This window comes from Salmo trutta, chromosome 26, assembly GCF_901001165.1.
Source record: "Salmo trutta chromosome 26, fSalTru1.1, whole genome shotgun sequence".
Taxonomy (NCBI): domain Eukaryota; kingdom Metazoa; phylum Chordata; class Actinopteri; order Salmoniformes; family Salmonidae; genus Salmo; species Salmo trutta.
The window spans coordinates 19,320,980-19,465,158 of NC_042982.1; the positions used below are offsets into that span (position 1 = coordinate 19,320,980).

A 144,179-nucleotide genomic window follows, 5' to 3' on the forward strand; every position below is an offset into this window, starting at 1 on the left:
GACTGGGCAACGTGGATGCTTTCCAGGTCAGCAACACAGCACTTGAATAACATCAAAGCTCCAATAAATCTTCCTTTATGTGGTGTTAAATAGCATGATTTGATTTTGGCTCACATTTGGAAGTACCTGTTAGAAATTGATTCAAACCTATTTAAATTTAAAGTCTTTCCTAATATGTATTGTTTCTCTCTACTTCCTCCTTGGTCTGTAGTTGGCAGACGGGCTGCAGTACATCTTTGCCCACGTGGGCCAGCTGACTGGCATGTACCGCTACAAGTACAAGCTGATGAGACAGATCCGGATGTGCAAGGACCTCAAGCACCTCATCTACTACCGCTTCAATACTGTGAGTACTGAGTATACACACACACACATACACACTTTTATCCATGTAAATGGTCACACAAACATTACCTATGTTGTCGATTTCGTAAAGGAACAATTTTCCATTATTGCCAACATGTCTGAAACACCACTAAGTAACACATCTGCTCTGTAATATATTGGTGGTTATATTGGGACACAACTAAAGGCTGAGTTTGTTGTTGAAGGTATGTGTTTTGCTGTGTGTTCTCAGGGTCCAGTGGGTAAGGGTCCAGGCTGTGGGTTCTGGGCACCAGGATGGAGGGTGTGGCTGTTCTTTATGAGGGGCATCACCCCCCTGCTGGAGAGATGGCTGGGCAACCTGCTGGCCAGGCAGTTTGAAGGTAAGGCCTTTTAACTTCCCTTTATCATAGGTGATGTTAGAACTGTTTGTGATACTAATTATCGCGAGGCACAATGGCCTATCAATGAACTACTTGCTTGCCCAGTTGCTTTTGAGCCCTTGAACAAAGGTAAATATTTCGATAAGTGTGTTTGTGAAGGGTGAGGAAAGGGAAAAAACAGGAGCATGAACTGTGACGACAAGAAAACGCAAATGAATTCACTGTGGATCGTGAGAAAGTCTCGTACAGATGGACTGATTGGGAACACCAGTCAATCAATCAATCGTGAATGTCCCCTTCAACAGGTCGTCACTCCAAGGGCGTGGCAAAGACTGTGACGAAGCAGCGTGTGGAGTCCCACTTTGACCTGGAGCTGCGTGCGGCTGTGATGCACGACATCCTGGACATGATGCCTGAGGGCATCAAGCAGAACAAGGCCAGAACCATCCTGCAGCACCTCTCTGAGTCGTGGCGCTGCTGGAAGGCCAACATCCCCTGGAAGGTATGAGATTATAGAGATGAAAAGGGATGAGGAGGCAGCATATAGGGGGAAAGCAATGTTGGGGCTTCATTCCAGGCTCTTTGTGTGCTTGATTTTACTGCCAAAAAAGGTAGGGGCAGTTCAGGGAATGTTTGCTTTAAGAATATTTATTGGTGACATGTTATAGAAATATAATCTTTCATCAAACTCTGTCAGCAATTATGATTTTTGTAAGCAATAAACACAACTTGTTTTCCTGAAAGGTACAACATTTGCCTTTACTGGAAGGTTGTTCATTTACACCTACAGCTTTTGACCCGTCTAATCCATGTCCTCCCTGCCTCCAGGTCCCCGGCCTGCCCACACCCATCGAGAACATGATCCTACGCTACGTGAAGGCCAAAGCTGATTGGTGGACCAACACGGCCCACTACAACCGTGAGCGAATCAGGCGCGGCGCAACCGTGGACAAGACTGTGTGCAAGAAGAACCTGGGCAGACTGACCCGTCTGTACCTGAAGGCTGAGCAGGAGAGGCAGCACAACTACCTGAAGGTAATACAGCACACTATGATCCTCATTTATGGCATGGAAGGCACTAGGTAAGTGCATAGCTGTTGCAACCATAGAGGTAGAACACATAGTTTTCTCTCTATGGTGCAGCTACCTTCTCTGCTGTGAGGAGTGTAGACAATTCAGCCATGCAACAGCAAACCAGCAGAGTTAACAGGGCCACCAGTCTCTCAAGAACAGGCTGAGTCGGTAGTATAATACTCTGACACTTGTTTAAAAAAATATTGTGTGTATATATGGGATGTTTGTATTTTTCTATAATTTAATGGTACAGTTTATTTATTTATTCCAAAACGGGTAACTCCTATGACTTCATATTGCCATATGCAGTGTGTATAATGTGTCAGCTGTGTCTCCCAGGATGGTCCATACATCACAGCAGAAGAGGCTGTGGCCATCTACACCACCACAGTCCACTGGCTGGAGAGCAGACGCTTCTCCCCCATCCCCTTCCCCCCGCTGTCCTACAAACACGACACCAAGCTGCTCATCCTGGCCCTGGAGAGGCTCAAAGAGGCCTACAGGTAACACACACCAACTCCCAGTAGCCTCCTGTTAGGGAACATGTACTGTAATAAGATAGCTGTAGATCCTTTCTGCTGAGATATCTCGCAGTGATTTGACCGTGTGGTTGTTTTCTCTTTCCAGTGTGAAGTCCAGGCTGAACCAGTCCCAGAGAGAGGAGTTGGGGCTGATAGAGCAGGCCTATGACAACCCTCACGAGGCCCTGTCCAGAATCAAACGGCACCTGCTCACACAGAGAGCCTTCAAAGAGGTTAGTCTCAGGACCAACTCTAAATACACACTGGGCTTTTTGCGTAAGTCACCCTCTAAATTCCATCCCATTTTGTCTAACTATATGGAGATGATTTGAACTTTCAGTTGACAAAGTTATCTGTCCTAAGACCCAAATCTATCTCGCTTCTATGAACTTAGCACTCACCCATTCCACTCCAATCGCTCCCCCCCCCTCTCTAGGTGGGCATAGAGTTCATGGACCTGTACAGCCACCTGGTGCCTGTGTATGATGTGGAGCCCCTGGAGAAGATCACAGATGCCTACCTGGACCAGTACCTGTGGTATGAGGCTGACAAACGACGTCTCTTCCCCCCCTGGATCAAACCAGCTGACACAGAGCCTCCGCCACTCCTCGTCTACAAGTGGTGCCAAGGTGAGGACTAGGTTGGGTAGATTTTGAGTGTGTTTATAGTAGTTGTATTTATTTATGTACTGTATGTGTATTCACAGAGCCAATGCTGCCAATGCATATTGTATAATAGGAAAAAGTATCCACACCCTATGCAGTCGTTTCTGTTCGACGCTTTCAATAATTCTATATCCATTCATGGTAGGATATAAATCAGACAATTTTCCCCATGTGTTGTAACCAGGCATCAACAACCTGCAGGATGTGTGGGAGACGATGGAGGGAGAGTGTAACGTGATGCTGGAGTCTCGCTATGAAAAGATGTATGAGAAAATAGATCTGACGCTGCTCAACAGACTGCTGCGTCTCATCGTGGACCACAACATCGCTGACTACATGACTGCCAAGAACAACGTGGTCATCAACTATAAGGTGAGACCACCTTGCCGTCTCGAGGAGGGGTTTGTTGTGCAGGGTTTGGATCAAATCAATTTAGAGTTAATTCAGGAAGTAAACTGAGATTCCAATTGTCCTCATTCAAAAGCAATGAGGAAGATATTGTGCTTGTCTTTTTTGTCAGTTAAATGATTGCATTGTTTGATTTTATACCTTTTACTTTTCCCTTCTAACTGTTTAGCTGCTTATATATATCCATCCTCTCTCCCATCCCAGGACATGAACCACACCAACTCGTACGGTATCATCCGTGGTCTGCAGTTTGCCTCGTTCATCGTGCAGTACTACGGCCTGGTCATGGACCTGTTGGTGCTGGGGCTCCACCGGGCCAGTGAGATGGCTGGACCCCCTCAGATGCCCAACGACTTCCTGTCCTTCCAGGATACAGCCACAGAGAGTGCCCACCCCATCCGCCTCTACTGCAGATACATCGACCGCATACATATCTTCTTCAGGTACAAAACAGTAACACAACACCTTAGATAGAAGTTAGTACTCCTTAATTAGGGATCAAATCCCGTTACCGGGATAGATTTGACAACATCTGGTGAAATTGCAGAGCGCCAAATTCAAACTACAGAAATATAAATATTTAACGTTCTTGAAAATATAAGTGTAATGCATCAAAATAAACCTTAACTTGTTAATCCAGCCGCGCTGTCAGATTTCAAAAAGGCTTTACAGCGAAAGCACACCATGCGATTATCTGAGGACGGCACCCCGCATACAAAAACACGAAAACCATTTTTCAACCAGGCAGGTGTGACACAAGTCAGAAATAGCGATATAACCTTTGAAGATTACCTTACCTTACCTTTGAAGATCTTAATCTTTTTGCAATCCCAAATGTCTGTGACACAATGAATGGTTGTTTTGTTAGATTAATTCCTTCTTTATGTCCCCAAAATGTCCATTTATTTGGCGCGTTTGATTCAGAAATACACTGGTTCCAACTCGCCCAACATGACTACAAAGTATCTAATAAGTTACCTGTAAACTTGGTCCAAACATTTCAAACAATGTTTCTAATCCAACCTCAGGTACCCTAAAATGTAAATAATTGATCAAATTTAAGACGGAATAAACTGTTTCCATTACCGAAGAAAAACAACAAGGAGCGCGCTCCTGTTCACGCGCACCAAAAGACTAGTCCACCTGAGTGACACAGAAAGAATAGGATTACTTCTTCATTTTTCAAAAGAAAAACATAGAACAATTTCTAAAGACTGACATCTAGTGGAAGCCATAGGAACTGCAATCTTGGCCCTAATAAATCAGGTTTCCCATAGAAAAGCAAGGGAAAACACAATTACCTCAAACAAATTCCCTGGATGGATTGTGCTCGGGGTTTTGCCTGCCAAATCAGTTCTGTTATACTCATAGACATTATTTTAACCTCTAGGGGACCCCTTCCCGTTCTTATCCCGTTAACGGGATTGATTTTGACAACAGCCAGTGGAAAATCAGAGCGCCAAATTCAAAACAGCTAAAATCTCATAATTCCATTTTCTCAAACAATCAACTATTTTACACCATTTTAAAGAAACTTCTCGTAAATCCAACCACATTGTCCGATTTCAAAAAGGCTTTACGGCGAAAGCATAAAATTAGATTATGTTAGAGTACATTAACAAAAATAATCACACAGCCATTTTCCAAGCAACTAGATGCATCACAAAAACCCAAAACACAGCTAAATGATGCACTAACCTTTGACGATCTTTATCAGATGACACTCCTAGGACATTATGTTACACAATACATGTATGTTTTGCTCAATAAAGTTCATATTTATATCCAAAAACAGCATTTTACATTGGCGCGTAATGTTGAGAAATGTTTTCCCTCCAAACCGTCCGGTGAATCAGCACAATGAGCACACATATTACAGAAATACTCATCAAAATGTTTGATCAATATAGAAGTGTTATGCATAGAATTATAGATACACTTCTCCTAAATGTAATCGCTTTGTCAAATTTCAAAAAAGGTTCACGGCGAAAGCACAATTTGCAATAATCTCAGTACAGCCCAGAAGACACCAATAACAAGCAAACAGAAACCCGCCATCTTGGAGTCAATAAAACTAAGAAATTACATTATAAATATTCACTTACCTTTTATTATCTTCATCAGAAGGCACTCCCAGGAACCCCAGCTCCACAATAAATGTTCGATAAAGTTCATATACATGTCCAAATAATCAATTTTGTTCGCGCGTTAGGTTCACTATCCAAATCCACAACGCGCATGCTTACTTAGTCCAGACGAAAAGTCAAAAAAGCTATACTACAGTTTGTAGAAGCATGTCAAACGATGTATAGAATCAATCTTTAGGTTGCTTTTATCATACCTTGAATGAAATTCCAACCGGACCTATACGTTCTCTTTAGCAGTGAATATGAACTCCGCTCGCTCCCAAGTCATTGCGGGTGACTGAGCCCATGCCTTATAATGGGACACCTACTTCCTTGTGCTGTAATTGCCATCAAATTCACCATAGAATCTTCAAACACCGTTCTAAAGACTGCTGACATCTAGTGGAAGCTTTAGGAAGTGCAAAATTAACCCTAAGTCACTGTATACAGTCAAGGCAATCACTTGAAAAAACTACAACCTCAGATTTTCAACTTCCTGCTTGACTTTTTCTCAGGTTTTTGCCTGCCATATGAGTTCTGTTATACTCACAAGACACCATTAAAAAAAAAATTAGAAACAGTGTTTTCTATCCAAATCTACTAATAATATGCATATCGTTTCTGGGCCAGAGTAGTAACCGCTTCAAATTGGGTACGTTTTTCATCCGGCTGTGAAAATACTGCCCCCTAGCCCCAAGAGGTTAACAGTTTAAAAAAAATTTTTTTTAGGAACTTTAGAGTGTGATATATCTATATGCATATGCTAGCTTCTGGGCCTGAGTAACAGGCAGTTTACTTTGGGCATGCTTTTCATCCGGAAGTGAAAATACTGCCCCCTAGCCCAAAGAGGTTAACTGACGCTACATCAAATACCTGAGTAGGAGCAGACTAACTGCTTAGACTTATCCATGTAGGTATCAGTTGAAATCTGTAGAAGCTCAGTGATTGACGTGTCCTGCTCTTTTCTCCTTCTTCCAGGTTCTCAGCTGATGAGGCCAGGGACCTGATTCAGAGGTACCTAACGGAGCACCCTGACCCCAACAATGAGAACATTGTGGGCTACAACAACAAGAAGTGCTGGCCCAGAGACGCCAGGATGAGACTGATGAAGCACGACGTCAACCTGTGAGTCCCCAGTCCCCGTCCCCCCCCCGTTGCTTGTTCTTTATATGGAACGGTAGCTGAGAAAATAATGCAGTACTCATGTGAGATGTACTGATGTGAGACCTGCACATTTTATTTTCCCTGCTTTGCCAATGTTGGGATTCTGGTTAATTCAGTTTAGAAGTCTGCATTGTCAGTTGAGCTCTGCAGAATCACTGCATTTTGGACTTATCTTTGTTTCCAAATGTTAAATATTATTAATCATTAGTTATGCTAGAGACATGAGGGGTGCAATAGTCTAGGCTCTACACCAGAAGTTATTGGGTATCTGTGGGAGGAATGGTCAGTGCAATTAAGCTTGGAATGTACTGAGTGTAGGGGAAACGATCACATGTGGCAGCAGTGACAAGGGGAGAGAGCTGTGGTTTAGTGATGAAGGGGGTCGAGGTCAGGTCACATTAAGGGAGAAGGAACAGTTTATTACCCATATCACTTAATTTCCTGCCTAGCAGTAAAGATGCAATGTTTAACAAGAAGGAGGAGGCTCCACCCCAAATTGGGGTGTATATATACACCACCACTGGTAGAACCACGTCTGGGTCTGTTCAGCTGTTCCATCCTTTGGGATGAATAAACTTGGTTTAAGCTTTCATAGTGTCTGTTGAGTTCTTACTCTGATATTTAGAACCGAACACCAGCAACTTGAGTGGGAGGAACAGCGATACTCGTATCTTGTGAAATAATAGTTGTCTCTCCCTCTCTGTAACCGTCCAGGGGTCGTGCTGTGTTCTGGGACATTAAGAACCGCCTGCCTCGCTCTGTAACCACGGTCCAATGGGAGAACAGCTTTGTGTCAGTCTACAGCAAAGACAACCCTAACCTGCTCTTCAACATGTGTGGCTTCGAGTGCCGCATCCTGCCCAAGTGTCGCACCAGCTACGAGGAGTTCACCCACAAGGACGGAGTCTGGAACCTGCAGAACGAGGTGAGCGGGGAAACGGGGGGATGAAGGATGGAGAGAGAAGGGCTGGAGGAAGAAGGATGTTACCTGGTTAACTTAGTTTATACTCACACCTGTTGACCCTGTCCTGCGTCTCCATGGTGATACAGTGGCGTGCTAAACGATCATGGCAGCTGCCACCAGATAGTCAGACCTTCATCACCGTGGCTGACTGGAACTGATACGCTGCTACGCTGTTGTCCCTTGTACTAAGACAAGGCTGTTCTTGCTGTGTGTGTGTAGGTGACCAAAGAGCGTACGGCCCAGTGTTTCCTGCGTGTGGATGATGAGTCCATGCAGCGGTTCCACAACAGAGTCAGACAAATCCTCATGGCCTCAGGATCCACCACCTTCACCAAGGTAAACAACTCCTTTACAAAACATCACTGTTTCTTTCTTCACTGAGATTCTGTAATTTTATATAGAAGTGTACCAACTAAAGAAATCTTATGAAATTCATCATTCGTTGGGTTCATAACTGTAGTTATGAGAACTGTGCTAATGTCGAAATACATTACCCCCCCCCTCCATCTCTCCTCAGATTGTGAACAAGTGGAACACGGCTCTGATAGGGCTGATGACTTACTTCCGTGAGGCGGTGGTCAACACCCAGGAGCTGCTGGACCTGCTGGTGAAATGTGAGAACAAGATCCAGACCCGTATCAAGATCGGTCTCAACTCCAAGATGCCCAGTCGCTTCCCCCCTGTGGTCTTCTACACCCCCAAGGAGCTGGGAGGGCTGGGCATGCTGTCCATGGGACACGTCCTCATCCCACAGTCCGATCTGAGGTAAGCGCAAAATGCAGAATATGTAGAAGCTAGCATTTGTCTAAAAAGGGCCATAGATGTTCCTGTGTGAGGTTAACAAAGTCTACTTACTGCAGACTTAGAGAACATGGTATTGATAGAAATGTGAGCTGGATAATGATATGACATTCTTAGTTGACTAATGACGATAGGCCTGGTTGCATTACTGCCTCTTTGAAATGTAGTTATTACATATTAATACATGTTTTAAATTACGAGTTAGAGGGAAGTTTTCCTTCCTGCCACTAACCCATCTTGTCCTGCCGCCCTCCCTCTCCCTCAGGTGGTCGAAGCAGACTGACGTTGGCATCACCCATTTCCGGTCCGGTATGAGCCACGAGGAGGACCAGCTAATTCCTAACCTGTACCGCTACATCCAGCCCTGGGAGAGCGAGTTCATCGACTCCCAGAGAGTCTGGGCAGAGTACGCCCTGAAGAGACAGGAGGCTATCGCACAGAACAGGTACTGAACACCTACACAGGCAATACAGTTGCTCTATCTCAACCCCTGGTCCCCACGTAGGCTGGATTTAAGCTCCACTTGGCGTACTTAATCACACACTGCACGGATGGTTCCACTTGGAGATTTTGGTGCATGTCGGAATATATAACTCAACATTTTAGAGGTTTTGCTAAGGAGGATACTTTTTGAAGTGTAAACCTTCGCTCCATAGTCTGTGACCAGATGATCATACGGTTCAGAGTACTGTGAGACTTTAGTACTATGAGAGTTGATAGATGTCTTGTGTTCCTGTCAGGCGTCTGACCCTGGAGGACTTGGAGGACTCTTGGGACAGAGGTATCCCCCGTATCAACACCCTGTTCCAGAAGGACAGACACACCCTGGCCTACGACAAGGGCTGGAGGGTCCGCACTGACTTCAAACAGTACCAGGTAAGACAGGAACCAGGTGGTACTCTAACAAAAGTTAACAAATTAAATTCTGGTAAAAGCCTTAAGCGTATGTCCAGATGTTAATGTGATGCTCTTTCTCATTGTGTCCTAGGTTGTGAAGGAGAACATTAACTCTGTTCTGTCTGATTGTCCTGTAGGTTCTGAAGCAGAACCCGTTCTGGTGGACCCACCAGCGTCACGACGGGAAGTTGTGGAACCTCAACAACTACAGGACAGACATGATCCAGGCTCTGGGAGGGGTGGAGGGCATCCTGGAACACACGCTCTTCAAAGGAACCTACTTCCCCACCTGGGAGGGTCTCTTCTGGTCAGTACCACACACTCATTCACTACGTGACATAGATTGTTATTATTGCAAAGTTGTGTGCGCGTGCATTTTCTAACGTATTTATGTTATGCATGCTCAGACATGTATTGCAGTATAACATAATGTAGATGTGTGGGGTTTTACCTAGCTAAACTCTAGCCTTATCTCTACTTCACCACAGGGAGAAGGCCAGTGGCTTTGAGGAGTCCATGAAGTGGAAGAAGCTGACCAACGCCCAGAGATCTGGTTTGAACCAGATCCCCAACCGTCGCTTCACCCTCTGGTGGTCCCCTACCATCAACAGGGCCAACGTGAGTACCTGACTATACACACACACACACGGATGCATTTGCCAGATTTGTTTTGTTACTTATATTGTCACTCTTAACTCACAATCACGCTCCGTACTCTGTCCTCTCTAGGTGTACGTGGGTTTCCAGGTCCAGCTGGATCTGACCGGAATCTTCATGCACGGAAAGATCCCCACTCTGAAAATCTCCCTCATCCAGATCTTCAGGGCTCACTTGTGGCAGAAGATCCATGAGAGTGTCGTCATGGATCTCTGTCAGGTACATCACTACAAAAACGTATCTCCAGCTTGATGTATTTGGTTCAATCAGGGATGACAGGAAGCCGGATGATCTTGAGACATGGCTGTAGACTCCAATAATACGTTTGTGTACCTTTCCCTTCAATGCCTTTCCAGGCAGCAATAACTTGCAGAACCCAAATAAATGTCACTACATTTTATTAAGGACATTCTCTACCAACATCACACAAAAACGTGGTTGAAAAGTACATTTTTATCATATGAAACTTAAAAAATAAATCTGTTTTCTCTGTCTGTGTGTATGTAGGTGTTTGACCAGGAGCTGGATGCCCTGGAGATCGAGACAGTGCAGAAAGAGACCATTCACCCCAGGAAGTCCTACAAGATGAACTCTTCCTGCGCTGACATACTACTCTTCGCCTCCTACAAGTGGAACGTCTCACGCCCCTCGCTGCTCGCTGACTCAAAGTACGACGCTACAGTTTTTTTAACCTTATACCAGGTTAACACTGAAGCGGTTTCTTAGTTCGTTGGATATGAACGATGTTTCGCGGGTATCCATTTTAATGTGCCATCTCAAAATGGAAACGGCTTCCAAACTTCCATAACATACTAGATCCAAGTTTGACAAGAAGCCAAGTTATTCTTGTTGTTATAAAGACCTTATTTCTGTCTTAGTACTAATTAATCCTTGACCTCTCTCTTCAGGGACGTGATGGACAGCACAACCACCCAGAAGTACTGGATCGACATACAGCTTCGCTGGGGAGACTACGACTCTCACGACATCGAGCGCTATGCCAGAGCCAAGTTCCTGGACTACACCACAGACAACATGAGCATCTACCCCTCCCCCACTGGGGTGCTCATCGCCATCGACCTGGCCTACAACCTCCACAGGTTAGCATAGCTATGCTAGCATTTCTGCTAATGTCTGCATAAGTAATGGATACATTTGCTAGCCTGTAGACATGAGTTCTAGCATTACCACAAATGTCCACATGATAAGTGATGGGAAATGTTGTTAGCGTAGCTAGTAGTCTTGTATAGTTGTCAACTGTTGCCCTCTCACACACGTGAACTCAAGGGTGTTACTGAACACTTGTTTGTTTACGTCTATTACGTGACATAGGAACTCACCAGCCACCCTCTTTCTCTCCTCCCTCTCCCTTCTCTCCAGTGGGTACGGTAACTGGTTCCCGGGAGGCAAGCCTCTGATCCAGCAGGCCATGGCTAAGATCATGAAGGCCAACCCTGCTCTGTACGTCCTGAGGGAGCGCATCCGTAAGGGTCTGCAACTCTACTCCTCAGAGCCCACTGAGCCCTACCTGTCCTCCCAGAACTACGGAGAGCTCTTCTCCAATCAGATCATCTGGTTTGTGGACGACACTAACGTCTACCGTGTCACCATCCACAAGGTGGGTGAGGAGTCTGAGGCGGAATTAGAATTTAGAATTATTAGAGAACTGACATTCTGAGATTCATGTCAACGTTCTAGGGCTTCTAATTTTATGGGTTGGATTCTCTGGCACAGCAGTGTACCTCTAGAATTGTTTTTAATTAAACATTTTCAGACAATGAAACATTTATGAAAATATATACTGTTAGGTAACTAGTCTCAGAGGATGTTAAACACCGTCTATCTTCAGTCATGTAAATACTCCCGCTCTGTCCTTGCAGACATTTGAGGGTAACTTGACCACCAAGCCCATCAACGGAGCCATCTTCATCTTCAACCCCAGGACAGGCCAGCTCTTCCTCAAGATCATCCACACCTCTGTGTGGGCCGGACAGAAACGTCTGGGACAGGTACGTCTTCAAATGAAAAAGACCTGTCACTCTCTTTAGCAATGCACAGGGCAATCAGACTCTGGAAAGGAGCAACACAAAAATGCATGTAAGACTAGTTATGCTCAATGTCCTCACCTCTTTCCCTCCCCTCTTTCTTTCCTTCCTCTCTTCCCTCTCCGTTTATAGCTGGCTAAGTGGAAGACAGCTGAGGAGGTGGCTGCTCTGATTCGTTCCCTCCCTGTGGAGGAGCAGCCCAAACAGATCATTGTCACCCGGAAGGGCATGCTGGACCCCCTCGAGGTGATACCCCATACCTCACAATCACATCGATTAATCACACTGCACCTCATTGATAGAGACATAGCATTAATCTGCCCAATTTACACCACATCAGTACTTGACTGAGATACATATTTAGACTATCATGATTCTCTTTGATACATTTTGATACGGTTGAGATTATTGAACAACTGAGATGACCAATGTGTAGCAATCACAGTCTCTTTACAACATAACATTTTATTTGTATCCCTTTCTCCTCCCAGGTCCACTTGCTGGACTTCCCCAACATTGTGATCAAGGGCTCTGAGCTGCAGCTGCCCTTCCAGGCCTGTCTGAAGGTGGAGAAGTTTGGAGACCTAATCCTGAAGGCCACCGAGCCTCAGATGGTCCTGTTCAACCTGTATGATGACTGGCTCAAGACCATCTCCTCCTACACAGTTAGTCTACTTCCTACTCTTTTTGTACAAGAATGAGACTTAAGCAAGATGGTGGTGGTAGTAGACTGACTGGCTCAAGGCACTCTCCTCCCACATCGTGAGTAGCTGTTCTCTTCCTGTGACCGATAATACTAGAATGAGACTAAAAAGGATTCAACAGTGATTTCTGCGAAATCTAGCCGATAGGGGTCAATGTTTAAAAATAAAAACAAAGGTGTCAACTATACATAGGAGCCGGGTAACTGAAGAATGATGCCATAAATATCAACAATGTCTAGTCTTGTTTTTCATTCTAGAAGCTCTTCTGGAGTGCAAAACCTTTATTGGGCGAGACGTTTCTGTCATACCCCTGTTTAACCAGTGTCTGTGTGGCTCTGTTTCCTGTCTCTAGGCGTTCTCCCGTCTCATCCTGATCCTAAGGGCGCTCCATGTGAACAACGACCGTGCCAAGGTGATCCTGAAGCCGGATAAGACCACCATCACAGAGCCTCACCACATCTGGCCCACGCTGACCGACGAGGAGTGGATCAAGGTGGAGGTGCAGCTCAAGGACCTCATCCTAGCTGACTATGGAAAGAAGAACAAGTGAGTGGCTATAATGTCTGTGGTTGCCATTGTAAAGCTGTCATGAAGCTTCATAACGCTGTCATAGCTATATTAACTTCCGTTTGCTATTATGGGAGTTCACAACACCTAAAAGAAAAATCTCTAACCATCTCAATAAGCTATTGCAAAGAAATTTGTGCAATCAAGTAGCATCTAGGATACCCACTACAAGCGAGCATGCATTTCAATCCCAAATCTCCCTCAACCATATCTGACCCCGACTCTCTGCACTCTCCAGCGTGAACGTGGCGTCTCTGACCCAGTCTGAGATCCGGGACATCATCCTGGGCATGGAGATCTCTGCTCCGTCCCAGCAGCGCCAGCAGATCGCTGAGATCGAGAAGCAGACCAAGGAGCAGTCCCAGCTCACCGCCACGCAGACACGCACAGTCAACAAACACGGAGATGAGATCATCACCTCAACAACCTCCAACTACGAGACACAGACCTTCTCCTCCAAGACAGAATGGAGAGTCAGGTATGTAGGGGGGAGACTTTTTTTTTGGTACCCTTCCCCAGGTCTGTGCCTCGACACAATCCTGTCTCGGGGCTCTACCGGCAATTCCTTCAATCTCATGGCTTGGTTTTTGCTCTGACATGCACTGTCACCTGTGGGACCTTATATAGACAGGTGTGTGCCTTTCCAAAACATGTCCAATCAATTGAATTTACCGCAGGTGGACTCTAATCGAGTTGTAGAAACATCTCAAGGATGATCAATGGAAACAATGTCTTATAACAAAGGGTCTGAATACTTATGTAAATAAGGTATTTCTGTTTTTTATTATATTTGCCAAAAATTCGAAACCTGTGTTAACTTTGTCATTATGGGGTATTGTGTGTGTGTGTGTGTAGCTTGAGATATTATTATTATTATTATTATTATTATTATTTTTAATTTTATTTTTTTTGAATAAGGCTGTAACGTAACACAATGTCAAGGGGTCTGAATACTTTCCGAATGCACTGTATGTCCTTCCAATCACCCTTGGTGCTGACAAAGGAATGTAATAAACTTTCTTGGGGCTTTATGATTGTTATATTATAGTTATTCCTCAAAGCAGGAGTTGTAAAATCAAGGCCATAGCTTCAGAAGTGAATAGAGCGCCAATAATGGCTCTTTGATAACTTCTTCCTGCAGGGCCATCTCTGCTGCCAACCTGCACCTCAGGACCAACCACATCTACGTGTCGTCTGATGACATCAAGGAGACAGGCTACACCTACATCCTGCCCAAGAACGTCCTCAAGAAGTTCATCTGCATCTCAGACCTGCGAGCCCAGGTCAGTACCGTTGCCTACTGTTTATCCTGTTTGCATCACAGTAAACCTCTCCTAGTTATCTCTTTGCGTGTGACCCTTGTTGTGGTAAAATGCCTACTATGATGCTAAAACAGTCAAATCACTCTACCTTCATCTCTTTGTACATCTCTTTAGATATTATTGTAATCCTCTTTATATATGAATGAAGTGCTTAACTGCTTATACAGCTAGAACAGGATTATTTGGTACCCTCAATCATGTCTGTTGTATAGTTTTTATATATCGGTCAGTCTGAATGTGTTGCTGACGTGTGCATCCCCTCTGTCTTCAGATTGCAGGTTACCTGTATGGCACCAGTCCACCTGACAACCCCCAGGTGAAGGAGATCAGGTGTATCGTCATGGTACCCCAGTGGGGAACGCATCAGACCGTCCACCTACCCAATCAGCTGCCAGGACACGAGTACCTCAAGGTACAGACTTAGGGGATACCACTCACACATGAACACACATGCTCAGATACAAGCATATAACATGATTTGATGGCATGCTGTTTACTTTATCACGTCTCATTATGTGGAAGTGATTAACCATGGACCATGGCTCATTTTCCTTGTCTTTATGTTTTTGAGGCTCATACCAAGTGTGCCATAGCCTTTGAAATTGGAAGTGTTCAGTTCCTGATCAGGGCAGAACACACATGCACTCCTCTGCTTCCCCTGTGTCGTCACCTCTCTACCCCATCTCCGCCTACAGGAGATGGAGCCCCTGGGTTGGATCCACACCCAGCCCAACGAGTCTCCCCAACTCTCCCCCCAGGACGTCACCAGCCACGCCAAGATCATGGCTGACAACCCCGCCTGGGATGGAGAGAAGACCATCATCATCACCTGCAGGTAGGACAGATACTGTTCTACTTGCTTTTTATTAACTCTTATCAGCAGTGAGCCTACATATAGCAGCTAATTTGAAAAAGGTTTAACTTCATGACAGACCAGGCCAGCCCGCTTATAGAGGGCTTTATTGTATGTTGGTTGGATTGACCGACTTGGTTTAAACCCAGACTGTCTACTCGTCACTAGACTGGGTTAGCCTGAACTAAGGCCTTCAGGTCTCGTCAAGGTTATTCATCGTCCCAACCACCCCAGCTACATTTGTAAACATTGATTAACTCCACCTATACATGCATCACTCTTCTTCTTAACATTCAAGTTGCCTCATGTACATCAACGCTAACTACCATAAAACATATTTATTCATTTCTAGTTTCACTCCCGGCTCCTGCACTCTGACGGCCTACAAGCTGACTCCCAGTGGGTACGAGTGGGGCAGACAGAACACAGACAAGGGCAACAACCCCAAGGGCTACCTGCCCTCCCACTATGAGAGGGTTCAGATGCTTCTGTCTGATCGCTTCCTGGGCTTCTTCATGGTGCCTGGACAGGTCTCCTGGAACTACAACTTCATGGGTGAGTAGTGCTTAGAACCCGGGATTTCACAGACAAAGATTAAACGCCTAGTTTGAAAAAGCATTCTAAATGGAAAGTCTTGTATAATGGCTAACGCCCGTTATCAGTGTCTTCAAATCTTAGTGTATTTCAAACAATGAAAGTCAACATCTGTTACATATCAGGGAAATAAGCATATTAGGAAAATAAGCATTTTACAACCACATGCTTGCAGTGTTTGATTATCAACATGCTATCGGTATGTGGACACCTGCTCGTCGAGCATCTCATTCCAAAATCATATCCATTAATATGGAGTTGGTCCCCCCCTTGTTGCTATAACAGCCTTCACTCTTCTGGGAAGGCTTTCCACTAGATGTTGGAACATTGCTGGGGGGACTTGCTTCCATTCTGCCACGAGCATTAGTGAGGTCGGCACTGATGTTGGGTGATTAGGCCTGGCTCGCAGTCTACGTTCCAATTTATCCCAAAGCTGTTGGATGGGGTTGAGGTCAAGGCTCTGTGCAGGCCAGTCAAGTTCTTCCACACCGATCTCGACAAACCATTTCTTTATGGACCTCGCTTTTTGCACAGGGGCATTGTCATGCTGAAACAAGAAAGGGACTTTCCTGAACTGTTGCCACAAAGTTGGGAGCACAGAATTCTCTAGGATGTCATTGTATGCTGTAGCATTAAGATTTCCCTTCACTGGAACTAAGGGGCCTAGCCCCAACCATGATAAGAGCACCAGACCATTATTCCTCCTCCACCGAACTTTACAGTTGGTACAATGCATTGGGGCAGATCGCGTTCTCCTGTGATCGGCCAAACCCAGATTTGTCCGTCGGACTACCAGATGGTGAAGCGTGAGTCCACACGTTCCACTGCTCCAGAGTCCAATGTTGGCGAGCTTTACTCTACTTCAGGCAAAGCTTGGCATTGTGCATGGTAGACTTAAGCTTGTGTGCGGCTGCTCGACCATGGAACCCATTTCATGAAGCTCTCAACTAATAGTTACTGTGCTCACGTTGCTTCCAGAGGAAGTTTGGAACTCGGTAGTGAGTGTTGCAACCGAGGACAGACGATTTTTACACGCTTCAGCACTCAACGGTCCTGTTCTGTGAGCTTGTGTGGCCTACCACTTTGTGGCTGAGCCGTTGTTGCTCCTAGACGTTTCCACTTCACAGTAACAGCACTTATAGTTGACTGGTGCAGATCTAGCAGGGCAGAAATGTGAAGAACTGGCTTGTTGGAAAGGTGGCATCCTATGACGGTGCCACTTCGAAAGTCACTGAGCTCTTCAGTAAGGCCAATGTTTGTCTTTACTCAATGTTGTACACCTGTCAGCAAAGTGTGGCTGAAATAGCCGAATCCACTAATTTAAAGAGGTGTCCACATACTTCTGGCAATATAGTGCATCTCAATAATACATCCTCTCTTCCTCTTTCAGGTGTTCGCCACGACCCCAACATGAAGTATGACCTGCAGCTGTCCAACCCCAAGGAGTTCTACCACGAGGTCCATCGGCCCTCTCACTTCCTCAACTTTGCCTCCCTGCAGGAGGGAGAGATCTACAACGCAGACAGAGAGGACATGTACGGTTGAGACTGGCGCTCCGCTCAGAGATGAGAGGATTACCTCTCCATTGTAGATATTCTATGATATGGACATCCTTATATGGCCCTGTCTAGTACAGTCAGACGTATCATTTGGCCCAGCCAGCCATGAAGTTATGAATATAACTACTGCTCCATGAGAGAAGGAAATGAGGCACAGCGATGGCGATCTCACGAGTGTGTGATCACCATAGCTGTGATGGACTGAGTGTACCAACTGATAGGGATGGCCTGAAGATATTGGGGAATTTGTATGTCAGCCTAGTACCACCTTTTTAGGACTCAATGTCACATTTTGTATGTTTTCTGCAAAATGATGTTTGTTCCATTTGGTTGCCCTCTCCCCTCTGATCTCTCCAATAAGGCTTCAGTGTGTGAATTCTACTGCGTTTCATTTATGGCTTTCCTTTTGACACATTGCTGTGAATGTGTAATGGTATTTGTGTTTGTCTTCGGTCTGTAGTAGTTGATATATAGCTGTAACGGTCATTTTTCTGTGGCATTTCTTTAAATGTGTAGTTAATCATTTTCATAATGCTCATTTTTTTCTCTCCCATAGAAACTGAACTGTAAGTGACAATGGAATTGATATGTACTGTTTATGCTAGCAGTCTCTTACCCACTTGCTATGTTGTGCATTCATTGTGGACACTTAGTTTGGGTTTAAATAACATTTTATAAGTATTTGCCCTTGTTTGGTTGTCTTGTCAGTTTGTGTGTGAGTGCAGTTATCATGTATTTTGTGAATGGCACTGTCTTATAGCAAGGACACACCAGGGATACTGGCTGCTGTGGTACTTAGCATGATGTCTGCAGTCAAACTTACTGGTGGTGGCTGAGCTGGAAGAGTTGGGACTCATGGGACAGGGCGCAAACTGGCCAAAGACTGAACCTTATTTTGTGGCATTGTCTCTTCGATGACTAAGACTGTAGCATTCCAAAAAAAAAAAAAAAGCTTTTTTTTTTTTTTTACTCTGCTTTGCAAACTGATTTGTCATGGCAATGAAACAAATGTGGGTCAATTGTGTCCTTTAATTGCATTTGATCTATTTTGTTTGATCTATTCCGTTTTACCTGTGGCTGCTGTTAAAGAACAGTACAGCATCATTGATCGTTTCCCATGCCTTCAGAAGAAATCCAATTTGTATGCTCTGACTGTCTGATGCATTACTGTATGGTCGACCTAGCATGCCAGTGTAACAGTACACTGTGTTATGTGGCTCTAGAGGAGCTTCTTGGGCTCCTGAGTGGTGCAGTGGTCTAAGGCACTGCATCTCAGTGCAAGAGGTCACTACAGTCCCTGGCAGTGATTGGGAGTAGAGTGGTGCACAATTGGCCCAGCGTCTGGGTTGGGCCAGGGTAGGCCACCATTGTAAATAAGAATTTGTTCTTAACTGACTCGCCTAGTTAATTTAAGGTAAAATAAATAACTCTTATTACATTGGTCAGGAAAGTAGGAGGGATGTTGAATGATAAACAAGCCGAGAGTGGGCAGAAATATTGGCGTCCAATCGACAGTACACTGCTCTGTTTTTTCAAGACTACTCGATGAGGAACTCCATGTTATTTTATTTGAATTGGGCCTCATATTAATGTTCTAGACTAGAGTTCGGTAAAATGTGTGACGTATACTCGAATGAGGTTCAAGTTACAACGGGTTTGTTCTCGTCTCTGACCAAGCATGCAACCCAGAGTCAAGTTCAAGCATAGGGTGACGATTTGACGAATGCATTAAGTTTAGATGCAGCAGCATATCGCGGTGTAGATAAGACACCTGTTTATTGCGAGAACACTTTCGCTTTAATTGTGTTTCGACTCTTTCGCCGGGGAACTGTCATGTCACCGTGAGAACGACGTTCTTTTTATTTCTGGGTTTCGATAGTAACTTGCATGCACACTTGTGCAATAATGGAGAAGGATTGCGGTAGAAACGATCAAAAGCAAGACGTCAAGAAGACAGAGGTGTGTTTTGAAAGGACATGTTCAGCACTAACTGTGGACGATGTATACGAAATAGCCAAATTGATTGGCTCGGAAGTGGAAACACTTATTGACGGCTACGGTAAAGAGAGCGCCACAGGACTGGTGCCTAAAATTGTCAAAGTTCTAGAACTTTTGGAGAGCTTCGCATCGCGGAACCATGCCCACAAGTCAAAAGAAGAAGAATTACTTAAAGCGTTCGAAACACTTAATGTACAGAAGAAGACGAGAAATGTGAAAGAATGCGAAGAAAGCAAGAACGAAATACAGCGGGTGAGTCGGTGGTAATAACATGGTAGTAACATGGGGCAGATAATACCTCCAGTGACGTGTCGTTTCAATTAGCGGATTGTAACAACACTGAAGATATGTGATTTGGGGTTGCTGCTACAATGTAGCAATTGAATTGTTTTGACGGCTAGGGTACAATTTAATAACTATACTACTTGCTGCACGTTAGAATGCCACGTTATTCATCATGCCCTTTCAGTGGCAAGTGACAGCTCACAAAACATATTTGTTATCTGTGTGACACATTGTGTGTAGAGTGTAGACCTACCACTGGCAACTATTCCCACATAGAGAAGGCTCCATTTTAGTTGTATTAGTTGCCTAAGCGAAATGTGGACTATATGTCGTTTTTGTTATGTAACATCACGGAATGGTGTGTTCAGAATGGACGCTCGTGCCATTGTCGTTATGATGTCCCTCGTGTGTTTTTATTGACAGGTCGCTATTGCCACAGTATGTATCACGGATTTCGGTTTTGATCAAATAAAAACTACATTAACTGCACGGTGCATTACGTGGGTTGAATGCTGTAACAACGCAGAATTAAACAATAAAAGTCCCATGCAATGGATTATGGTCAATGTAGTTAATTACCACATTGTCTGCAGTAAGCTATGTAGAATGTTGTCATGTTGGAAACTACAATTCCCTACTACATCACACAGTTCGGTCTTGATCAGATGTATCTCTGGAGAAACTGTGCAGTGTTTAATATAAAATAACCCAGGCTATATCGCAGTATAATTAGGGAAGTCACTGTTATCTGGTCTGTGATCTCAACGATCATAGATTTGATATGATAAGAGGAAACATGTTTGTACTACAGTTTTCACTACACCACATGTCTATGCACCACACACCACACCATGGGCCCTGCTCATTACAACACGTTGTTTCTGTCTCACACCTGATTACACTGTCTGTTATTGGTCTTGTTGGCTTGTTTTTCTTTTTCACTTGGAACATTCTTCAGCTAGCACTCAGTAGCTATCAATATCTTTGATTTAATTAGGAGCCTATTCTTCCTCACCACCAAGTACCTGTAGACTCCTCTGGCTGTGGGCAATGAGTTCACTAGAAGTCAATGGTTATGGGTACCATAGAAATAGAATGACTAGAATGTCATTCTATTTCTATGGTGGGTATGCTGTGTGTCTCCTCCTAACCCAGAGTCTGTAACAGCTCCTCCTTGTCCCCCAGCAGGAGGTGCAGGAGGAGGTGGAGAAGCAGAGGAGGAGGTGCGAGGAGCTGCAGGCCCAGGTATTACATCTACAGATGGAGAATCAGGAGTTACAGAGCTGCCTGAGGGGCAACCATGTCCAGGAAGGTTGGTTTAAAACACATAAACACACATACACACACGCAATTGGCTTAAACAGCGGCCTTAAGGGCAACGATATTTAGGGAGGTTGGTTGATAAAGAACAGCCTTAAACATCTGCCTTAGGGGCAACCATGCCCAGGAAGGTTAGTTTAAACATCTGCCTTAGGGTTAACCATGCCCAGGAAGGTTAGTTTAAACATCTGCCTTAGGGGCAACCATGCCCAGGAAGGTTAGTTTAAACATCTGCCTTAGGGTTAACCATGCTCAGGAAAGTTAGTTTAAACATCTGCCTTAGGGGCAACCATGCCCAGGAAGGTTAGTTTAAACATCTGCCTTAGGGTTAACCATGCCCAGGAAGGTTAGTTTAAACATCTGCCTTAGGGGCAACCATGCCCAGGAAGGTTAGTTTAAACATCTGCCTTAGGGTTAACCATGTCCAGGAAGGTTAGTTTAAACATCTGCCTTAGGGTCAACCATGCTCAGGAAGGTTAGTTTAAACATCTGCCTTAGGGGCAACCATGCTCAGGAAGGTTAGTTTAAACATCTGCCTTAGGGTCAACCATGCTCAGGAAAGTTAGTTTAAACATCTGCCTTAGGGGCAACCATGCTCAGGAAGGTTAGTTTAAACATCTGCCTTAGGGGCAACCATGCTCAGGAAGGTTAGTTTAAACATCTGCCTTAGGGTCAACCATGCTCAGGAAAGTTAGTTTAAACATCTGCCTTAGGGGCAGCCATGCTCAGGAAGGTTAGTTTAAACATCTGTCTTAGGGGCAACCATGCTCAGGAAGGTTAGTTTAAACATCTGCCTTAGGGGCAACCATGCTCAGGAAGGTTAGTTTCAACATCTGCCTTAGGGGCAACCATGTCCAGGAAGGTTAGTTTAAACATCTGCCTTGGGGGCAACCATGTCCAGGAAGGTTAGTTTCTTTGACTTTACTTTCTGTTATACATAATATATCACACACCTCTTAGAAACAATCCCCTTCTCACATGTGTGTATGCAAACATACTACCCACCACAACAGGTAAAGTACCCCAAAGTAATGCGTGTCACGGGAATGGAGTTACTGCAAAGCTAGCTCAGAGTATTTACTTCTGGTGGTAATCACACAGAAAAACATTGCTGACTGAGAAATTCCAGTGTTTGTTTATTTGGGAAGTGAATGTGTGACCGTAAATGTGACATTTGTTATGTAAATACTGAAAGACGAACAAAGCAGAAAAGATACATATAAATTAATAGACTATAATAGACACGTATATTTGTATTATTACACAAATGTATTAAGTATTAGTAAGATATTCATTATTCATCTCGTCCCTGCTTAGTAGTCTATACTCACGCTGTGCTATAGAAGCTGCTAAGAGCACCAACCCTAGTATCATTCAACAAGATTGTATCACGACTCAGGATATGAACCAGATGCAGACACAGGAGGCGGATGGTTCGGTTCTCAGAATATTATTATAACAAAGGCGCAGGCAAAAGGGCAGGCAGAGGTTCGTAGTCCAAGGCAGAGTCAAAAAAAGGACAGAACAGCAGACTCAGGATCAGGGCAGGCAGGCAGGGGTAACAAAAGACGAACAGCAGAGGGGCTAAGGACATTAGAGATGGGGAATGGACAAATAAAACGGGGGGAAAGTTTTCGAGACTCCACCCGGAGGGGCAGATCACGGGTGGACAGCCATACCCATTGCCCGGGCCGATAGCGGGGAGCCGGAGGCCGGTGATACCTGGAGGTGGTCGTAAGAAGAGCGGACCGGCCTCTCTTCCAGGTACGCCGACAGCGGGGGACGAACATCTGGGCCGAGGCTATGCTGACCTCTTCCTCTTGCTCAGGGAAGAGCGGGGGCTGGTAACCCAAGGAACACTCGAAGGGCGAGAGTCCAGTGGCCGAGCAGGGAACGAGTTGCGGGCGTACTCCACCCACACAAGTTGCTGGCTCCAGGTGGTGGGTTTGGCAGAGACGAGGCAGCGAAGAGTAGTCTGATTGGCTCACTCTGATTAGCAGTTAGACTAGGGATGAAACCCGGAGGACAGGCTGGCCGATGATGCAATGAGGGTGCAGAATGCCTTCCAGAACCTGGACGAGAACTGAGGACCCCAATCGGAGACCATGTCGACCGAAAGTCAATAAATACAGAAGACGTGCTGCACCATAACCTAGGCTTGCTCCTTGGCTGAGGGTAACTTTGGAAGGGGAATGAAATGTGCAGCTTTGGAAAAACCATCCACCACAGTAAGGATGGTGGTGTTGCCATCAGACAGAGGGAGACCAGTGACAAAGTCCAGGGATATATGGGACCAGTCGCAATGAGGAACAGGGAGTGGTTGAAGGAGGCCTGCCGGAGCTTGCCACAGAGTCATGTTCTGTGTGCACACAGTGCAGGCAGCAACGAATGCGGAGACGTCCGGAACCATGGTGGGCCACCAAAAACGTTGGTGGAAGAAAGCCAGTGTCCGGCGGGAGCCGGGATGACAAGTGAGTTTAGAGGAATGGCTCCATTCCAGGACCGGGCTGAATCTGGGATGAACATCTGGTTAGCCGCCCCCTCCCTGGGGTCTGGCTGGGAACATGGCCCCTTGCGGATCCGGTTCTCAATACCCCAGACCAGTGTAGCTGCTAGACAGCAGGTAGGTAGGATGGACTCAGTGTCAGATGGTGTAGCAGCGGAACTATACAGGCGGAAGAGGGCGTGAGGCTTCACATTCCTGAACCCAGGGCAGTAGGCGATGGTAAAATTGAATCGAGTGAATAACAAGAGCCCAACGTGCCTGCCTTGAGTTGAGCTCTTGGCGGTGCAGCAATATTCCAAATTCTTACAATCGGTCCACACTAAGAATGGATGTTCCGCCCCTTCGAACCAGTGCCTTCACTCCTCCAGTGCCATCTTGACCGTAATAAGTTCCCAATTTCCCACATCATAGTTCCTCTCAGCAAAATTGAGACGATGGAAGAGGAAAGCGCATGGATGCAGCTTTTGGTCCTGGACAGGACGGACCCCACTCCAATGTCCGAGGCGTCAACCTCCACCACGAACTGACGGGACGTGTCCAGATGGATTAGGATGAGGGCTGTGGTGAAACGGTGCTTCAGATCCAGAAACGCCCGGTCAGCAGCTGGGGATCACATGAACGGAACCTTGGGAGAGGGGGGTGCAGAGAGGGGGGAGGCCAGGGTGCTGTAGCTCTGAATAAAGCTGCGGTAGAAATGAGCAAATCCCAGGAAACGTTGCAGCTGCACTCTGGATGTGGGTTGGGGCCAATCCACCACGGCTCTCACCTTGTCAGGATCCATCTGGTTCTCAAGGAGGCACTGGAGGACTTGTCGGACATTGCGAACATGCTCTTGAGTCGCCAGGAAAAATACTAAGATGTTGTCGAGATAGACAAACACAAACTGGTTCAACATGTCACAGAGTACATCGTTGACCAGGGCCTGGAACACTGCAGGTGCGTTGGCCAGACCAAATGGCATAACCAGGTACTCGTTATGTCCGCTAGCCGTGTTGAAGGCTGTCTTCCAATACACCCCTTCCCGTATCCGAACCAGGTGGTAGGCATTCCGAAGGTCCAACTTCAAAAAGATGGTCGCCTCTTGGAGAAGCTCGAAAGCCGAGGATTGGTAGTGGGTATCAATTCTTTACAGTGATGTCATTGAGGCCCCGGTAGTCAATACACGGATGCAGGGTTTTGTCCTTCTTTTCCACAAAGAAAAACCCTGCACCGGCTGGGGAGGCAGGAGAACGCATGATCCCGGCAGCTAGGGAGTCCTTAATGTATACCTCCATGATCTTGGTCTCCGGGGCAGACAGGGAATAAAGCCGACCCCGAGGTGGCATGGTGCTCGGGAGGAGGTCAATAGCGTAATCATAGTGTCGATGCTGAGGAAGGGAGGTGGCAAGAGCCTTGCTGAAAACCTCCCGGAGGTCCTGGTACTCCGCGGGAGATCCGAGGCTTTTCCCAAGCCCGCAGAAGGATGTCCCAGGGCAGGCTGCGCCGCCTTAAGGCAATGTGCATGGCAGAACTAGTAGCCCAGTCGATCAGGGGGTTGTGCCTCTGGAGCCATGAAAATCCCAAAACCACAGGTGTATGAGGAGATGCAATTAGTAAAAACTGTAGGGACTCACTGTGATTACTCGACACTTGCAGGTTAATGGGAACCGTACTGTGAGTAACCCTGCCAATGGAGTGTCCGTCAAAGCTCTGGCGTCCATGGGAATGGAGTTGAGTAGAGATTCCCAGCTCAGATACCAGGGTAGCGTCCATGAAGCTCTCATCAGCCCCAGAGTCAATGAGCACCCGAAGACATTTTGACCGACCACCCCACAGCAGGAGAGGAACAGCATGGAGAGGAGTACAAGTAATGTGAGTTTGGAGACTCCCTGTATGGCCCACCAACAGCGTACCCGTACCTACTGATGATCCTGTTCTTTTACTGGACAGGTGGCTATGTAATGTCCTGTAGTACAACAATACAGGCAACTGTTGAAGCTCAGCCTGCGTAAACGTTTGCTAGGAGACAATCTAGCTCTGCCCAGTTGCATGGGCTCAGGAGGAGACGAGTCGCTGAGGGGGCTCGGGTGATTTCGGATTCTCTCAGGAATGCAGGCATCGGGGACTTCCGGGGTTCTTCAGAGGCGAGGGAGAAAACGTGGACGGGCGAGTGGGGCTGAGAACAGAACTCCTCTCTCTCCTGCGTTCCCATAGGCGCCCATCGATCCTTATATTCAAGGCTATGAGGGAGTCGAGGTCCCTGGGTAACTCCCGGATTGTGAGTTCGTCTTTGATTTCCTCCGATTATCCATGAAGGAAGGTGTCGAACAGGTACTCCGGATTCCAGGCCCTCTTCGTGGACAGCGTCCAAAAGTGAACCACGTAGTCTGCCACACTGCGGGAGTCTTGACTCAGACGAGGTAGCTTCCAAGCTGCCTCTCTCCCGCACACCGGGGAATCGAACACCTTCCTTAGCTCCATCACAAAATCCTCCAGACTAAGGCAAAAGGCGGATTGTTGATCCCACACTGCCGTATACCAGGCGAGCGCCCTTACAGACATCAGCGTTATAAGATACACTATTTTCGACCGATCCGAATTAAATGAAGAGGGCTGTACATGAAAGATGAGGGAGCACTGGGAGAGAAATGCCCAGCAGGTTCCAGGATCTCCAGCATAGCGCTCCGGAGAAGGTAAGCGGGGTTCTCGGGAAGCCGGGGTAGGCTGGGGAGAAGCGCCGCTGCTAGCGGGCTTACTGAGAGTCTGGGGTGTTACTGTAGTGGCTTGTTGCCCAGTTGATAATCCTTGGAATTGCTCCAGCAATGTAGTGAAAGTGTGGTAATGGCATTCCGCCAAGGTCTGGAATCCTTCCATAAGGTTTTAAAGTACCTCTTCGTGTCTTCCAATGGCAGCTCCTTGGAAGGAGACAGCGTTGCTGAGCTGGTCCGAGTCTGCTGGGTCAGTCAGGGTCAGTTCGTACTATCACGACTCAGGATATGACCCAGATGCAAACACAAGAGGCGGATGGTTCGGTTCTCAGAGTATTTATTATTACAAGGGGGCAGGCGAAGGGCAGGTCGAGGGTAGGCAGAGGTTTGTAGTCCAAGGCAGAGTCAGAAAGGGATAGAACGGCAGGCAGGCTCTCATTTTGTTTTATTTATAAAAAAGTATAGAAAATTGTGGACCCCCTGCAGTACCTCCACGGGCCCCGGCCATACTACATGCTGAAACCAGTTTTCCCACCAAGAGGTCCATGTTAGCTGCTTGTTGTTAAGTTTTATTGCACCAGTTTGGCCTAGGAACATTAGTGTCTCCAATGTCCATCCAAATCAAAACGAGTGGCGCAGCGGTCTAAGGCACTGCAGTCCCGGGCTGTATCACTACCGGCCGTGTTCGGGAGTCCCATAGGGCAGCGCACAATTGGCCCGGCGTCGTCCGGGTTAGGGGAGGGTTTGGCCGGGATAGGCCGTCATTGTAAATAATCTTAACTGACTTTCCTAGTTAAATAAAGGTTAAATAAAACAAGCTCCACCATAGGTTATGTATCAGTCATTACACGTCCAGAGTAGTGTGTCTGAATCAACAGGTATAAACCAGACTGCTTAAAGATGACCATGTGCTGAAGGATAATCCTTAAGTGTCTTTACTGTTTAACCAGAGACCTTAAGATACACTCCACTGAGCAGCTTTGGCTGGGGACTTAGTCTTGACCGACTGTTGATGGTTGATGAACTACTGGGTCATGGTCATTAGGGACTTCCTGGACATTAATTTCCATTTTCCACTGCGCTTTTATTTTTTGACTTTTATTTTTTGTGCCCTAATGTGTTGTCTCTGTGCCTCTGTTGACCATTGAAAACCCACAGTGATGATATTGTATTGTTGTGTTCCTGTGTTCCAGACCGTGTCCAACGGCAGGAGCGGGAGGTGATGCTGAAACTGAAGGAGGTGGTTGACAAGCAAAGAGATGAGTTGAGGGCCAAAGTACAGCAGATAGCCAGCGTGTCTAAAGAGGTGGAGGCGGTAAGGACAAGAAGACTACATGTACAGTCTGTCTGAATACGAGTGTACCCAGACACGCTTCAGTGCCCACGCACGCACGCACGCACGCACGCACGCACACACACACACACACACACACACACACACACACACACACACACACACACACACACACACACACACACATAAATACACTGAGTGTACAAAACATTAGGAACACCTTCCTAATATAGAGTTGCAGCACCTTTTGCCCACAGAACAGCCTCAATTCGTTGGGCATGGACTCTACAAGGTATCGAAAGCGTTCCACAGGGATGCTGGCCCATGCTGACTCAAATGCTTCCCACAGTTGTGTCAAGTTGGCTGGATGTCTTTTGGGTGGTGGACCATTCTTGATACACACGGGAAACTGTTAAGCATGAAAAACCCAGAAACATTGCAGTTCTTGACACACTGAAATCGGTGCGCCCGGCACCCACTACCATACCCCGTTCAAATGCACTTAAATATTTTGTCTTTCCCATTCACCCTCTGAATGGCACACATACAAAATCCATGTCTCAATTGTCTCAAGGCTTAAAAATAATTATTTAACCTGTCTCCTCTCCTTCATCTACACTGATTGAAGTGGATTTAACAAGTGACATCAATAAGGGATCACAGCTTTCACCTGGAATCACCTGGTCAGTCTATGTCATGGAAAGATCATGTTTTGTACACTCAGTGTACATTCATGCTACACACACATCACAACTGCTACTACCAGATTATGATTGCTTAATACTGCACAATGCACAATTCTTTCCCCCCAATCCTCCCTTCCCACAAACACTTGTAAATATTGGACTATACATTGTGTATTATACTTATACTAAAATGTTTATTCTATTCTACTGAGCCATTTACTTTATGTTCGTATTCTTATCTTTTATTATTTATTGTTGTTGCATTGTCAAAAGGATCCTGCAAGTAAGCATTTCATTGGACGGTGTATACCATGTGTACATACGAGTAATAAAACATGATACTGAAACAGTACTGGTATAGTAGTTATGGTTATGGGTTTGTGCTGAGCATAACCCACACCTTGGAGACAAGTCTGGGACATGACTCCCCTCCCTTATTCACAGCAGCTCTCTCTGTCACACAGTAATGGTTTTAAACTCCAGCTCAAGCTGGGTGTGTTTGTTGATGGTTCTAGGCTTTTCACCTTACCTAGAACCCTGGGCCTTCTAAATTAAGTTTGCTCAAAATGATGCTTGAACATGTTTCTCTGTTTATGGGAGTAACCCCCTGTGTTTGTCTAATATGGTCCTCTCCTCTTGCTCCCAATGAGTCCCTGCACCCCCACCAAGGCCCCTATGATATCTAGCATATCATATCATTGGCCTGGATGTGAATGAGTGTATATGTATGTAATGTGAGTGTTATGTTAATGTGTTGTTACATACTTGTGTGTACAGCTGCAGGAGCAGTTGGAGCGCTTCATGAAGATGAATGGAGAGCTGAGACACAAGCAGAGCATCATCACGGCCCAGATGAAGAGTGCTGTGGAGAGGAAGGCTGACATGGAGGCAGACCTCCGAGAGAAACAGAAAGAGATAGAACGCCTCACCACCCAGCTGGAAAAGGCCAACGCTGCTGCTGGCACGGTAAGAAGTGTCTGTGTGAAAGCGGTGGGGTGTGTGTGCGTGTGTGTGCATGCATGGGGTGGGGGGTTGTATGTGTGTGGATGGGTGGCTCTGTGTGTGTAAAGGTGTGTTTGTTCCTTGTTGAAAGGCAAGGATTCATTTCCATTTTTGATTTGGCCTTGGACCTTCATATTATATTTAAGCAAAAAGTCCCGAGGGAGTGTGGTTTGTTGGCCATATACCACAAATCCCTAAGGTGCATTATTGCTATTATAAACTGGTTACCAACATAAATACAACAGTAAACAAGTACTTTTGAGTCAAACCTGTGGTATATTGTCTGATATACACACAGTTGAAATGATGTTTCAGCCAATCAGTATCCAGGACCCAAAGTACCAAGTTTATAATACTACATAAACATTAGTCATCCAGTGTGGTGTATTCTGACTCACTTTACTGACTTGTTTGTTACACCTTGTTGTCATTTCTGTAGAGAACCTTTAGTGTCCTGCCCTCTCCCTCAGTTTATTTTGTAGCTGAACTTTAATCTTTGAACATTTGTCACTGTCCTCTCTCTGCCAAGTCTTACACTTGGCTTTTGTTTTCTTTAAACTCTTCTCCCTGTAAAAGAAACTGTAGCCATTTTGAAATATTTGTTATGACTAAGATAAGAGAAATGAAGGTCATATCTGTGACTTTTCTCTCTGACAAAGGAGTCAACTCATTGTTGTGAGAGGAAACACCGTTGGCCAAGATGTACATGTATGTATTGACCACGTACAGTATAATGTGACTAAGAAATCTCACTACAAGAAAAATGTTGGCTTGTTACTTTGTAATAGTCACACATTTTGCCAAATCTCATCATTTTGATGGGTATTATGCTTTTCCTATTGCTTTTAGACAATTTCATAGACTGTGAAGTTCACTGAATGTGTTAAACCAGGTGAACAACAACATTTTGTTTCCCTTAGCCATAAAACACATGACTGTTGTTACATTAAGTAAAATGTGATAGTGTACCTGTGTTTTCTCCATCCCAACAGGCCAATCCGTGTAAGACCGAAGTGGACCTGACTGACAAGCTGGTGATAGACCTGAAGGATCCCAACAGACCCTGTTTCACCAAGCAGGAGGTCAGAGAGATGCTGACGGAGAGGAACGAGCTCAAAGCCAACCTGTTCCTGGTGCAGGAGGAACTCTCCTACTACCAGAGGTGCATACTATGGGGGAATGTTTCATACCTTTTATACCTGTGTGTGTATGTACTGGTGTGTATGTACTGATGTGTGTGTCATATGTGTCATCCTCACAGGGAGATCCTGAATGATGAGCGGTGTCCAGGCTTCTTGCTGGATGCTGTACGTTCTGCCATAAAGAAACAGAAAACTGTCATCAAGGCCAAGATGTTGGGCATGCCAGAGGACGAATGCAGCAGGTGACACTGACACACACACACACACGGGTACACACACACAGTTACACACACATACACACACACATATACACACATACACAAACACAAAGACGCAGTGCTGACTGTGGATGTGCTTTCCTTAAACAGTGATGAGGAGAAAGGACCCCTGTTTGAGAGGAGAGCAGAGACAGAAACCGAGACAGACAGCACTGACAGCAAACCACAAGAGTCTCGCATCAGGAACCTGTAAGTACTACTGGCCTGTTTTTCTAATGTAAACAACACATGTATTAACATAGCTATTTACATACAGAAATGTAAACATGTTTAAAGCTCATTTACAACATTCAAAGAAACCCAATCAGAACATAGTTCTAGAAATTTGGTATGAATAGTTGCCTGTTACAGTGTTGTTACTCTGCTAAACTGATGCAGGACCTTGTTCTGTTGGAGAATTCCTGCAAAAGCCTGATTTGTAATGACGATGAGCCTCAGTTAACTATGCAGTTCCCTACCATAACCCTTACTTCGAGGCCACTGATTGGCTAGGCAAAGTTGAGGCAGGTCTGTGGTTGGTTAGACAGGTTTGGCTTCTTTCATAGGCCTCCAGCATGCATCAATCGTTCCATGAACTTGTTGCTAAGTCCTGAATCCTGATTATATTGTCTGTCTATGTTAAACTACCTCTGGTCTCCTGATAATACTGTTGTGTGTCTGTGTTTACCTCTAGGCAGACATTCAAACACATGATGCCGCTCTGTTCACTGTTCTGCTTTTACTTTCAATGTATAACTTTCACAGCACCTGCTGATGCCTCTGACTAAGCCCATTAATATAAACATAGACTACTCCCCCTTGTGGTGTTACCAGGGACTACCTCATATCTACAGAATGTAGTACTTACTACATGTTTTTATTTTTCAATTTGATTTCACCTTTATTTAACCAGGTAGGCCAGTTGAGAACAAGTTCTCATTTCCAACTGCGACCTGGCCAAGATAAAGCAAAGCAGTGCGACACAAACAACAACATGGAGTTACACATGGAATAAACAAACGTAATAAATTGAAATATATACAAAAAAAGACAACATTTACACGAGAGAACGACAAACAACGTTTGCACTGCTACGCCATCTTGGATGCGATCTCAGAAACCCTGACCAGAACTAAATCTCACATGCACACTTACCATTTCATGATCACAGTCGGTCACAAGAGACTATGCGCCATATAACCTTTCAGACAATATCTCTGACCTGTGAACTGTGTTGTTTTCTCTCCTCCTGTGTGTACCTTTAGTTTCTTCTGGTTGTGAGTTAGTATAGCTGATCCTAGACCTGTGTTGTCTCCTAGCTTTGGCTTCCTGACCCGCTCCGGCAGCAACCACAGCAGCCATAGTCCCAGTGAAACCAACGCTGCTTCTTCCTGGGAAATCATCGGCGACACCGACAACACTGCGGAGACAGAACCCCGACAATCACCATAACAACCTTCAACACCCATCCAACTACACTTGTCCTCCATTCTGTTCAGTTTTCACTGGATTTTTCATACTGTTTAGGTCTCCACAGCAGCCCTAAGAAAGGAAGAGCATTCTCTCATGCCTTCCTTCTTTATTTGTTATTACCCCCTCGTCCTTGCTCTGTATACCTTTCTCTTCCTCTCTCTTTCTCTTTCTCTCCCTCTGTTTCTCTCAGGAATAGGTTCAGAATGGTGAAATGGCCAACTGTACACTTTGCATTGACAAAAACTGTGCAGGACATTATTTAGAGGGACTTTTTTAAATGGATAATGCTTTTGTAATTGTTTTAGTATTTGTATTCAACATTATAGTGATGTGTATGGTATGTAACCATCTACAACAAATCTCTGTTGAATCTCTGAAGCAAATTTGTATTGGGATATTTTAAGAAATATTTTTTGCCAAAGATACCAAGATATATTTTGAACACAGCAATCATTGGTTATTGCAGGAACACGTTTGTGCCACAGAGGGCATTCTAACTATAAACAACCATGGTAATGTATTGCCACAGAGGGCATTCTAACTATAAACAACCATGGTAATGTATTGCCACAGAGGGCATTCTAACTATAAACAACCATGGTAATGTATTGCCACAGAGGGCATTCTAACTATAAACAACCATGGTAATGTATTGCCACAGAGGGCATTCTAACTATAAACAACCATGGTAATGTATTGCCACAGAGGGCATTCTAACTATAAACAACCATGGTAATGTATTGCCACAGAGGGCATTCTAACTATAAACAACCATGGTAATGTATTGCCACAGAGGGCATTCTAACTATAAACAACCATGGTAATGTATTGCCACAGAGGGCATTCTAACTATAAACAACCATGGTAATGTATTGCCACAGAGGGCATTCTAACTATAAACAACCATGGTGGACTTCTATGTGTTTAACATCTTACCTCGTGTGGGTGTTTTTGGTGTGCTTTGTGGTTGCTGTAATTCTTACAATCTGTCACGGACTTGGACATAGTGTGAGTTATAGGAAACGTTTTGCAGTAAAGTATACTGTTACTTCTGAGCCTGAATGTATTGCCACAGAGTAACAGTCATTTATTGATTAGACTTTATATTCTTAACCATCAGCTCATCTTACATTTTTGATAGAGTCCTATTATGAGTTCAACCATGTCCTCCCTAGGACCATGAATTGAGCTTTGGGGTTGGTTGTGTCATGCATGTGGCTGCCAAGTGTGTGTGTGTGTGTGTCTGTGTGTGTGTGTGTGTGTGTGTGTTCACTGGGGCACCAGCCCCTGTACGTTAGTTGCTGCACTTACAGAGGAAATGTGTGTTTCCTTGGGGGTAAATGGGAGATGGTGTGTGTGTGCCGTCACTATCCTTCCATCTGACCATGTCGTTAAACAAACACACACAGAACCACACACCTACAACAATGGCTGCCCCTGCCCCCTACCATAACTTATCGGTACTCAGACATCTGACTATGACGTAGTTTTCTGACATTCTAAATGAATGCTGCTGGTGATAGTGTTGAATAACGTGTTTTCCTACAAACTGTATGTACATGTTCTTTTTGTAAGCATGACTATTTTTAAACAGAGAAGCCTTTGAGCTACAAAAACCAAATAAATATCTGAATTGAAATCAGAAGTGTGTATTGTGGGAGCATGTGAGTTGGGCTGTCAACATACATCCATTTGCCAAGAGAACATCCCACTTCTGATCTAGGAAGGACAGTTAGGCTTCTCTTTACAACAAGGTGAGTGTGTGTGTGTCCTTGTGTGGAAGACAGATGTACACAAACACATACAAACACATCTAAATATGCTGCTCACCTCTTTCCATAATCTCTCAGTATGTGGTGATGTCTTAAAAAAGCCTTACTGAGGCAGATTGAATGGGAGGAAGTGGCTCTAACTTCCCCAGGAAAGAGGAAGAGGAAACAGACGGGTTTGGACCGCTCAGTCAGGCTGGGCATACAACTACAAGACTAATGACTGAAGAGAGCTGGCTGGGGAGAAAGACAGATAGTGGCAGGGAGAGAGAAACATAAAGAGAAAGACTGCCTTCCATTGGCCTACAAGACCACAGAGCTGGACTAGGGAAAATAAAGGTAGAGCGAAAAAGTGACGGGAGAAAGACAGATAAAAGGAGCGAGAGAGAAAAATAATTGAGAAAGAGACAGAAGACTGCCTTCAATTTCCATTGTCCTCTTCTGGACTTGAGAAGAGTGATCGAAAGAGAAGAAAAGGAGAAAGGGATTTTCCTGTGAGTTGGACACGTTCTGGTACCTGGTTGTGGGGTGGACATGGGCCAGTTTCTGACGGGTCTAGGATTACTGCTCTGCTGTTCCCTCTCCGCCCCTCAGAGACTGGCTCCCTCAGGGAGAAACGTCTGCCGGGACCCCAGGTGATGACTACATTACACTCTCACACTTTATTTTTCTCACTTTTGTTTTCTGCCTTTTCTATCCAGACATATATCCTTGCTTTATGAAACATTCTCAATATCTTCATAATTGTAATCTTCCATTATTTCATGAAAAAAAACAGTAAAAAGTCCCATCAAGAAACTTCCTACTATGTTTACTGTATGTATTTTGCTTACCCTTCTCAAACAGGGATCCTTCCACTCTTGTCTGTTGCACTGGATGGAGACAGCAGAGAGAGGAGTGTACTTTACGTGAGTATCAGTTTAGGGGAGAGGAGTGTACTTTACGTGAGTATCAGTTTAGGGGAGAGGAGTGTACTTTACGTGAGTATCAGTTTAGGGGAGAGGAGTGTACTTTACATGAGTATCAGTTTAGGGGAGAGGAGTGTACTTCACATGAGTATCAGTTTAGGGGAGAGGAGTGTACTTCACATGAGTATCAGTTTAGGGGAGAGGAGTGTACTTTACGTGAGTATCAGTTTAGGGGAGAGGAGTGTACTTTACATGAGTATCAGTTTAGGGGAGAGGAGTGTACTTTACGTGAGTATCAGTTTAGGGGAGAGGAGTGTACTTTACATGAGTATCAGTTTAGGGGAGAGGAGTGTACTTTACGTGAGTATCAGTTTAGGGGAGAGGAGTGTACTTTACGTGAGTATCAGTTTAGGGGAGAGGAGTGTACTTTACGTAAGTATCAGTTTAGGGGAGAGGAGTGTACTTTACGTGAGTATCAGTTTTGGGGAGAGGAGTGTACTTTACATGACTATCAGTTTAGGGGAGAGGAGTGTACTTTACATGAGTATCAGTTTAGGAGAGAGGAGTGTACTTTACATGAGTATCAGTTTAGGGGAGAGGAGTGTACTTTACATGAGTATCAGTTTAGGGGAGAGGAGTGTACTTTACATGAGTATCAGTTTAGGGGAGAGGAGTGTACTTTACGTGAGTATCAGTTTAGGGGAGAGGAGTGTACTTTACGTGAGTATCAGCTGACAGTAAATTGTGTAAAACCGTCCAGGGCACACAAGAACAGGCTTTTCGTCTTGTTTAGGTAGTATTGTATAATCCAGCACTGTGTCTGTTGTTTATGACTCCAGCTGTGTGTGATGGCGAGGGGGCCTGCCAGCAGGATGAGGTGTGTGTATACCCAGGCGTCTGTCGCTGTCGCCCTGGCTACTATGGAGCCCACTGCAAGACACGTAAGTCAAATCAACTCTGACGTTTAAGTTACATAGGCTGCGTCACTCAAACAATATATTTTGAACACAACAAGAGTCAATATAGCAACTTTGGTAGTGCTTTACATTGCGGGAATAAAAGGGTAAGAACATTGTAATTAAGTGGAAACTACTGAAGTATTACAACCTGTCTCCCTCTTCAGGCTGCCCTCCAGAGTTCTGGGCACCGGACTGCCGTGAGCTGTGCAAGTGCCACCCTCATGGGCGCTGTGACCCGATCACGGGCGAGTGTACGTGCCTCTCCAACCGCTGGGGGCCACTCTGCCAGAACGCCTGCAAATGTGGCCGCCATGGACACTGCCACCCCGTACACGGCAACTGCACCTGCGGCGAGGGCTGGTGGACACCCACCTGTACCAAACAGTGCCAGTGCTACCCAGGCACCTCCACCTGCGACCCACTGACCGGCAGGTGAGAGAGAATGGGTTTATTTACAATGGGAGGCATTAGTTAGCTAAAAGCTGAATCACTTGATACAATTTAGCCTGCAATTTAATAATTAAAAGGACAGTGTACACACATATTTTTTAACACAATAGCTACAACACAATAGAAATATATGTTTTGTTAAAAAACGTTGGTTTGCAGGTGTCAGTGTGCCCCGGGTTACTGGGGTCAGAAGTGCAGTCTTCGCTGTAGCTGCTACATATCATCCTGCCAACAGAAGACGGGGGCGTGTGAATGCCAGAACGGGTGGTGGGGTCCGACGTGTGACCGCCGCTGTAACTGTGACCTGGAGCACAGCGAGTGTAATGCGGTCAGCGGGGAGTGTGTATGTCAGCCTGGGTACAAGGGAGCCTTCTGTAACGAACCGTGTGGACCTGGGGAGTATGGCAGTGGCTGTAAACTGAGGTAAGAGAGTGTATATGGATATTGCAGTGATGTTTTGATGGTACAGCCTTGTCATTTTGCTGTTGATGTCTCTCTCTCCCCTCCTATGTAGCTGTGGCCACTGTGAAGGAGGCCAGTCGTGCTCTGTGGTTGATGGTGTCTGTACGGCCTGTGAGCCTGGGTGGAACGGCACACACTGTGACCGGCTGTGCCCGCACGGTTACCATGGAAACCACTGCCAGGAGGCGTGCCCACGCTGCAGGAACGGTGAACCATGTGACCCCAGGACAGGGGCGTGTTCACGATGTGACCCAGGATGGACCGAACCCAGGTGTGTGTGTGTGTGTGTGTGTGTGTGTGTGTGTGTGTGTGTGTGTGTGTGTGTGTGTGTGTGTGTGTTTGATGGCTAACTGCCAGTGAAACGTATCTGAGACCTTTTACAGTAACTCCACTTCCCAGACATGCATGTGTCAATGATACTGAAAAGGTTCAGTGTTTTCTTCTAGTGCTGATAGTTTTGTTGTCCCTCTGTTATCTTGGCCACTCTGTATGTCTGCAGGTGTGACGAGCCGTGCTCTAACAGGACATTCGGGGACGCCTGCCGCTCCCTGTGCAGCCCCTGTTTCCATGGCCACTGTGATCACGTGACAGGAAGTTGTGTCTGTGGGCCTGGGTTCCAGGGACGGAGGTGAGATTACTGAGAAAGCAGACAGAGGTTCTGTTCGAATACTCTGAAAATGCATCCTTTCTTACCCCCTTCCTTGAAGTGATGTGAAACAATGGTTCAAATAAATACGTTTCTCCAATCCAATAATGTCTGATTTAGACATCTAGCTGGGATTGTGTATCTGGCTGTCACTAACAGGTTTCTCTCTGTTGTGTCTCCAGTTGTAACATCACCTGTCCAGACCAGCTGTATGGCTTTAACTGTTCCTCTGTCTGTGATTGTGGAGAGGGCACCGCCTGTCACCCAGCAACAGGGGCGTGTCCATATAGTATGTACTCCTCCTATTGGATACAGTGGTAGTTGGTGGATAATGTGTAGCTAATGATAAGTAATAGTAGATGGGCCTATGGATTAAAATATTTGTTTTTCCTCAAGAAGGAATATGTGAGGTTGAATCACATTTGTGTGTGTGTGTGTGTGTGTGTGTGTGTGTGTGTGTGTGTGTGTGTGTGTGTGTGTGTGTGTGTGTGTGTGTGTGTCAGGTGGTCACAGGGCTCTGATCACTGGTCTCCTGGTCCCTCTGCTCTTGGTGCTGCTGGGTCTGGCCTGCTGCTGCTGCTGCTGTGGAGGACCTACTGACGGCAAAGACAGGTGTGTATATATAATTCTGATGACAAAGACAGGTGTGTGTATATAATTCTGATGACAAAGACAGGTGTGTGTATATAATTCTGATGACAAAGACAGGTGTGTGTATATAATTCTGATGACAAAGACAGGTGTGTGTATATAATTCTGATGACAAAGACAGGTGTGTATATATAATTCTGATGACAAAGACAGGTGTGTGTATATAATTCTGATGACAAAGACAGGTGTGTGTATATAATTCTGATGACAAAGACAGGTGTGTATATATAATTCTGATGACAAAGACAGGTGTGTGTATATAATTCTGATGACAAAGACAGGTGTGTGTATATAATTCTGATGACAAAGACAGGTGTGTGTATATAATTCTGATGACAAAGACAGGTGTGTGTATATAATTCTGATGACAAAGACAGGTGTGTGTATATAATTCTGATGACAAAGACAGGTGTGTGTATATAATTCTGATGACAAAGACAGGTGTGTGTATATAATTCTGATGACAAAGACAGGTGTGTGTATATAATTCTGATGACAAAGACAGGTGTGTATATAATTCTGATGACAAAGACAGGTGTGTATATATAATTCTGATGACAAAGACAGGTGTGTGTATATAATTCTGATGACAAAGACAGGTGTGTGTGTATATAATTCTGATGACAAAGACAGGTGTGTATATATAATTCTGATGACAAAGACAGGTGTGTGTATATAATTCTGATGACAAAGACAGGTGTGTGTATATAATTCTGATGACAAAGACAGGTGTGTGTATATAATTCTGATGACAAAGACAGGTGTGTGTGTATAATTCTGATGACAAAGACAGGTGTGTGTGTATAATTCTGATGACAAAGACAGGTGTGTGTATATAATTCTGATGACAAAGACAGGTGTGTGTATATAATTCTGATGACAAAGACAGGTGTGTGTATATAATTCTGATGACAAAGACAGGTGTGTGTGTGTTCCTCTGACCTCTGACCTTGCTGTGGTCCTACAGGGTAGCAGTGGGTGACGGTGGTACCTCTGTCCGTATGAAGCGTCATGTGTATAACGTCCTGGCCAACGTGAGCTCTGCTGTACCCTGTATCTCTGTCTGGTCCTCTGGGCTACCCAGAGTCACAGGTCAGTCCAATATCACACTAGAGATCATGTCATATGTCTGTATCTATGTAAGGAAGAAACTCCAGTACTTGGATGCTCTTAAAGTTTTTCTCCATGAGCTTGGAAAAAGGAGTGGTGTCCATACTATACGTATTACAATATTATGACAATAATAATAATAAAAAACGCTTCTCTCTCCAGTGTCCCACCACGACCCTGAGCTGACGTTCAACCACAGCTTCATAGAGCCTCCCTCCTCAGGCTGGGTGACGGAGGGATCCTTCTTCGACAGTGATGAGGAGACCGGAGAGGTGCTCTACTGTGTCCCCCCCAGAGAAGGTAATCAGTGTGTGTGTATGTGTGTGTGTGTGTGTGTTCAACCCTTTGTGTTTCGATTGACTCCATTTTTTCTCTCTCTCCCTGTCCCTCCCTTCCCCCCGCTCTACCTCCCTCAGACATCCCAGCAGTGGCGGGCGGTGAGTTCCAGGAGTTCCAGCATGAGATGAGTTCTAAGTGTAACATCTTCCCTGACCCCTCTGCCTTCAGTATTAGTGCAGAAGACATGTCCCTCCCCTTTGGCATTCCCCGCACCTCCAGCAACGCCAAGTCCAAATGCCCCTCCGTCTCCTTCGCCGAAGGCACCAGGTAACACCAGGTCGTAGTCATCATGATGAGGACATTGGGCACTACACACACCACACGACACTATGCAGCACTTCAATTCTCTTTTTGTGATTGTTTTTAATGTTGAGAGAGTGTCCAAAAAAATGCCCCTTGGGGATTAATAAAGTACAATCTCATCTCATCCGAGGTTCAGCCCAAAGGAGCGCCGAGGCTCTGCCCAGGATTTGACACCCGGGGCCCCCCGCATCAAACCCAAGTCCCCCTGGGGGGTCCTGATGCTATCAGCCCTCCAGGCCCAGGGAGGGAAGGCCTCAGAGGGGGAAGAGACGGAGACAGGTGAGGGGGGGGTGGATGGATGTGGAGGTGGGACTGGACCATTGGAAGACCCAGAATCCAGTGGTGAAGCAGGGGACCCCGATGTGGACAGGTACACAGCTACCCCATCCCGAGCCATGTCTACCCTGCAGGTGCCTGGAGCAGTGGTAGGGCGAAGTCGCACCATATCCAACGCTGCTGTTCCCAGAAAGGGTGGGCAAACACCAGGGTCCACATCCGATGGCCAGCAGGCAGAGATGGATAAAGGGATGGACAAAGTGACCACAGTGTATGTGACAGTGGGGAAGGTGGGGGTGGGGAGGCCCCTGTCTAAACTAGAGCTCCCCAGCTCGGAGGGCCCGGTACAGGCCGTGCTACGCAGGCTAGGCAGCCTCCAGAGACACAAAGACCAGGAGGTGGGAACTAAGCCCAAGGGGAAGAGCCTGGGGGCGGAGGGGATCACCAAGCCCCCCAGGAGGAAGCTGGGGACTCGGGCCAGTGTGTGGGAGCAGGGGGGTCCCCCACCTTCGGGGGTGGAGGGTGCTGTAGGGGAAGGCGTATCTATGAGGAAACCCAGTAGGAGGAAACAGCACGCCCACCACAGCTCCCCTGCTGTCATGGGAAACACTGACGCTGGCACTAACACTCAACCCCCACCAGAGGACGCCCCTGCCACCGTTACGCCCACGAGGCCCCTGTCCTCCATTTTGAAAAGCGTGCCAGAGGTCAGGGGTGAAAGGTCAGGGGTGAGGGGAGAGAACGGTGACCCTGGGATGCAGACTGAGAGTGGATATCGAACAATCGGGCCAGCTGGATTTGTAACGGACGCTGTTAGTCTGAGTGAAGTCATCGCCAATGAAGGAGTGATGGCCGGTGTGGACGATGGACCTAACCTTTATGAGAACGTGATGATTATGCATTCCTAACTTCAGATGCAATGACTGTGGTGCTCTGACTCTTCTCACGATTGAGTATGTAGTTCGACTACTAATGAATAAGGAATTTGGAAACTAGCCTACTGTACTGAGTTAACAGTCAAGTCTGACATAAACTAGCAATCTTTACAATATTGAGTATACAATTTTATGAATTACAATATGTATATGATGGTCCTGTACAATATGTACTGTATGTATATTATACAACAATAGGATAATGTTGAAATCACCTTACCAAATAGTTATTGATACTGTAACTGCCATGTGTGAAACAACTATGCAAATGAAAACAAAGAAATGCTCCTGTGCACTTTGTTCACTTTGACTTGTCTGTCACCACTGGGATAACATTACTCTGTGGTGCCAGCTTGAACCATTTAAATGTGTTGGCACTGGCAGCACCATCACCTGTCTGTGATATGTATTATTCACTGGAACACCGAGCTGTGTCCCAAATGGCACCCTATTCCTTTTATAGTGGCCCTGGTCAAAAGTAGTGCACTATAAAGGAAACAACGTGCCATTTGGGATGCACACTGAGTGAAACAAAACAAGTGATGAAACTGATACCTGCCATGCATCTGATGTATAGGTATTATGGTGTCTGTCAGCTGCATGCATCAGATGTATGGGTATTATGGTGTCTGTCAGCTGCATGCATCAGATGTATGGGTATTATGGTGTCTGTCAGCTGCATGCATCAGATGTATGGGTATTATGGTGTCTGTCAGCTGCATGCATCTGATGTATGGGTATTATGGTGTCTGTCAGCTGCATGCATCAGATGTATGGGTATTATGGTGTCTGTCAGCTGCATACATCTGATGTATAGGTATTATGGTGTCTGTCAGCTGCATGCATCAGATGTATGGGTATTATGGTGTCTGTCAGCTGCATGCATCAGATGTATGGGTATTATGGTGTCTGTCAGCTGCATGCATCAGATGTATGGGTATTATGGTGTCTGTCAGCTGCATGCATCTGATGTATGGGTATTATGGTGTCTGTCAGCTGCATGCATCAGATGTATGGGTATTATGGTGTCTGTCAGCTGCATACATCTGATGTATGGGTATTATGGTGTCTGTCAGCTGCATGCATCAGATGTATGGGTATTATGGTGTCTGTCAGCTGCATGCATCAGATGTATGGGTATTATGGTGTCTGTCAGCTGCATGCATCAGATGTATGGGTATTATGGTGTCTGTCAGCTGCATACATCTGATGTATGGGTATTATGGTGTCTGTCAGCTGCATGCATCTGATGTATGGGTATTATGGTGTCTGTCAGCTGCATGCATCTGATGTATGGGTATTATGGTGTCTGTCAGCTGCATGCATCTGATGTATGGGTATTATGGTGTCTGTCAGCTGCATGCATCTGATGTATGGGTATTATGGTGTCTGTCAGCTGCATGCATCAGATGTATGGGTATTATGGTGTCTGTCAGCTGCATACATCTGATGTATGGGTATTATGGTGTCTGTCAGCTGCATGCATCTGATGTATGGGTATTATGGTGTCTGTCAGCTGCATGCATCAGATGTATGGGTATTATGGTGTCTGTCAGCTGCATACATCTGATGTATGGGTATTATGGTGTCTGTCAGCTGCATGCATCAGATGTATGGGTATTATGGTGTCTGTCAGCTGCATACATCTGATGTATGGGTATTATGGTGTCTGTCAGCTGCATGCATCTGATGTATGGGTATTATGGTGTCTGTCAGCTGCATACATCTGATGTATGGGTATTATGGTGTCTGTCAGCTGCATGCATCAGATGTATGGGTATTATGGTGTCTGTCAGCTGCATACATCTGATGTATGGGTATTATGGTGTCTGTCAGCTGCATGCATCTGATGTATGGGTATTATGGTGTCTGTCAGCTGCATACATCTGATGTATGGGTATTATGGTGTCTGTCAGCTGCATACATCTGATGTATGGGTATTATGGTGTCTGTCAGCTGCATTCCCAATGTTGTAGGGTTGAGAGCATTTTGGTTGTGTTGGGATTTACATATAAAAGAAAATAAGCCACCATAGACATATCTGTAGAGACTATATTCATCTCTATGGTGACCACTCCCCCTCTGCTTGTACAGGATTTAAGGAGGGGTTGACAGACAGGGTTAGAATGGACGATTGATGACTTGATCTTCTTTAATCTAATTTCTGAATGTTTCCAAAAATCAGCAGTGAATCAACAAGTCCGGACCGTGTACGCTGTGGAATTGAGTTGTAATGTAAAATAATGCAGCACGGTGTCTCATTGGAACAGATATCCCCTGGCTACCTGGCATAGTCTACTATCAGGCTAGCATAGTCTATGTACTATCTGTAGGTTTTGCCAACCGTGTTTCCTCTTGATCACTGTTAAGCTTGCCTCCCACATAGCATGTCCTTCTATGCAGCCAAAAACAGTTTCATCATATTCCACTGAAAGCGCTAGTCAGGAAATGGAGACCTGGTGGTCCAGAGTTGTTGTGTTTGTTGATGTCTTTATAGCCTGTCATTCACTAGGTGGTAGTAGTGTTTCTGTATCACACTGCCAATCCAACCTTTAAAGACCCCTCTTGTAAACTGGGTCAGATATTAGAGAGGAGAGATAACCCACATGTAAAATTATTACAGTTTACAATAGAAGTCAGTAGTATACTATAGAATACTATACTACACACTGTGGCCTCCACTTCTATGTCAAAGATAATAAAACAAAAACACTACAGTAAATACTACAGTATACTACAATCCGCAAAAACACTACATTAATTACTATAGTATATACTAGTTTTCTTTCACTACAGTATTTATACTATAGTTAACTGTAAATACGACAGTATACTACAGTAATTACTATAGTATTCACTGTAGTGTTTTTGTGGACTTCGGTTTGCACACCAAATAACCAGCTGAACTTTGCCCCAAATCATGGGGAACAGAGGGGGTGGGGAACAGAGATGGGTGGGCCTTCATTGATCTCCAATAAGAGGAGCTGCAGCGCAAATACTACAAGGCAAGTTTGACTGAATTGAGCCTTGGATTAATTTCAATACCCCCAATAACATGTGGGTACCCTTTACAGCTAGAAAGTGTTTAGTTATAAAAGTTTTACACACAAGTATTCCAGGTACAAAGAGAAATGTCCTCATATCAGAACATTTTTGTGATGTGATTCTTCTAATTTAGAGGCGAAAGAAACGCACACATATTTAGGCGAGGTGCTGGCTAGCGGAGTAGAACACTTGAAAAATGAAAGGAGAGCCGCACACTCTAGGAGCTCAGATGTAATAATTTAATAACCTCATATCCAACGTTTTGACAGACAAGCTGTCTTCATCAGGGTATCAGCTTGTCTATCGAAACGTTGGATATGAGGTTATTAAATTATTACATCTGAGCTCCTAGAGTGTGCGGCTCTCCTTTCATTTTTCAAGTGATTCTTCTAATTATCTAGCTTTAAATTACTGTCTATTTGAGTCTTTGATGTAAAACATGTTTTGACATAGTGCAGATGTTTCTTTATCCAGTTGTGAAACTATTTCTTCTCGGCCTCCAGGTGTTTTTCAGGGCAGCCCAGCCAGTACTTGCCAATGGACCTGGGGTAAGGAGGGCTGGCTGGGTCCACTTTCTTGGTCTTCAGATCCACTCTGTAGTATTTATCTGGAAAACAAATACAGAGAATATGTCTGGTGGATTTCAAGTTGTTCTGTGCCCTTAGGGTGTGTGTTTAATGGGAGGTTAAAAAGAAAAAAGCAATAGGTCAGTAAAGTATCCTTCCTTACCTCCCTTGAAGAAGTAGACGCTCTGCACTGGCTGGCCCTTGTTGACAAACTCCCAGTAGGCCCTCCCCTCAGCGTTGTATCTGGAGTCATAGTTGTATCCATCTCCTCTCCTGTCCTGGTCATCCCTCCTCCTGTCCTGGTCATCCCTCCTCCTATCCTGGTCATCCCTCCTTCTATCCCTGTCTCTGTCTGCATCCCTGGCATCCGTTCGGCGCATGTCCCACCCTCCAAACATCCCCTCCATAGCCATCCCCCTCTCCGCCAGCTTCCGACCGAGATCCATACCCTTCTCAGCGAATCCTTTCCCCATATCCATCCCCTTCTCTGCGAACGCCTGCCCCATAGCCATTCCCGTCCGGGCACCCCAGTAAGACTGGCGCCTACTTCTGCGGTGGCCCCACTGCTGTTCCCACTGCTGTCCATATTGTTGCCCTTGTTGTCCATATTGTTGTCCATTTTGCTGTCCATTTAACTGATCCTGTTGACCATACTGCCCCCATTGTTGGTCCCATGGCTGGCGCCTCCCATCGTTGTGGTCCCATAAAGGGGGTAAGGGTGGGAACAGGGGTGGGGCCAGTGGCCTGGGGGTGATGTAGAGTCTCCCTGTCATGACAGCGTCCACTGGGGCCTTGATGCCGATCCAGTCCTTGTTGATGAACCGATGCCCACCATGGTGGTTGGGGACTGGGGGAGAGAGAATGACAGATGAGATGTAGCATTAGTGGGGGCTAGCTTTAAAACTATTCTTGTTTGTTAAGCAACCATTTTCTTAAAGTCAACATTGTGCCATTAATGATTCCTTATATCCTCTTTCTTCACCTCCTCAATACGCATTGGATGAGAAGGTCCACAGGTAAGAGACTTGGATCTTCTTCTCCAATGCGTTTTGAGAAGGAGGAATGGAAAGAGGAAGTGAGGACACAAGAAAAGATAATTGAGAAAGCACCACAGCGTCTTACTGCCTCTGAAGAGCATGTTGAAGAGTTCCTCCCAGTTGTTGTGGTAGATGTCAGTGTAGGCTGTGAACAGAGCGGAGGGAGACCCAGCTGACATCTTGATACACTCCTCATGTGATGGCTGGTGCTTGAACTCATACTGGTAGTACTGGTCACCTGGGAACACAGACAAACAACTGGTCTTTTAACAAAACAGATTATGTGAAAAGAAATACACTGGAAACAGTGAGTTAGTCACTTCATTGTGGCTATATCTTCCATCATTTGAATAAGTTCAGGAGGAGGACTATCATTGAGAGGTATTCTCAAGTTTAAACATAAAAATGAATTCAATCACTTATCAATTAGCAACTGCCTAGTGGATTGTATGTTCTACATTTAAGATTTGGTGAGACCTTTGAAGAAGTAGACCTTCTCTTTGCCGTGGTGTCCAGGGGCTGCTATGGCGAAGGCTGCGTCCACGTCGTCTGGTACCTTCTCAAAGCCCACGTTGATATCCCTGGGATAGTCCTCCTCCAGCACACCATCATCAAACCGCCAGTACTTGTTACCCTGTTGGAGGATTTTCAATTTGAAAAATCTGTTTGAAATGAATAAATGTAAGTTTGGAATGAATAAATGTAATTTATATCAGTGAAGTTGGCAATTTTTAACAAATGTATTACATTTATAAAATGTATAATAAATACAGACAGCTAGAGATATAACTTCCATTACCAACCTTCTACCGTCCTGCCAACATTTCATCTTTAATCTACGCTCTCTAGCCAGGGTATTCATCCCACCTTGAATATGTATGTCTTGCCCTGGCAGTTGATACGTGTGAAGGCAGCATCTATAGGCCCTCTGATACCCCAGATGTCCTGGATCAGTTTGGGGTAGCCGGGCATCACTGACTTCTCATCCAGCTCAAAGAACCACTCCCCTAGGAAAGGACACAAAACAAACACCTACATAGAGATACAGACTAACAAAACCTCTCCTGGTGTTTTTCTCCCACTCACCGACACCTCTGAAGGTGACGGAGTAAGACCCATGAAGACCCTTACCTCTGAAGGTGACGGGGTAAGACCCATGAAGACCCTTACCTCTGAAGGTGACGGGGTAAGACCCATGAAGACCCTTACCTCTGAAGGTGACGGGGTAAGACCCATGAAGACCCTTACCTCTGAAGGTGACGGGGTAAGACCCATGAAGACCCTTACCTCTGAAGGTGACGGGGTAAGACCCATGAAGACCCTTACCTCTGAAGGTGACGGAGTAAGACCCATGAAGACTCTTACCTCTGAAGGTGACGGGGTAAGACCCATGAAGACCCTTACCTCTGAAGGTGACGGGGTAAGACCCATGAAGACCCTTACCTCTGAAGGTGACGGAGTAAGACCCATGAAGACCCTTACCTCTGAAGGTGACGGGGTAAGACCCATGAAGACTCTTACCTCTGAAGGCGTAGACAGAGCCGTTCTTGAGCTGCATTAGGGAGTCCCAGGGCCTGCTGCTGCATGGCTGGGCATCTGGGTCTACTACCAGAGCCTTGGTGGTCGTCACCACTTCCTCTGTGGTTGTCTGTGGGACTGATGTTGCCTCGGTGGCTTTAGCTGTCTCTGGGAGTGGGACTACCACTGGGAACTGGCCTCTATCTGAGCCTCTACCTGCCTGTGTGGCCGACGGTGCCTTGGTGGCTTTAGCTGCCTCCGGGAGTGGGACTACCACTGGGAACTGGCCTCTCTGTGGGTCTCGAGCTGCGCCTCTAGCTGGCTCTGTGACTGGGGTTATCTTTGTGGCAATTTTGGCAGGAGTAGGGGTGGTGTTGGGGGTTCTGAGGCGTGGGGGTTGCCTATGTTGGCCCCCTGAGGAGCTGGATTCCCCGTCTTCAGGTTGGGTCGGGAAGGCGGGCGTTGTAGGGGTAAATGGACCATCATCATCCTCTGCAAATTCAAAGGTGTCCCCACGTGCTGACGGAAACAGAGGTCACATTAAATGAATCACACAATGAATTAATAACAAAATATTATATGAATGATGAACATATGCAACTCATTACCATGTTAATCAGGGGTGTATTATTCAATATGACCTTTAAAGGTTGTTAAAAGGGAAATCTGTGACTTTTCTAACAGTCAATATACAAACACACACACACACACACACACACACACACACACACACACACACACACACACATACACTCTACTTACTTTTCATATGACAGGCGGTCTCGTAGTCCGAGCAGCAGCTCTTGTAGTACCGACACATGGTGTCACACTGGCAATCCTTCTTGGAGTCGAAGCCATTCTCACAGCGGTCCATGCATGACTCTGACACACAAGGACAGCACAGAGAGGTAACTTATAAATGACTATAGAACAGCAAAAATGTTTGGTAATACCTCCACAAATTCCAAATACTGAGTTTCCAAATACTATCTTGAAATTCATGAGTTCTCTTTCACCAGTAACAACTCAGTTTAATTTCAACCAAAACGTCCCCAATACATTTTCAAGTCAACCTAGACTATATATTTTTTAATGGTATACTTACCCTCTGCAGCAAACACAGTAGCTATCCCGGCTAGCAGGAGTATCAGCCCGAGCCTCATGCTGTCTGTCTTTCTGGGTCTCTCTGGGTGTGTGACGGAGAGGACCCAGGGCATAGAGAACAGTGTGCTACTAATCAATTACCAATGAAATGCAGTGGCTACCAGTGTCATTCACCTCTGCAGAATGTTTACTTAAACCTTGTTTCAACCTTGTTATCAACCTTGTTTTTGCTGAAGCAATCAGTAAATAAAGAGTTTCATTCAAAAATGCTTTATATCAAATGCTGGTAAGTTAGCTTTCATCGTTTAAAGAACTTGTGAAAGAGATTGTTGATTTTTATCACTCTCTAATCATGGCATGGGGTTGTTCAATGACGTCTATCCCTTGATGGTTTCATTTCAGAGAGACAAATAAGCATGTTTTTTTGCAAAACGCTATATATCTGCCTCACTCTCAGAGAAATAAGTAGTACTGCTGGTTTTACATAGTCAAAGTAACAAATAACGACATTTGTAATAAAGAACTGTACAAATGATACATTTGTGACATCAATAATTACAAAATGTTTTTACAAAATGAATCAATACAGTAATATGAGATCTGTAACATTTGACATGTTGGTGTATTAATACATCTAGTCACTACAAAGAGTTGCTTACCAAGAAGACAGTGAATGTTCCTGAGTGGCCGAGTTATCATTTTGATTTAAATCTGCTTGGAAAATTTTAATAATGGGCAAATGTCTCACAATCCAGGTGGGGAAAGCTCTTAGAGACGTACCCAGAAAGACACAGCTGTAATCGCTGCCAAAGGTGCTTCTACAAAGTAATGACTCAGGGGGGTGAATACTTATGTAAATTAGATATGTATGTATTTCATTTTCAATACATTTGCAAACATTTTTTTTTAAATCCACTTTGTCATTATGGTGTGGAGATGGGTGAGAAAATGTTTCATTTAATCGATTTTAATTGAATGTGCAATAAATCAAGGGGTAAGAATACTTTCTGAAGGCACTGTAGCCTATATCACCAATTAAAAAGTCCAAAGATTGATGTAGAAATCCCAGATTGACCCTTTGAGTAACAGTAAAAGGCCTAATGTCTACAATGGACAACATATTGTTATTTGTTTCTGCTGATATAGTAATTGATGTGCACAGTTTTATCTTATTGTAGCTCCATGACAACATATTTAGCACAGCTGATGTGTGTAACACCTTGTGGACTGATTATGCTTCTACCTTGATCCACAAGGGGGCATAGTGGAGACGAGCACCATCCTGGCGCTTTGTTGCTGAGCAGAGCTCCGCATGACAGTTGGTCTGTAAATATATCCTGAAGGTAATGGGCGGTCCTAGTTTCAGGATGCTCGAAGATGCTGAGGCAAGGATGTCAAAGAGAGAGGCTATTTTAATAATACGGAAATAAGATATATCTTTTTTTTGTGGTTTAAAGCATAGCAATAGAGAGTCATGTGAATAGAGAGGAAAAAGGAAAACCGTGAGAGGCATTTTGATGAACAGTGCGTCTTTGTCTGGATTAAATCTCCGTAATGCAAGCGAGATACAGAAGACAACAGAGCTGTTTATATTTCTCCATCCAGCTGGTAAACGTCATTTGTGTAACGGGCTTTTAGAGAAGAAAAAAAATCCCGTCTAGCAGCTTTGTGAACATCCGCAGCGGTGATACATTATTTCATAGTGGATACAGTGAAGGCTTGATAATTTATTTGGAGTCGGGTTATTCTGAGTAGACATAATTTGATCCAAGAAGGCCTCGTGTAAATGATAGGAGAAAACGGAGGACATCCGTGTTTAAATGCAAGCATAGTGTGACTGCTTGGTCATGATGATGCGAGATGAGTAAGTCTTTATCCACTTATTTTCAAAGATGACATCAGTGTGATGATGATGCAATTTACTAAAAGCTGTCACTTTTCATTTAAAGTTTAGGATCCAGTCCAGATGATGGGATTGTAATTTCACCTATTGTGGTTTGTTTATGTATCTAAACAACTCGAATGCAAGACAAACATTGTTTCCCATTCAGTTCTATCCAGGTTAATATGCACACGTTTATTTCTCCTGAGAAATAGACAATTGATCTGTTATTGATCAGGGCCTGCCACAAGCCCTCTGGGCCCTGTCAGAGCTAGTCAGTGGATGCTCTTATCTCTAACCGTTTTCCTCTGGAGACTCTATCGATACCTCTCCATGTTCACCTCTGAAAGACTCACAGTACCGGAATATGTCAGCCGGATTGGGAACCGGAGGTCGGGCAGCTCTAGCTCATCCTCGGAACCCAAAGCACCACCGGTCTCGCCGGGTGTCTACGGTGCCGACGTTCAGGATGTTTTGGACACCTCGCTCCCAGCCCTGCGCTCCGCTATCAAGACACTGAAGTCAGCCAAAGATACCTCGGATCTAGACGAGACCCGCAGGGCCATAGCAGAGACGTTCCAGTTAGTAGAGGAGGCCTGGGTTCTGCCTACTGTGGGCCGGCAGGTCGCAGAGGAGATATGCAACAGGATACGACTGGACGGAGGACTGGAGCTGCTCCTGCAACTCCTCATGACACCTGCTGTGGAGATCACCTATGAATCTGCCAAACTACTGGAGCAGATACTGGTCTCTGAGAACAGGTGTGTATTCACTACAGGCCCACATGCACTTTTTCTGTTATACAAAATATTGTCTTGGGCCTAACCGTTAGGGCCAGTTTCCAGGACCCACATACAGTAAGTCTTAGTCTTTATAAACCTAGTTGTATACTCATCTTTTTGTTTACCCTTTTCACCTCTCTCTCTCTTCCTATCCAGAGACTACGTGGCTCGCATGGGTCTGGGGGTGATCCTGAACCTGACGAGGGAGACAGAGGACGCCCAGCTGGCCCGCAGCGTCTCAGGCATCCTGGAGCACATGTTCAAACACACCGAGGAGACGTCCGCCCAGCTCATCGCCAACGGCGCCCTGGATGCCCTGCTCTTCTGGTGCCGCGGTACCGACCCCACCGTCCTTCGCCACTGTGCCGTTGCGCTCGCCAACTGCGCCATGTATGGCGGCCATCGCTGCCAGCGGCTGATGATTGAGAAGCAGGCAGCTGAGTGGTTGTTTCCATTGGCGTTCTCCAAAGAGGACGAACTCATCCGCTTCCATGCGTGTTTAGCGGTGGCCGTGCTCGCCAATAACCGGGAGATTGAGAAGGAGGTGGGTGCTGTGTGGCTCAGTTAGTAGAGCATGGAGCTTGTAACGCCAGGGGGGTTGGTTCCATTCCTGCTCGGGCCACCCATATGGAAATATGGATGTGCAAAGCACTGTAAATCACCTTGGATTAAAGTGTCTGTTAAATGTATTATTATAGGTGGTGAAGTCCGGGACATTGGAGCTGGTGGAGCCCTTTATTGCATCTCTGGACCCTGATGAGTTTGCCCGGAGCTTGCTGGACAGTGCGGACAGCATGCAGGGGAGGACGGCAGCAGACCTACAGCAGCTCTTGCCACTACTGGATGGTGCCAGACTGGAGGGGAAATGTATCGCTGCCTTCTACCTGTGTGTCGAAACCAGCATCAAGTCACGCCAGCGCAACACCAAGGTCAGTATCAGGGAACAAAAGCACAACTGGTTCATCCTTGATGAGCAGTTGATTTGCTGAATTCAGATGTGAGTGCTGGGCTGGAACAAAAGCTTGCACGCTCTCCAAGTTACGACATGGTTGGTAAGCACTATAGTCCAGCGTTTCCCAAACCCTGTCCTCAGGACCCGAAGGGTGCACGTTTTAGTTTTGGCCCTAACACTACACAGCTGATTCATATTATCAAAGCTTGATGATTAGTTGATTAATTAATCAGCTGTGTAGTGCTAGGACAAAAACCAAAACGTGCACCCCTTGGGGTCCCGAGGACTGAGTTTGGGAAACCCTGCTTCAGTGGGTAGTGGATACAGGGATTTCATCCAACAACATTATGGGGCCTAAAACTAATTCTGGTGCCCACTTCCTAACTATATATCAAATCAAATCAAATTGTATTTGTCACATGGTTCGTAAACAACAGGGGTAGTCTAACAGTGAAATGTTTACTTACGGGCCCTTCCCTACAATGTAGAGAGAGAAATATAGAAACATAATAACACAAGGAATAAATACACAATGAGTAACGATAACTTGGCTATATACACAGGGTACCAATACTGAGTCCTTGTGCAGGGGTACGAGGTAATTGAGTTAGATATGTACATATAGGTAGTGGTAAAGTGACTAGGTAACAGGATAGATAATAAACAGTAGCAGCAGCATATGTAATCAGTCAAAAGAGCAAAAAGGTTCAATGCAGATAGTCCAGGTAGCTATTTGGTTAACTATTTAATAGTCTTATGGCTTGGGGGTAGAAGCTGTTCAGAGTCCTGTTGGTTCCAGACTTGCAGTGCATCGGTTCTGCTTGCCGTGCAGTAGCAGAGAGAACAGTCTATGACTTGGATGGATGAAGTCTTTGAATATTTTTAGGGCCTTCCTCTGACCCAAGTGATGTACTGAATCGTACGCACTACCCTCTGTAGCGTTTTGAGGTCGGATGCCAAGCAGTTGCCATACCAAGTGGGGATGCAGCCATTCAAGATGCTCTCAATGGTGCAGCTGTAGAACCTTTTGAGGATCTGAGGGCCCATGCCAAATTTTTTCAGCCTCTTAAAAGGGAAGAGGCGTTGTCGTGCCTTCTTCTTCTGTGTGTGTACCATGTTAATTCCTTAGTGATGTGGACACAAGGAACTTGAAGCTCTCAACCCGCTCCACTACAGCACTGATGATGTGGATGGGGGCGTACTCGGCCCTACGTTTCCTGTAGTCCACAATCAGCTCCTTTGTCTTGCTGACATTTAGGGAGAAGTTGTTGTCCTGGCACCACACTGTCAGGTCACTGACCTCCTCTCTGTAGGTGGTCTCATCGTTGTCAGTGATCAGGCCTACCACTGACGTGTCATCAGAAAACATAATGATGGTGTTGGAGTCGTGCACAGACACGCAGTTATGGGTGAACAGGGAGTACAGGAGGGGACTAAACACGCATCCCTGTGGGGCCCCCATGTTGCGGGTCAGTGTGACGGATGTGTTGTTGCCTACTCTCACCACCTGAGGATGCCCCGCCAGGAAGTCCAGGATCCAGTTGCAGAGGGAAGTGTTCAGTCCCAGGGTCCTGAGCTTAGTGATAAGCTTGGAGGGCACTATGGTATTGAATGCTGAGCTGTAGTCATTGAATAGCATTCTCACATAGGTGTTCCTCTTGTCCAGGTGGGAGAGGGCAGTGTGGAGTGCAATAGAGATACTGTCGTCTGTGGATCTGTTGGGGCGATATGCGAATTGGAGTGGGTTCAGCGTGTCTGGGATGATGGTGTTGATGTGTGCCATGACCACCTTTCAAAGCATTTCATGACTACAGATGTGAGTGCTCCGGGCGATAGACATTTAGACAGGTTACCTTGGCGTTCTTGGGTGAAGGGACTACGGTGGTCTGCTTGAAACATGTAGGTATTACAGACTCGGTCAGGGAGAGGTTAAAAATCTCAGTGAAGCATGTGCTCCGTGTACGCGTTCTGGTATCCATCTAGCCCCACGGCCTTGTGATTGTTAACATGTTTAAAGGTCTTACATCGGCTACTGACAGCGAGATCACACAGTCGTCCGGAACTGCTGGTGCTCTCATGCATGGTTCAGTGTTATTTTCTTTGAAGCGAGCATAGAAGGCATTTAGCTCATCTGGTAGGCTAGCATCACTGGGCAGCTCGCTGCTGCATTTCACTTTGTAATCTGTGATAGTTTGCAAGCCCTGACACATCTGACGAGCTTTAGAGCCGGTGTAGTAGGATTTGGTCTTAGTCCTGTATTGATCCTTTGCCTGTTTGATGGCTCGTCGGAGGTTGTAGCAGGATTTCTTATAAGCGTCTGGATTATTGTCCCGCTCCTTGAAAGCAGTTGCTCTAGCCTGCAGCTCAGTTCAGATGTTGCCTGTAATCCATGTTATTTGATTATGTATGTACGGTCACTATAGAGAAGACGTCGTCGATGCACTTACTAATGAAGCCGGTGACTGATGTGGTAAACTCATTTTAGTCATTTAGCAGACACTCTTATCCAGAGTGACTTACAGTAGTGAATGCATACATTTCATACAATTTCATACATTTTTTTTTTTTTTTCTGTGCTGGCCCCCCGTGGGAATCGAACCCACAACCCTGGTGTTGCAAACACCATGCTCTACCAACTGAGCTACAGGGAAGGCTAACTCCTCAATGTTATCGGATGAATTCTGGAACTTTTCCAGTCTGTGCTAATGAAATAGCCCCTTAGCTTAGCTGTTACATTCATTGAGGAAAGAATTAGACCAAGGTGCAGCGTGGTAAGCGTACATCTTTCTTTATTAGACGAACACCGAAACAAAACCAAAATAAATACAAAACGAAAACGTAACATTCAGTAGGGCATACAGTACCAAAAACAAGATCCCACAAACTAAGGTGGGAAAAAGGGCTGCCTAAGTATGACCCCCAATCAGAGACAACGACAAACAGCTGCCTCTGATTGGGAACCATACTAGACCAACAAAGAAATAGAAACATAGATTTCCCACCCTAGTCACACCCTGACCTAACCAAATAGAGAATAAAAGGGATCTCTAATGTTAGGGCGTGACATTAGCATCCGCTTCATCGGACCACTTCCGTATTGAGCGCATCACTGGTACTTTGCTTGTAAGCAGGAATCAGGAGGATAGAGTTATGGTCAGATTTGCTAAAGGGAGGGCGAGGTAGAGCCTTGTATGTGTTTCTGTGTATGGAGTAAATGTGATAAAGAGTTTTGTTGCCTGTAGTTGCACAGGTGACATGGTGGTAAAACATTTGGTAAAAAATAGTTAAGTTTCCCTGCATTAAAATCACCGGTCCTACAATATCAATAGACATACAATTGAATGTGTGTGCATTCTTCCTCCTAGATCTTCCACGAGATAGGTGCGGTGCAGAGCCTGAAAAGGATCGTCATGTACTCCAGCAATGGGACGGCCTGTGCCCTGGCCAAGCGTGCCCTAAGGATGATGGGGGAGGAGGTGCCACGACGTATCCTGTCCTCCGTGCCCAACTGGAAGTGTTGTGAGGTGCAGAGATGGCTCCAAGTGATTGGATTCAGCGCTTACACTGAGCGCTTCCAGGTGTGTATTTCTGTGTCTCAGTGTGTGTGTGTGTGTGTGTGTGTGTGTGTGTGTGTGTGTGTGTGTGTGTGAGAGAGAAAGAGAGATAGAGATAGCGAAAGCGATAGCAAAAGACAAGGTTTGAACAATAACGAATGCGAATGCTCTTCTATAGTCCTTGTAGAGATGTTGAGAAAATAAGGTGAATGTTTGATTTTATATCGATTAGATATGGATACCTACAAGTTACTGTCAAAATAATAGAAACACTTGAGTATATGAGGGATACAAAGTACATTGAAAGCAGCTTTCACGCAGGTGTGGTTAGGGTCATGTATAAAAATGCTGGGCAGGCCATTATTTTGGCCATTATTTTGTCTACCATGGCTATGCCCCCATAACATGACAATGGCCCCATCTACAGGGCACGAGTGGTCACTGAATGGTTTGATGAGCATGAAAACGATGTAAACCATATGCCATGGCCGTCTCAGTCACCAGATCCCAACCCAATTAAACACTTTTGGGAGATTCTGCTGCAGCGGCGCCTGAGACAGCGTTTTCCACCATCATCAACAAAACACCAAATGATGGAATTTCTCATGGAAAAATGGTGTCGCATCCCTCCAATAGAGTTCCAGACACTAATAGAATCTATGCCAAGGCGTATTGAAGCTGTTCTGGTTTGTGGTGACCCAACACCTTATTAAGACACTTTATGTTGGTGTTCCTTTTATTTTGTCAGGTACCCGTATTTCTCCTTAGCCTCTTCCTCACTATATTCACTCAGTCTTTCTCTCTCCTCTGTGCCTGTCCTTCAGGAGCTGCAGGTGGATGGCGACCTACTGCTAAACATCACAGACCAGGATCTGAGCACTGACCTGGGTATGACTGCAGGACTCACTCGCAAGAGGTTAGTTCAGTCATCTGTCAAGCTTATGTCAAGCTTATAAAATGTCTGCTACACCAGTCAACTTCAGTGAAATTGAACATTGAAATAAAATCCCTGACTTACCCTGCCCACTCATTTTGTGTTGTCTTCTAGGTTCCTCCGTGACCTGCGCGTGCTGAAGACCTACGCCAACTACTCGACCTGTGACCCCAACAACATGGCTGACTGGCTGGGTGAGGTGGATCCGCGCTTCCGCCAGTACACCTACGGCCTGGTACAGTCTGGAGTGGACCGCAAGAACGTCCTCCACCTCACCGACCAGCAGCTCCAGTCAGACTGTTACATAGGTGGGTTGTGAACCAAAAGACACATTTACGTTCCCTGCGAGACAATTAAGCAATAAGGCCCCGAGGGGATGTGGTATATTGCCAGTATACCACAGCTAAGTGCTGTTCTTAGGCACGACGCAAAGGGGAGCAGTAAAAATAAATGTTTTGTCATACCCGTAGAATACCACGGCTGTCAGCCAATCAGCATTCAGGGCTCGAACCACCCTGTTTATAATGGAGAATAAAGTATTAATTTTCTCCTTCTAGAGAACGGCATCCACCGCGCCAAGATCCTGGCAGCCACCCGTAGGCCGATAAAGCCGTGTCTGACCGATGCCCAACCCCCTGGACCGGATGTGTTTATTAGCTACCGCAGGACCACCGGTTCCCAGCTCGCCAGGTATGGAGAGAGGGAGATGGAGAGGGAGAGGGAGAGTGGTAAAGCTAGGGAGAGGGAAAGCTAGGGAGCTTTGGAAGACAAACAACTTAATCAGGTTTGTCAGGATTATCTGGAGTCTAAGATCTGTAGATCGTCAATCGTTACTTTCTCCCCACCTTTTTCTCTATCTCCCTCTCTTCACTCCCTCTCTCTCCCCTCCCCTCCCTCTCTCCCCCCAGTCTGTTGAAGGTCCACCTTCAGGTCAGAGGTTTCAGTGTGTTCATTGACGTGGAGAAGCTGGAAGCAGGGAAGTTTGCTGACAAGTTGATCCAGAGCGTCCAGCGTGCACGGAACTTCATCCTGGTGCTGTCTGCCAACGCCCTCGACAAGTGCATGGGCGACACTGGCATGAAGGACTGGGTACACAAGGTCAGACATAGACAGATCTACACATAGATGTGTGCTGCATAGAGAACAATATAGATCCAACAGTATACAGCTGCAGCTACCTGTATAGATGTTAAAATCAAATTGTATTTGTCACATGCTTCGAAAACAACAGGTGTCGACAAACAGTGAAATGCTTACTTACTTTCCAACAATGCAGAGAAAAATATATAGAAAAAAGAATAACACACAGAATAAATCCACAATGAGTAAAGATAACTTGGCTATATACACAGGGTACCAGTACCGAGTCCTTGTGCAGGGGTACGAGGTAATTGAGTTAGATATGTACATATAGGTAGGGCTACAGTGACTAGGCAACAGGACGGATAATAAAAAGTAGCAGCAGTGTATGTGACGAGGGCCCACGTGTTGAGGGTTAGCGTGGCGAATGTGTTGTTGCCTACCATCAACCGCATGGGGGTGGCCCGTCAGGAAGTCCAGGATTGAGAACAGAGGAAGGAGTTCAGTCCCAGGGTCCTGAGATTGGTGATGAGCTTGGAGGGCCCTATAGTGTTGAACGCTGAGTTGTAGTCGATGAACAGCATTCTCACATACAGTTGAAGTCGGAAGTTTACATACTTTTAGGTTTGAGTCATTAAAACTCGTTTTTCAACCACTCCACAAATGTCTTTTTAACAAACTATAGTTTTTGCGAGTCGGTTAGGACATCTACTTTGTGCATGACACAATACATTTTTCCAACAATTGTTTACTGACAGATTATTTCACTTATAATTCACTGTATCACAATTCCAGTGGATCAGAAGTTTACATACACTAAGTTGATTGTGCCTTTAAACATCTTGGAAAATTCCAGAAAATGATGTCATGGCTTTAGAACCTTCTGATAGGCGAATTGACATAATTTTTGTCAATTGGAGGTGTACCTGTGGATGTATTTCAAGGCCTACCTTCAAACTCAGTCCCTCTTTGCTTGACATCATAGGAAAATCAAAAGAAATCAGCCAAGACCTCAGAAAAAAAATATTAGACCTCCACAGGTCTGGTTCATCCTTGGGAGCAATTTCCAAACACCTGAAGGTACCACGTTCATCTGTAGAAACAATAGTACGCAAGTATAAACACCATGGGACCACGCAGCCGTCATACCGCTCAGGAAGGAGACGCGTTCTGTCTCCTAGAGATGAACGTACTTTGATGCTAAAAGTGCAAATCAATGCCAGAACAACAGAAAAGGACCTTGTGAAGATGCTGGAGGAAACAGATACAAAAGTATCTATATCCACAGTAAAACGAGTCCTGTATTGACATAACCTTAAAGGCCGCTCAGCAAGGATGAAGCCACTGCTCCAAAACCGCCCCAAAAAAGCCAGACTACGGTTTGCAACTGCACATGGGGACAAAGATCGTACTTTTTGAAGAAATGTCCTCTGGTCTGATGAAACAAAAATAGAACTGTTTGGCCATAATGACCATCGTTATGTTTGGAAGAAAAAGGGGGAGGCTTGCAAGCCGAAGAACATGTTGTGGGGGTGCTTTGCTGCAGGAGGGACTGGTGCACTTCACAAAATAGATGGCTTCATGAGAAATGAAAATTATGTGGACACATTGAAGCAACATCTCAAGACATCAGTCAGGAAGTTAAAGCTTGGTCGCAAATGGGTCTTCCAAATGGACAATGACCCCAAGCATACTTCCAAAGTTGTGACAAAATGGCTTAAGGACAGCAAAGTCAAGATATTGGAGTGGCCATCACAAAGCCCTGACCTCAATCCCATAGAAAATGTGTGGACAGAACTGAAAAGGCGTGTGCGAACAAGGAGGCCTACAAACCTGACTCAGTTACACCAGCACTGTCGGGAGGAATGAGCCAAAAGTCACCCAACTTATTGTGGGAAGCAAGGTGGAAGGCTACCCAAAACGTTTGACCGAAGTTAAACAATTTCAAGGCAATGCTACCAAGTACTAATTGAGTGTATGTAAACTTCTGACCCACTGGGAATGTGATGAAAGAAATAAAAGCTGAAATAAATCATTCTCTCTACTATTATTCTGACATTTCAGAATAATAGTAGACCTAACACAGGGAATTTTCACTGACCTAAGACAGGGAATTTTTACTAGGATTAAATGTCAGGAATTGTGAAAAACTGAGTTTAAATGTATTTGGCTAAGGTGTATGTAAACTTCCGACTTCAACTGTAGATCCTATAGTATCTAGATGGAATTACAATTATTTTCTATGTGTATAATCCAGTCACCCTGGCCTTTACATGTCTAGATGTTCCATCTATATGTTGGTGATATACAATATTAGACATAGAGAGGTCCCCTCCATACAGAACAATGTTACAGTTGAGAGATTATTTTTCCCATATACCCCTGTCCCTTACAAGTGTAGACATTCCATGTCTGCGGGGGCATTCTGTGTCTGTCCGTGATTTAACGTACCTCTCGTAAATCCTGCAGGAGATTGTCACAGCTCTGGCTGGAAAGAAGAACATTGTCCCTGTAACTGATAACTTCCTGTGGCCTGACCCAAACACTCTTCCCGAGGACATGAAAACTATCCTAAACTTCAATGGCATCAAGTGAGTCACAGAGAGAGATTCAGTACCGCAGAATCTGTTTGAGAATGATTGGCAGTTTGGACATTTATCTGAAGTGTACTTATTAGGAATCAAATCTATCTTTCATTTTCATTCTCCCTCTTTCTCTATCACTTTCTCTTTCCATCTCTCTTCACCTCTCTCTCTCTCTTTCTCCCTTTCTTTCTCCTTCCCTCTCTCTTCCTCTGACTCTCCCTTCCTTCCTCTCTCTCTCTGGATACAGGTGGTCCCATGAGTACCAGGAGGCCACCATTGACAAGATCCTACGTTTCCTCATGGGCAACCCCAGCCAAGACCAGACCGACAGCCCCAATACAGACTGCCCCAAGGAGCCTCAAGGACCACAGAAGAAATAGAGGCCTCTGATTGGAGGTCCTCTGGTCTGTGATGATGTAAAATGGTGACCAATAGTGATCAGTAATCAATAATACCAAACAGAGCGTGCTCTGAGCTCTGGTTGGTCAGGTCTAACCCTGTGCATGTGAAGACATGTTTAGGCTGTATTTAGATCATATGCTAATGAGATGGCTTTGCTACTAGCCGCTGATCCAGATGTAAAGTTAATGAAATTATAGTCCATAGCGTAAATACTAAATGTAATTTGGGGTTTCAGTACTTCTAAATACCATGTACTACTCCCTTAAATTGCAGGGCCACACTCATAAGCTGTTATTGGCGTGGTCAGGGATATTTTGTGTCTCTCAGGAAATAACTAGTGTGATAAATCAGCTATCGCTGGCACCGAGCATAACACATAATAACAATCTGGAATATCTCTGTTGCCTCTAAATAGCACTACACTCTCATTGTTTTAAATAGGCCCATACTTTCTAAGACAAAACAATATCCTGGATTTTAATAATGATCCAGTGTAAACTATATAGCTTATGGGAAATACTATATCTCTTTTTTTCTCATGGTGCTTATAAATGAAACCCTGTATGCTCATTGGTGGTCAACTGTTGCCCATTTTTGATATGTCTCTTTACGATAGTGTAACCTAGGTGATGGCAAACAGCCTAATCCAACAGAGATGATGTACGATCTCTATATGTAACAGTGATTTGGAATCCTGCTCTCGTGATGAGGTAGCCCTGCCTGTGACTTGTAGCCAGTGTCACCCTCTGTCCAAGCGGGAATTAGTTTAATGGTTAAGATGTTAGTTTCCCGACCAGGAGAGAGGGGTACTGATCCCACTAGCTACATATACTCATTACAAACTTGCGCTCATGTGCTTAGCAACAACCAGAAGTTCACAAAGAACTCTCTCTCAACCAAGCTTAAGGCAATGAAAAATACCATTATCAAAGCATCTTGCTGATGTGAAAACAGATAGATGCTCTCACTCTCTGTTCAGAAAGATACAATTCGTTTACAAAACCAATATCTACACTAACCCTTAAGGCTGAAGCTACTCCATGAAAAAGGTTCCATCATCTTCCTGTCAGAAAGTCTTGTAGTATACAGTCACAACATGCTGCGTTACTTTGTTCGGCTAAACCGCTGTATCTACAATACTGATTTGTGGTTTGGTTCCTTCATAACCCTAAGAGATTCTGTCATTGATTTGGCTGCTTGACAGTTAGCCTTAGTTCACTTGCTTGTATCTATTGGATAGAAGCAGTTCAGTAGATAAATGTTATCACATTGAGGGCAGAGCTAAGTAATGTATACTTGGCTCACATTGTGGATCCTTCTTAGACATGTACCAGCATGCACCACCCCTGTCTAAATCACCTACAGTCTTACTATACTATTATCTGTGACAAGATAAAGATTCTAGAAACATCCAACCAAAACAATCATGCAGTATCTGATTATCAGTTTAGATATTACGTAAGTGTTGCAAAATGACCGCAGAAGTCATAAAATCACCAGGTTACCGTATTTACAATTAAATGAAGTGGAATGGTAAAACATTATTTCAAACATGGAATTCTTAGGTTTAGTGACATGTTTGTTTTGTAGATTCATATCTGTTAATGATGTAGATACTGTATGTACCCACACCTGTGCTAAATGGTGTGCAGGAAGGCAAACACAAAATGTCACCTCAGTCTAAAGCTACAGTATTTGCTCTCAGCACTACTAGCTATATCTTGTCACTGTTTTGATGGCTCTTCTGGGCTATTTCCCCTGTTGCCTTAATATATGTGTTGCTCTCAATACAGGTATTTTGATTAAATACTGTATACATGGACATGTTCTTGTTTACTTCTTTTATTGAAGATTTAGGCAGTGTTGTCATTTAACAATACAGTGACGCAATAAAAACTACTAACCTGAGGATAAAGTACGTCTGTGATTCTTTCTGTGCAACACTGTTATAATGCCTTATTATAATTAACATATTCTTAGCAGCTAATAGATGCAATTGTTTTATGAAAGTGCAGACTAAATCAGTAAGGCATGAGGCAGAAGGCCCATAGTTGTGAAACGCTCATGATAAATCACAAACTTTTGTGTCTTGCTTTATTGTAGAGTTTTATACGTTCCAAGTCTGAATCTACAAGGTGCTATGAATGTTTTATAAGGCAATAACATTTCATCAGAAGCCACTTAAAGTTAAGTGTTACCAAGTATATCATCTGCATGATTTAATCATTCATTCGTTCCCTTTTTAAATATGATAAATATCATTCACTGTATCTAAAAATCAGTAATACTGTACTGTACAGACAAAATCAATTCACAATATTTTCTCACATAAACTCAGAAAAAAAAGAAACGTCCTCTCACTGTCAACTGCATTTATTTTCAGCAAACTTAACGTGAAAATATTTGTATGAACATAACAAGATTCAACAACTGAGACATAAACTGAACAAGTTCCACAGACATGTGACTAACAGAAATTGAATAATGTGTCCCTGAACAAAGGGGGGGGGGTCAAAATCAAAAGTAACAGTCAGTATCTGGTGTGGCCACCAGCTGCATTAAGTACTGCAGTGCATCTCCTCCTCATGGACTGCACCAGATTTGCCAGTTCTTGCTGTGAGATGTTACCCCACTCTTCCACCAAGGCACCTGCAAGTTCCCGGACATTTCTGGGGGGAATGGCCCTAGCCCTCACCCTCTGATCCAACAGGTCCCAGATGCGCTCAATGGGTTTGAGGCCCGGGCTCTTCGCTGGCCATGGAAGAACACTGACATTCCTGTCTTGCAGGAAATCATGAAAAAATGTTGTTGCCGGGGATGTCTGGTGAGGACGTGCTATACAACAGGCCTACAAGCCCTCAGTCCAGCATCTCTCAGCCTATTGCGGACAGTCTGAGCACTGATGGAGGGATTGTGCGTTCCTGGTGTAACTCAGGCAGTTGTTGTTGCCATCCTGTACCTGTCCCGCAGGTGTGATGTTCAGATGTACCGATCCTGTGCAGGTGTTGTTACACGTGGTCTGCCACTGCGAGGACGATCAGCTGTATGTCCTGTCTCCCTTTAGCGCTGTCTTAGGCGTCTCACTGTACGGACATTGCAATTTATTGCCCTGGCCACATCTGCAGTCCTCATGCCTCCTTGCAGCATGCCTAAGGCACGTTCACACAGATGAGCAGGGACCCTGGGCATCTTTCTTTTGGTGTTTTTCAGAGTCAATAGAAAAGCCTCTTTAGTGTCCTAAGTTTACATAACTGTGACCTTAATTGCCTACCGTCTGTAAGCTGTTAGTGTCTTAACGACCGTTCCACAGGTGCATGTTCATTAATTGTTTATGGTTCATTGAACAAGCATGGGAAACAGTGTTTAAACCCTTTACAATGAAGGCCTGTGAAGTTATTTGCATTTTTATGAATTATCTTTGATAGACAGGGTCCTGAAAAAGGGGACGTTTCTTTTTTTGCTGAGTTTACATTTACATTTTAGTCATTTAGCAGAAACTTTAATCCAAAGTAACTTCCAGTCAGTGCATTGGAAAAATTGGTTACATGATTTGGGGTGGCATGTAGTCTAGTGGTTAGAGCATTGGGCCAGTAACCGATCGGTTGCTAGAGCGAATCCCAGCACTGACAAGGTAAAAATCTGTCATTCTTCCCCTGATCAAGGCAGTTAACCCACTGTTCCTAGGCCGTCATTGTAAATAAGAATTTGTTCTTAACTGACTTGCCTAGTTAAATAAAAATACTTATTTTATTTTATTCAGAAAATAGGAAGCCAGTAGGCCTATCATGGGCCTTCCTTCCCCCTAACAGCCAATCAAAAGAAATCATCACAAATACTGAGTGACAGTAATGCTTCAACCCTTCCCATGGCCTCAAACTCTCAGTTCCGTTGCACCATTTAAATGTGTTATAAGAGATCTGGTTGCCCCTCTGTGCTACTGAGGGTTGAACCCAGGTCAGTGTGTGTGGTGTGTGTGTTAGTTGAGGCCTCATGTTCAGGGGTTATCATGTGTTGCTATGTGGGAACACTTTAGGGAGCAGGGAGTTTAGACTAAGCCATCAATTGACAGACACACACACACACACAGAGACTTCTCTGTGTATGTGTATTGTATGGAGGGGTGACAGGGTTGCTGTGTGAGGCCACTTAAGGGGTTAGACTGGGCTATCTGTTGAATGGAGGGATGACAGTAAACTGTAAGCAGTGTAACTCAGTACTCCCTGACTGCTGCTAGAAGCCGATCAGTCTCGTTTTGTTAAGAGATACTAATGGTTGAGTCTGGACAAGTTGGGCTGAAGCCAATCTATCTGCTGCTCGTATGTTAGGGTGACATCGAGATCCACTGTTATTGAATTTCATATTTTCTGAGTCATGTATTTTCTGCCTACCCTTGGATTGTTTGATATAGTAGTGTGGGTATTACAGTTTTTTACAATCACTTTGGCACTCATTTCAGAACCTTGGTAATTTTTCAAAACTCTAGACACAAAACTCAAAACGGTCATCACAGGCTGTCCAATGTTCAAAACATTGCATTGTGCATTCATATCTTTAAAGAAACCTTGCACTTGCAGAATCCTTGGTTCAAATAACTCGTTTTTTCAATTGCTAACAAGCATCCGTCAATACTGAAGCCACTTTTTCAAAACTCTTCACAGTCTGCATTACCAACATGCATCTTGGCCAACAGTTAATCTCACCTCCAAAACTCACTCAAACCACCAAAACACTTCATACATGTCTCAAAATAAGCTCGTTGGACCATAACACTGGCAACAATTCTCACTCAGAAAGCATACGTTGTCACTCATAACACACTGACCTAAAAATCACTAACATTACATAAATGAACTTCTCTTTGAAGTTTGAATGATTTTTTACATAAATCAGTATTTAATTATTGAATAAGAATAACACCTTTCCACTTTATTGACTGTCCTAAAGTTTATGTAACAAGAATTAATCAGAAATGCAGCAATTTGCTTAAATAGCCTTTATTTTTTCTATATCTTTGCATATAGTCATTTACTTGTGAAAAATAAAAAGTTGAAACAAAAACAAATTCCTGAAAAAACAACAACATAGTAGAATAATAGTATAATCACTTGTACTGGGCGGCAGGTAGCCTAGTGGTTAGAGGCAGGTAGCCTAGTGGTTAGAGGCAGGTAGCCTAGTGGTTAGAGACAGGTAGCCTAGTGGTTAGAGGCAGGTAGCCTAGTGGTTAGAGACAGGTAGCCTAGTGGTTAGAGGCAGGTAGCCTAGTGGTTAGAGGCAGGTAGCCTAGTGGTTAGAGGCAGGTAGCCTAGTGGTTAGAGGCAGGTAGCCTAGTGGTTAGAGGCAGGTAGCCTAGTGGTTAGAGGTAGGTAGCCTAGTGGTTAGAGGCAGGTAGCCTAGTGGTTAGAGGCAGGTAGCCTAGTGGTTAGAGGCAGGTCGACTAGTGGTTAGAGGCAGGTAGCCTAGTGGTTAGAGGTAGGTCACCTGGTGGTTAGAGGCAGGTAGCCTAGTGGTTAGAGGTAGGTCACCTGGTGGTTAGAGGTAGGTAGCCTAGTGGTTAGAGGTAGGTAGCCTAGTGGTTAGAGGCAGGTCGACTAGTGGTTAGAGGCAGGTAGCCTAGTGGTTAGAGGCAGGTAGCCTAGTGGTTAGAGGCAGGTAGCCTAGTGGTTAGAGGCAGGTCGACTAGTGGTTAGAGGCAGGTAGCCTAGTGGTTAGAGGCAGGTAGCCTAGTGGTTAGAGGCAGGTAGCCTAGTGGTTAGAGGCAGGTCGACTAGTGGTTAGAGGCAGGTAGCCTAGTGGTTAGAGGTAGGTCACCTGGTGGTTAGAGGCAGGTAGCCTAGTGGTTAGAGGTAGGTCACCTGGTGGTTAGAGGTAGGTAGCCTAGTGGTTAGAGGCAGGTCGACTAGTGGTTAGAGGCAGGTAGCCTAGTGGTTAGAGGTAGGTCACCTGGTGGTTAGAGGAAGGTAGCCTAGTGGTTAGAGGCAGGTAGCCTAATGGTTAGAGGTAGGTAGCCTAGTGCTTAGAGACAGGTAGCCTAGTGGTTAGAGGCAGGTAGCCTAGTGGTTAGAGGCAGGTAGCCTAGTGGTTAGAGGTAGGTCACCTGGTGGTTAGAGGCAGGTAGCCTAGTGGGTAGAGGCAGGTAGCCTAATGGTTAGAGGTAGGTAGCCTAGTGGTTAGAGACAGGTAGCCTAGTGGTTAGAGGCAGGTAGCCTAGTGGTTAGAGGCAGGTAGCCTAGTGGGTAGAGGCAGGTAGCCTAATGGTTAGAGGTAGGTAGCCTAGTGGTTAGAGGCAGGTAGCCTAGTGGTTAGAGGCAGGTCGACTAGTGGTTAGAGGCAGGTCGACTAGTGGTTAGAGGCAGGTAGCCTAGTGGTTAGAGGTAGGTCACCTGGTGGTTAGAGGCAGGTAGCCTAGTGGTTAGAGGCAGGTAGCCTAATGGTTAGAGGTAGGTAGCCTAGTGGTTAGAGACAGGTAGCCTAGTGGTTAGAGGCAGGTAGCCTAGTGGTTAGAGGCAGGTAGCCTAGTGGTTAGAGGTAGGTCACCTGGTGGTTAGAGGCAGGTAGCCTAGTGGTTAGAGGTAGGTCACCTGGTGGTTAGAGGCAGGTAGCCTAGTGGTTAGAGGCAGGTAGCCTAATGGTTAGAGGTAGGTAACCTAGTGGTTAGAGACAGGTAGCCTAGTGGTTAGAGGCAGGTAGCCTAGTGGTTAGAGGCAGGTAGCCTAGTGGTTAGAGGTAGGTCACCTGGTGGTTAGAGGCAGGTAGCCTAGTGGGTAGAGGCAGGTAGCCTAATGGTTAGAGGTAGGTAGCCTAGTGGTTAGAGACAGGTAGCCTAGTGGTTAGAGGCAGGTAGCCTAGTGGTTAGAGGCAGGTAGCCTAGTGGGTAGAGGCAGGTAGCCTAATGGTTAGAGGTAGGTAGCCTAGTGGTTAGAGACAGGTAGCCTAGTGGTTAGAGGCAGGTAGCCTAGTGGTTAGAGGCAGGTAGCCTAGTGGTTAGAGACAGGTAGCCTAATGGTTAGAGGTAGGTAGCCTAGTGGTTAGAGGCAGGTAGCCTAGTGGTTAGAGGCAGGTAGCCTAGTGGTTAGAGCATTGAAATAGTAACCAAAAGGTTGCTAGAACGAATCCCTGAGCTGACAAGGTAAAAATCTGTCCTTCTGCCCCTGAACAAGGCAGTTCACCCACTGTTTCAATCTGGTTACTGCAGAAATGCACAACATTTGCCATCATTCTGTTTTGAATGTGTTTTTAAAAGTTTTGGAAACAGTGTGGTAGCATTTGAAAACGAGCTGCAAATATATAGTTTTGCAGGTGGTGGAGTGAATGAGAAAAGAGTTAATGGATTTCAGAGAATGTGGTCATTGAATTCATTTTGTGTGAAAGCAATGAAAAATTATTCAGTTTGGTCCACATACACTTCTGTTTCGCTGACTGTGTGAAGAGTTTTGACAATGTGACTTCAGTTTTGACCAATGCATTTTAGCAATTGAATTTCAATTTGTTTTTTATCATGAAATACCATAGGAACATTAATTTAGATTACCCACACACAAGATACCGATAGTTTCACTGTGTAGTTGTTCATACAATCATTAAATATTGTAGTACAAAATATGTAATATGTTTCATTATGGTACTACACATAAATACATCACTGTAAAAGGACTAGTAGAGAGAATACTACAGACACAGTGGAATCATTGAACAAAATCAGAAATGTATTGATGAAATACAATAAAATCACAACACTGGTTTCTTTGAATCAGAGCAAAAATAATTAGCTACAAAAAAGAAAAGAACTACAGTAAAACGGCAACTACAGTGTTCTTCACCTGACTTACTGTAAAAAGCAAAACAAAGGATTTATTACTGTACTTCTATATTTCCATCAACCCTGTCTTGTGGATGAGAACCTGTGGCTGAATCCACATCACAATGGATGTAGCCAAACATCTTGGGAAGAATCCTTGGGCATGGCGAATCCAGGCCTGACACTGTTCTGCCGTGATGTCATTGCATGCGTCATCCATGGCCTGAAGAAGGGTGGCTTGTTCGTGAGGGCACCTATTATATACCTTCCACCTCCATGTGGAGAAGAATGTTTCAATCGGGTTAAGGAAAGGAGACTATGGGGATAAGTCCATGGTGGATGGGCCTGAAACCATGCTTGCACCATTTGAGCATGGCGGAACCTGACATTATGAAAAATAAAGGAGCTCTAGGAGCTCAGATGCAAAACATGTTATGTCCAACGTTTCGACAGACAAGCTGTCTTCATCAGGGTATAATGACAAACACTGCGGGGTGACTAGTTTATATAGTGTCAAAGGACACACACAGGTGTCTGTAATCATGGCTGGGTGTGGCCTGATATCATTGGTTAATTGTCATATATTAAAATAGCATACAAAAAACATAAATGGATAGCGTATGATCATAGATACAATTTGGCTACATAGGCCTACAAACATTTATAACAGCAAAATCACAAGAATCACAAGAATGGCTTCAGATCAAAGTTTCGGAGCATCGTAGCACCACTAGGTGTAAAACCTCGACTTACCCAGTTGCGGCCCACTTTTTGGAAGCAAACCACTCGATTTCGTCCCTACGTTATATTGGCATCGAACATGTCACCCTCCCTAGGAGAGGGGGTGACCTCGATAATTTATTGTTAAAACGAGAGGCTGCCTGGATGTTTAATTTAAACACCCTTGCTCCCTTCAGTCTCAACATAGACTTTGATCTACTCTTTTAATATATGAGAATTAACCAATGATATCAGGCCACACCCGGCCATGATTACAGACACCTGTGTGTGTCCTTTGACACTATATAAACGAGTCACCCCGCAGTGTTTGTCATTATAGCCTGATGAAGACAGCTTGTCTGTCGAAACATTGGACATAAACATTTTTGCATCTGAGCTCCTAGAGTGTGCGGCTCTCCTTTAATTTTTCAAGTGTTCTACTCCGCTAGCCAGCACCTCGCCTAAATATGTGTGCGTTTCTTTCACCTCTAGGAACCTGACATTATCCCACACAATGACATAGGTCACACCATCAGCTCTACAGACCGGATTTAGCTCATCAAGGAAGGTTACAAGGAGAGCTGCATTATATGATCCAATACAAGGTCTGCGTCCCACCACACCATCTTCCGATATAGCCGCACACATGGTGATGTTGGCCTCATGTTGTCCAGGTACTTGGATGGTTGCCCGCTGGCCAGTGAAATTCCGACCTCTCCTCCTTGTCTTGGCCAGGTTGAAGCCTGCCTCATCCAAAAAGAGGAATTTGTGATGGTTTTCATCAGCATGCAGCTCCATCACCCTCTAAAAGACATTTTGGAAAGAGAATTACTGATTACAATGATGTAGAATTTTGGGGGAATTTTTCACAACAGGCATCTTGAAACTGAACATACCTGAAGATACTCAGTCCTCAGTTGCTTCACTCTGTCTGCATTTCTTTCAAAAGGCCCACGGTATAGCTGTTTTAGAGACACCTGGTGTCTTTTCAGCATGCGGGCAATAGTTGGCAAACCTATGGCTTCCACATTGTTGAACATGTCGTCATTGTCCAAGATGTGCTGCCGAATTTCTGTAAGGCGAATATAATTTCTGGCCCGAACCAAATTGACTACAGCCGGCTCTTGTTGGTCAGTCAGAATTTTGACCCTGCCTCCCCTATTTGGCCTAGTCTCAATTCTGCAGGGAAAATGACAGTAAGAACACATTTAGTCACTACTCTGTGGTACACATTGGCATGCATTATACTGTACAGTCATTTGACAATTGAGAGTAGCCTAATGTTTAGTGCATGCTGAAGACTTAGCGGTTCTCATTGCGGAAAGTTCTGATGATTGAGGCCACGGTTGATCTTCTGAGGTTTGGTTAAGTCATTGTAGCTGCCTCAGTCATTGTCATGCCATGATTTACGACATGGTCTACAACTATTGCTCGGGTTTCATTGGACACTTTGCTGTTGCTGCCGCTTTCTTGGTCCGTGGTCTTGTCCTCTATCACGTTCCCCCACACCTCTCAAATGAGGCCCACGAGATAATGTAGTCCAATTGGTTCATGTTCCACGCTAATGGGTGTCAATGGATCTCATTATCCTGAAACTTTCATGATCTAAACATGGAATATTGTTTGTCAGTTTCCATAAAACTATGCATTCAGAGTAATGCAACAGTTACTTATCATTTTGAGCAGTTGTATCAATTGATAGTTAGATCATTGTAATGAAATCAATAGACAGTCATCTCAGATGTAATGTGTGAATTGCATTTTGAAATGGTAATACTTTGATGTTAAGTTGTGTCATTTTGAACAGGTGATTTTAGTTCAATGAACAAATGATCTTAGCTTTGTGTATTGTATCCAAGCAATTGGAAAAAGTGTTAGAGTTTTGAAAAATGACATCAAGATTCTGTAATTAGCGCCAAAGTGATCGTTAAAACTATATTTGACCACATTTGTATGTCAGCTCACATTAGATGTTCAGTTTAAAATACAACAGGGAACCCAGACTTATTTATTTTCTTGTCTCACGGTGATGTCTGTCATGGGGGTTGGCTGGTGGTTCCAGCTTTTTGGTTTTGGTCTTTTGGTGTTGAAGCCATGGAATCCAAGCTCTGTGTGGTCTAATGACAGTTAGCTACCTCTCCTACACACTGTTGAAAAGGTGTATGTAGGGCAGCAGAAGCTGTGTTCTTCCAGAGGCTCAAGCTGTGATGTGATGAAGTTCTGTCTGTCTGTCTGTCTGTCTGTCTGTCTGTCTGTCTGTCTGTCTGTCTGTCTGTCTGTCTGTCTGTCTGTCTGTCTGATTGTCTGTCTGTCTGTCTGTCTGTCTGTCTGTCTGTCTGTCTGTCTGTCTGTCTGTCTGTCTGTCTGTCTGTCTGTCTGTCTGTCTGTCTGACTGTGTCAGGATGTTGCAGAGTCCTCTCTTCTGTCTGTCCTCTGATCCCGACACTCCACTATCCTAAACACACAACAACATGGATGAATCACAAGGTGTTTATGGCTGCAGTGTTTTAAATGAGGAAAACTGAAATAGGAAATTCAGGAAAGGGAGGGCTTACCCAATGATTCCTGTGGGGATGAGGAGGAGGGCTCCGAACAGGAAGGGGAATTTGTTTTTGTTTTTGTTATCTCTTACTTTTTTCTTACTTTTTATTTTTTTGGTATTTTCTTAAAACTGTGTTGTTGGTTAAGGGCTTGTTAAGGATGTCTGTAAGTAAGCATTTCACTGTAAGGTCTACACCTGTTGTATTCAACGCATGTGACAAATACAATTTGATTTGATTTGATTCGTGATGTGCAGGGTGGCTGCGTAGAGAGAGTTAAAGAGGCCGCTGGCCACCAGCGATCACAGCCCCTTCACACAGGCCACCAAAGCAAACAACTCACCTGAAACACAAAGGACATAGAGGATGTCTGTAATACTTAAAGCATATTCTTATGAAATGTTATGCTACATTATGAACATTTATAGCACCTTATAGATGTAGTCATGAAACTGTATACATGAGAGGCCGTGACATATTGAGAACATATTCCAGCTAAGGGCCCTCTTTTGAAAGCTCTCTCAACTTGTTCTTCAGGCCCCACCAGCTTGGACAGCTTGGCCCTGATGACTGGAGTGGCTGCCATGTAGAGGAAGCACAGCCCATAGCCTGTTAGAAAAGGGGAGTGGATACACATTTACCTGTTAAAGGTACACTATGGAAGTTTACTTGGGTATTTTCCATGTATTAATCTATCACCATCACTAGAGGGCAGTGAATAAGCGAAGAGTTTTGCGACCTTTACCCAGCTGTGTGTTTTCTGTGGAGGAAACAAGACAGGAGGAGAGAGAAAACAGAACTCCTCCAGGGCAGGCTTATTGATCTATTACTCTGGGAGACATGTCTTTTACTGTGTGATACTAGAGCATTTCCCCCTGTGCACTGTTCTCTAGACACACCACCAGATAATACTGCTGACTTATACTGTTGCTAGCTGAGCCAAGAACACATGTTCATAACAATAAAGAAATCTAGTAAACTCTAAACTGATGTAATGATGACATTTGAACTGATTTTGTCTTCTGGGATAGCCTCTCACCTGTGAACATGAGTTCAGTAGTGTTGGCCAGTGAGATGACCACCAGGCCGGTCATGTTTGAGGCCAGTCCCACCAGAGACACCCAGGAGTCCTCTAGGCATCTCTGCAAGGTCCTTAACCCCAGGAGGCTGCTGAGGTAGGCCACTTTCTGGGCTGCAGACCCCCAGCCGATCAGCCGTGGGCCCCAGCACAGCGGAGAGCTCAACTCATACAGAACATACAGCTTGCGGCTGCCAAAGTGGACCACCACCAGGAAGAAGCAGGAGGTGTAGAGCCACAGTTTGTACCTCCTCCATTTTGTGTAACTGCCAGCCTCGGTGGGGTTGCCTAGTACAGAGTCGAGGCGGTAGACGGCGCGGTGGTGGCGCGTGGTGAAGAGTTTGGCACTGGGGTCAGGGGTGACGGACTTGGGTACACACAGGTAGGCATAGAGGGCAGCAGCCAGATTAGTGACCAGCACCAGCCAGAATGTGTCAATGTACCTGGGGAGGAAAAGTCCCCATGAGAAGTCATGCAATAAAATGCAAATTAATTACTTAATAATCATACAATGTGATTTTCTGGATTTTTGTTTTAGATTCCGTCTCTCACAGTTGAAGTGTATCTATGATAAAAATTACAGACCTCTACATGCTTTGTCAGTAGGAAAACCTGCAAAATCGGCAGTGTATCAAATACTTGTTCTCCCCACTGTATATCTCACTGGTCACCCCCAAAGCCAATTCCTCCTTTGGTCGTCTTTCCTTCCAGTTCCCTGCTGCCAATGACTGGAACGAAATGCAAAAATCTCTGAAGCTGAAGACTCACATCTCCCTCACTAGCTTTAAGCACCAGCTGTCAGAGCAGCTCACAGATCACTGCACCTGTACATAGCCCATCTGTAAACAGCCTATCTATCTACCTACTGCATCCCCATACTGTATTTATTTATTTATCTTGCTCCTTTGCACCCCAGTATCTCTACTTGCACATTCATCTTCTGCACATCTACCAGTGTTTAATTGCTATATTGTAATTACTTCGCCACCATGGTCTTAACTTACCTCATTCGCACTCACTGTATATAGACTTTTTGTTTTCTTTTGTTCTGTTGTATTATTGACTGTATGTTTTGTTTATTCCATGTGTAACTCTGTGTTGTTGTTTGTGTCGCACTGCTTTGCTTTATTTTGGCCAGATCGCAGTTGCAAATGAGAACTTGTTCTCAACTAGCCTACCTGGTTAAATAAAGGTGAAATAAAATAAATACAAATAAAAGTCAGTCAAGGGTGCCCACAATGATAAAGCAGATTAATTGGTTAATCGGCACTAGCAACTAATTGATTCTGGACTGGAGCGTGGACCTCAGTTCATCTTTCAATCACCCACATGGGTATATACTCCTAAAAACCAATTGGTTTTGAATGATGAACTGAGGTCCACACTCCAGTCCAGTTGGTACTGGTAATGCAGCTTAAAGTTGGTTACCAACCACCATATAAAGTCCAAAGAAGCTGAAGAAGAAGCCTGAAGGAGGAGAGGACCTTGTGCCTATCATAAATGTTTAATGTTTTTCGACCTGTCCCCAAATTAATATAGTTGGTTCAGAGTTTGTTTTGATATTTCAACCTGCGTGTCCTGAACGCGTCTGGTGTGGGTGGACAAGAACGCACACGCATGCGGTCTGGTCAGCATGTAATGGTCTCTAGATCGCTCCATCTGGACAAAGCTTTAAACTGCACCTCAAGCTTTTGTTGCTTTCTGATTTCAGGACAATTCCAAGGTATCAGAGTCACACAGATGTCACTTTAAAATGCTTCACATTTATACATCCGGTGAAATATCTGTCTCATTGTTTTATTTGTGGTGCTGTCATTCTGTTACCAAACTTTGCATTTGCACTGTTCTTCAAGTAAATGTGTTTTTGTAAAATGTTCCGTGGGAATTGTTAAAAGTAGACCTAGTCCTTGTGCATAGAGTTGTATGGTTTGTTTAACTTTGCAATCATTGGTTTTGGTTTGACATACATTTTAAATAGAAAAATCTGAGGCTTTGTCACTCTGTTACTTTGGAATTTCCCATCAACAAATTGTCACAATGTCACCACATGCGTTTGTTTTATTTCGTCAAGTAATTTCAAAATAATGGTCAAACATTTAGACATTTAATCTACGAATGATTACACATTCTGCAATCTTTATGTTATTAGATATTATTACACACGTAGTCTTATAATAGTTTAACAGGCCTAGATCATTGGATAAACTGACATTTATTAAAAAACGTTTCTTAAAAATATATTTGTTGCTATAAAATCCAAGTCTGTTTTTTCCCCTCTAACAATTGATTTTATGAGCTTCATTTATCAAAATATATATTAAAGGGGCAATCTGCAGTTCAAACAACTACAAAGGTTCACCCGTCTGATTAAAACTTTTGGGAAACACCTGAGGGACGGGGCTGGAGAAATGTAATCACGTTCTCAAATTCATAGACAGAGTAATTGATACAAGGACTGTCCATGATCCATTATACCAAAATAATAGTTTTAACCATGTTTTGAGGCCATACAGTGTTTGTTTACAAACAATGGAGTAAAAGAAGCTTATATTTTGGATTCTGGTGGGGTATGACAGTTGTACTCATGAGACATTTATACGTTTTCAAGAATCAATGGAAATACACTGAGTGTACAAAACATTAGGAACACCTGTGCTTCCCATGACATAGACTGACCAGGTGAATCCAGGTCAAAGCTATGATCCCTTATTGATGTAACCTGTTAAATCCACTTCAATCAGTGTAGATGAAGGGGAGGAGACAAGGTAAAGAAGGACTTTTAAGCCTTGAGACAATTGAGACATGGATTGTGTATGTGTACCATTCAGAGGGTGAATGGGCAAGACAAAGATTTAACTGCCTTTGAACGTGGTATGGTAGTAGGTGACAGGCGCACCGGTTTGAGTGTGTTAAGAACTGCAACGCTGCTTGGATTTTCATGCTCAACAGTTTCCCATATCAAGAATGGTCCACCAGCCAAAGGACATCCAGCCAACTTGACACAACTGTGGGAAGCATTGGAGTCAACATGGGCCAGCATCCCTGTGGAACGCTTTTGACATCTTGTAGAGTCCATGCCCTGACTAACTGAGACTGTTCTGAGGGCAAAAGGGGGTGCAACTCAATATTAGGAATGTGTTCTTAATGTTTTGTACACTCAGTGTATACGTTATCAATTTAAAAGTCCAAAAATAGATGTACCACTCGCAAATTGACCTTTTTAAAGTATTACACTGAAAATGACTTTATTGGGTGATGATTTATCATTTTCAATAACCTTCTGGATGCTGTCACAGTATTGCCTTAGCTTTAATGTGCTACAAGTTGATACAGGTATTTGTGTAGGTATTTGATACAGGTCCAATTCTGCTCTCTTTTTGCCAAAGTTTAAATCGGTTTATTTGCATAAAAGGGAATTTTCATCCTGCATGTGCCCTCACATGTTTCACCAATCCCTCTCAGAAATATCCTCACATATCCTGTTGTATTAAAGATGCATTACATAACATTTCCAAGTAGTGTCTACGATACAGTATCCGTACATTAAAGGCACAGAATTCCAGAACATCATTTGAAATGAGTTTACTATCAGAATTGCCTAAATAACCCAAAATTAAGCAATCAATCATATCGATGAAAAAGTACTTTCCATTATTGCAATTCAAATTCCACTATTTCTGAGGACAAAAGGTTTGTTGGGAGAAAGGGACCTTTGACTTCCAGCTATAGCAATTGAAGTGCACTGTTAAACAGGTCATATAAAAACGTTTCTTTATAACTCAACTGGAATTTGTGCTGAAGAGTAATTTCAACCCAATTCAAGGCTGCATTGTGCAATACAGTGTTTATGTAAAGTACAATTTATGTAACATTGTCTTAACATGGGAGAGTTGACATGAAAACTCTTACTTTTCCTTGGTTTACTTATTGTGGTACACACACTCAGGCAGACACACTCACACACACACAATTCTGCGAATCTGAGTTACGGGTGGCCTGGAGGAATATTCCTTTGTTTCTAAACAGTGGTGTGTGTACTTTGCCCAGCGATGATGACACCATGTAATTGTTACACTGAGTGGAACAGGGGAACCCAAGAGCAGACTCAGACAAGGAAACTGGGATGAAGTAACCAAGGTATTTATTGAAACACAGGGGGGAGATGGAGTGCAGGTCAGGGGAAGCCCGGGCAGGTTGCTGGAAACCAGGTGCGGAGGCTGAAGCGAGAGGGGTTGAGACAGGGTAAGCAGGTCCAGAGGGGAATCCAAGGGAGTAGTAGAGTGGGGAATCCAGGACAGAGTAGCAGGATGACGAGATGTAGGACTGGAGACAGGGACCAGAGTCAGCAGAACTGTAGCGGAGAGGAAAACAGCGTCAGGCAAGGAAACAAGCACAACAGGATAACGGCTAGAAACATAGACTGACTGAGCAGAGATTACGATCTGGACGCGTGGAAGTGGCAGGGATGAGTATTTGTAGAGGTCTTGATTATGGAACAGGTTGCAGCTGGTGGGGTTCTGCTCTGACTCCAGCACACCTGTCTCCACCCACACAATCACACACACACACAGAGAGAGAGGGAGAGGGAGAGAGTACTGGGGGAGTGGCGGCAGGTCAAGGAGACACAGGATGAGCAGTAGGGGGCGTGGCAGGAGCAGATGTGACAGTAATGACAGTGGTTAAAGCACCAAACATGCTCAGGAACTTACATTTCCTAGTCTAATAGGTTTTCACTCTGAGAACATAGTGGCTTAGGGTTGTTCCAACAACTATTATTCTTCTGTACAACAGACAACTGTTGTTATGGGACAATAAACTGGCTTCAACAGAAGATGGAGTTCATGGGTTGTGTTCATTAGGGAATCCTGTAACAAAATGTTTTGCAATGGAAACGATATATGAGTGTCTCGTATTAGAAACATTCAGATTGTACCGCCCCGTTGTCTTCAGGTTATAGTTACTGAACACCACCCAGATTTCGGTAGGAGAGGCCCTTATGCAGGTATTTAAATGACAAGGCCCTCTGTCCAGCTCTTGTCATTGTTTTTCTCTTCAATAGACTTCAGCACAACCCAAACAAGGGAGAGGTGGGATGGGTGAGGTATCCTCAGGTTAATGTGATGACCACGTGACAGGGTGCCCAATGGATCAACAGAGAAATAGGTAATACTTGCTAAGTGAGCAGTGCCTTAAGGGTTGGGGGTAGGATGGGGTGGGAGATGCACAGTGTACAAAACATTAGGAACACCTTCCTAATATTAAATTGCACCCCTTTTGCCCTCAGTTATTCGGGGCATGAACTCTACAAGGTGTGACTGAATCATTCACTCACTCACTCACTCACTCACTCACTCACTCACTCACTCACTCACTCACTCACTCACCCCCTCCCTCACTCACACTACTGTCTTGTGTTGTACAACACACTCCCTCCTCAGCCCAGTCACCTCACTCCAAAGTTAATATTTAATTCAGCCTCTACGTGATATACTGTATATATACTGCAACTTTATCTCCTGTTCTGTCTTTAAACAGTGTGGTAGCGTCCCCAATTATGTCGTAAAACCTTTGCACCCACACTCCAATTAGATTTTCTGTCTAATATATCTATCTCTATTCTCCATGTACCTGAGCTACTCTCTGGATATCTCGACCAGCCATGGTGGTGTGTCTGACTGGGCTATGGAGGTATCGGAATTACCTGATCATATTCCTCTCCCCACTGTTGATTCTACCTCTACCCATAATAGTTGGGGGACCGGTAAGAGTGTGTGTGTGTGTGTGTGTGTGTGTATGCGTGTGTTTGTTTGTGTATAACTAAGGCTTTGATGTGTTTGTTTTAACCCTCTTGAAAGTTCAGAAGTTATTCTTAGTTGAGGATAAAGTTCTGAAGCATTTCAAGTCCTGGTCGTACACAAATTGAATGCCGGAATTCCTAGACAACTCTATATGTTTATTAAAGCTTCACTGAATATTTTGGTTACACGTCTGTATGTATTTCTTAAAGTGACATTTCCATTGTATTTGTGACATTTTGAATTATTTCACAATATCCAGGAATGTACTGTAGACCGGTAATTTAGTGTGTGTAGATAGGAGCTTCAGCAGCCATGCACGTTACAGGTTGAGTTCCCTGTCAGTTACGGTTGTCCTCCAGGACAATAAATCATCATGAATGAAAGACTTGCATTACAGGCAGTTTATAGTTCTTCATCTTTTGTCATCAATGGCTTACCGTGTGTCATGAAATATATTTGTTTCTATAAAATCCAAGCCCGTTTTCCCCTTTAAGAATGTATTTGATTAACTTCATGTATCAAAATATATATTAAAGGGGCAATCTGCAGTTCAAACAACTACAAAGGTTCACCCGTCTGATTAAAACTTTTGGTAAAAGCTGAGGGATGGGGCTGGGGAAATATAACCACTCTCAAATTCATAGACGGAGCTAGGGATGCAAGGACTGACCATCCATGGTATAAAAATGATAGTTTTAACCATGTTTTGAGACTATATAGAGTGTGTTTACATTACATTGGAGTAAAACAAGCTCATATTTTGGGTTCTGATAGAGTATGACAGTTGAACTAAGCTCATTAAGCAATATAAGTTATATTCTTCAAGAATTATTGTTATTTACTATGCATTGTGTAACAGTCTTCGTCGTCTGAAGAGGAAGAATCATCGGACCAAAACGCAGCGTGGTAAGTGTTCATGCTTTCTTTAATAAACTGAATAACAAAGAGAAGAACCGAAACAGTTCTGTAAGGTGCAAAACACTAAACAGAAATTAACTACCCACAAAATCCCTGTGGGAAAAGGCTACCTAAGTATGGTTCCCAATCAGAGACAACGATAGACAGCTGTCCCTGATTGAGAACCATACCCGGCCAAAACAAAGAAATACACAAAACATAGAAAAGGGCACATAGAATGCCCATCCTAGTCACACCCTGGCCTAACCAAAATAGAGAACAAAAACCCTCTCTATGGCCAGGGCGTGACAGTACCCCCCAAAGGTGTGGACTCCGGCTGCAAAACCTGACTCTAAAGGGGAGGGTCCGGGTGGGCCTTCTTTACGGCAGCGGCTCTGGTGCGGGACGTGGACACCGCTCCACCTTAGGCTTGGCCCACTTAGTTGGTGCCTCTGGAGTGGGGACCCTCACCGCCGACCCCGGACTGGGGACCCTCGCAGCGGGCCCCAGACAGGCGGGCGACTCCGGCCGCTCCAGACAGGCGAGCGACTCCGGCCGCTCCGGACAGGCGGGCGACTCCGGCCTGGCAGCTCCGGACTGTAGGGCGACTCTGGCAGCTCCGGACCTGGGTCAGGCACAGGACTCACCAGGCTGGGGAGACATGCAGGAGGGCTGGCTCTGGGAGCAGGCACAGGATTCACCAGGCTGGGGAGACATGCAGGAGGCCTGGCTCTGGGAGCAGGCACAGGACTCACCGGGCTGGGGAGACATGCAGGAGGCCTGGCTCTGGGAGCAGGCACAGAATAGACCGGGCTGTGGGGGAGCACTGGAGATCTGGTGCGTAGGCTTGACACCACTCTTCCAGGCTGAATGACCACTTTTGCCCAGCACGGGCGGAGCGCAGGCATAGGACGAACTGAGCCCTCCCAGCAACCCGGAGACACAGTACGCAGAGCCGGCGCAATCCGTCTGGAGCCCAGACGCACTGAGCTGGCACAATCCGCCCTGGCTGGATGCCCACTCTCGCATGGCACTTGCGGGGGGCTGGCATATAGCGCTCTGGGCTATGAGCGCGTACTGGAGACACCGTGCGCCTCACCGCATAACACGGTGCCTGACCAGTACCACGCTGCTTCCGGTAAGCACGGGGAGTTGTCTCAGGTCTATCGCCTGACTCCGCCAATCTCCCTGTGTGCCCCCCCCCAATTGTTTTTGGGGCTGCCTCTCGTGCCTGCTGCGCTGCCTTGCCTCATATCGCCGCCTCTCAGCTTTCGCTGCCTCTAGTTCCTCCTTCTGGCGGCGATACTCCCCAGCCTGTCTCCAGGGTCCCTTTCCGTCAAAAATCTCCTCCCACGTCCAGGAGTCCTGAACCCTCTGCTCCTCCATACCACGCTGCTTGGTCCGTTGGTGGTGGGTAGTTCTGTAACAGTCTTCGTCGTCTGAAGAGGAAGAATCATCGGACCAAAACGCAGCGTGGTAAGTGTTCATGCTTTCTTTAATAAACTGAACACTAAAACAAAAATAACAAAGAGAAGAACTGAAACAGTTCTGTAAGGTGCAAAACACTAAACAGAAATTAACTACCCACAAAATCCCTGTTGGAAAAGGCTACCTAAGTATGGTTCCCAATCAGAGACAACGATAGACAGCTGTCCCTGATTGAGAACCATACCCGACCAAAACAAAGAAATACACAAAACATAGAAAAGGGCACATAGAATGCCCAACCTAGTCACACCCTGGCCTAACCAAAATAGAAAACAAAAACCCTCTCTATGGCCAGGACGTGACACATTTTTAAGAACAACTGTAACTGAAACTAACTTATTGAACAGATGTATTGAATTGCACACAATAAGATATCTTTGTGTTCTAAAATAGTTTTACTACTTGTCAGTGCTTTGATGCTGTTGGCTGTTGTCTCAGATGATTGTTCACTGAGAACAAAATGGTCCTGAGAGTGGAATGACTGTGTGTTGTACGTGTTTGTACGTGTTGTCCTACAACAACAGTTGTTGTATGCTACCTACCTCAACAGCCCTCTTACAGTCCCTGTCTGTCTCTGTGTGTTTGTGTGTGTTTGTGTGTGTACAGGAAGCTAGTTGTGGTTATGTGATCATCCTGATGACCCTGTACTGGTGTACAGAGTGTATGCCCCTGGCTGTGACCGGTCTGCTGCCTGTCATCCTCTTCCCTATGATGGGCATCATGGAGTCAAGCGAGGTACCAACACCACTATCCTCTCCCCTCTCTACTCAATCACCTTCATACCTAATGACTGGAACTTACCCACCCATTAGACTCAGCAGTGGAGACAACAAGATTCTGTTTTATGATCAGAATAAACAGGTCAACCGTTGTTATGACTAAAATGTGAAATGTAAATCTTGGTTTAATAGAGACAGTGTTGAGGACGTATGAATAAGGCACCTATACTACCATTCAAAGGTTTGGGGTCACTTAGTAATTTCCTTGTTTTTGAAAGAAAAGCAATTTTTTTTGTCAATTAAAATAACATCAAATTGATCAGAAATACCGTGTAGACATTGTTAATGTTATAAATGACTGGTTTATAATGGAATATCTAGATAGGCGTACGGTGTCTCAACATCAACAGTGAAGAAGCGACTCCGGGATGCTGGCCTTCTAGGCAGAGTTGCAAAGAAAAAGCCATATCTCAGACTGGCCAATAAAAATAAAAGATTAAGATGGGAAAAAGAACACAGTGGACAGAGGAACTCTGCCTAGAAGGCCAGCATCCCGATGTCGCCTCTTCACTGTTGACGTTAAGACTGGTGTTTTGCGGGTACTATTTAATGAAGCTGCCAGTCGCGGACTTGTGAGGCTTCTGTTTCTCAAACTAGACACTCTAATGTACTTGTCCTCTTGCTCAGTTGTGCACCGGAGCCTCCCACTCCTCTTTCTATTCTGGATAGAGCCAGTTTGCACTGTTCTGTGAAGGGAGTAGTACACAGAGCTGTACGAGATCTTCAGTTTCTTGGCAATTTCTCGCATGGAATAGCCTTCATTTCTCAGAACAAGAATAGACTGACGAGTTTCAGAAGTTCTTTGTTTCTAGCCATTTTGAGCCTGTAATCGAACCCACAAATGCTGATGCTCCAGATACTCAACTAGTCTAAAGAAGGCCAGGTTTATTTCTTCTTTAATCAAGACAACAGGTTTCAGCTGTGCTAACATAACTGCAAAAGGTTTTCTAATGATCAATTAGCCTTTTAAAATGATAAACTTGGATTAGCTAACACAACGTGCCATTGAAACACAGGAGTGATGGTTGCTGATAATGGTCCTGTGTACGCCTATGTAGATATTCCATTAAAAGTCTGCCGTTTCCAGCTACAATTGTCAATTACAATATTAGTAATATCTACATTGTATTTCTGATCAATTATATGTTATTTTAATGGACAAAAAATGTGCTTTTCTTTAAAAAACAAGGACATTTTCAAAGTGACCTCAACCTTTAGAACGGTAGTATAAGTACTGTTGATAAAGTCCTTACTGTTGATCCCATGTTTAGTATATTATGGTATTTCTAAGCAGAACCTGTCTCAGGCCAGTACAGTCATTCAGAACCCCCCTGTCTGTGTCTCATCCAGGTGTGTACCCAGTACATGAAGGACTCTAACATGCTGTTCGTCGGAGGGCTGTTGATGGCTATAGCTGTGGAACAATGGAACCTTCACAAACGCATCGCCCTCAGAGTACTTCTCATAGTAGGGATGAGGCCTGCCCTGTAAGAGACCCCCTTTACCTGTTTTAATTCTACTATTACAGAGCTCTTTGGTCTAGTGTTCTGATAGCCCAATGTTGAATTCATATTAAATGTCTTATCTGTTTCCTTTTTAAATGGTCTCTCTCTCTCTCTCTCTCTCTCTCGCTCCCCTTCCTGTCTCTCCAGTCTGATGTTTGGTTTCATGGGCACCACAGCCTTCCTGTCCATGTGGATCAGTAACACAGCCGCCACTGCCATGATGCTGCCCATCACTAATGCTGTGCTGAAGCAGCTGTGTGACACCGAGGCCCAGGCAGAGGAGGGGGAGATGGGGGGCCGGGGGGCCGGGCCCGGGACTGGGATACCTAAGGGCCAGGACAACCAAGCCTTTGTTATGGGTGACAAGGAGAACAGTATTACCATATGTGTGTGTTGTTAAGAGGAAGTGGTGTGTGTGTATGTTTGTATGTGTGTGTGTGTGTGTGTGTGTTGAGAGTAATTTGTTTTGTGTCCATTAGCCTCGACACCATCCGTTCTAGGTTTCTCAATGTCACAGAATAAGTCGTACGGGAGAGAGAAGGACCAAGGCGCAGCGGAAGTGTGGACACTCATTCTTTTTTATTACCAAAAAAAGGAGTAGAGCATCCACTTGAGAAAAAAACAAAACAACAAAACAATGAACGGTACTCACGAGGTGACGGTGTGGCAGGCTAAACCAAACAAAGCAGTGCTCACAACATTTCCCCACAAACAAACACACCCAACTAATATAGGACTTCCAATCAAAGGCAACACCACACAGCTGCCTTCAATTGGAAGTCCACCCCAATTACCTCTACATAGAAACACCAACCTAGACAAAACAAAGAAAACCCAACTTCTTCTGCCACGCCCTGACCAACACTTAACACCTACTCCACCTGCTGGTCAGGACGTGACATTACCCCCCCCTAAAGGTGCAGACCCCGAATGCACCTTCAAAAGAAAAAACACAAAACACCCAAAACAACCCAAAAATTTCCCCTTAACTACAGGGAGGGAAGGGAGGGTGGCTGCCGTCAACGACGGCACTGTGCTACACCCCCCCTCCCCAACCCACCTATTTCTGGAGGTGGCTCCGGCTCAGGCCGTTCCAGGCTGTCGGGGCAGTCTGGCAGCTCGGGACAGTCTGGGCGGTCTGGCAGCTCGGGACAGTCTGGGCGGTCTGGCAGCTCGGGACAGTCTGGGCGGTCTGGCAGCTCGGGACAGTCTGGGCGGTCTGGCAGCTCGGGACAGTCTGGGCGGTCTGGCAGCTCGGGACAGTCTGGGCGGTCTGGCAGCTCGGGACAGTCTGGGCGGTCTGGCAGCTCGGGACAGTCTGGGCAGTCTGGCAGCTCGGGACAGTCTGGGCAGTCTGGCAGCTCGGGACATTCTGGGCAGTCTGGCCACTCCGGCAGTTCAGGGCAGTCTGGCCACTCCGGCAGTTCAGGGCAGTCTGGCCACTCCGGCAGTTCAGGGCAGTCTGGCCACTCCGGCAGTTCAGGGCAGTCTGGCCACTCCGGCAGTTCTGGGCAGTCTGGCCACTCCGGCAGTTCAGGGCAGTCTGGCCACTCCGGCAGTTCAGCGCAGTCTGGCCACTCCGGCGACTGTTGACTGGCGGGCAGCTCCGACGACTGTTGACTGGCGGGCAGCTCTGGCGACTGTTGACTGGCGGGGAGCTCCTGCCCCGTCACACAGCCCTTGTGCCCCCCCCCTAAAAAATTATTGGGGGTGCCTCTCGGTCTCCCAGTCCTTGCCAGCCTTCTTCCGCTGCTTGGTCCTGTGTTGGTGGGGAATTCTGTCACAGAATAAGTCGTACGGGAGAGAGAAGGACCAAGGCGCAGCGGAAGTGTGGACACTCATTCTTTTTTATTACCAAAAAAAGGAGTAGAGCATCCACTTGAGAAAAAAACAAAACAACAAAACAATGAACGGTACTCACGATGTGACGGTGTGGCAAGCTAAACAAAGCAGTGCTCACAACAATTCCCCACAAACACACAGACAAACACACCCAACTAATATAGGACTTCCAATCAAAGGTAACACCACACAGCTGCCTTCAATTGGAAGTCCACCCCAATTACCTCTACATAGAAACACCCAACCTAGACAGAACAGAGAAAACACAACTTCTTCGGCCACGCCCTGACCAACACTTAACACCTACTCCACCTGCTGGTCAGGACGTGACACTCAAGCCATTCTTAAACCAAAATACAGCCTGGTACCACAAGACTATGTGTCCATAAGTTCGCCATGAGCTTTCACAATCACAAGCTGATTCACATCTTTCTGTTTTTGTAATAAATGATATCACCCTTATTTGGCAGATGATGGAGGTGCCACTAAATGTACAAAGGATGTCAAGCCCATGAAGAATGGAATTCAGTTAGGTAAGTAGAATACAGTGTGTGTTCTCTCAACGTCAGTGTTCCTCAGTCATGGTCCTTGAAACCCACAGGGTGGACAGGCTTTTGTTCCAACCAAGGACTACACCTCATTCACACCTGTTGTGGATTCCCTGGAACACCTTTCTGTCAATTGTTCAACCATTCATCTTAGTAGAGGAACACAAGTAAGTAAGAGATATTGATAAGCTTATTCAGGATGTGACCTTATTGATTTTGTCTGTTCAAGACAAGATTGTTTGGACTTATCTTGTCTGGCTAAGATGGAATACAACTGACTCAGACATATTGTACATCATATTCTATATCATCCCTGTTTCAGACTCCCTGAAAACAACAGGCGGAAAATATGTGCCCTAATCCCTTAGTTACCCTTCTGACAGACTGACCTCTAACCCCTGAACATTCTGATTGGCTGACCCATGGTTCTCTCCCTCCAGAGCCCGAGCCAGGGGTGGAGGAGAGTCCGGAGGCGAGGGAGAGGAGGCTAAAGAGGGAGGCTAAGTACCTGAAACTGGGTAAAGGCATGAGTCTCAGTGTGTGTTACGCTGCCAGCATCGGAGGAACAGCCACCCTTACCGGCACCGCCCCGAACCTCATCCTCAAAGGACAGGTCGACGAGTATGTTTATATGTCTGTTTATAAAGGCGTACTATGTATGGGTATTATTACAAGTAAATACAGTAAGATACCCATCTGAGTAGCTCTCATTAAAGGGTTATTGTGTGTGTATACAGTATTGCACACTGGTTTAGCAACTGTTCTTCTCTGGGAAAACTGCAGTGCCCAGTGTACTTTGTTTACAGCAGCTAAAGCATAAGGCTGGATACACTGACTGTACAGTAGTTCCTTGGCTTGGGAGTTAGCTAACATCTCTGTCACTTCCTCGATAGAATTAGAATTCCCTGCACATTCCCGTTCAAAGCAGCATTTTTTTGGTGGGTGCACCGCCCGGCTGCCATGTTGGGTGTACCTACAGTACAGTACCCTTTGGAATGTTCATGTAACTGATGCTAGTTCTAATTATATCATTCTATCCTTCTTTCCCCACAGACTGTTCCCAGGAAATGGAGACATCGTCAACTTTGCCAGCTGGTTTGGTTTCTCCTTCCCCAACATGGTTCTGATGCTGATCATCTCCTGGCTGTGGCTGCTGTTTATGTACCTGGGCTGCAAGTGAGTCCTTCTTTCCTGTTATGTTTTACCTCCAGTCAGTAACATACACAATACTGTCTCTTGGCAGGAAGCCGAAGCGATGTGATGCAGTATAATAAGCATAGTAAAACAATAGAAGGTAATGGTTTATGGTCATATTTCACTTATGTAGATATCCATTTATGTTAGACATTGACCTATATACAAAGTAGATAAAAGCCTATATAAGACCCAGCGCCCTATATGGTACTGTTTAGAGATCTCTGATATGTCTCGGATCTATTCTGCCCATTCACCCACAGCATGAAGAAGTTGTTTGGCTGTGGGACGAATAAAGATGGTGACAAGGAGCCGTACGTGGTGATAAAGAATGAGTACAAAAAGCTGGGCAGTGTGTCCTTCGCTGAGGGCTGCATCCTGGTGCTGTTTGTCCTGCTGGTCCTGCTCTGGTTCACCAGAGAACCAGGCTTCATGCCCGGCTGGGCCACTGTGCTCTTCAACAAGGACAAACTGTAAGTGATAGATATCAGTATGTTCTATGTTGTAACTCCCTGTGGTTCTGCCTGGTTATCTCGTTTTTTTTTATCTGATAGCTTTCTGCTGTGTTTCCCAGTCTTTGCTCTTTGTAAGCAACAAATACAGCTATACACATAATATGTACATAAACTGTAATTACACTGTACATGCCTATGTAACTACCATACTAATACATAGGGACACCTTGAGTGGGACTGAGAGACAGTGTTTATATGTAGATTTATATGTCCCAGGTATGTCACTGATGGCACAGTGGCTATGCTGATGTCAACGCTGTTCTTTCTGATCCCATCCCAACTACCCAGATGTGGCGGGTACTCTGAGAATGGTATGTGTGTGTGTGTGTGTATGCATGTTTGTGCATGTGTGTGTTTTTTGTCAATATATATTTGAGTGGTGAGTACATTGAGACCCAATCACTGGACACTTTAATAAATGGATCACTAGTCACGTTAAACAATGCCACTTTAATAGTGTTTACATATCTTACATTACTCATATCACATGTATATACTGTATTTTATACCATCTACTGCACCTTGACTATGCCGCTCTGCCATCGCTCATCCATATATTTATAGGTACAAATTCTCATTCACCCTTTTAGATTGTGTGTATTAGGTAGTTGTTGGGGAATTGTTAGATTATTTATTAGATTTGTGTGTATATCAGTAGTTGTTGGGGAGTTGTTAGATTATTTGTTAGATATTACTGCAGTGTTGAAACTAGAAGCACAAGCATTTCGCTACACTCGCATTAACATCTGCTAACCATGTGTATGTGACCAAAATGTTTGATTTGATTTGACATGGGTGTGTTTACGAGTGTGCGATTGAGAGAGACGGTGTGTGTGTCTGCCTGTCTGTGATACTATTGTATAGAGCGGCCTTTCTTAACATATGGGTTGGGCATGTTAAAGTATGGGTTGGACATGTTAAAGTATGGGTTGGACATGTTAACGTATGGGTTGGACATGTTAACTTATGGGTTGGACATGTTAACGTATGGGTTGGACATGTTAAAGTATGGGTTGGACATGTTAAAGTATGGGTTGGACATGTTAAAGTATGGGTTGGACATGTTAACGTATGGGTTGGACATGTTAACGTATGGGTTGGACATGTTAACGTATGGGTTGGACATGTTAACGTATGGGTTGGACATGTTAACGTATGGGTTGGACATGTTAAAGTATGGGTTGGACATGTTAAAGTATGGGTTGGACATGTTAAAGTATGGGTTGGACATGTTAACGTATGGGTTGGACATGTTAACGTATGGGTTGGACATGTTAACGTATGGGTTGGACATGTTAAAGTATGGGTTGGACATGTTAAAGTATGGGTTGGACATGTTAAAGTATGGGTTGGACATGTTAATGGTGAGTCGTGACATTCTTTTTTGGGGGGACTCAGTCGGCGTCTCAATGTCACAGATTAAGTCGTGCGGGAGAGAGAAGGACCAAGGCGCAGCGGAAGTGTGGATACTCATATTTTTAATGTTCAAAAAAAGGAGTAGAGCATCCACTGAAAACCAATAAACAAAACAATGAACGGACTTATGATGTGACGATGTGACAGGCTATACCAAACAAAGCAGTGCTCACAACAATTCCCCACAAACACACAGACAAACACACCCAACTAATAAAGGACTTCCAATCAAAGGCAACACCACACAGCTGCCTTCAATTGGAAGTCCACCCCAATTACCTCTACATAGAAACACCCAACCTAGACAGAACAAAGAAAACCCAACTTCTTCTGCCACGCCTTGACCAACACTTAACACCTACTCCACCTGCTGGTCAGGACGTGACATTACCCCCCCCTAAAGGTGCAGACCCCGAATGCACCTTCAAAAGAAAAAACACAAAACACCCAAAACAACTCGAAAATTTCCCCCTAACTACAGGGAGGGAAGGGAGGGTGGCTGCCGTCAACGACGGCACTGTGCTACACCCCCCCTCCCCAACCCACCCATTTCTGGAGGTGGCTCCGGCTCAGGCCGTTCCAGGCTGTTGGGGCAGTCTGGCAACTCGGGACAGTCTGGGCAGTCTGGCAACTCGGGACAGTCTGGACAGTCTGGCAACTCGGGACAGTCTGGCAACTCGGGACAGTCTGGCAACTCGGGACAGTCTGGCAACTCGGGACAGTCTGGGCAGTCTGGCAACTCGGGACAGTCTGTCAACTCGGGACAGTCTGGGCAGTCTGGCCACTCCGGCAGTTCAGGGCAGTCTGGCCACTCCGGCAGTTCAGGGCAGTCTGGCCACTCCGGCAGTTCAGGGCAGTCTGGCCACTCCGGCAGTTCAGCGCAGTCTGGCCACTCCGGCAGTTCAGCGCAGTCTGGCCACTCCGGCAGTTCAGCGCAGTCTGGCCACTCCGGCGACTGTTGACTGGCGGGCAGCTCCGACGACTGTTGACTGGCGGGCAGCTCTGGCGACTGTTGACTTGCGGGGAGCTCCTGCCCCGTCACACAGCCCTTGTGCCCCCCCCGACTCAGTCGGCGTCTCAATGTCACAGATTAAGTTGTGCGGGAGAGAGAAGGACCAAGGCGTAGCGGAAGTGTGGATACTCATATTTTTAATGTTCAAAAAAAGGAGTAGAGCATCCACTGAAAACCAATAAACAAAACAATGAACGGACTTACAATGTGACAGGCTATACCAAATAAAGCAGTGCTCACAACAATTCCCCACAACCACACAGACAAACACACCCAACTAATATAGGACTTCCAATCAAAGGCAACACCACACAGCTGCCTTCAATTGGAAGTCCACCCCAATTACCTCTACATAGAAACACCCAACCTAGACAGAACAAAGAAAACCCAACTTCTTCTGCCACGCCTTGACCAACACTTAACACCTACTCCACCTGCTGGTCAGGACGTGACACTCAATTTAATGTTGAAAGTTAGAATATTAAAATACACAAGGTGCAATTTTGACATTTGGTTGTCCACCAGCAGTTTTCCTCTAGTTATGTCAGTCATTGGCAGTCTCTCAATTAGCCATGTCAGCTAACAATTTTTAGATTGGTAAGTTAGTCTACCCAACTATCTAAACTTGTAGTAATCATGGCTGAATAGCGACCGGGCACGCAGGGCACATGCACAGGGGTCCTGACCTCCGTCCCCATTGATTTTGTTAATCACTCTCAATCAGATATCCTATTAACATGGCAAAATGTGTAGAATTGTAGGGAATTAACTTTAAAACTAAAATGTTTCCCTCCGCCTCCAGGAGGGGGCCTCTAAAATATTTTGCCCGCGTGCAGGAGGGCCCCCAAAATAGGGCATGTTTTTAGGAGCTTGGGTCCCAGGAATTTCTCATTTGGGTACCAGGCTGAAAAAGTTTAAGAACCCCTGGTATAGAAATGCAATCTTGCTGACTCAGTGCTTTGTAATTGTCCTGATAGCACTCTCACTTCCCAGGGCTCACACATGCTCGCACGCACACACACACACACACACACACACACACACACACACACACACACACACACACACACAGTCCAAGAAACATCAGAGGGAGCTGCATGGTGATAGCGCTAGCCTCAAGGTCAGCCCTACATGGCTCTAATCTCTGTTTTGTCCCTGAAATAAATAACTTTCAAATCAATAAATGACTGGTGGACACTTATAAATACATATTCCCTTTTCTCCCTCTGTAACCTAAGCTGAGTTTAGTGTTCTTACTCCTGAAAAGTGACAAGATCAAGCTGCAAAACGGAGGGCTCCAGTAATTCAGCACCTACCTCTAAACGGAGGGCTCCAGTAATTCAGCACCTACCTCTAAACGGAGGGCTCCAGTAATTCAGCACCTACCTCTAAACGGAGGGCTCCAGTAATTCAGCACCTACCTCTAAACGGAGGGCTCCAGTAATTCAGCACCTACCTCTAAACGGAGGACTCCAGTAATTCAGCACCTACCTCTAAACGGAGGACTCCAGTAATTCAGCACCTACCTCTAAACGGAGGACTCCAGTAATTCAGCACCTACCTCTAAACGGAGGGCTCCAGTAATTCAGCACCTACCTCTAAACGGCGGCAGCTCAATGTGTTTGGTAAATACATGTGTGTCACAATGATTAAAGGCACTTAGTGAAGAGTTAGAGATTGGAGTGCGGGGCAGCAGAGTTTGCGAGGCAGACTTTGAGCTCCCTTGTCATGGCTCTTTGACTTCTGTTTTCGTATTCCTGGCAAAGAGTGTTTTTGTGGTCATGTTAGTATCTAGGATTTAACGATGGCCTTTGATTCCTGAGTAGCAATGTAAGTAGCCATAACTTAGTACAGTACCATCTAGGACAGAGTCCAGTACACTGTAACAATATAATCTCTGACCATATAGATTTGGACAGAGATACAATGTACCTTCCTAACTTGCATTACCATACTACCAAGTTCCTGCAGGAGTGCCTGGAATCGAGGCTATAAGGACTGTGATTGTAAACCTTGTGTCATTCTCCAGTGTGTGCCTTGTCCCTATAGGAAAGCCCCTGAAGGCCCCTCCCACCCTGCTCAACTGGGACGTGGTCCATAAGAAGATGCCCTGGAACATTTTCCTGCTAGTGGGAGGAGGCTTCGCTCTGGCCCGGGGCAGCGAGGTACTGTTGTTAGGTCGGTCGGTCTGAATTGGTCTGTGTGTCTGTCTGTGTTATATTTTTTGTAACACAAATTATGACAACTGTGATTATGTTTTTATCCGTGTGAAGACGTCTGGTCTGTCTCAGTGGCTAGGAGAAAGTCTGGCCCCCCTGCAGTCCATCCCTCCCGTTGCCATCTCTTTGCTCCTGTCTCTACTCATCGCCACTTTCACTGAGTGCTCCAGTAACGTAGCTACTACCACATTGTTCCTGCCTATACTGGCCTCTATGGTAAGAGCAGAGAGAATCCCTTACAAATGTGCATACCCACACCCAGGCAACACACATGATAACACAGATGTTCACTTAGAAAACTTGGATCAAGGATTTTAAGTGATGCTAGATTTAGTTTGGAGTTTGTCCTTTTGGGACTATTCCATTGGTTCCATTTTACCGGGAAAACTAAATCAAGCACAGCTAAGTATATGACATGTGTATTGGACCCAGGTCTGACACTTAGGCATATACTACATGTTCATTTCACCCCTTTGAACCATGTGTGATCCTGTCTGTCTGTTCCCAGGCCGTAGCCATTAAGCTCCACCCACTGTACGTCATGCTGCCCTGCACCATCTGTGCCTCGCTGGCCTTCATGTTGCCGGTGGCCACCGCCCCTAATGCCATCGCCTTCTCCTATGGCAACCTCAAAGTCATGGACATGGTACGACCTACGACCCTTCACCCCTCACCTCGCACCTCTCTCCATACAGTACTTTGTGTAGTGTGAAATACAGTACTGGATCCAAACTGAATTGTTATTTTTCACTACATGATTTCAGTCTGGTCATCTCTTCATTGTAAAAAACACTTTGTGGTAATTACTGATATAGAAAGGGTTTTATTCTGTAAATAAATGTGATTGATTGATTGAGTCATTGAAACCAGTAGTGAAACGGAGCAATTCAGTTTGGATGCAGGCTAGTAGAATACATGGTTGTGAAACATTCTGTCTGACCCATGTTTTTCACTGCACTGACAACAGGCGAAGGCTGGATTCGTGCTGAACATTATTGGTGTCATCACCATCAACATCGCACTGAACACCTGGGGAGCAGCCATGTTCAATCTCAACACCTTCCCTGACTGGGCCAATGTTACCACCATACCCACCCCCTGATCCAGAGACACCAGAAAGGAAGGAAGGAGGGAAGGAGGAGGAGGAGGAACAGAGTGGAGGGATGGGAAGAGGGGAGAGATGCTGTATGTACACCTCTATCTGGGGCAGGCTGTAAACAGAAGACAGTGCTGATGGTCAACCCACTCAGGGTGATCTAAAGCTGCTACTGTATACACACTCCATATAACAACACACACAGTATGTTTACCCGTTGGACTGGTACTCCTCCTCCACTCTGTCAAAGTTTTGATCGATTTGAATGAAATTAATTTAAATGAATACATTTAAATGGTTTTTGTACAGCTGAACTATGCAGGTTGTATTTGATCCTTTTTGAGATAGCCAAATCTGCTTAAGTTTAGAGGAGTGGGCATGAGGTGAAAACACTGTGTCTGTTTGGGGAATAGAACAGAACAGAATATAATAGAATATAACTTTATTTGAGGTTAGGGGATTATAAGGGTAATCTATGAGATCATTTATGTTTCTCTGAACACATTATTATGTCAAAAACAACAACAAACTAACAAACATCTATTTAATGTGAATGGCAATCTGTGTTGGAATACAAAATGTTATTTTGATGTCAGGAACTCCATCAGTGGCATATTATTATGAAACGTTGCGCTCTTAGTCCTTACAGCTGTTGCACAAAATGTATATTTTTTTATTATTGTTTCAATAGTTTTTATGTCTACTGTATTAAATGCTGCACACACAACCCCTCCAAATATGAGAGTAATTTCAAGTGTCCAAGTACAGGCCATCTCAAACTAAATGTGGAATTATTTGTATTGGTTATAATTGCATTATAGTTCATGTCTGATAATGACATTACTATTTGGGTTGCACATTGATTTCTTGGGTTCATACATTTTGTGGCACTGCTCCCTTCATACCCACATCCTGTAGGATTGCAGAATATGAATTTGGGGAAAAATGATAGCCTCAAATCCCATTGGCACCCATAGTATTATGCCCACTGACGGAGACCCCAATTGGTTTGAAGGGTAAGGAAGGCAAATCCTTTCTATTTCAATGTTCTTATTGTTCTTTTCAATTATATAGCTTTCAGATAATTCAGAATCCTTTCAAAGCAGTAGGTAAAAAAATAAAGGAAAATACTAAATAATAATTTATGGTAAAGAAGGAAATGAATAAAATAAAATGTAATTACAATTTATAGAATGAATTAAAGGAACAACTGACAGGATGACCTTTCCATGACCTAGGGTCATCAGGGCGGTTGGTAATAAAATGAGATATAAAAACATTTGGGTTATAATCTGGGTAACATTCTGCCATGATCATTGCATGATAGTGTCACTCAGAGGACAAACAAACAAGAGAAACACTCGGTGGTTTCATGCATAGATGGGTAGTAGGGTGGCACCTTGCATAGTCGGGTGGTAGGGTGGTTCCATGTATAGATGGGTAGTAGGGTAGTACCTTGCATAGTCGGGTGGTAGGGTGGTACCATGCATAGATAGGTAGTAGGGTGGTACCATGCATAGTTGGGTGGTAGAGTGGTTCCATGTATGGATAGGTAGTAGGGTAGTACCTTGCATAGTCGGGTGGTAGGGTGGTATCATGCATAGTCAGGTGGTAGGGTGGTTCCATGTATAGATGGGTAGTAGGGTAGTACCTTGCATAGTCGGGTGGTAGGGTGGTTCTATGTATAGATGGGTAGTAGGGTAGTACCTTGCATAGTCGGGTGGTAGGGTGGTACCATGCATAGTCGGGTGGTAGGGTGGTACCATGCATAGATAGGTAGTAGGGTGGTACCATGCATAGTTGGGTGGTAGGGTGGTACCATGCATAGATAGGTAGTAGGGTGGTACCATGCATAGTTGGGTGGTAGGGTGGTTCCATGTATAGATGGGTAGTAGGGTAGTACCTTGCATAGTCGGGTGGTAGGGTGGTACCATGCATAGTCAGGTGGTAGGGTGGTTCCATGCATAGATGGGTAGTAGGGTAGTACCTTGCATAGTCGGGTGGTAGGGTGGTACCATGCATAGTCAGGTGGTAGGGTGGTTCCATGTATAGATGGGTAGTAGGGTAGTACCTTGCATAGTCGGGTGGTAGGGTGGTTCCATGTATAGATGGGTAGTAGGGTAGTACCTTGCATAGTCGGGTGGTAGGGTGGTACCATGCATAGATAGGTAGTAGGGTGGTACCATGCATAGTTGGGTGGTAGAGTGGTTCCATGTATAGATGGGTAGTAGGGTAGTACCTTGCATAGTCGGGTGGTAGGGTGGTACCATGCATAGTCAGGTGGTAGGGTGGTTCCATGCATAGATGGGTAGTAGGGTAGTACCTTGCATAGTCGGGTGGTAGGGTGGTACCATGCATAGTCGGGTGGTAGGGTGGTTCCATGCATAGTCGGGTGTTTCCTTCCAGCAACTCTGTCTTGAGGAGAATTGAGGAGAGTGACAGACGACCACAGTTTCCATAATGGGTGAGCCTTTAAGACCATTATTATATATATATATTTTCTTTTACACCTTTTCCCCCCCAATTTCGTGGTATCCAATTGGTAGTTACAGTCTTGTCTCCTCGCTTCAACTCGGGAGAGGCGAAATTCAAAAGCCATTCGTCCTCCGAAACACAACCCAACCAAGCCACACTGCTTCTTGACGCAATGCCCGCTTAACCTGGAAGCCAGCCACACCAATGTGTCGGAGGAAACACTGTACACCTGGCGACCGTATCAGCGTGCTTGCATCCGGCCCGCCACAGGAGTCGCTACGCACACGACCGTACGCACACAGCCAAGACAACGCAGGAGTGGCTACGGGACAAGTCTCTGAATGTCCTTGAGTGGCCCAGCCAGAGCCCGGACTTGAACCCGATCTAACATCTCTGGAGAGACCTGAAAATAGCTGTGTAGTGATGCTCTCCATCCAGCCTGACAGAACTTGAGAGGATCTGCAGAGAAGAATGGGAGAAACTCCCCAAATGCAGGTGTGCCAAGCTTGTAACGTCATACCCAAGAAGACTCAAGGCTGTAATCGCTGCCAAAGGTGCTTCAACAAAGTACTGAGTAAAGGGTCTGAATACTTATGTAAATGTGATATTTCAACAAAAACATTTTTTTGCTTTGTCATTATGGGATATTGCGTGTAGATTGATGAGGGAAAAAAACAATTTAATCCATTTTAGAATAAGGCTGTAATGTAACAAAATGTGGAAAAAGTCAAGGGGTCTGAATATATTCTGAATGCACTGTAGGTCATTCACACATTTTCTATAGGCTACTGCACTCTGTTAAAGATAAGGTACACGTTATATTTTCACGGTGTGTTTTTATGCCCATTTTTCTTTTCAAAGAGAGCTAAAATAAGAGACCTGCATAATATTGTTCTAATATGTCTGCTGGGTAGACAGCTGCTGTTTAATAGCGTATACAATGTGTCCCAAATGGTACCCCGTTTCCTCCATTGTACACTAGTTTTGACAGGGCACAGGTCAAAAGTGCATAGGGTGCCATTTGGGATGTTCCTTGGGATGTTACTGGGAGAGTAAATAAATATCTATTTTATATACCTTTACCATGAGCCAAGAGTGGAATCACTAAGTTATAAATCTATTTATGTTCCCTGGGGGTTGGGAGTGTTCTTTTTAGAGTTTTAAAAAATGAACTCATAAATCATGATATTTAAGGACACAATATTCCTCTCTTTCTGAGTAAACCAGGTCATCAACATGTTACCTCTCTCACCTGCCTCTCACATTGGCGTCAAACATCATCAAGCTGCCCACATACAGTACCACATACAGTACCCACAGTCTTGTTCTATAAGAAACACTGTGTTTTACATGTGTTATAAACATCACTTTGTTAAAATAATTTAGTATTGACAGTTTACACAACTTTAGCATCTAGCTCTCTGCCAGGTCACTGGCATCAGGACTGTCTGTACTGTAGTCAAGCTACCCCGTCGGGCCTGACCTGGCTGTGTGTGGCATCTTCACCTAGCATCTCTTACCTAGGTTACCAGTCTAGTAAGAGCAGAGCTCTGATTGGCAGCTCTCTATTATTTCCAGGGCAGCTGTTGTCAGGTGTTATCAGGTAAGCAGTAAGCAGGTGTGTACAGGGAGCACCCATGTCAGCACCTGAGCCAAATAACCACAATAAAAACTCACAGTAACAGAATAGGTGATTGATTGAAAGTTCTCATTCATATGTATATGTATATGTGTATATATATATGTATATGTGTATATGTATATGTATATGTGTATGTGTATGTATATGTGTATGTATATGTATATGTATATGTATATGTATATGTGTATATGTATATGTATATGTATATGTCTATGTATATGTGTATGTATATGTGTATATATATGTATATGTATATGTGTTCTGATTTGCTGAACTGATTACATATAAGAGTTCCAGATGCAGTATGAGTCATTCTGATGACATGGCCCAATTAGAGGCAGCAGGCAAGCAACACAACAAGAGGTTGAGGTCACAGTAAGTCAGTCTGTTGTCATTTATCTCCTGTGGGGACAGCCATCTTATGGTTTCCTTTCTCTTCTGATGTTCAAGTGGTGTTTGTTGGTATAGCTTGATTTAATCATTGGCACCGACACTACCTTGAGAAAAATAAAGTGTGGGATTAAAGTTAACTGTATTGTATTGTACTGTAGTAATGACACACGTAATTTCAGATTTAACAAACTGGCAAAACTTTACCTGAAGTAGCCCCTACACCTATGTAACATACTGTAGATATGTAACAGACTGTAGATATGTAACATACTGTAGATATGTAACATACTGTAGATATGCAATACACTGTAGATATGTAACACACTGTAGATATGTAACACACTGTAGATATGCAATACACTGTAGATATGTAACACACTGTAGATATGTAACACACTGTAGATACGCAATACACTGTAGATATGTAACACACTGTAGATATGTAACACACTGTAGATATGTATTACACTGTAGATATGTAACATACTGTAGATATGCAATACACTGTAGATATGTAACACACTGTAGATATGTAACACACTGTAGATATGCAATACACTGTAGATATGTAACACACTGTAGATATGTAACACACTGTAGATACGCAATACACTGTAGATATGTAACACACTGTAGATATGTAACACACTGTAGATATGTATTACACTGTAGATATGTAACATACTGTAGATATGCAATACACTGTAGATATGTAACACACTGTAGATATGCAATACACTGTAGATATGTAACACACTGTAGATATGTAACACACTGCAGATATGTATTACACTGTAGATATGTAACACACTGTAGATATGTAACATACTGTAGATATGTATTACACTGTAGATATGTATTACACTGTAGATATGTAACATACTGTAGATATGTAACACACTGTAGATATGTAACATACTGTAGATATGTATTACACTGTAGATATGTAACACACTGTAGATATGTATTACACTGTAGATATGTAACACACTGTAGATGTGTAATATACTGTAGATATGTATTACACTGTAGATATGTAACATACTGTAGATATGCAAAACACTGTAGATAAGTAACACACTGTAGATATGTATTACACTGTAGATATGTATTACACTGTAGATATGTAACACACTGTCGATATGTATTACACTGTAGATATGTAACACACTGTAGATATGTATTACACTGTAGATATGTAACATACTGTAGATGTGTAACACACTGTAGATATGTATTACAGTGTAGATATGTAACATACTGTAGATATGTAACACACTGTAGATATGTAACACACTGTAGATATGTTATACACTGTAGATATGCAATACACTGTAGATATGTAACACACTGTAGATATGTATTACACTGTAGATATGTATTACACTGTAGATATGTAACATACTGTAGATATGTATTACACTGTAGATATGTATTACACTGTAGATATGTAACATACTGTAGATATGCAATACACTGTAGATATGTAACACACTGTAGATACGCAATACACTGTAGATATGTAACACACTGTAGATATGTAACACACTGCAGATATGTATTACACTGTAGATATGTAACATACTGTAGATATGCAATACACTGTAGATATGTAACACACTATAGATATGTAACATACTGTAGATATGTATTACACTGTAGATATGTAACATACTGTAGATATGTATTACACTGTAGATATGTATTACACTGTAGATATGTATTACACTGTAGATATGTAACATAATGTAGATATGTAACACACTGTAGATATGTAACATACTGTAGATATGTATTACACTGTAGATATGTAACACACTGTAGATGTGTAATATACTGTAGATATGTATTACACTGTAGATATGTAACATACTGTAGATATGCAAAACTCTGTAGATATGGAACACCCTGTAGATATGTATTACACTGTAGATATGTATTACACTGTAGATATGTAACACACTGTAGATATGTATTACACTGTAGATATGTAACACACTGTAGATATGTATTACACTGTAGATATGTATTACACTGTAGATATGTAACACACTGTAGATATGTATTACACTGTAGATATGTATTACACTGTAGATATATAACACACTGTAGATATGTAACACACTGTAGATATGTAACACACTGTAGATATGTATTACACTGTAGATATGTAACACACTGTAGATATGTATTACACTGTAGATATGTAACACACTGTAGATATGTATTACACTGTAGATATGTATTACACTGTAGATATGTAACATACTGTAGATATGTAACACACTGTAGATATGTAACACACTGTAGATGTGTAATATACTGTAGATATGTATTACACTGTAGATATGTAACATACTGTAGATATGCAAAACACTGTAGATAAGTAACACACTGTAGATATGTATTACACTGTAGATATGTATTACACTGTAGATATGTAACACACTGTAGATATGTATTACACTGTAGATATGTAACACACTGTAGATATGTATTACACTGTAGATATGTAACACACTATATATATGTATTACACTGTAGATATGTAACACACTGTAGATATGTATTACAGTGTAGATATGTAACATACTGTAGATATGTAACACACTGTAGATATGTAACACACTGTAGATATGTTATACACTGTAGATATGCAATACACTGTAGATATGTAACACACTGTAGATATGTATTACACTGTAGATATGTATTACACTGTAGATATGTAACATACTGTAGATATCTATTACACTGTAGATATGTATTACACTGTAGATATGTAACACACTGTAGATATGTATTACACTGTAGATATGTAACACACTGTAGATGTGTATTACACTGTAGATATGTAACATACTGTAGATATGTAACACACTGTAGATATGTAACACACTGTAGATATGTAACACACTGTAGATATGCAATACACTGTAGATATGTAACACACTGTAGATATGTAACACGCTGTAGATACGCAATACACTGTAGATATGTAACACACTGTAGATATGTAACACACTGTAGATATGTATTACACTGTAGACATGTAACATACTGTAGATATGCAATACACTGTAGATATGAAACACACTGTAGATACGCAATACACTGTAGATATGTAACACACTGTAGATATGTAACACACTGCAGATATGTATTACACTGTAGATATGTAACATACTGTAGATATGCAATACACTGTAGATATGTAACACACTGTAGATATGTAACATACTGTAGATATGTATTACACTGTAGATATGTAACATACTGTAGATATGTATTACACTGTAGATATGTATTACACTGTAGATATGTAACATACTGTAGATATGTAACACACTGTAGATATGTAACATACTGTAGATATGTATTACACTGTAGATATGTAACATACTGTAGATATGCAAAACTCTGTAGATATGGAACACCCTGTAGATATGTATTACACTGTAGATATGTATTACACTGTAGATATGTAACACACTGTAGATATGTATTACACTGTAGATATGTAACACACTGTAGATATGTATTACACTGTAGATATGTATTACACTGTAGATATGTAACACACTGTAGATATGTATTACACTGTAGATATGTATTACACTGTAGATATATAACACACTGTAGATATGTAACACACTGTAGATATGTAACACACTGTAGATATGTATTACACTGTAGATATGTAACACACTGTAGATATGTATTACACTGTAGATATGTAACACACTGTAGATATGTATTACACTGTAGATATGTATTACACTGTAGATATGTAACATACTGTAGATATGCAAAACACTGTAGATAAGTAACACACTGTAGATATGTATTACACTGTAGATATGTATTACACTGTAGATATGTAACACACTGTAGATATGTATTACACTGTAGATATGTAACACACTGTAGATATGTATTACACTGTAGATATGTAACACACTATATATATGTATTACACTGTAGATATGTAACACACTGTAGATATGTATTACAGTGTAGATATGTAACATACTGTAGATATGTAACACACTGTAGATATGTAACACACTGTAGATATGTTATACACTGTAGATATGCAATACACTGTAGATATGTAACACACTGTAGATATGTATTACACTGTAGATATATATTACACTGTAGATATGTAACATACTGTAGATATCTATTACACTGTAGATATGTATTACACTGTAGATATGTAACACACTGTAGATATGTATTACACTGTAGATATGTAACACACTGTAGATGTGTATTACACTGTAGATATGTAACATACTGTAGATATGTAACACACTGTAGATATGTAACACACTGTAGATATGTAACACACTGTAGATATGCAATACACTGTAGATATGTAACACACTGTAGATATGTAACACGCTGTAGATACGCAATACACTGTAGATATGTAACACACTGTAGATATGTAACACACTGTAGATATGTATTACACTGTAGACATGTAACATACTGTAGATATGCAATACACTGTAGATATGAAACACACTGTAGATACGCAATACACTGTAGATATGTAACACACTGTAGATATGTAACACACTGCAGATATGTATTACACTGTAGATATGTAACATACTGTAGATATGCAATACACTGTAGATATGTAACACACTGTAGATATGTAACATACTGTAGATATGTATTACACTGTAGATATGTAACATACTGTAGATATGTATTACACTGTAGATATGTATTACACTGTAGATATGTAACATACTGTAGATATGTAACACACTGTAGATATGTAACATATTGTAGATATGTATTACACTGTAGATATGTAACACACTGTAGATGTGTAATATACTGTAGATATGTATTACACTGTCGATATGTAACATACTGTAGATATGCAAAACACTGTAGATATGGAACACACTGTAGATATGTATTACACTGTAGATATGTATTACACTGTAGATATGTAACACACTGTAGATATGTATTACACTGTAGATATATAACACACTGTAGATATGTATTACACTGTAGATATGTAACACACTGTAGATATGTATTACACTGTAGATATGTATTACACTGTAGATATATAACACACTGTAGATATGTATTACACTGTAGATATGTAACACACTGTAGATATGTATTACACTGTAGATATGTAACACACTGTAGATATGTATTACACTGTAGATATGTAACACACTGTAGATATGTATTACACTGTAGATATGTAACATACTGTAGATATGTATTACACTGTAGATATGTAACACACTGTAGATATGTATTACACTGTAGATATGTAACACACTGTAGATATGTATTACACTGTAGATATGTAACACACTGTAGATATGTAACACACTGCAGATATGTATTACACTGTAGATATGTAACACACTGTAAATATGTAACATACTGTAGATATGTATTACACTGTAGATATGTAACATACTGTAGATATGTATTACACTGTAGATATGTATTACACTGTAGATATGTAACATACTGTAGATATGTAACACACTGTAGATATGTAACATACTGTAGATATGTATTACACTGTAGATATGTAACACACTGTAGATATGTATTACACTGTAGATATGTAACACACTGTAGATGTGTAATATACTGTAGATATGTATTACACTGTAGATATGTAACATACTGTAGATATGCAAAACACTGTAGATAAGTAACACACTGTAGATATGTATTACACTGTAGATATGTATTACACTGTAGATATGTAACACACTGTCGATATGTATTACACTGTAGATATGTAACACACTGTAGATATGTATTACACTGTAGATATGTAACATACTGTAGATGTGTAACACACTGTAGATATGTATTACAGTGTAGATATGTAACATACTGTAGATATTTAACACACTGTAGATATGTAACACACTGTAGATATGTTATACACTGTAGATATGCAATACACTGTAGATATGTAACACACTGTAGATATGTATTACACTGTAGATATGTATTACACTGTAGATATGTAACATACTGTAGATATGTATTACACTGTAGATATGTATTACACTGTAGATATGTAACATACTGTAGATATGCAATACACTGTAGATATGTAACACACTGTAGATACGCAATACACTGTAGATATGTAACACACTGTAGATATGTAACACACTGCAGATATGTATTACACTGTAGATATGTAACATACTGTAGATATGCAATACACTGTAGATATGTAACACACTATAGATATGTAACATACTGTAGATATGTATTACACTGTAGATATGTAACATACTGTAGATATGTATTACACTGTAGATATGTATTACACTGTAGATATGTATTACACTGTAGATATGTAACATAATGTAGATATGTAACACACTGTAGATATGTAACATACTGTAGATATGTATTACACTGTAGATATGTAACACACTGTAGATGTGTAATATACTGTAGATATCTATTACACTGTAGATATGTAACATACTGTAGATATGCAAAACTCTGTAGATATGGAACACACTGTAGATATGTATTACACTGTTGATATGTATTACACTGTAGATATGTAACACACTGTAGATATGTATTACACTGTAGATATGTAACACACTGTAGATATGTATTACACTGTAGATATGTATTACACTGTAGATATGTAACACACTGTAGATATGTATTACACTGTAGATATGTATTACACTGTAGATATATAACACACTGTAGATATGTAACACACTGTAGATATGTAACACACTGTAGATATGTATTACACTGTAGATATGTAACACACTGTAGATATGTATTACACTGTAGATATGTAACACACTGTAGATATGTATTACACTGTAGATATGTATTACACTGTAGATATGTAACATACTGTAGATATGTAACACACTGTAGATATGTAACACACTGTAGATGTGTAATATACTGTAGATATGTATTACACTGTAGATATGTAACATACTGTAGATATGCAAAACACTGTAGATAAGTAACACACTGTAGATATGTATTACACTGTAGATATGTATTACACTGTAGATATGTAACACACTGTAGATATGTATTACACTGTAGATATGTAACACACTGTAGATATGTATTACACTGTAGATATGTAACACACTATATATATGTATTACACTGTAGATATGTAACACACTGTAGATATGTATTACAGTGTAGATATGTAACATACTGTAGATATGTAACACACTGTAGATATGTAACACACTGTAGATATGTTATACACTGTAGATATGCAATACACTGTAGATATGTAACACACTGTAGATATGTATTACACTGTAGATATGTATTACAATGTAGATATGTAACATACTGTAGATATCTATTACACTGTAGATATGTATTACACTGTAGATATGTAACACACTGTAGATATGTATTACACTGTAGATATGTAACACACTGTAGATGTGTATTACACTGTAGATATGTAACATACTGTAGATATGTAACACACTGTAGATATGTAACACACTGTAGATATGCAATACACTGTAGATATGTAACACACTGTAGATATGTAACACGCTGTAGATACGCAATACACTGTAGATATGTAACACACTGTAGATATGTAACACACTGTAGATATGTATTACACTGTAGACATGTAACAAACTGTAGATATGCAATACACTGTAGATATGTAACACACTGTAGATACGCAATACACTGTAGATATGTAACACACTGTAGATATGTAACACACTGCAGATATGTATTACACTGTAGATATGTAACATACTGTAGATATGCAATACACTGTAGATATGTAACACACTGTAGATATGTAACATACTGTAGATATGTATTACACTGTAGATATGTAACATACTGTAGATATGTATTACACTGTAGATATGTATTACACTGTAGATATGTAACATACTGTAGATATGTAACACACTGTAGATATGTAACATATTGTAGATATGTATTACACTGTAGATATGTAACACACTGTAGATGTGTAATATACTGTAGATATGTATTACACTGTAGATATGTAACATACTGTAGATATGCAAAACACTGTAGATATGGAACACACTGTAGATATGTATTACACTGTAGATATGTATTACACTGTAGATATGTAACACACTGTAGATATGTATTACACTGTAGATATGTAACACACTGTAGATATGTATTACACTGTAGATATGTAACACACTGTAGATATGTATTACACTGTAGATATGTATTACACTGTAGATATATAACACACTGTAGATATGTATTACACTGTAGATATGTAACACACTGTAGATATGTATTACACTGTAGATATGTAACACACTGTAGATATGTATTACACTGTAGATATGTAACACACTGTAGATATGTATTACACTGTAGATATGTAACATACTGTAGATATGTATTACACTGTAGATATGTAACACACTGTAGATATGTATTACACTGTAGATATGTAACACACTGTAGATATGTATTACACTGTAGATATGTAACACACTGTAGATATGTAACACACTGTAGATATGTAATACACTGTAGATGTGTATTACACTGTAGATATGTAACACACTGTAGATATGTAACACACTGCAGATATGTATTACACTGTAGATATGTAACATACTGTAGATATGCAATACACTGTAGATATGTAACACACTATAGATATGTAACATACTGTAGATATGTATTACACTGTAGATATGTAACACACTGTAGATATGTAACATACTGTAGATATGTATTACACTGTAGATATGTAACATACTGTAGATATGTATTACACTGTAGATATGTATTACACTGTAGATATGTAACATACTGTAGATATGTAACACACTGTAGATATGTAACATATTGTAGATATGTATTACACTGTAGATATGTAACACACTGTAGATGTGTAATATACTGTAGATATGTATTACACTGTAGATATGTAACATACTGTAGATATGCAAAACACTGTAGATATGGAACACACTGTAGATATGTATTACACTGTAGATATGTATTACACTGTAGATATGTAACACACTGTAGATATGTATTACACTGTAGATATGTAACACACTGTAGATATGTATTACACTGTAGATATGTAACACACTGTAGATATGTATTACACTGTAGATATGTATTACACTGTAGATATATAACACACTGTAGATATGTATTACACTGTAGATATGTAACACACTGTAGATATGTATTACACTGTAGATATGTAACACACTGTAGATATGTATTACACTGTAGATATGTAACACACTGTAGATATGTATTACACTGTAGATATGTAACATACTGTAGATATGTATTACACTGTAGATATGTAACACACTGTAGATATGTATTACACTGTAGATATGTAACACACTGTAGATATGTATTACACTGTAGATATGTAACACACTGTAGATATGTAACACACTGCAGATATGTATTACACTGTAGATATGTAACACACTGTAGATATGTAACATACTGTAGATATGTATTACACTGTAGATATGTAACATACTGTAGATATGTATTACACTGTAGATATGTATTACACTGTAGATATGTAACATACTGTAGATATGTAACACACTGTAGATATGTGACATACTGTAGATATGTATTACACTGTAGATATGTAACACACTGTAGATATGTATTACACTGTAGATATGTAACACACTGTAGATGTGTAATATACTGTAGATATGTATTACACTGTAGATATGTAACATACTGTAGATATGCAAAACACTGTAGATAAGTAACACACTGTAGATATGTATTACACTGTAGATATGTAACACACTGTCGATATGTATTACACTGTAGATATGTAACACACTGTAGATATGTATTACACTGTAGATATGTAACATACTGTAGATGTGTAACACACTGTAGATATGTATTACAGTGTAGATATGTAACATACTGTAGATATGTAACACACTGTAGATATGTAACACACTGTAGATATGTTATACACTGTAGATATGCAATACACTGTAGATATGTAACACACTGTAGATATGTATTACACTGTAGATATGTATTACACTGTAGATATGTAACATACTGTAGATATGTATTACACTGTAGATATGTATTACACTGTAGATATGTAACATACTGTAGATATGCAATACACTGTAGATATGTAACACACTGTAGATACGCAATACACTGTAGATATGTAACACACTGTAGATATGTAACACACTGCAGATATGTATTACACTGTAGATATGTAACATACTGTAGATATGCAATACACTGTAGATATGTAACACACTATAGATATGTAACATACTGTAGATATGTATTACACTGTAGATATGTAACATACTGTAGATATGTATTACACTGTAGATATGTATTACACTGTAGATATGTATTACACTGTAGATATGTAACATAATGTAGATATGTAACACACTGTAGATATGTAACATACTGTAGATATGTATTACACTGTAGATATGTAACACACTGTAGATGTGTAATATACTGTAGATATGTATTACACTGTAGATATGTAACATACTGTAGATATGCAAAACTCTGTAGATATGGAACACACTGTAGATATGTATTACACTGTAGATATGTATTACACTGTAGATATGTAACACACTGTAGATATGTATTACACTGTAGATATGTAACACACTGTAGATATGTATTACACTGTAGATATGTATTACACTGTAGATATGTAACACACTGTAGATATGTATTACACTGTAGATATGTATTACACTATAGATATATAACACACTGTAGATATGTAACACACTGTAGATATGTAACACACTGTAGATATGTATTACACTGTAGATATGTAACACACTGTAGATATGTATTACACTGTAGATATGTAACACACTGTAGATATGTATTACACTGTAGATATGTATTACACTGTAGATATGTAACATACTGTAGATATGTAACACACTGTAGATATGTAACACACTGTAGATGTGTAATATACTGTAGATATGTATTACACTGTAGATATGTAACATACTGTAGATATGCAAAACACTGTAGATAAGTAACACACTGTAGATATGTATTACACTGTAGATATGTATTACACTGTAGATATGTAACACACTGTAGATATGTATTACACTGTAGATATGTAACACACTGTAGATATGTATTACACTGTAGATATGTAACACACTATATATATGTATTACACTGTAGATATGTAACACACTGTAGATATGTATTACAGTGTAGATATGTAACATACTGTAGATATGTAACACACTGTAGATATGTAACACACTGTAGATATGTTATACACTGTAGATATGCAATACACTGTAGATATGTAACACACTGTAGATATGTATTACACTGTAGATATGTATTACACTGTAGATATGTAACATACTGTAGATATCTATTACACTGTAGATATGTATTACACTGTAGATATGTAACACACTGTAGATATGTATTACACTGTAGATATGTAACACACTGTAGATGTGTATTACACTGTAGATATGTAACATACTGTAGATATGTAACACACTGTAGATATGTAACACACTGTAGATATGTAACACACTGTAGATATGCAATACACTGTAGATATGTAACACACTGTAGATATGTAACACGCTGTAGATACGCAATACACTGTAGATATGTAACACACTGTAGATATGTAACACACTGTAGATATGTATTACACTGTAGACATGTAACATACTGTAGATATGCAATACACTGTAGATATGTAACACACTGTAGATACGCAATACACTGTAGATATGTAACACACTGTAGATATGTAACACACTGCAGATATGTATTACACTGTAGATATGTAACATACTGTAGATATGCAATACACTGTAGATATGTAACACACTGTAGATATGTAACATACTGTAGATATGTATTACACTGTAGATATGTAACATACTGTAGATATGTATTACACTGTAGATATGTATTACACTGTAGATATGTAACATACTGTAGATATGTAACACACTGTAGATATGTAACATATTGTAGATATGTATTACACTGTAGATATGTAACACACTGTAGATGTGTAATATACTGTAGATATGTATTACACTGTAGATATGTAACATACTGTAGATATGCAAAACACTGTAGATATGGAACACACTGTAGATATGTATTACACTGTAGATATGTATTACACTGTAGATATGTAACACACTGTAGATATGTATTACACTGTAGATATGTAACACACTGTAGATATGTATTACACTGTAGATATGTAACACACTGTAGATATGTATTACACTGTAGATATGTATTACACTGTAGATATATAACACACTGTAGATATGTATTACACTGTAGATATGTAACACACTGTAGATATGTATTACACTGTAGATATGTAACACACTGTAGATATGTATTACACTGTAGATATGTAACACACTGTAGATATGTATTACACTGTAGATATGTAACATACTGTAGATATGTATTACACTGTAGATATGTAACACACTGTAGATATGTATTACACTGTAGATATGTAACACACTGTAGATATGTATTACACTGTAGATATGTAACACACTGTAGATATGTAACACACTGTAGATATGTAATACACTGTAGATGTGTATTACACTGTAGATATGTAACACACTGTAGATATGTAACACACTGCAGATATGTATTACACTGTAGAAATTTTACATACTGTAGATATGCAATACACTGTAGATATGTAACACACTATAGATATGTAACATACTGTAGATATGTATTACACTGTAGATATGTAACATACTGTAGATATGTATTACACTGTAGATATGTATTACACTGTAGATATGTATTACACTGTAGATATGTAACATAATGTAGATATGTAACACACTGTAGATATGTAACATACTGTAGATATGTATTACACTGTAGATATGTAACACACTGTAGATGTGTAATATACTGTAGATATGTATTACACTGTAGATATGTAACATACTGTAGATATGCAAAACTCTGTAGATATGGAACACACTGTAGATATGTATTACACTGTAGATATGTATTACACTGTAGATATGTAACACACTGTAGATATGTATTACACTGTAGATATGTAACACACTGTAGATATGTATTACACTGTAGATATGTATTACACTGTAGATATGTAACACACTGTAGATATGTATTACACTGTAGATATGTATTACACTGTAGATATATAACACACTGTAGATATGTATTACACTGTAGATATGTAACACACTGTAGATATGTATTACACTGTAGATATGTAACACACTGTAGATATGTATTACACTGTAGATATGTAACACACTGTAGATATGTATTACACTGTAGATATGTATTACACTGTAGATATGTAACATACTGTAGATATGTAACACACTGTAGATATGTAACACACTGTAGATGTGTAATATACTGTAGATATGTATTACACTGTAGATATGTAACATACTGTAGATATGCAAAACACTGTAGATAAGTAACACACTGTAGATATGTATTACACTGTAGATATGTATTACACTGTAGATATGTAACACACTGTAGATATGTATTACACTGTAGATATGTAACACACTGTAGATATGTATTACACTGTAGATATGTAACACACTATATATATGTATTACACTGTAGATATGTAACACACTGTAGATATGTATTACAGTGTAGATATGTAACATACTGTAGATATGTAACACACTGTAGATATGTAACACACTGTAGATATGTTATACACTGTAGACATGCAATACACTGTAGATATGTAACACACTGTAGATATGTATTACACTGTAGATATGTATTACACTGTAGATATGTAACATACTGTAGATATCTATTACACTGTAGATATGTATTACACTGTAGATATGTAACACACTGTAGATATGTATTACACTGTAGATATGTAACACACTGTAGATGTGTATTACACTGTAGATATGTAACATACTGTAGATATGTAACACACTGTAGATATGTAACACACTGTAGATATGTAACACACTGTAGATATGCAATACACTGTAGATATGTAACACACTGTAGATATGTAACACGCTGTAGATACGCAATACACTGTAGATATGTAACACACTGTAGATATGTAACACACTGTAGATATGTATTACACTGTAGACATGTAACATACTGTAGATATGCAATACACTGTAGATATGTAACACACTGTAGATACGCAATACACTGTAGATATGTAACACACTGTAGATATGTAACACACTGCAGATATGTATTACACTGTAGATATGTAACATACTGTAGATATGCAATACACTGTAGATATGTAACACACTGTAGATATGTAACATCATGTAGATATGTATTACACTGTAGATATGTAACATACTGTAGATATGTATTACACTGTAGATATGTATTACACTGTAGATATGTAACATACTGTAGATATGTAACACACTGTAGATATGTAACATATTGTAGATATGTATTACACTGTAGATATGTAACACACTGTAGATGTGTAATATACTGTAGATATGTATTACACTGTAGATATGTAACATACTGTAGATATGCAAAACACTGTAGATATGGAACACACTGTAGATATGTATTACACTGTAGATATGTATTACACTGTAGATATGTAACACACTGTAGATATGTATTACACTGTAGATATGTAACACACTGTAGATATGTATTACACTGTAGATATGTAACACACTGTAGATATGTATTACACTGTAGATATGTAACACACTGTAGATATGTATTACACTGTAGATATGTAACACACTGTAGATATGTATTACACTGTAGATATGTAACACACTGTAGATATGTATTACACTGTAGATATGTAACATACTGTAGATATGTATTACACTGTAGATATGTAACACACTGTAGATATGTATTACACTGTAGATATGTAACACACTGTAGATATGTATTACACTGTAGATATGTAACACACTGTAGATATGTAACACACTGTAGATATGTAATACACTGTAGATATGCAATACACTGTAGATATGTAACACACTGTAGATATGTATTACACTGTAGATGTGTATTACACTGTAGATATGTAACATACTGTAGATATGTATTACACTGTAGATATGTGTTACACTGTAGATATGTAACACACTGTAGATACGTATTACACTGTAGATATGTAACACACTGTAGATGTTATTACACTGTAGATATGTAACATACTGTAGATATGTATTACACTGTAGATATGTATTACACTGTAGATATGTAACATACTGTAGATATGTATTACACTGTAGATATGTAACACACTGTAGATATGTATTACACTGTTGATATGTAACATACTGTAGATATGCAATACACTGTAGATATGTAACACACTGTAGATATGTAACATACTGTAGATATGTATTACACTGTAGATATTTTTATTTATTTATTTTATTTTATTTCACCATTATTTAACCAGGTAGGCTAGTTGAGAACAAGTTCTCATTTGCAACTGCGACCTGACCAAGATAAAGCGTAGCAATTCGACACATACAACATCACAGAGTTACACATGGAATAAACAAAACATACAGTCAATAATACAGTAGAACAAAAGAAAACAAAAAGTATGTATACATTGAGTGCAAATGAGGTAAGTTAAGGCAATAAATAGGCCATGGTGGCGAAGTAATTACAATATAGCAATTAAACACTGGAATGGTAGATGTGCAGAAGATGAATGTGCAAGTAGAGATACTGGGGTGCAAAGGAGCAAGATAAATAAATACAGTATGGGGATGAGGTAGGTAGATAGATGGGCTTATATGTATTACACTGTAGATATGTAACATATTGTAGATATGTATTACACTGTAGATATGCAACACACTGTAGATATGTATTCCGCTGTAGATATGTAACACACTGTAGATATGTATTACACTGTAGATATGTAACACACTGTAGATATGTATTACACTGTAGATATGTAACATACTGTAGATATGTATTACACTGTAGATATGTAACATACTGTAGATATGTAACACACTGTAGATATGTAACACACTGTAGATATGTAATACACTGTAGATATGTATTACACTGTAGATATGTAACACACTGTAGATATGTAAGACTGTAGATATGTATTACACTGTAGATATGTAACACACTGTAGATATGTATTACACTGTAGATATGTAACACACTGTAGATATGTAACACACTGTAGATGTGTAATACACTGTAGATATGTATTGCACTGTAGATATGTAACATACTGTAGATATGTAACACACTGTAGATTTGTATTAAACTGTAGATATGTAACACACTGTAGATATGTATTACACTGTAGATATGTATTACACTGTAGATATGATTACACTGTAGATATGTAACACACTGTAGATATGTATTACACTGTAGATATGTAACATACTGTAGGTATGTATTACACTGTAGATATGTAACACACTGTAGATATGTATTACACTGTAGATATGTAACATACTGTAGGTATGTATTACACTGTAGATATGTAACACACTGTAGATATGTATTACACTGTAGATATGTAACACACTGTAGATATGTATTACACTGTAGATATGTATTACACTGTAGATATATAACACACTGTAGATATGTATTACACTGTAGATATGTAACACACTGTAGATATGTATTACACTGTAGATATGTAACACACTGTAGATATGTCTTACACTGTAGATATGTAACACACTGTAGATATGTATTACACTGTAGATATGTAACATACTGTAGATATGTATTACACTGTAGATATGTATTACACTGTAGATATGTAACATACTGTAGATATGTATTACACTGTAGATATGTATTACACTGTAGATATGTAACACACTGTAGATATGTAACATACTGTAGATATGTAATACACTGTAGATATGTATTACACTGTAGATATGTATTACACTGTAGATATATAACACACTGTAGATATGTATTACACTGTAGATATGTAACACACTGTAGATATGTATTACACTGTAGATATGTAACACACTGTAGATATGTATTACACTGTAGATATGTAACACACTGTAGATATGTATTACACTGTAGATATGTAACATACTGTAGATATGTATTACACTGTAGATATGTATTACACTGTAGATATGTAACATACTGTAGATATGTATTACACTGTAGATATGTATTACACTGTAGATATGTAACACACTGTAGATATGTAACATACTGTAGATATGTAATACACTTTAGATATGTATTACACTGTAGATATGTAACATACTGTAGATATGTATTACACTGTAGATATGTAACACACTGTAGATATGTAACATACTGTAGATATGTAATACACTGTAGATATGTTTTACACTGTAGATATGTAACATACTGTAGATATGTATTACACTGTAGATATGTATTACACTGTAGATATGTAACATACTGTAGATATGTATTACACTGTAGATATGTAACACACTGTAGATATGTAACATACTGTAGATATGTAACATACTGTAGATATGTATTACACTGTAGATATGTAACACACTGTAGATATGTAACATACTGTAGATATGTAACACACTGTAGATATGTATTTCACTGTAGATATGTAACACACTGTAGATATGTAACACACTGTAGATATGTATTACCCTGTAGATATGTAACACACTGTAGATATGTAACACACTGTAGATATGTAACATACTGTAACACAAGTGGAATCCCAGGGTTGATAGGATCCTGATCTAAGGACCTTAGTTGGCTGATACAATTGTAACAAGGCACAGTGTATAATTCACTTCACGGAAATGTCTGTTTCTTTCTAGCACCCACTACACTCTATTACCATGTAATAACATAGCAGTTACACATAGGTATGTGGGCAAATTGTGTTACACGTGTTTGCGGCATCAGTCGTTTCAGAGATTTGCATGAACAGTTTGTTTTGATGTCTGGAGCATGTGCTAAGGTGGCAACCAACGGAGAATGATTCAAGACTCCAATCCCCCCCCCCGTCCATTCCCCGAAAATAAACCATTCTAGTAAAACAACAGCAAACAAGGACACCTCAGTGCTACAGGAAGTTTTTTGTTTTTACCAAGTGGGGTTTGGTGTCATTTCATCAAAGTGTCCTTTAGGACTTCTTTCCCACATTCCACCTCTTCAGAAATCGCTGTTTCTGTCAGGAGGAGCCCCCTGCGGCTACTTGACTGCGTTGAGAGGTTGGCTGAGACCTCCCACTGTAACCTAAGATTTTATTCACCTGTAACTTATCCCTCTGTCTATCTATCATTCACCTCAGTCTGGTTTGAATAATAAGGTAGCTGAGAGAGAGAGGGAGAGAGAGAGGGAGGGAGGGTGCTACTTTCTTGGTTTACTTGGAGGGTAGGATAGGAATTTACCTGTATTGACATACTTCTTCCACTCCTCTCTCTTACTTTCTTTCTCTCCCTCTCCTCCCCCCCTCCCCCTCCTCCCCTTCTCTCCCTCTCTGGCTCAGGTGTTGGTCTTGATCCATCTGTCAGTATAAAAGTTTGGAAGAGGTCTTCAGCGGTTCAGTCCATCATTTCCTTTCTCAATGAGAGGCTCAAAGGGTCAACCGCTCTCCTCTACCCAGCGCCGCTCAGTCTATCTAAACCAACAACCACCTTGGCATGTGACCGGTCTGACAGAGTGTGACACACCTGGCACTTCTTCTCTGAGCCTGTGCCGTCTGCTTAGCACCTGAACGCCTGGCACTGCGTCAGCGACACACCTGGACACATCAGGGTACGTCTAATCCAGCGGTTTCATTCGTTAACTAATGCTCTTTTATGCAGGTGCATCAAAATGTCAAAAATGTTAAATCTACAAAAAAATTATAAAATGATAATATATTGACGTAGCAAATGAGAGCCCTGATGCAATCAAAGAACAGCAATTAGTGTCAATAGACCAAACTAGATAATTGAACTAATGTGCTATACAGGCTCCTATGATTGGTGCAATTACACAGGGAGAACCAGATCCTATCCTACAGGTCCTATTGATGTGGACGAGCTCCGAAACCAGGGCTAAGTACCCACTCTCTGCCAGTGGATAGGGGATGTGATTAAAGTGTATCTGATGCCCCATTCACACAAGTCACCTTCTTTGAATCAGGTAAAGAAAGAGGGAAGGAGAGAGAGAAACAGAAGTGGTGACTTCAGCAGTACAGTAGCTAGGCCTTTGGAACTTGTTGTGACAGGTTTCCTTCTATGTATCTCATAGCGCTCTGCTGGGCTGCCGTGGGTTGGCTGAGGGCCAGACAGAAAGAGAGAAAAAGAGAGAGAGAGAGTGAAAGAAGAGAGAGAATGAGCATGAGATTAATGCTCTGAAGGCTGGAACCAGCCCTTCAGCTCTGCTTCCTACTACCACACTCTTCTTAGTCAATATATCTTCAACAGTATTCTTCAAAAGAAGAATCGCTCTCTTGGAAAGTGTTCCAGGTGTATAGGCTAAACCATGTGGATTGTGTGAATCTGATCAATTCTTCTTCTTCCCCAGACTGGACTGGAATGATTGATTGTCACCACGAGATCCAAATAAGATACTGTGGCCTACTGGCAGAACAAGATTGTTGTCGAATCAAGGAGGGTGAGTTGAGCATCTCTAAATGGTCAAGGATAGGAAACGGTTGGAAACTTTGGAGCAAATATGCCGAACCTATGGCATTACACCTGTCTGTGCTTCTAACCAGCTATTGTTTCTTTATTAAGTGTGACATGCCTGTGATGTTAAGGCCCACAAGGAGAGGACCTTGTTTGGTGGTTGTGTGTTTGCTGGGGTGACACTACTTTCAAAAGAAAGTTGAACAAAGATGAGTCTTGTCTTCTTACCTGCAACTCTGGTGTTTAGCGGGTAAAAGGGCACCGACTAACGACATTAAGCATGCTTTAGTGGCCTTCTGTCCCTGTGTCAGCCATAATGGACTGAGTAACTACCCCTACTGTATGATCAACTTAGCTACAAAGTCTTCCTACAACTGACTCATGATAAAATGTTTAACAGACTTAAATCATTACTGTCAATCCAATCATCTGTGACTTTCAAATATATGGATTAGGTGTTATAGAGCCAAATGCTAAAGTATAATTTATTCTAAGCAAATATATGTATCATGTCCGGGTTAGGGTTAGGGTTAGGGTTAGGGTTAGGATTAGGGTTAGGGTTAGGGTTAGGGTTAGGGTTATATTAGCGTCAGCTCCCAGGGTTTGCTACCGATAGTGAGATGAAAGCCTGTGACAGTGGCTAAAGTTATATAGCATAACAAAGTTAGAGGCAAGGTAATCTAGGTCAGGGGGAGGCACAGAGACAATCAGATAATCTAGAGATGTCGTGAGAGATTAGAAACGTTAGCATGACCGCTGTCAATAAATCTCCCAGTGGGAAAGGTTATAATGACATCTTTACTACCGATTAATGACAGGTTCCATAATGACATAATGACATGGTGCCTGGGACCTAAAGGTTTCTGTAGTTTACAGAGAATAAACATCTTATTTTGAAACACTTACATAACATTAATCTTGAGCCTGAAATTGTAATTGGCAAATAATGTTATGGAGGCTTTTTTAGCGCTGACAATAAGAAATATTAAAAGATAAGAATACAAACATAAAGCAAATGGCTCAGTAGAATAAACCTTCTAGCAAGTGAGTAATATCAAGGAGATTAACATTCAAAAACTTGGTCAGTTAATGAGGGCAAATTTTGTTACGACAGCCACATGTTTTTTATACACAGGGCAGGAGTTTACAGGTTTTTGTTCCAGACTTTCACTAACACCTCATTAAACTTATTGTGGTCTAAATTGTAGACGATGAATAGTTGAACATGGTGTTTGCTGGGCAGGAATAAATACTTGCACACGGCACTAGCGGTTCTGGGGGGGGGGTGGCAGTGCCCCTGTGACAACAATTTTGGACCCCTTGTGGCCCCCCTAAATGTGGAGTATGAAATAATTTTTACATAACTAATTTTTGCTATCTTTCTTTTTTTACATCCGTTATTAGACAGTGGCAACAATGATGATTATGAACATGGTCTTTTGCCTGCTAATGCCTGCAATGCAGTGAAGAAAACGATATGACAACAATAACGTCTAATGTAACTGGCCCCTCTAACAGTACAACTGGCCCCAGCTTGGCCCCCCCAGTTGAAATGGTCTAGAACTGCCACTGGCACATGGTGCAGTTCACTGGGACAGAAATCACCAATGTCTGTATTTTAGAATGACAGTCATATGTTACAATGAGCTGACAATTCTGCATGATAGAGAATAACTTGTGAATCTACTTCTAACATAGTGATGTTGCACAGTGCTGAATAGACTCCTGACTAAACTCCTGGGATAGGTTGATTTTCCTGGTGTACGGAAGGTTCCCAAGTTCTTTCCATCTGTCTGGGTGATTGGGTGGGATGTGCTTCAACCTGAGGAGAACAGAGCAGAATCATGAGGCTAAGGAAGCAGAAATTAACCTCACTACTCAGATATCAGTCCTGGTTCAAGTTGCTGCGATCCACAACTACCTTTGTTACTGTGCAATGGTTTTGTAAACAGTTTTCATATTCATAGGCTTGATCAAGTTGTCCCTGATTTACTTTAAATTTATAATTTCATTATTCAAAACATTTTCTTCATATGCAATGGTGAAACACGAGGGGAGGGGAAAGTGACAAGAAGAAAGTTAGCTAGCTTGCTAACGTTAGTTAAACAGACACTACATGCATATACAGTATTGACTGATCATGTGAGAATGCACAAACAATTTGGCTGGCTAGAACTGTAACATTTTCTCCTGAACAGGGACCATAACAGTCCACCATTAATTCAGACATTTTTGGAATTCTCGCTGTGTCGCAAGGTGTTATGGGATACCCTCCCCACCAAAGGGAATGAAAAAGTATGCTCCCATGTGTGCTTTGTTTTCCAGAACTTCCAAGTACGCTTATAGAACTTCCGGTAACTTAATACATACTTGTCTTTTTACATTCTTATGTTTGGAATCGCACTTGAAAAATAACAGTTGACTTTCGTACTTGCTATACGCTCTAGATAGAACACAAGTATGCATTTTGGAACACCGTCAGTGTTTGTTTGACTAAATAGTACATGACATGTGAGAACTAACAGGAGCGCTGTGAGTTGTATAATATGACTATCACATTGTTGACAACAGGCAAGCCAGCACTTTCACATGTAGGCATGAGAGCCTGTACAGAGAGGAGAGGCTATGGGATTATGCCTTTGCCTGGTTTCATGGTCCTATCCAATGGTTTCCAGGAAAAACTTCCCCAAAATTACTAATTTATGGCGAACAGGTTGGAGGAGCACCCTATCTTAATTCCTCAAGAAAAGCATTTACGGTGTACTCGGGAAAGTATTCAGACCCCTTGACTTTTTCCACATTTTGTTACGTTACAGCCTTATTTGAATTATTTATTTTTTCTTATCAATCTACACACTATAACCCATAATGGCAAAGCAAAAACAGGTTATTAGAAATGTTTGCAAATGTATCCCCCAAAAAACCTGGAAAGATATTTACATAAGTATTCAGACCTTTTACTCACTACTTTGTTGAAGCACTTTTGGCAGCGATTACAACCTCGAGTCTTCTTGGGAATGACACTACAAGCTTGGCACACCTGTATTTGGGGAGTTTCTCCCATTCTTCTCTGCAGATCCTCTCAAGCTCTGTCAGGTTGGATGGGGAGCGTCGCTACACAGCTATTTTCAGGTCTCTCCAGAGATGTTTGATCGGGTTCAAATCTGAGCTCTGGCTGGCCCACTCAAGGACATTCAGAGACTTGTACCGAAGCCACTCCTGTATTGTCTTGGCTGTGTGCTTAGGGTTGTTGTCCTGTTGGAACATGAACCTTCGCTCCAGTCTGAGGTCCTGAGAGCTCTGGAGCAGGTTTTCATCAAGGATCTCTCTGTACTTTGCTCCGTTCTTCTTTCCCTTGATCCCGACTAGTCTCCCAGTCCCTGCTGCTGAAAAACATCCCCACAGCATGATGCTGCCACCACCATGCTTCACCGTAGGGATGGTGCCAGGTTTCATCCAGTCGTGACGCTTGGCATTCAGGCCAAAGAGTTTAATCTTGGTTTCATCAATTCTGAGAATCTTCTTTCTCAATTTCTAATTTCTCAAGAGTCCTTAGGTGCTTTTTGGCAAACTCCAAGCGGGCTGTCATGTGCCTTTTATTGAGTAGTGGCTTCCATCTGGCCACTCTACCATAAAAGCCTGATTTGTGGAGTGCTGCAGAGATGGTTGTCCTTCTGGAAGGTTCTCTCATCTCCACAGAGGAACTCTGGAGCTCTGTCAGAGTGACCATCAGGTTCTTGGTCATCTCTCTGACCAAGGCCCTTCTATCCCGATTTGGCCGGGTGGCCAGCTCTAGGAAGAGTCTTGGTGGTTCTACATTTCTTCCATTTAAGAATTAAGATGCCACTGTGTTCTTGGGGACCTTCAATGCTGCAGAATATTTTTGGTACCCTTCCCCAGATCTGTTCCTCGACACAATTCTGTGTCGGAGCTTTACAGACAACTCCTTCAACCTCATGGATTGGTTTTTGCTCTGACATGCACTGTCAACTGTGGGACCTTATATAGACAAATGTGCACCATTCCAAATCATGTCCAATCAATTGAATTTACCACAGGTGGACTCCAATCGAATTGTAGAAACATCTCAAGGACGATCAATGGAAACAGGATGCACCTGAGCTCAATTTCGAGTCTCATAGCAATGGGTCTGAATACTTACGTAAATAAGGTATTTCTAAAAAACTGTTTTCACTTTGTCATTATGGGGTATTGTGTGCAGATTGATAAGGATATTTTTTTATTTTATCCATTTTAGAATAAGGTTGTAACCAGTGGCGATTTTAGCATGTAAATCTTGATGGGGAAACAACATTTTTTGGGGGGGATGTATGCCAGCAAAGCCACTTCACTACACAATACATCACTAAACAATACATTAATTGCACTATAACGGTGACAAACTATGCTCACAAGCTGTTATGGCCTACGTAAAGCTGTCACAACAGCAGAGTCCCAACAGCAGTCCCAACACCTTACCACTGTTACACCTGGCTATCAGCGGAGCCTTGTCTGGCAGTGAAACAGTTCATTCAGTCAAATTTCCTGCCTTTAAAAAAAACATAGCTGATATGGCTGACTTGCTTAAACAAATGTGGTTTCTACTGACAATTGAGATGTACAAACTATGGCATAAGGGGACGACAAGCAGATAAGAGCCAATCCGTAAATTCGATTAAGACATTAACGAGCGAGCTAGGACGGATGTACAGTGGCAGAATTCAGGACATGGGCCATTCTTACAGTGTTCTCCCTGTACACCAAGTCAGAACCATAGGATAAATAAAGGGGGCATATAAGCTGACAATGACAGCTCTTACAATATTTGATGATTACATTTTTATAAAACAGGTTATAGGCTACATGTTAACCACCAAGTCAGAACAGTAGGCAAAATTAAGAGGGGAAAATAGACCAAATTATTAGGGTGAGGCACATGGGCTACTAAAGGCTTACTACACAACATACAGTTGAAGTCGGAAGTTTACATACACCTTAGCCAAATACATTTAAACTCAGTTTTTCACAATTCCTGACATTTAATCCTAGTAAAAATGCCATGTCTTAGGTCAGTTACCACTTTATTTTAAGAATGTGAAATGTCAGAATAATAGTAGAGAGAATGATCTATTTCAGCTTTTATTTCTTTCATCACATTCCCAGTGGGTCAGAAGTTCACATACACTCAATTAGTATTCCACAAGCTTCCCACAATAAGTTGGGTGAATTTTGGCCCATTCCTCCTGACAGAGATGGTGTAACTGAGTCAGGTTTGTAGGTGTCCTTGCTCGCACACGCCTTTTCAGTTCTGCCCACAAATATTCCATAGGATTGAGGTCAGGACTTTGTGATGGCCACTCCAATACCTTGACTTTGTTGTCCTTAAGCCATTTTGCCACAACTTTGGAAGTATGCTTGGGGTCATTGTCCATTTGGAAGACCCATTTGCGACCAAGCTTTAACTTCCTGACTGATATCTTGAGATTTTGCTTCAATATATCCACATAATTTTCATTCCTCATGAAGCCATCTATTTTGTGAAGTGCACCAGTCCCTCCTGCAGCAAAGCCCCCCCACAACATGATGCTGACACCCCCGTGCTTCACGGTTGGGATGTTGTTCTTCGGCTTGCAAGCCTCCCCTTTTCCCCCCAAACATAACGATGGTCATTATGGCCAAACAGTTCTATTTTGGTGTCAACAGACCAGAGGACATTTCTCCAAAAAGTACGATCTTTGTCCCCATGTGCAGCTGCAAACCGTAGTCTGGCTTTTTTTATGGCGTTTTAGGTTATGTTTTACTGTGTATATAGATACTTTTGTACCTGTTTCCTCCAGCATCTTCACAAGGTCCTTTGCTGTTGTTCTGGGATTGATTTGAACTTTTCGCACCAAAGTACGTTCATCTCTAGAAGACAGAATGCGTCTCCTTCCTGAGCGGTATGACGGCTGCGTGGTCCCATGGTGTTTATACTTATGTATTATTGTTTGTACAGACGAATGTGGTACCTTCAGACGTTTGGATGAACCAGACAAGGATGAACCAGACTTGTGGAGGTCTACAATTTTTTTTCTGAGGTCTTGGCTGATTTCTTTTGATTTTCCCATGATGTCAAGCAAAGAGGCACTGAGTTTGAAGGTAGGCCTTGAAATATATCCACAGGTACACCTCCAATTTACTCAATTGATGTCAATTAGCCTATCAGAAGCTTATAAAGCCATGACATCATTTTCTGGAATTTTCCAAGCTGTTTAAAGACACAGTCAACTTAGTGTATGTAAACTTCTGACCCACTGGAATTGTGATACAGTGAATTATAAGTGAAATAAACTGTCTGTAAACAATTGTTGGAAAAAGGACTTGTGTCATGCACAAAGTAGATGTCCTAACCAACTTGCCAAAACTATAGTTTGTTAACAAGACATTTGTTGAGTGGTTGAAAAACGAGTTTTAATGACTCCAAGCTAAGTGTATGTAAACTTCCGACTTCAACTGTACACTTAGTATTACTTTCTTAGCTACAGTATACATATCTCCCTGGCATATTACATAATTTATGCAGCAGCGTACAATGCATTTTTGGACTCACCTTGTTTTTATTTATTTATTTTATTTAACCTTTATTTAACGAGGCAAGTCAGTTAAGAACAAATTCTTATTCACAATGTCGGCCTACCCCGGCCAAACCCGGACGACGCTGGGCCAATTGTGCACCGCCCTATGGGACTCCCAATTACATCCGGATGGGATTCCTTCTGGATTCGAACCAGGTACTGCAGTGATGTCTCGGGAGCCCCGAGTTGTGCTGTGCTCACTTGAACAGGAAGGTGGCGCGGCAGTCCTTCGTGGGCAAATTGTGTCATCAAACTTTGCGATCAAAGTCTGGCATTCTTTGGGTTTATGGTGCTTTCAAGACAACCCGGGAACTCAAAAAACAAGGTTGAACATGATGACGTCAGTGATCTTCAGGTCGAAGCTCTAGAAAGAGCCCCGAGTTCCTGACTTACAATTCCGAGTTGGATGACCGTTCAAAAAGTTATTTTTCCAGTCGGAGCAAATTTTTTTCATAGTATTTTCTTCTGGCTGCCCCACCACCACAGAAAGCACTGAGCTAGGCTGAAACACATGCATGTTGGAATCGCCTCTTCACTTTTGACGTTGAGACTGATGTTTTGCAGGTACTATTTAAGGAAGCTGCCAGTTGAGGACTTGTGAGGAGTCTGTTTCTCAAACTAGACACTCTAATGTACTTGTCCTCTTGCTCAGTTGTGCACCGGGGCCTCCCACTCCTCTTTCTATTCTGGTTAGAGCCAGTTTGTGCTGTTCTGTGAAGGGAGTAGTGCACAGCATTGCACGACATCCTCAGTTTCTTGGCAATTTCTCGCATGGAATAGCCTTAATTTCTCAGAACAAGAATAGACTGACGTGTTTCAGAAGAAAGTCCTTTGTTTCTGGCCATTTTGAGCCTGTAATCGAACCCACATTGCTGATGCTCCAGATACTCAACTAGTCTAAAGAAAGCCTTTTAAAATGATAAACTTGGATTAGCTAACACAATGTGCCATTGGAACATAGGTGTGATGGTTGCTGATAATGGGCCTCTGTACGCCTATGAAGATATTCCATAAGAAATCAGCAGTTTCCAGCTACAATAGTCATTTACAACATTAACAATGTCTACGCTGTATTTCTGATCAATTTTGATGTTATTTTAATGGATTAAAAAAATGCTTTTCTTTCAAAAACAAGGACATTTCTAAGTGACTCCAAACCATTGAACGGTAGTGTATGTATTTTTTTTGCTGAAAATGTGGGCTCTGCCCCACCTGCCCTGAATGACGGGTCATCACTGGTTGTAATGTAAAAATAAAAAGGGAAGGGGTCTGAATACTTTCCGAATGCACTGTAGTTAAGGGACAGGAAACAGTAGCCACAATATTTGAAGGCTTTTGTTTCAGCCCAGCTCTAACACACCTGATTCAACATAACAACTAATCATGATCTTCAATTTAGACTTGTGTTAGTTGAAACAGGTGTGTTAGCGCTGAGTCAGAAGTTGCCCACCCCTGTGCTACTCTCTGTGACATGACATGTAGGAGCATAGAGGTACTGCACAGATGCTTATAACGTCTGTGATGGATGACTTGGAATGTCAACAGGTCACAAAACTGTAAGTAAAGTGAACAAGGGTTAAGTCCCCAGTATTCATTCTTTGAGATTATATTAGTTTTCTCACCTCATCTAACTACTGGCACTCTGGGCTTCAGTTATAACAACACAACTCAGGAACCGACAGAGCAAAGGAGATGAAAATAAGTTCTTCCTAATTACATGATGGATGAAAGTGAAAACGTAGACGTTCTTGGTCCATTAGAACTGCCAGTCAAGGTGAGGGTTAGTTATGGCAACATCTCAGGACTGGGACAGCTGAAACATGCTCAGAAACAAACACACTTGGGTTCAAATACTATTTGAAATCTTTAAAATAGTTTGAGTGTCTGCTCTAGCTTGCCCCGAGTGCCAGATGGGTGGGATTTACAGTTTTGGGACTATTCTTTTGGTCCATTAAGCAAGCATGCTCAGTCAAGCACAGATAAAGTTTTCATAATGATTTCAAATACCATTTGGACCCAGGTCTGTCAGGAACCAGCACACCGTTCAGCTTTAGAAGAGCTTTAAAGAGGAATTGGACACTTAAAGGAAAACCAGCACCACTAAACATTGGTGTATCAAATTATTCACATATATATTTTTGTTTTTAAATCAGATGAGAACCATTCATTCATACATTTTGGCTCCTACATTGTGGGAATATCCCCAGGACAAACTGTGGACATTTTGATACCTGATTTTTAATGGGTCGTTTTTTTCTAGTTTTATGATAACATGGCAGATTGCTGCCATTCCTTTTCCCACGTCAACTCACAGACAATGGCAGCGTTTGTTCATCTGCATGGCACATATTGTACATTTGTCAGTACTAGCTTCTGGTTGTGGAGACCATTATCAGTACACAGTTCCTTGAGTCAAATCATTTAGACATTTAGGTTAATTGTGAAGATGTATTGCAGTATATTGGTTAGTCTAACGAAGGACCCTGCTGTTACAAAGCAAGTGCACTACATCTATGTCATAAAGGTCCAGCCCTTTTGTCAGAGGTCACAGTACGCTTACAAACAGGGATGTCTCACTATAGTCCTCAACCGTCCACAGATCCCCGCTCCACCTTAAATCCAGTTAACGATCTTTGGCCAAAAAAATGGCAGCACAGTGATTTTTTTTCTTGATCAGTTATTCTTCCTCATCAGTGCAACTCCAAACGGCCAATCAGAGGTTTGTGTCAAACAGGTCAAAAGTTAAAGGAGCTGTTGCTGCAACAGAACAAAGGCTGTCTCAACTCTGATATTTCACTTCCTTTTCACTTCTGTATGAAAACATCCACAAGAAGTCTCTCTCTCTCTCTCTCTCTGTCTCGCTCTCTACATCTCTGAAACGAGTCGCCATCAATAATGGCTGATCCCTGGCCGTGACCCCACTCTCCAAGGGTGTCTCAGGGGGAGTTGGGATATGCAAAAAACACATTTTAATTTTACACCTTTTACACAAGTACAGGTTTCCCACATGTACATGCAGGTAAACAGGACAAATATAAGCACCCTCAATTTGACCTTTTTCACAAACAAACACACACACACACACACACACACACACACACACACACACACACACACACACACACACACACACACACACACACACACACACACACACACACACACACACACACACACACACACAACATAACAAAAGGGTCTTGATTTCACCCTTCAACCCACCTCAGCAATAGCTGGTTTTGAGTGACCTAATCTTCACAGTTTGTTGCCAATTTTAATGAGCTTTGAGGAGTGTGTGTGCGTGTGTGCGTGCGAATATGTGTGTGTATGAGGTTACCCTCCCTGGAACCTCTGCCACGTGCCTCACACTTCTGCTGATAACAGAACTGTCAACTGATGAAGATGGAAGAGCACCCTGCCTCCTTCCATAGAGTCCTAGACAAAAGGTTTCTCCATTTAAAGTGCTTCTTAGTCCAAGATTAGACTTAATCTGTGTCCGGGAAACTGTTCCATCGAACCTAAAGTACCCACACCTGTACACTTAAAGATCACATAATGTATCGCTCCTTGTCTTGTACAATGATAACTCAGAGATGCCCAGAAGACCACTGAGACGTTACACTGGGGTTAAGCACTGTAGCCTACCTGAAAGGTACATTCATACTATGAATGACCCAGACTGAAGGATACAATAAGAGTATAATGTAACGCATGGATGGCACTGGCAAGCATCAACCACAAAGAGATGAATCATACAAGCCACTGTGCATACAGTACATGTCATGGACCTGTGAAAGCTAGTCATGACACATTTCCAATTCCAAATCACATAGAGAAAAAACACAGGGAATGGGATTGTGACTCATAACACACATGTTGAGCTACACTGAGTGTACAAAACATAGACTGACCACATAGACTGACCAGGTAAATCCAGGTGAAAGCTATGATCCTTCTATCAGTGTAGATGAAGGGGAGGAGACAGGTTAAAGAAGGATTTTTAAGCCTTGAGACAATTCAGATATGGATTGTGTATATGTGCCATTCAGAGGGTGAATGTGCAAGAAACAATATGTAAGTGTCTTTGAATGGGGTGTGGTAGTAGGTGTCAGGCTCAGTTTGAGTGTGTCAAGAATTGCAACACTGCTGGGTGTTTCATGCTCAACAGTTTCCTGTGTGTATCAAGAATGGTCCACCACCCAAAGAACACCTTGTAGATTCCATGCCCTGATAAATTGAGGCTGTTCTGAGGGCAAAAGGGGATGCAACTCAATATTAGGAAGGTGTTCCTAAGGTTTTGTACAATCAGTGTATATCACACCCCAAACTCAAACATGTTTGAGGGGCGGCAGGTAGCCTAGTGGTTAGAGCGTTGGACTAGTAACCGAAAGGTTGCAAGATTGAGTCCCTGAGCTGAGAAGGTAAAAATCTGTCATTGTCCCCCTGAACAAGGCAGTTAACCCACTGTTCCTAGGCTGTCATTGTAAATAAGAATTTGTTCTTAACTGACTTGCCTAGTTAAATAAAAAAATATACATTTTCTTCCCGGGCGCAGATTTTTTTCTAGGCACACCATCATGTCTAAAGACTCTCCCAGCTCCACATTTACACCCAGTGCCAACAGGTTCCTGACAACGACACCAGCCCCTCAGACCTCCTCCCTACGCACCTCTGAGCCTCCAGGGTCCTCCTTCCAGCAGATGGCGCACTCACAGGTACAAGAATCCACTGACATTTTTTTATTTTAAAGTTGCACCCATTTTCACCCAGAAACAATCCAGATGTTAGCCATGGGCATGGAAACACTCCCTCCATTTTGATCTCACCCAAAGCCAGGCATGCTTTACCCATCTCATCTCCTTTCCTGCACCTGCATTAGGCTACTGTTCCTCCAGTGGTAATTCCAGAATCAACACTGTGATCTTAGTGCATTAGCCCTTAGCTGTTTGACTAACCAAACCTCAGTTCAAGTAGTATTTGTTATCTTTCAAATACTTTGAGCATTTGCTTCAGCCTGCTTGGAGTGGTAGATGGACAGGTTTTGAAAAATGTACCTTTTTTTTGTTCCATTGGTTGCTTTTCATTTGTCATTTTCATTGGTTCCAGTGTGCCAGATAAAGTATTTGAATGAAAATGAATACTGTTTGAGCCCAGGTCTGCTTGCAACAGAGAGATTGTTTATGAGTGAATCTAAAAGGATGTAAACTATCTACTGATCGCACACACAGGACCTTTTCAAGGACAAGATGCCCTGGAGGAAATGTGTTAAGTTTTATCCTGACATTAATCACATTTCTCTTCTGCTGGACTAATTAATTACCCACCCTTGGGGCAGTAATGTCTATCTACAGATCAAAATACGGCCACACCCCTCCTGAAACAGGCAGGAGATGTGTTTAAACAGAAATAATGGCTGCGTCCCAAATAGCACCCTATTCCCTAATAGGATGCCACTTGGGACACAGACAATGCCAGGAGATAAAATATAGGTGATTGTTGGCTATTTCCACTTGCATTGTTTTATGATTGCAGATGCTTGCCAGGAGATTCTGGATGTTGCTAAATAACCAGCTTAGAAATGGTATATTCATCTCCCCTCAGTGTGAGGAGAGCAGTTCTGTGTCATTTACCACTGCCCAGCCCGCGAGAGAGAGCGCCACCTACAGACAGAGGAATGCCGCTGCAGAGAGCTGCAGGAGGCACAGTGTTGATGGAGCCATGGTGGGACAGAGTCAAAGGTCAAACTTAGGGTCAGGATCGGCTGACCGCTTCCACCCCTACCGACATCAGTTCAGCGATGATGGGGTTGGCATGGGTTGCCTGGTCCCAGGTGCCCCTGGGTCTCGTACCTTCGTCTGTCTCAGACAGGTAGAGGCTCCAGATAGCTTCGCTGCCACACACACATCTACCAGTGAGGAACAGAAATCCTGGGATCCATACAACGGGAGTTTCCAGGCTTCCAGACTGATGGTATGATACAGTGATACTCATACTCTAAATGGCTATTCATTCATAGTACACGCCACCAGCTGAACTGTAGTACCATACCCAGGTGTACATGGCCATCGGGGAGAGCCCCACATGCGCAAGTAGTTCCCCATAGACAGATCTCTCATACACACCTACAGCTCCTATCCACACACCCACCCACCCACCCACCCACACATCACGTTGATACTAGTGCTGCCAATGAGTTTTCTCAGATTTCATCACTTGAATCATGCTATTATCTTCATTCAACACAGCAGGGCTCCCAGCGCTCTTACACAGAACCACCGGATGCACCCGAGGAACCTTCCTGCTTCCTGTCCCAAGGCCATGCCTCCTACAGCCCCCTAACCCCGCTGCCGCAGGTGAGTGGGCAGGACCAAAGTACAGGGGGAGGTGATAACTTAGGGGGAGGTTCTTAGAGGAGCTTATCTCAATGGGGTGATTTTGGAATTGCACAGAAAATAAGGTCAGTGGTAAACACAGGCTTAGGAGATCTTATAGTATATGTTTTGTTCTATGAGATAATCTTCATCTGCTAACGTAAACATTTTTGAATTTTGAAGGATTTATGTAATCGAAACAAGCACACAAAGCACTTAAGGCTTCATAATTCATAAATGTCATGTTTACTGATTAATATTCTCTCAAAGAACAAAAGTAATTTCTGTTTTTTAGGACTACAAACTAGCGACCTCTTTTTGTTTGGGTGGAATTTTGGCGCTGTATAGGTTGATTGACATAGAAACCATCTACGGTACTGCATATCTTTCCTATTAGGTGTGTATTCTACTGCATATCTTTCCAAGGATTAATGCCACTCTGCCAAATACCTTGTCAAACACCTTGCCAAGGAAAATAACACTTTGCCAACAGGGCTTGATTATATCATACCGTGAACTTGTTTACAGTTGTAGGCTTTGCAGCACACAGCTGTGCGGTTTGGAAAAACCTCACTGTGTACACACTCTGTTGCTAAAGTAATACAAGTTCTGCTGTAACAATGTGTGTGTATGTATGCGCGTGTGTACGTGTGTGTGTGTGTTCTCTCCAGTTCTCACCAGGTGTATATTCTACCAGTGGACAATCCAAAAGTTCTCAGTTCTCTCTCCAGTGCCTCTCCACTCCAACCCATCAGGACAGTAGCATGCAGTCCCTCTTCCCCAAGCCCATCTACTCATACAGGTGAACACTGCAGTGATGTGACTATCATTCATCTAATGACTGTTATTTATTTTGTCAACTAACTATGTTTAATCGTTACTCAATTAAATTAATCATGTAACAATTCATTCATTAGGAATTTGGGGCACCATGGAATAAGTTGTTTAATGACTTACCATCTCCTAAATTAAACTCTAAAGATATGTAGATATCTCTTACATCAATAACAGTCAATTAGGAATTATTACCTCATCAGTCTCATTCTGAACGTCGCATAATCCTTGGATCCACAAGAACCCTAGCCCTTCTGAATATTCAGTACTACACAAATTGATTTAATCATTTAATTACTAACTAACTAAATAATAACACAGAATACACATACACACTTACATGAGATAAAAGTCCCTAGTGGACTGACAAGATGTGACGGCTGGTTACACATATGGAGAGGGAAGGGTCGGTAAAGAGAGGGAGAGACAAAGAGTCAACTTATCGTTGTTATATTTGGAACCTACACTCAAAGGAATAGTAATACTTTGCACATGAACCACCGCTCATTCGGATAAGAAGTACAATATATACATTTACACGTAGCTGTCCTTGATCGTCGTCTATTTCTGTTGAACTCGATGACTTCTATGGTGAAGTTGTCGATGGATGTAAGGTTCTGGTTTGTCCACCAGAGGTCACGATGTCTTTTGCAGAGCTTCTCTGGTAGTGGAGTGTTTGTTAGATTAGATACTTCAGATGTGCCAATGGTTGTCTGAGAGGGACCTATTCCTTCCCTTCGTGTCTTTGGTCAAATGTCCTAGACTACTTTACCTGCCAGCTGCAGACTGGTAAATGCTACGGTCTAGTGAGTTTCTTCTTCTTGTGTAGCAATTGAGAGTTTCACCATTTCAAACATATGGACTACCGTCTCACATTTTCTGGTCCGTAGAGTTTAAACCATTTGTCACATTCAGCTCACGCTGTACGTTGGCTGGTCTCATAATGGTCTCTAGGCTGATTATTCAGGTTCAGGCTCCCGACCACTTTACACGCCAGCAGCAACCCGGCATGTTTTGGTCTAATGTAAATTTAGTTTCCAAGGCTTTTATCCTCGGGTAAAAAGGGGGGCATTCCATCATGCCGACACAATGTCTGTGTTCACTTGGGTGTGGTCACTGACTGGGCACAAGTTTAAATGAAAAACAATTAGCTCATTTAGAAGGCTAAAATCACATCACTATCTTCACAAAACTGTTCTCATATTTAGTCATATATTTTATACAACATTTAGAATGTAACTTGATACATAGAATGCGTACACTTTCAGAGTTACAGTTACTATGCCATCCTTAATGACATCACAAAATAATAAACAATATGACATGATTATTCTTTAGATCCCCACGGATCATTCTTAACATTGCTATCTTATAAATATTGTTCCCATATTCACTTTCTGGACAAAAAGGTTTTGGCGGCAAAAGTCTCTCTCTACACAAAGCACATTCCAACCTTGCTACTAGAGAGCCAGAAGGAGAGTTCGCTCTCCCTTAATTTATGACAGGGTGTGAAGGTGTCAAAACCAGCCCAATCTGTCAGCCATTTGCCAAGCTGATCTTGCACCTTTGATCCTCACCCAGGAAAGAGTCATGACAACACCCTACTTGTAACGGGCATCGTAAGGATTTGACCAAGGTGCAGCGGGAACGTGTATACTCATCTTCTTTATTAAATCAAAAGAAGGAAAAACAAACCACGTATACAAAACAACGACCGCCACTAAACAGTCCTGTTAGGTGCACAGACACAAAACAGGAGACAACTACCCACAAATCCCATTACAAAAACACCCCTATACATAGGACCTTCAATCAGAGGCAACGAGGAACAGCTGCCTCCAATTGAAGGTCAATCCAATGAACTAAACATAGAAATAGATAGACTAGACTGAACATAGAAATACACTAACATAGAACATAGACCAAAAAAAAACCGGAACACATAAAACAAACACCCCTCTTACATAAGTACATAGCCCAACAAAGCCCGAACCACATAAAACAAACATCCCCTGCCACGTCCTGACCAAACTACAATAACAAATAACCCCTTACTGGTCAGGATGTGACACTACTTCGATACTCAATACATGTGCATAATCACAATCTTTTACCAACCTGTACAAGGTTTTGGACTTTGGTGCAACATTGATTATATACTAAAGACCTTATTCAATCAAGACCTGTCACGCCCTGACCTTAGAGAGACGTTTTTATTTGGTTAGGTCAGGGTGTGATGTGGGGTGGGCAATCTAGTTTCGTATTTCTTTGTTTTGGCCGGGTATGGTTCCCAATCAGAGGCAGCTTTCTATCGTTGTCTCTGATTGGGAATCATACTTAGGCAGCCTTTTCCCCACCTGTGTTTGTGGGTAATTATTATTTATGTGAGTGTTTTGTGTGTGCGCCACTGTTGCGTCATGTTTATTTCTGTTTATTGTTTTGTTCGGTTATCTTCAAATAAAGAATGTGGAATTACTGGCACGCTGCGCCTTGGCTGATTTATGACGGGGAGTTTGAGGACAGTGAACGTGACAAGACCATATTTAATCAAACCCATTTCTCACTCTTCATCACTCTTCTTTCTCTGCATGTTTGAAATAATGTTTACAAGGTGAAACAAAAATAAGTTGAGCTGTAAGCATGTCAGTTCTTTAATAACCCCTAAAACCAGTTTACCAGCTTGGATTGAAAGTGTACCCAAGTATTCAGTGTTCAGCTATGATTTCAGTTCGTTTCTGCACATTTTGTACTCTGGTCCTCTGAGGACCAGATGGTATATATTTCAATAATGATTTAACCTAAACTCCTTTCAAGTATCAATGTTACATAATACAAATAATCCCCATTATCCCTCAGGCTTGCAGGTGTGAGGTGGATGGGGTGTGTGTGTGAGGTGGATGGGGTTTGTGTGTGTGTGTGTGTGTGTGTGTGTGTGTGTGTGTGTGTGTGTGTGTGTGTGTGTGTGTGTGTGTGTGTGTGTGTGTGTGGATGGGGGGGTGTGTGGTGGCCCATGCCCTCGATCTTCACTAATTCTACTGTAAATACTATACTTATTTTCAGACTTTCTCCTCAAAGACTGAATTAGTATAATAATAACAACGTGAATGTCCTTGTTTCCTTGTGTTTTGTGGATGTCATCATGGATCCTTGTCATGAATGTACACTCGTAGAAAAGAATATGCTATCTAGAACCTTAAAGGGCTGCCCCCATAGGAGAACCCTTTGAATAACCCTTTTTGGTTCCAGGTAGAACCCTTTTTGATTCCATGTAGAACCCTTTCTACAGACGGTTCCACATGGAACCCAAAAGGGTTCTACCTGGAATCAAAAAGGGTTTTACCTGGAACCAAAAAGGGTTATTCAAAGGGTTCTCCTATGCCTATGGGGACAGTCGATTAACCCTTTTGGAACCTTTTTCTCTTAGAGTGTAGTGTATATGAAATGGAGAAACAACACTGTGATGTTAAATGTTATAATGTAATATACGTAATAATAAATATAATAATAATATAATATTGACTACATCTGATTGACTACACTGACTACAATGTTTGTCTTCTATCCGTAGCATCCTGATCTTCATGGCTCTGAGGAACAGTAAGACAGGGAGTCTCCCGGTTAGTGAGATCTACAGGTTCATGACTGAACACTTCCCCTACTTCAAGGTACAGCAGGAGGACATTATGGCTTCTCACTGACCCAACAGTCATCTCTGTGTTTTCATAACTCTTTCATTATTCTCATCCTATGTATTTTATCTGTGCAGTGTCACAGGCAGAGTTGTTATAACCATTGCTATAAATCATGCACTGAGAAATTGCATGAACTTTGCATCACCTAACTTTCCAAAACAGACACATAAGTGTGTTATGCATTGGGCATAACCACACCTGTAAAGTAAATACCTTGTAGTATTTACATGTGGTTAAAAAGACTCAATCACTGAGAGATCAACGCCTGTTGATCTTCAATCCTCTCTTATCTGGCGATATGCCCTTTATAGAAAGACATGGAGAGGGAGAGAGAGATGGAGAGAGAGAGAGAAACCATATATTTTCTTTAGACCGTAGGAAGGATTGGCTCTACCACCTAGCAGTCTCCAGATCTCCTGGCAAGCCTCCATAGATGAATGATGAATGATACTGTAATAGTGTATATAGATTCAAGTGTGCCAAAGCAGAAGCAGCCGTAGGCTAGCCTCTTCCCCAGCCGTTTGTTAGGCATTCTCGACCCCTACCTATTCCATAGAGAATACAGGCGTGGCCTATAGGACGTAGTCAAAGTAGTGCACTAGGTAACAGGGTGCCATTTGGGACACAGGCAGTGTTTAACGAGGATAACCGTGGGCCACCATGGCTGATACCCGTTAGGGCTTGATCAGTGTCTTCCCATCCATCCCAGTGGTTATAGACCCAGGAAATGGTTGGCTGTTTGTTGGCTGGCTGTTTGTAGGAGGAGGTGGAGGAAGGTGCAACGTGGCACTGCAACAGCTTTGGCTCCTCTCCAGCCAAACATACAGTAAGACCTTTGACTGAGAGACTACCTCAGGGGGTGTGTGTGCATGTGAGTGTGCACATGTGTGTGTGTGTGCAACGTGGCACTCCCACTGCTTTGGTTCCTCTTGACTTTTGACTTGATTTTGAATTACTTAATTGGTTAGGGTTTCGGCAGTTGAAACAATAACTCAGCGTTCTGCCCGCCCCTGTTTGGGGTAAAAAGCTGAGGGATGGGGCTGGACAAAGCTATGGATGCAAGGTGTATATTGTTTGTTTACATTTAATGTTTACAAACGGAGGAGTAAAACAAGTACATATTTTGGGTTCTGAACTAACTTATAAGTTATATTCTTCAAGGATCAGTGGGTAACACAGGAGGTTGGTGGCACCTTAATTGGGGAGGACGGGCTCGAGGTCATTTGTGCCGTTCCAGCCATTATTATGAGCCGTCCTCCCCACAGCAGCCTCCACTGATGGGTAAATATCACGAATTGAAAAGTCCAAAAACGGATACGTCAATCGCAGATAGCCCCTTTAAGGAATAAATAAATGTTAAATATACTTCAAAGCAATACCTTGATTATTTACGTACAAACTGTACAATAGTATATCGAAATTGAACAATTTAAGAGAAAAAAAGTATCCCATGGAAAATGTAAAAATACACTGTTACTGTAAGTTTTTCCTCTCCTTTCTGTCTCTCAGACGGCTCCAGATGGATGGAAGAACTCGGTCCGCCACAACCTGTCTCTGAATAAGTGCTTTGAGAAGGCGGAGAATAAGATTGGCAACTCTTCCCGTAAGGGCTGCCTGTGGGCCCTCAACCCAGCCAAGATAGAAAAGATGCAGGAAGAGCTACACAAGTGGCGCCGCAAAGACCCCCTCACTGTCCGCAAGAGCATGGCCAGGCCAGGTAGGTGGTCTATACATCACAGACCAGGACTCCCCTTAGACCTGGGCTATGTTTTATTTGCGCTTCCTCAAAGTTCGGATGCCAGTATTTTAGGTGGAGGGTAAGCTTGGCAATTCTCAGGTCCGTCATGGCATAAATTACACACTAAATAAGATGCTGTTACATACAGGGTATGTTACCTTTGAGACTGAGCAACTCCAGCGTTTTGGTGATTCTATCTACTCAGGCTTTGTGGTAGCTGTTACAGGAGATAAGTGCAAGGTCATCTCAATTTACCCACAGTCTCTCTCTCTCTCTCTCTCTTTCTCTGTTTTCTTCAGAGGACCTGGATCGCCTGTTGGGGGAAAGACCAGAGAAGCTGAAATCTTTACCTTCTTACCACAACCAGATCCCTACCCCTTCCTCCTTCACATCCCATCCTCCAGAGCCCTGTCACCCTCTTCGACGTCCCCTCTACCCCCACGTCCCCCCTCCCTCCCTGACAGTCCAACAGCACCCCCGATACCTGCCCCCCACCCCCCCCCACCCCTTCTCCTTCTACTCCCCCTGCAGACAGCAGCCTCCATCGGGAATCCCCCCCAATGTGGGTACCCTGGGTTCCCCTCTGGCGGGGCAGACACCCTCCACCTGTAGCGCCACCATACAGGCAGAGTATGACGTTGGGCCCAGGAGCATACAGGAGCTACAGCTAGATGAAGATGCTAGTAACGATATCGACACGCTCAACCCCAGCTTGACTGACCTGCAGCTCCACGGTAAGGACGAAAGAGAGAGAGAGATAAAGAGTGAGAGAGATAGAGAGAGAGAACCATATTCAGGAATTATTTTTATACAATCTACAACAAGATTTACAACCCTGTTCACTCCTCTCTCCTCTCAGGTTACTTGTGGGAGGAGCTGAGAGAGGACAGCCTGGCTCCTGATTCGCTGGTGGTAATCAGTCCCTCCCTGTCCCCCTCCTCTTCCCAGCCAACACACCTCCTCCTGGGGTCCAGTCTGAGAAGCACCGGTCCTGTCAACCAGACATCAGAGTGGATCTCCGACGGGCTGGGGAAGGAAGATGAGGAAGATGAGGAGGAGATGGGAGGAGGATGTGGAGGTCCATCAGACCTCCATATTAATGGACAGTATCACACAACATACCCAGGTGTGGAGAGCTTGGCTGGTTACCTCACTTCTATGGGGAACACCCCCATACCTTTGCTTTGAAGCCCAGGAATAGGGCTCCCTTCGTGGAATAGCTCACAAAGACCTTCCCCATAACCGTGTTAACAATATGTTTTTATTCATAACAATGACTTTGGCTGGGTCAAAGTCAAGATTTGACATTCATGAGAATGAATGTATCCAAAAGCTCATGACACACCTGACTGTTCAGTGATTAGGAGTAGAGTGCAGTATGACCTAACTCCACACAAGATGGCAGCAGAGAGCTGTAGTTACTGGGAACTTTAAAGTTGTAGACAAATACAGCACTGATGACATTTTTTCCTTATTCTACACTACAGAGAATCATATATGTTCTACACAATACATTTCTATGTTGAACATTCTGTGAAGTCGCATTCTCCTGAATAAGCCCCCTGGTGTGATATGTTCCCACTATTGCAATTAGCATTTTATACAGCTTATGGTGACAAGAGATGATTCAAGCCAGTTGTTTTTTAGCTAAAAGCTAATGAATTCAATTACAAAATTTGTCTTAGCATAATTTCTGATATGAAACAGGGAGCTGTTTACTCACTGTTTACTCAATTCATTTTGCTTTCTATAAATAGTTTTCAAAGCTTTATAGCTAAATTACCATTGAGGATGGAAGTCAATATCAAGGCAGAGCCAGACGACTGTTCTCAGGCCTTCATCTGGTTCCCGCAGGCACTATCTCATAATAAAGATGACATCACCTCACCAGACACATTTTTTTTGTAAAGCATGTGTGAAAAGCCCCTTTTTCTTGTATGACTTAACTGACTATATAGTAAACTGTTTTTGATTTATAGCGCTTGAATTCATTCATGAATTTATATTCTAGTCTAGACAATTGTTCTGTGTCTATCTATGCAATTCCTTTTTTCTAATTTCTGTCACAGATCTATCCAGTCATTGTAAAACAACATTTGTTATACAGTGCATTCTGAAAGTATTCAGACCCCTCAATGTTTTCTACATTTTGTTACGTTACAGCCTTATTCTAAAATGGATTAAATAAAAAATCTTCCTCATCAATCTACACACAATACCCCATAATGATAAAGCGAAAACAGTTTATATTTTATTTATTAAAATAAAAAACAGAAATACCTCACGTCTGGAGGAAACCTGGCACCCTCCCTACAGTGAAGCATGGTGGTGGCAGCATCATGCTGTGGCGGCGGTTTTCAGCGGCAGGGACTGGGAGACTAGTCAGGATCGAGGGAAATATGTATGGAGCAAAGTACAGAGAGATCCTTGATGAAAACCTGCTCCAGAGCGCTCAGGACCTCAGACTGGGGCGAAGGTTCGCCTTCTAACAGGACAACAATCCTAAGCACACAGCCAAGACAACTCAGGAGTGGCTTCAGGACAAGTCTCTGAATGTCCTTGAGTGGCCCAGCCAGAGCTCGGACTTGAATGCGATGGAACATCTCTGGAGAGACCTGAAAATAGCTGTGTAGTGATGCTCCCCATCCAACCTGACAGAGCTTGAGAGGATCTGCAGAGAAGAATGGGAGAAACTCTCCAAATGCAGGTGTGCCAAGCTTGAAGCATCATACCCAAGAAGACTCGACGCTGTGATCGCTGCCAAAGGTGCTTCAACAAAGTACTGAGTAAAGGGTCTGAATACTTATGTGATATTTCAGTTTTTATTTCTTAAATATTTGCAAACATTTCTAAAACCTGTTTTTGCTTCGTCATTATGGGTTATAGTGTGTAGATTGATGAGGGGAAAAAAACAATTTAATCCATTTTAGAATAAGGCTGTAACGTAACAAAATGTGTAAAAAGTCAAGGTGTCTTGAATAATTTCCGAATGCACTGTGATTGGCTGTTCCCACATATCATCATCTTCCTATCAAGTGAATAAAGACCACAAGACGCATCTCAAGACTTCCCAAAAAATCACATATATTTATTTCTCAAAGTGGCATTTCTACCGTCTAAACTTTACACAATATTTTGTTTTCATTTACAAAAAACACATTTATTTTAAATAAATCTGCAGATCACTTGAGACTAAATATGTGCTGGATATCAAAATTAATATCTGCTTTTGAGTTCCTATATGACTATCCTTCACCTACTTTTAACTCCTCAAAGTGGCTATTTAAAAAAATACTTTAGAACATAAAACTATGAGTATATGGAAATTAACACGACTAGGATTGCAAAATTCCAGTAACTTTCCTAAAATTCCCAAGTTTTCCGGAAATCCGGGTTGGAAGATTCCGGGAATCAGGTTGGAATAAGAAATGCAGGAATCCTCCAAACGGGACTTCTGGAAAACCAGGGAATTTTGGGAAAGCTAGAATTTTACAACCCTAAATACGACACATTCACTTTAAAAGAGTACCTGTCCCATTCTACGACTTACTGTACCCTAATGGCATTCGACTGGTTTCTAGTGGAATGGTGATCGACAAAGAACTTCATCAAACAGTAGTACTATTCCTATCAGGGACATCGAGTCCTTCAGAGCTAATGGCTATTTATTAGAAATTCAATAAACTTTTTTGACTTTCTTTAAGAGTAAAAAAAAAGATGCTGAACCCTAGTAGAAATATATAGGTTCTGCTTGCTCGACTAGAATACATGTTTTGAGGATGTCAGAGAATTGTGTGTCTGTGTCACTTGGTCCTGCGACAGACAACTGGTGAGTCTGTCTGTCTGTCTCTTTTGTTTAAATAGCTTCATGTCAATGAGATGAAGTGCAGATAAGCAGACCCTCTCTATCTCTCTCTCAATTTTTTCTGTCTCTCCTTTTACTCTCTTTCCTGCTCTCTTTTTCTCTTTAGCAGATTGACTGAGCCCTTCAGAAAACACTGACTAGACATTCACTCTCATTCATTGTTACTGGCCCTTACATACTGTACTTGTTGTGCATTTATTTTGTCTAGATCAGGCCACATCAGATGTGTCCCATAACGAAGGTCTGTGTGTGTTTATGTATGCTAGACTGTGAACACATCTACAACACTCTCTATCAGACACAGAAACATAAGTTGAGAGGTCAATGCAAGAGACTTGGAGTAGGGGATTGCAATTGAGGCGATAACAAGCAATGGGGGAATTCTGATTGGAGAAATAAAGCTGCTGAGAGTGCGAGAGGCTGTCCACCAGTCCTGTTGCTTGTGACCTGTCAGTCCATCCATACATCTCTCCATTTGTCATCTGTCAGCACGTCCGTCTGTCTGTCCGTGGTCCCATGGGGGGGTTGAGTTGAGTTGGAGTTGGGGTGGGTCTAGGTGTCTAGGGGGGTCCTGGGGTACTATGGACTCCCACTGTAGGAGTAGTCTGCCTTGTTGTGCATCACCAGCTTGTTGTCCACAAAGTAGAAGCTGTCGGACTGCGTTTTGTATGGGTGCAGGATCATCTCACGCACTGAGGAAGAAGGGAGAGGAAGGACACATCAGTGTGTGTGTTAGCGTGAGTGTGTGTGTTTGAGTGAATGTGTGTGTTTGAGTGAACGTGTGTGTGTGTGTGCGTGCGTGCGTATATTTTTATTTTATTTATTTCACCTTTATTTAACCAGGTAGGCAAGTTGAGAACAAGTTCTCATTTACAATTGCGACCTGATATGTGTGTGTGTGTGTCGGACTGTCTGGTATGGGTACAGGAAGTGCATGTATGCTATGTCTGTGTCTCTGTTTCTATGTGTGTCTATACTCACTGATGTCCTCAGACAGAGGGGGGAACTCGTAGATGTGTTCACAGGTGTTCTTGCTGCTGGGCATACAGAAACCAAACTCAAAATCAAAGCTCTTGAGGAGCTGCTCTCTGAAGTAGTGCCTCTCAATCATCCTGAAGTTGTTGATGGGCATGTCTCCCACTGTGAACTCCACACTGTGTCAGAGAGGACAGGAGGACAGAGAGATCCGATAAACTCTTGGAAACACACTTACACACATCATTAGTTTGTTATAGTTTGCTGCAGAACGGAAGTATAATTCCATGTTTCCTCATCTGCCCCCATTCTGTAGCCCTTTCCTGCAGTCCAATGAAACACTGGCCACATGGGTGGAATGTTATTCATATTTTTCAGAATTTTCTAATTAATAAAGATTATTTTAAACAACAGTCATCTGGTGTTTCTATGTCAAACAATTTTGTTATATTTCAGTCTTCTGTGATCTATATAAAATGTAGTATTGGGATGCAAACTCCAAACATTTCAACTCTATATCTGAAATAGTACAGGTGTCTTCTTTTCTTTAAGCCCATAACCATGTGTGTGAGGTGTATACTTTGGTTTCAAAGTAGATTTGTTTAAGACTATCAAGAAAGAGTGATTTTAGCCCACTGCAGTAATTAATAACAACTGGCCCAAATGTCCTTTTCCTCATCTCTTTCTCTCTCTCTCTTTCTCCCTCTCTGCCTTCTTTTCTCTCTCTCTCCCTCACTCTTTCTCTCTGCCCCCTACTGTACGGCCTTCCTGGCTCTTTGGTATCTGTCACTCACAAACACGCACGCAAGCACGTAGGCACACTCTCACCTCCTCTCACTCTCCGAGAATAGCCCTCCCCATCTGTCTCTTCTTCGTAGAGCAGCAGGGCACTGAGTGTCCACCGCACCACCATTCTTACACACCCACACACCCTGGCGGCCATCTTAGCTGTGACTTACGTGGCTCCGACCTGGCGCAGCTGCAGGAAGGCGGGGGTGAACTGGTAACGGACGAAGCGACCTCCGTTGGGGTCCAAGTCCTTCTTTTCGCCCGCTGCCACAGTGTCACAAAAGAGATCGTATTAACAAGCCTGCTGTTTTGAAGCACGGTCTCTCTGCTGTGTACCTCTCTGAATAGACACTGTTTCAGAGCCTTAAATGATCAACTCACACAGCGAAATAACACCTTCTCAATGGCGACCTAGCTAATAGGAGAAATTCATTCATGAATCATGCATATTACTGCCTGGGCCTAGTTAACCCAGAGGTACAGTTGAAGTCGGAAGTTTACTATACACCTTAGCCAAATACATTTAAACTCAGTTTTTCACAATTCCTGACATTTAATCCTAGTAAAAATTCCCTGTCTTAGGTCAGTTAGGATCACCACTTTGTTTTAAGAATGTGAAATGCCAGAATAAATAGTAGAGAGAATAATTTATTTCAGCTTTTATTTCTTTCATCACATTCCCAGTGTGTCAGAAGTTTACATACACTCAATTAGTATTTGGTAGCATTGCCTTTAAATTGTTTAACTTGGGTCAAACATTTTGTGTAGCCTTCCACAAGATTCCCACAATAAGTTGGGTGACTTTTGGCCCATTCCTCCTGACAGAGAGGGTGTAACTGAGTCAGGTTTGTAGGCCTCCTTGTTCGCACACGCCTTTTCAGTTCTGCCCACAAATTTTCCATAGGATTGAGGTCAGGGCTTTGTGATGGCCATTCCAATAACTTGACTTTGTTGTCCTTAAGCCATTTTGCCACACCTTTGAAAGTATGCTTAGGGTCATTGTCCATTTGGAAGACCCATTTGCGACCAAGCTTTAACTTCCTGACTGATGTCTTAAGATGTTGCTTCAATATATCCACATAATTTTCCATCCTCATGGTTCCATCTATTTTGTGAAGTGCACCAGTCCCTCTTGCAGCAAAGCACCCCCACAACATGATGCTGCCACCCCGTGCTTCACGGTTGGGATGGGGTTCTTCGGCTTGCAAGCGTCCCCCTTTTTCCTCCAAACATAATGATGGTCATTGTGGCCAAACAGTTCTATTTTTGTTTCATCAGACCAGAGGACATTTCTCCAAAAAGTACGATCTTTGTCCCCATGTGCAGCTGCAAACCGTAGTCTGGCTTTTTATGGCGGTTTTGGAGCAGTGGCTTCTTCCTTGCTGAGCGGCCTTTCAGGTTATATCAATATAGGACTCGTTTTACTGTGTATATAGATACTTTTTTCCCTGTTTCCTCCAGCATCTTCACAAGGTCCTTTGCTGTTTTTCTGGGATTGATTTGCACTTTTCACACAAAAGTACGTTAATCTCTAGGAGACAGACTTGTGGAGGTCTACAAATTTTTTCTGAGGTCTTGGCTGATTTCTTTAGATTTTCCCATGATGTCAAGCAAAGAGGCACTGAGTTTGAAGGTAGGCCTTGAAATACATCCAATTGACTCAAATGACGTCAATTAGCCTATCAGAAGCTTATAAAGCCATGACATCATTTTCTGGAATTTTACAAGCTGTTTAAAGGCACAGTCAACTTAGTGTATGTAAACTTCTGACCCACTGGAATTGTGATACAGTGAATTAATTATAAGTGAAATAATCTGTCTGTAAACAATTGTTGGAAAAAGGACTTGTGTCATGCACAAAGTAGATGTCCTAACCGACTTGCCAAAACTATAGTTTGTTAAAAAGAAATTTGTAGAGTGGTTGAAAAACGAGTTTTAATGACTCCAACCTAAGTGTATGTAAACCTCCGACTTCCACTGTATAAGCTGCTCACATATACTGTAGGTCTTAAAACCTATTCGTCATCAGAGGCTATGACCTGTAGTTTAGTGCCACAAGTCATATATC

General features: G+C 42.7%; 8 protein-coding genes, 1 long non-coding RNA gene and 1 other non-coding gene across 13 annotated transcripts in view; 8 read left to right on the forward strand and 2 right to left on the reverse strand.

Moving 5' to 3' along the window:
• The window catches only part of LOC115163332 (pre-mRNA-processing-splicing factor 8), a 25,529-nt gene extending 7,210 nt beyond the window's left edge, over positions 1 to 18,319 (forward strand). Inside the window, exons 12-43 of the mRNA XM_029715124.1 lie at positions 1 to 26; positions 212 to 346; positions 578 to 707; positions 1,013 to 1,209; positions 1,536 to 1,742; positions 2,121 to 2,284; positions 2,409 to 2,535; positions 2,739 to 2,931; positions 3,152 to 3,339; positions 3,580 to 3,818; positions 6,480 to 6,626; positions 7,380 to 7,590; positions 7,849 to 7,965; positions 8,147 to 8,394; positions 8,696 to 8,875; positions 9,171 to 9,306; positions 9,465 to 9,634; positions 9,816 to 9,945; positions 10,057 to 10,203; positions 10,492 to 10,652; positions 10,893 to 11,084; positions 11,365 to 11,602; positions 11,865 to 11,993; positions 12,162 to 12,275; positions 12,521 to 12,694; positions 13,086 to 13,279; positions 13,539 to 13,778; positions 14,442 to 14,583; positions 14,894 to 15,034; positions 15,318 to 15,457; positions 15,828 to 16,030; positions 17,460 to 18,319. The exon at positions 1 to 26 is cut by the window's left edge and continues 94 nt beyond it. Coding sequence (XP_029570984.1) covers positions 1 to 26; positions 212 to 346; positions 578 to 707; positions 1,013 to 1,209; positions 1,536 to 1,742; positions 2,121 to 2,284; positions 2,409 to 2,535; positions 2,739 to 2,931; positions 3,152 to 3,339; positions 3,580 to 3,818; positions 6,480 to 6,626; positions 7,380 to 7,590; positions 7,849 to 7,965; positions 8,147 to 8,394; positions 8,696 to 8,875; positions 9,171 to 9,306; positions 9,465 to 9,634; positions 9,816 to 9,945; positions 10,057 to 10,203; positions 10,492 to 10,652; positions 10,893 to 11,084; positions 11,365 to 11,602; positions 11,865 to 11,993; positions 12,162 to 12,275; positions 12,521 to 12,694; positions 13,086 to 13,279; positions 13,539 to 13,778; positions 14,442 to 14,583; positions 14,894 to 15,034; positions 15,318 to 15,457; positions 15,828 to 16,030; positions 17,460 to 17,614 — 5,315 coding nt within the window. The 3' untranslated portion in view covers positions 17,615 to 18,319. The remainder of the gene's footprint in view (positions 27 to 211; positions 347 to 577; positions 708 to 1,012; positions 1,210 to 1,535; positions 1,743 to 2,120; positions 2,285 to 2,408; positions 2,536 to 2,738; positions 2,932 to 3,151; positions 3,340 to 3,579; positions 3,819 to 6,479; positions 6,627 to 7,379; positions 7,591 to 7,848; positions 7,966 to 8,146; positions 8,395 to 8,695; positions 8,876 to 9,170; positions 9,307 to 9,464; positions 9,635 to 9,815; positions 9,946 to 10,056; positions 10,204 to 10,491; positions 10,653 to 10,892; positions 11,085 to 11,364; positions 11,603 to 11,864; positions 11,994 to 12,161; positions 12,276 to 12,520; positions 12,695 to 13,085; positions 13,280 to 13,538; positions 13,779 to 14,441; positions 14,584 to 14,893; positions 15,035 to 15,317; positions 15,458 to 15,827; positions 16,031 to 17,459) is intronic.
• On the forward strand, positions 1,838 to 1,971 carry LOC115164008 (small nucleolar RNA U109). Its single transcript, XR_003869867.1, has one exon. It is a non-coding gene; the product is annotated as a small nucleolar RNA U109 (small nucleolar RNA).
• Positions 18,320 to 19,094: 775 nt separating the features above from the next.
• On the forward strand, positions 19,095 to 33,920 carry LOC115163336 (RILP-like protein 1). Of its 2 annotated transcripts, none has more exons than XM_029715130.1 (8): positions 19,095 to 19,878; positions 21,097 to 21,223; positions 27,618 to 27,739; positions 29,182 to 29,370; positions 30,399 to 30,568; positions 30,668 to 30,790; positions 30,917 to 31,015; positions 32,125 to 33,920. In XM_029715130.1, exons 1-8 carry the CDS (start codon positions 19,516 to 19,518, stop codon positions 32,255 to 32,257), a joined length of 1,326 nt encoding a protein of 441 aa, XP_029570990.1. In that variant the 5' UTR covers positions 19,095 to 19,515; the 3' UTR covers positions 32,258 to 33,920. The 2 variants fall into 2 exon arrangements, with proteins under 2 accessions (XP_029570990.1, XP_029570991.1); XM_029715131.1 differs by having other exon boundaries at positions 19,096 to 19,878; positions 21,100 to 21,223.
• A 107-nt stretch (positions 33,921 to 34,027) lies between these two features.
• LOC115163333 (scavenger receptor class F member 1-like) lies at positions 34,028 to 41,478 on the forward strand. 2 transcript variants are annotated; one of them, XM_029715125.1, is made up of 13 exons: positions 34,028 to 34,682; positions 34,894 to 34,955; positions 35,795 to 35,896; positions 36,079 to 36,346; positions 36,524 to 36,787; positions 36,879 to 37,097; positions 37,326 to 37,454; positions 37,655 to 37,761; positions 37,976 to 38,084; positions 39,091 to 39,215; positions 39,396 to 39,533; positions 39,650 to 39,839; positions 40,006 to 41,478. In XM_029715125.1, exons 1-13 carry the CDS (start codon positions 34,582 to 34,584, stop codon positions 41,057 to 41,059), a joined length of 2,868 nt encoding a protein of 955 aa, XP_029570985.1. In that variant the 5' UTR covers positions 34,028 to 34,581; the 3' UTR covers positions 41,060 to 41,478. The 2 variants fall into 2 exon arrangements, with proteins under 2 accessions (XP_029570985.1, XP_029570987.1); XM_029715127.1 differs by having other exon boundaries at positions 40,012 to 41,478.
• Positions 41,479 to 41,570: 92 nt separating this feature from the next.
• On the forward strand, positions 41,571 to 43,723 carry LOC115163337 (uncharacterized). Its single transcript, XR_003869731.1, has 2 exons — positions 41,571 to 41,663; positions 41,904 to 43,723. It is a non-coding gene; the product is annotated as an uncharacterized LOC115163337 (long non-coding RNA).
• A 798-nt stretch (positions 43,724 to 44,521) lies between these two features.
• vtna (vitronectin a) lies at positions 44,522 to 48,502 on the reverse strand. Its single transcript, XM_029715129.1, has 8 exons — positions 48,358 to 48,502; positions 48,015 to 48,134; positions 47,256 to 47,771; positions 46,602 to 46,741; positions 46,212 to 46,368; positions 45,820 to 45,972; positions 44,861 to 45,544; positions 44,522 to 44,738 (listed from the first exon to the last, which is right to left on the reverse strand). Exons 1-8 carry the CDS (start codon positions 48,467 to 48,469, stop codon positions 44,614 to 44,616), a joined length of 2,007 nt encoding a protein of 668 aa, XP_029570989.1. The 5' UTR covers positions 48,470 to 48,502; the 3' UTR covers positions 44,522 to 44,613.
• A 737-nt stretch (positions 48,503 to 49,239) lies between these two features.
• sarm1 (sterile alpha and TIR motif containing 1) lies at positions 49,240 to 62,435 on the forward strand. Its single transcript, XM_029715128.1, has 10 exons — positions 49,240 to 50,999; positions 51,177 to 51,564; positions 51,719 to 51,949; positions 55,338 to 55,550; positions 56,351 to 56,442; positions 56,575 to 56,768; positions 57,018 to 57,150; positions 57,369 to 57,558; positions 60,010 to 60,131; positions 60,373 to 62,435. The coding sequence occupies exons 1-10, from the start codon at positions 50,521 to 50,523 to the stop codon at positions 60,503 to 60,505; spliced, it is 2,175 nt and encodes a 724-aa protein (XP_029570988.1). The 5' UTR covers positions 49,240 to 50,520; the 3' UTR covers positions 60,506 to 62,435.
• Positions 62,436 to 78,204: 15,769 nt separating this feature from the next.
• Positions 78,205 to 94,248, forward strand: LOC115163338 (solute carrier family 13 member 2). Of its 2 annotated transcripts, none has more exons than XM_029715132.1 (13): positions 78,205 to 78,421; positions 81,450 to 81,578; positions 82,973 to 83,109; positions 83,275 to 83,513; positions 85,440 to 85,502; positions 85,958 to 86,138; positions 86,571 to 86,693; positions 86,975 to 87,184; positions 87,443 to 87,537; positions 91,704 to 91,819; positions 91,928 to 92,089; positions 92,382 to 92,519; positions 92,841 to 94,248. In XM_029715132.1, the coding sequence occupies exons 1-13, from the start codon at positions 78,320 to 78,322 to the stop codon at positions 92,973 to 92,975; spliced, it is 1,830 nt and encodes a 609-aa protein (XP_029570992.1). In that variant the 5' UTR covers positions 78,205 to 78,319; the 3' UTR covers positions 92,976 to 94,248. The 2 variants fall into 2 exon arrangements, with proteins under 2 accessions (XP_029570992.1, XP_029570993.1); XM_029715133.1 differs by having other exon boundaries at positions 83,275 to 83,486.
• A 21,870-nt stretch (positions 94,249 to 116,118) lies between these two features.
• On the forward strand, positions 116,119 to 138,460 carry LOC115162826 (forkhead box protein N1). The gene is made up of 10 exons (XM_029714245.1): positions 116,119 to 116,373; positions 117,130 to 117,219; positions 128,403 to 128,562; positions 129,449 to 129,817; positions 130,093 to 130,200; positions 130,890 to 131,020; positions 134,621 to 134,717; positions 136,254 to 136,461; positions 136,782 to 137,216; positions 137,342 to 138,460. The coding sequence occupies exons 3-10, from the start codon at positions 128,425 to 128,427 to the stop codon at positions 137,668 to 137,670; spliced, it is 1,815 nt and encodes a 604-aa protein (XP_029570105.1). The 5' UTR covers positions 116,119 to 116,373; positions 117,130 to 117,219; positions 128,403 to 128,424; the 3' UTR covers positions 137,671 to 138,460.
• Positions 138,461 to 139,544: 1,084 nt separating this feature from the next.
• LOC115163340 (protein unc-119 homolog A) overlaps positions 139,545 to 144,179 on the reverse strand; it is a 28,699-nt gene continuing 24,064 nt past the window's right edge. Inside the window, exons 3-5 of the mRNA XM_029715134.1 lie at positions 142,282 to 142,375; positions 141,329 to 141,501; positions 139,545 to 141,039 (exon numbers count right to left, since the gene is read on the reverse strand). Coding sequence (XP_029570994.1) covers positions 140,927 to 141,039; positions 141,329 to 141,501; positions 142,282 to 142,375 — 380 coding nt within the window. The 3' untranslated portion in view covers positions 139,545 to 140,926. The remainder of the gene's footprint in view (positions 141,040 to 141,328; positions 141,502 to 142,281; positions 142,376 to 144,179) is intronic.

What these genes read in the sequence shown, in the direction of transcription:
- LOC115163333 (XM_029715125.1), top strand. Translation starts at nt 34,582, where the DNA reads ATGGGCCAGTTTCTGACGGGTCTAGGATTACTGCTCTGCTGTTCCCTC. An exon ending in CCAGGATGGACCGAACCCAG is followed by an intron (nt 37,098 to 37,325) that starts GTGTGTGTGTGT and finishes GTATGTCTGCAG; the next exon opens with GTGTGACGAGCCGTGCTCTA. An exon ending in TCCTTCGCCGAAGGCACCAG is followed by an intron (nt 39,840 to 40,005) that starts GTAACACCAGGT and finishes ATCTCATCCGAG; the next exon opens with GTTCAGCCCAAAGGAGCGCC.
- LOC115163338 (XM_029715132.1), top strand. Translation starts at nt 78,320, where the DNA reads ATGGTGGTGTGTCTGACTGGGCTATGGAGGTATCGGAATTACCTGATC. An exon ending in GTAGGGATGAGGCCTGCCCT is followed by an intron (nt 83,110 to 83,274) that starts GTAAGAGACCCC and finishes CTGTCTCTCCAG; the next exon opens with TCTGATGTTTGGTTTCATGG. An exon ending in CTCAAAGGACAGGTCGACGA is followed by an intron (nt 86,139 to 86,570) that starts GTATGTTTATAT and finishes CTTTCCCCACAG; the next exon opens with ACTGTTCCCAGGAAATGGAG.
- LOC115163336 (XM_029715130.1), top strand. Translation starts at nt 19,516, where the DNA reads ATGCACACTTGTGCAATAATGGAGAAGGATTGCGGTAGAAACGATCAA. An exon ending in TGTCTAAAGAGGTGGAGGCG is followed by an intron (nt 27,740 to 29,181) that starts GTAAGGACAAGA and finishes TTGTGTGTACAG; the next exon opens with CTGCAGGAGCAGTTGGAGCG. An exon ending in CCAACGCTGCTGCTGGCACG is followed by an intron (nt 29,371 to 30,398) that starts GTAAGAAGTGTC and finishes CCATCCCAACAG; the next exon opens with GCCAATCCGTGTAAGACCGA.
- sarm1 (XM_029715128.1), top strand. Translation starts at nt 50,521, where the DNA reads ATGCTCTTATCTCTAACCGTTTTCCTCTGGAGACTCTATCGATACCTC. An exon ending in ACCGGGAGATTGAGAAGGAG is followed by an intron (nt 51,565 to 51,718) that starts GTGGGTGCTGTG and finishes GTATTATTATAG; the next exon opens with GTGGTGAAGTCCGGGACATT. An exon ending in CTAAACTTCAATGGCATCAA is followed by an intron (nt 60,132 to 60,372) that starts GTGAGTCACAGA and finishes CTCTGGATACAG; the next exon opens with GTGGTCCCATGAGTACCAGG.
- vtna (XM_029715129.1), bottom strand. Translation starts at nt 48,469, where the DNA reads ATGCCCTGGGTCCTCTCCGTCACACACCCAGAGAGACCCAGAAAGACA. An exon ending in GACCGCCTGTCATATGAAAA is followed by an intron (nt 47,772 to 48,014) that starts GTAAGTAGAGTG and finishes TGTTTCCGTCAG; the next exon opens with CACGTGGGGACACCTTTGAA. An exon ending in GAAGGTCTACTTCTTCAAAG is followed by an intron (nt 45,973 to 46,211) that starts GTCTCACCAAAT and finishes CTGTGTTCCCAG; the next exon opens with GTGACCAGTACTACCAGTAT.
- LOC115162826 (XM_029714245.1), top strand. Translation starts at nt 128,425, where the DNA reads ATGTCTAAAGACTCTCCCAGCTCCACATTTACACCCAGTGCCAACAGG. An exon ending in TCCAGGCTTCCAGACTGATG is followed by an intron (nt 129,818 to 130,092) that starts GTATGATACAGT and finishes CATTCAACACAG; the next exon opens with CAGGGCTCCCAGCGCTCTTA. An exon ending in CAAGAGCATGGCCAGGCCAG is followed by an intron (nt 136,462 to 136,781) that starts GTAGGTGGTCTA and finishes TGTTTTCTTCAG; the next exon opens with AGGACCTGGATCGCCTGTTG.